The sequence below is a fragment of the Arachis ipaensis genome, chromosome B1 (assembly GCF_059453495.1).
Source record: "Arachis ipaensis isolate K30076 ecotype BB chromosome B1, ASM5945349v1, whole genome shotgun sequence".
Lineage (NCBI taxonomy): Eukaryota > Viridiplantae > Streptophyta > Magnoliopsida > Fabales > Fabaceae > Arachis > Arachis ipaensis.
The window spans coordinates 89,072,166-89,216,344 of record NC_142436.1 but is presented as its reverse complement, the minus strand read 5'-3'; the positions used below and the strand labels follow the sequence as shown (position 1 = coordinate 89,216,344).

Here is a 144,179-nt window from a genome sequence, read left to right as displayed (position 1 = left end):
TCCCAAACTAGGCACGTAAAGCCTTTGAGCAGCTTCAAACAGATTTTTAGGCTCCCAGGGTGTTGGATGTCAGAACAGATTCCAGGATCCCAAACCTTGCTTTTGCACCCGTCTTCATGTTGATCATCATGATTCCATCCGGGTGGCAAGCAATCTGAATTCTCACTAAAGCGGCCAACCAACTTCCTAGACCCATTCAGTTGAGCTTTACACCAACCCTTGCATTTAAACCTTGAGCACACAACCATGTTGAACCTTGCTTGACAACTCCAACCACTAACCATCTTCCTCTTACTCTTAATGTCACAAAGAGCTCTAAGTTGACCATCCGTTTCTAGTAGCCCATATTCAAGTGGAATTAGAAAGCTAAGGGATATGAATTTTACCCACTTGAATGTTGTGAAGGATGATGGCAACTTAGGGGGAGGGGTTTCTAACGAACTTGCAAGCTCCACTCCTTTGTGTTCTTCTTTGACAATTACAACCTCTTTGCAAACTTCTTCAATATCAACCTCTTCCTCTTGGTAGCTTTCTTCCAATTCAATCTCTTCTTCATTGTTTACCAAGGGCATGGGAGGTTGTTCTTCTTCTTTCTTAATCTCCATCTCTTGACAACCTCTTCGAAGTCTTCAACTATGATATGCCTTGGAGGTTGTACACCCTCCTCAGCATCAATTTCAATCGCCTTGGAAGGAGGTTCTATAACCTGACTTTCCCATGGAGGTTCAGCATCTCCTAAGTCTGCAACCACTTTTTCCTTTTTAATAATTACTGCTTTGTCCAATAGTTTTAATATAAAATCGTATTCATCCTTGATGATTTTCTTTCCATGACTACTCCTTTCAACTATTCTTTCATCTTCAAGGGTCTTTCCTATCTCCACATTTTGGGCCTCCTCTTGCTCTAAGACAAAATCAGACTCCTCCTTGATGTCTTCCTTCACTAATTCTTCAACCACTCCTTCAACTTCAAGGGTCTTTACTACCTTCACCTTTAGGGCCTCCTCTAGCTCCTTATGAAGTATGGATTCACGAAGATGATCCCTTCTCTCTTGTTCTATGTCAATAACATCATTGGAATCATGTTACTCTTGGATTGATGGATGTGGGTGCTCTTCCATGGATAGTGGTGATGGGATGGAGAGATCATTTTGTGGTTGAAAAGGAAGTGCACTAGAGCTTGGGGGTTGATTGTTGAAGGTATTTGGTGGTCTGATTTGGGCGACGAGAGCTTGTATAGTAGAGTTTAGATCGGTAAGTGCTTTCTCCATGGAGGTTTGGGGTGGATAGGAGGGTTCATTAGCTGGGAGAAATGGTTCATGGTAGGAAGGTGGTTCATCTTGATAATTATAAGGAGATAGTGTATATTAAGGTGGTGGTTCATGAGAGAAGTTGTGTTGGAATGGTGGATACGGGTTAGGGTCATATGGAGGTGAATGGTGGAAAGGGACTTGTGAGTATAGTGGTCCAAAGCTATTTTGAGGAGGTGATTCATTGTCTTGGCATGCATTGTAGGATGGTCTTTGTCTGTGGTATTGTGGAAGGTGTTGCTGTCGGAAGGGTTGATCAGATCCTCATGGCTCCTTCCATCTCTGATTGTTTTGACCTTGATGTATGCTCCTGTTATAATTTCCATTCCTTGCAACAGCATTGGGACCAAACTCAAAGCAATAGGGGTGAGAACTCATAGTAGTGAATAAAAATTAAAAACGAAAATAAAAACAAATTTAAATTAAAAGGTTATTGAAATTTAAATTTTGAAATTTGAATTTTGAAATTTAAATATTTAATTTTGAAATTTGATTTTTGAAATAAGATAAGATAAGATAAAAATTTTAAAATAAAAATCTGAAAATTTTTTTATAACAAAATAAAAACCAATAATCTCTTAATTTACGAAAAAGCAAAAATAAAAATAAAAATAAAAACAAATCAAAAAGCAAATATTTACAATAACCAATAATAAGGCACACGTTTGCAATTTCCCGGCAACGGCGCCATTTTGAAGAATTGAAGATTGATGGTTTAGAAGTTAAAGTAAACTCTCGTTGCAAGTATAGTTACTAAACCAAGCAATCAACCTTTCTTACAAATGTTTTGGTTGTCACAAGTAACAAACCCCTTTAAAATTGATAACCGAGTATTTAAACCTCGAGTCGTCTTCTCAAGGAATTGCAGGGAAGTATGTTCTTATTATGGGTTATGAGTCTTGTATATTGGGGGTTTTGAAAGTAAGGAAGCAGTATGTTGAATGATAAGAAAAATAAAATAATAATAATAAAATAAACTCTTGGCAAGGTGTAAGAACTGGAAGTCCTATCCTTATCAATTGTGATGAGAATTGGATTTTAATCCCACTTTGTTAACCTCTAACTATGAAGGTAAATCAAGTAGATTAATTAGCTTAATCCTCAGGTCCTAGTCAATTCCTATGGAAAGACTAGAGTTATTGGAGCAACTCCCAATTTCAACCACTGCTTTATTTGACAACTCAAGCGTTACCAATTACTTAACCAAAGCCAAAAGGGAAGAGAATCTACTTGAATGAAAATAATTTGGATAAATCGAAAGCATTCATAGCATAAATAAAACAATCATAAACTGAAATACCTCAAATAACCTTAATTAAGAAAATCATATGTAACATGGAAGAGTTCACAAATTAAATTGGGAAAATAAATAAAAGGATCATTGAACCTGATAAAAAGAAACAATCATCAAAGTAAAGAAATCCTAAATCCTAATCCTAAGAGAGAGGAGAGAACCTCTCTCTCTAAAAACTACATATAAATCCTAAAATTATGTATTGTGAGCTTGTTCGATGAATGGATGCATTCTCCACTTTATAGCCTCTAATCTGTATGTTCTGGGATGAAAACTGGGTCAAAAACAGCCCAAAATCACTCCCAGGATTTCTGGTACGTTCAGGTTGCGGCAAAGCGACGCGGAGGCATCGTCCACATGTTAGCGTGGATTGCAGTTTTACAGATGCAACGCGAGTGCGTCATTCACGCATTCGCGTCACCTAGCATCGAGGCAGCTATGGCAAATTATATATCGTTGCGAAGCCCCGGATGTTAGCTTTCCAACGCAACTGGAACTGCAGCGTTTGGACCTCTGTAGCTAAAGTTATAGCCGTTTAAGTGCGAAGAGGTCCGGCTGGACAGCTTAGCAATTTCTCCAACTTCTTGTATTCATTCCCCTTTTGTATGCTTCCTTTCCATCCTCTGAGCCATTCCTGCCTTGTAATCTCTGAAATCACTTAACACACATATCAAGGCATCTAATGGTAATAAGAGAGAATTAAACATAGGGAACTTAAGGCCAAAGAAGCATGTTTTCAATCAAAGCACATAATTAGGAAGGAAAATGTAAAACCATGCAAATAGTATGAATAAGTGGGTAAAGAGTTGATAAAAACTACTCAATTGAGTACAAGATAAACCATGAAATAGTGGTTTATCAAAGTCACTATACACAACAAGGGAAGCAGGAGGAAGAGCATGTAGCAGCCGATTGATCCACCAGATGAAGGTTAAAATCCGAAGTCACCATACGCCCCCGTTGCTCACCTTTAGTTGCACCGCGGACGGTGCAAATCCTTAAGTGTGGGAAGGTCGTCTCCAATTGGCAATCTTGGCTGACATACTCTAATCCTAACACTTTCATCTTCTTTTTCTGAATTCTTAGTTGCATTTTTCTTCTTGGTTTTTATATATTTTAGAGCTTTAATTACATTCTCTCTTAGTTTGTTGCCTTTCTTTGCATATATATAATAAGCTTAGTTAATATAATGAAATTTTTCCAAGAAAAAAACATTCTTGATAGGGCATTCATATCCTAATTGATTTGAGTTGGAACTTTTGATTGAAACTTGCTTGAAATATATTGTGGAATATATTTTTGAGTTATGAACACACAACCTTGTGAGTTTTTGAGCCTCATTATGTGGTTACATCATATAACCACTATTTTTATCCTTGTGTGTGCTATTCTCTTTTTATGATTGCAATCTTTGACTTGTTTGATTCTTTATGTCCATTGTTTGATGTATATATGCATTTATATGATTGAGGTCATCTTTTCATTAAGCTCACTTGTCCCAAATAGCCTACCCTTTTATCTTCCTTTGTTGACCAACTTTGAGCCTATTTCAATCCCCTTTTTGTTCTTAAAGTTAGCACATTACTAGCCTTAAAGTGCAAAACAAATAAATGTCCTTTATTTGGATCTTTGATTAGCTTAGTCTAGTGAGAGTGTATCATCTAAGTGTGGGAAAGTTTGGGAGCTTTGGTTGAGATAAAAGTGGATTTTTGTACCTTGTTGAAAATCTTAGGAATTAGGTATATATTCATGCATCAAATGCTTAACCTATATGCATTGTCACTTTTGTATATATATTTTAATTTGAGAAAAAAATAGAAAGGAGACAAAATGTCCCAAAGTAGAATAACAATAACAATGTATATGAGTTGTGATTGAAAAGGAAAATGCATGAGTGTGTGAGAAAAGTGAGAAATAGGTAGTTAGGTTTGCTTTGAGTTGTATAGGTTGTTAAGTAGGTTTGATGAGAGCTTAGACTAGTCAAAGATTCAAATTTGAAGCTCACTCAACCACATATAACCCTACCTTTACCCTAGCCCCATTACAACCATGGAAAAGCCCTCATGATATTTGTATGCATACATTGAATAAGTGTTGATTGTTAGATGAAAGAAAAATCTTAGAAAGCATGATTAGAAGAGAAATGAGTGAATTGACCCTATACACTTGAGTGATTAGAGTGGATACACATCCGGTGAGGGTTTGATTGCTCAATGACATGTTTTCACCTATGCTTAATTGCTTATCTTGCAAGTTGTTAATTCTTTTCAATAACTCTAATCAATTATGGATTTGACTTGATTTAGATTGCTTTAGCCTTATGTTCATATATGCTTTCTTGGAAATTGATTTATTTTGACTAAGTAGTTGCATTCATATAGATAGATTGCATATAGGTAGTTTCCTTACTTTGAATAAATATAATACCCCATGTTTCCTTCTTGAGTATAGCTTGAGAACATGCTATGGTTTAAGTGTGGGGATGTGATGAATCCACATTTCATGGTAATTATTTGCTTTATTTGGGTGGATTTCATCAACTTTTCCTACACTTATTCAATGAAATAGCATAGTTTCATGATTTCTTCCTAAATTATGCTTGAAAGTGAAAACATGCTTTTTTAGGCCTTTTAATTACTAAATTTTATCCACTTTAATCCTATATGATGCCTTGATGTGTTTGCTAAGTGATTTCAGGTTTCCAAGGCAAGTATGGGTTAAAGAAGTGAGAAAAAGAGCATGCAAAAGAGAAGAAACCATGAAGAAAATGGAGTTTGGAAGTTCAGCGATCCGTGTGTGCGCACAAATACTGCGTGCGTGCGCACAAGTGCGAGTCAGGCGATGCCTACGCGTGACCCATGCATATGCGTGACACGAGTCACGTGAGCTCATTAATGCAAAATCGTTGGGGGCGAATTCTGGGCCTCCAAAACCCAACCCAACTCATTTCTGAAGCTATTTCAACCCCAATTCAAGTGGAAGCAAGGGGGCAATTAGGTTTATCTTTTACATGCTTCTTCTCTTAGTTTCTAGAGAGAAAAGCTCCCCCCTCCTGTAGAATTAGGTTAGGTTTAGTTTAATTTCCTTTAATTTCAGTCTTTAATTCTTGTTTTGATGTAGTTTCCTATATGTTTTCATGCCTTCTTGTCTTTATCTTCTTTATTTCTCTTGTAATTTCCCTTATTTTGTCTCTTTCATGTTATGAACACTCTTTGTTAATTTTAATTTCTATTAATGCAATTTATGTTTTATGTTCATTTAATGCTTCCTTTAGTTGTTGTTATCATTTTCTTGCTTTTGGTAGTTAGCTTTTATTTTTATGCAATTTAATTTGATTTATTTTTCGTGCACACCAAGTGTTTGATGAAATGTTTGGCTTAGTTTCAACTTAGTTTTTCCTCACTCTTGGCTTGAAATTAATGACTTTGGTGACCCTTGAGTCATTGATGTCCATTCTTGTTTGATATATTAGAGTAGTTAGTTGATTTGATTTCTCTTGACTCTAAGTGACCCCATAGTGTTGACTTATGACTTAGGGATTGGAATTAACTATACCTATTTGACTTATCTTCGATGTAAGGTTGACTAAGTAGGATTAACTCTTCATAACCATCATGTTTTTGTGGTCAATGGCTAGGATAGGTAACCTTAGTTCTCAATTACTTTTCAAGAGGTTTCTTGCATTTTAAGTTTCTTTCCCTTGCATTTTATTGCATTGACTTTTATTTCTTGCATGTTTAGTTTTCACACTCTTTGTTGAGAAATTGGGTTTTTGGGTAGAACTGAGTTGTGGATGTCCATTCCGCATTGTGTGAGGATTGTTAATTAGTTCGGTTTTCCTTAACTCTAAGTGACCCACTAGTGTTGACTTAGGACTTAGAGATTAGAATCAATTATGCCCTTTTGACTAATTCTCAAGTAGGATTGACTAATTAGGATTAATTCCACACAATTGCAATGTTTGTGGTCCATAACTAGGATAGGAATCCTTAATTGCCCAATTCTCACCAAGAGCTCTTTTTAGTACTTAATTTCTATTTTCATTGCCTTTACTTGCTTTCCTTTAATTCCATGCATGCTTATTTAATTTCAGGCTATTTACATCTCTTGCTCTCTTGCTTTCCCAATTCCCATGCTCCCTCATAGCTAATGATATGACATTTCATTGCAACTCCTAGGGAAGACGACCCGAGAGTCTAAATACTCTCGGTTTATATTTGGTTTGAATTGTGATAACATTTGATTGATGATCAATTGTTGGGTTTGGACTATACTTGCATCATCAATCCTATTTTTACTGTAAAAATCCAAACCTATGCTCTTGGCCTTCTATCAAATTTGGCGCCATTGCCGGAGAGTTGCAATGGTGTTGTGTTTTTGGCTATTGTTAATATGTGAATATGTGAATAGTTTGCTTTTGCTTGGTTGCTTGTTTTTGTTAATTTTAGGAGTTTATTTTGCTTGTTCTTACTATCTTTTATTTTTATTTCCTTTTTCTCCTATGAATTCTCACCCATTGAATTGTGAGTTTTGTTGCTATTGTGTATAGGAATTGGGAATTTCACTTGCTTGTTACCTAGATAGAATGCAAGGAACTCACAATAAGAATTGGGTGTACAAGCTTGGAAATCTCAATTGCCTTGGAAAATGCAAGCTTAGGTGAGAGCTTCTCAATAAAGTCCAACTTAAGGACATTAAATCAAAGTGCTAAGTGGGAGACACTCCACCATGGTAACAGGTCGTCGAATTCACGGGTATAGTCAACAACGGACATATTCTTTTGCTTCAGTTGCATTAACTCCAACTCCTTTGCAGTGCGAAGTGCATGTAAGAAATATTTCCCGTAAAGTTCTGTCTTGAATCTATTCCAAGGAATATCTGTCAACTCCATCTGCAAGGTATGATATAACTCCTACCACCATTTCTGAGCATCTCCTCTAATATGTAAGTCACTATTTCCACTGACTGTACTTCATTAACGTGCTGAGTGTATAAAAACCTCTCCACGTCTTGAAACCACCGATCAGCCTCTAACGCATTGGCATTTCCATTAAACTGAGGTGTACCACTCTTGAGGAAATCAGTAAGGGTCATAGACCTGTAGTATTGACCTACATTGCTTGTACCAGCACCCAGGCTTCCATCTCGAGGTCTTTGCATCGATTCAATCCTAAGGTTTTCGCTCTGGGCACCTTGCTCGGATCCGCGAGACGACATTTGGTCCCTATTCACACCAAACAATTGATATTAAGGTGATCAGTCTCAATATCCCAAGTTTAATGCTTTAAAGTCCCAAATGCATGCTCACGAACATGTATGATACACATACCAGTCGGATATCCTAGGTAGCACATAGTCACACACAGAGTATGCACAGAAACATAGTCTGTCCGTCTCTCAGGCTCTACAGGAGCGAACTGCTCTAATACCATAATGTAAAACCCTACCACACAGAGCTTTATACTTATGATGTAAAACAGAGGTAGCGAGGTGCTACGACTTCTAAAATTAAAATACATACATAAATTAGTAGAAAGAATATAATAAACTAGGAGCCTTGGAAAATGGGTAAAACAAAATCGCGAAATGAAAAGCGCAACGCTCCGGAAACGGAATAACTTTCATGTGAAGAGAACTATAACTATTAAACATCAGATAATAAAAGTAGGAACAGAGAGCCAAGGATACAAAATAACAAGCTCCTAACTTAGCCCGCGAAGTCAAGGCTGGCCGGAGAATATTTACACATATATACATACATAACCAAAACCTAGATGTACAAAAACAAAATCTTGTCTCTCCATAAACCTCTAAGAGGATCAAAAGAGCAAGATATGTGGAGAAAAGCTAAGTACATATATATACATTGCTGTACAACAAAATAACCCGGTAACCACTTCGCAGGAGTCCAGATGCCTAACGAGATGCCTCCCTACCTACATCTGAAAAATAACAACATAGTATGGGGTGAAAATCAGAGGTTCTCAGTTTGGTAAAGGTGCCATACACATAATATATAAGGTCCTGGGAATGTCAGAGGCAATTCTAGAACACTGACACTCAGATCATAGAGGCTAAAGTATTAAATAGAAGCCATAAAAGGTGGTTCTCTAAGAGTATCTAAGCTTAACTTAACCTTAAAATCTAAGTTCCATACTGCCATACCTCCACACTTCCACCTTCGTCAGCATTTCACAGATAAATAAACAGATAAAAGCAAGCACAAGAAAGTTACAAGTACTGCAGGTAACAAATATACATTTAGCATGGCAAGTACATTTAGGCACACCCAGTTAATGCACAAACAAGTAATTTAAGTAGTATGCATTAGATGCAAGCCTGTCCTATGGTTGATGAGGCTCATCTGTCGGTTATCCAGCCAACCTGACAAGTTCGAAAACCTTATAATGTCCCTCGACGTGCATCCCCAAGAGTCTATACATAGCTTTTTCTTAAAAAATCAATATTTCTCAATGGGGCTTAACATTCCCGGGAATTTATAAGTGTCCGGTCACCCTTACGTCATAGGGTCAACAGAGTATCGAGCTTTCAACCTGGTACACGTGGTGGCAAGTCACGGTACTTTACCCAGGGAATCTCGTATCTCAGATCATTTAATCATTCAAGCTAAGTATCATACATGATCATTCATTTGATTTATCAGGCGAAGTATCATATGTGATTATCCGTAACATTTCATAATCAATTCATCACATTTCAACTTTACTTCATCTCCAAGTTATCCCCACTTCCTAGCTTCATCTGATTGTCAGGTTTAATACTATTTTTAACGACTAAAGGAATGAAAATAGGGGTTTAGAAGTTCAAAATAAGGTTTAACACACCAAAAACCATGTTTGCTGAAACAGGGGCCACGCGTAAGCGTGGGAGTGTGAAGATACAACTCGCGCGCGCATCCCTTGTCATGCGTACACGTAGGTGAGTACCTCATGTCACGCGTACGCGTGAGCCATACGTACGTGTGGACATGCCTGCTGGCTTATTACGCATATGCATAGGGCTTTTCGCGTACGCATAGTCAAATTGCATGCCACGCGTACGCGTGGGCCATGCGTACGCGTGGACATGCGTTTTTCCATAAAAATTAGATCAACCAGAGAGCTACATAAACATGGAAAACTCACCTGCATAATTACATATTACACCCCAAAACTTCTGACGAGCATAACTTGATCGTTTTAAATTGTTTTTCTTCCGTTCTTCGAACGGCATAAACTTCACGGAACCAATTTTCACTTAAAACAACTTGGAATTAATTTGGGGTTCCGGAAGCCAAGTTATAGCCCGCCGAAATTCAGCCCAAAAACCACTTTTGCAAACTCATTAAACCTCATTTTCAATCAACATTTCCGTTCTATTCTTTATCCAACCTATCATTACCAATCCAAACACCAGCAGCAAAATTCAACAAAGCACTACATCATCTCATCAACCACCATTCAATAACCTTACACAATTTCATATTTCAACAACTCCATCATACTTTCCTTCAATAAAATTTTAACCATATAATCAAATCACTAATTATCCATCAATCATCAAACCAACATGTTCATAACAATTTACTAAACATTATATATATATATATATATATATATATATATATATATATATATATATATATATACCTGCATTCCAACTTATCCTATCGTCATCTAGCCTAAGTTTTCACAGAACATTATATATTAAATGTAAGAAACCTAAGCCATACCTTGGCTGATTTCCACGTAGCGACTAAAGTAATTTAATTAAAACCAAGACAGCCCCTCAAAAGCTCAATAAACTCTAGGCTCAGCTTCCTCGAAGTTCCAATATTCACAATTTCAAGCTCCAATTATTTATTCACAACCTATTACACATATATAACACATATATACCTAATTTGATTTCCAAAACACAAATTCAGAATATTTAGATAGAATTATTATATCCTCACCTTACCAAAGCTTCACATAAGCAAGAGTAAACATTTTCCTCAAGCTAATTGGATCCTAAAACATCAAAGAACAAAGAAATTCAATATCCCCACTTAATTTTCCAAAATTGGGGGAAGAGGTGACTGAGAACAATAAGCGAGTTACCTATGAAATTGTTCTGGTAGAAATGTAGAGCTCGACACGGTGGTCACGTGGCCGCAAACGGTGCGGCGATTAGAGCTCGGACGGAGGAGTTACGGCGTTTTGAATTACCGTAAGTGTTTCGGTATGCTTCTCTTCTCCTTCCTCCTATTGCGTTGCTGCCTCTGCTGTGTTTGAAGAAAGAAATGAGCTTTAAGCTCATTTAATGGGTTGGTCTGGTTTGGGCCCGATTCAACCGGTTTGGTCCGTTCGGTCCAATCTTGGACCGATTTTTTCGAAATTAATGTCAAAATTCTCGTTTCGATGAGTTTGATAAACCCCGATTTCATGATTTATCTTGTGCTTATTTTAGGGGATTTTACCACCTTTTTTCACATTATTCAATGAAATAGCATGGTTTTGTAATTCTCCTTTGAACTTTGCTTAAGTGTAAAAACATGCTATTTAGGCCTTAAATTGGTGATTTTGATTCACTTTAATTTCATTCGATGCCTTGATGTGTTTGTTGAGTGATTTCAGGTCCATAAGGCAAATATTGGATGGAAGAAATAAGGAGAAAAGCATACAAAGGGGAGAATGCATGAAGAAACAAAGATTGGGAATGCACCCATGGGCGCGCACGCGTACAAGGCGCGCACGCGCAGGAGCGGTTTTACATAGAGGCGCGCACGCGCACATGCCACGTCCGCGCGGATGAAGAAATAGCCAAATCGACGCGCACATGCACATGGCGCGTACGCGCCGATACTCTCACATGGCCCACTTAAAGGCAAAACGCTGGGGCGATTTCTAAGCTGCCCAGGCCCTGGCCCACTTTGGGGAGGGTGAACACTTCATGGGTGAGAGAATTTTATTGTAACTTCTTCTGAGCCACTCTTGATTCAGTTCAGCTGCGGGGTAGAGAGATTATGATCACTGAGGCTGCCATTGAGGATGCACTGCTCTGCCACCATCGTCCTGATGACACCTGCGCTTATAAGCAGGCAGAGATAGCCATCCACTTCATGACATTTGATTATGAGGTGCTTAAGTACGTGATTGCCACACCTGACGCTCTTTGGGTGATGGATTCTGGGAACAAGAAGCCCAAGGGGATGCGCTTCGCTTATCTGTCAAAGGAAGCCAAGACCTGGCAGCATATCTTCACCCATTACGTCCTGCCCACCACTCACTTGTCAGAGATTCCTATGGATATGCTGGTTCTGATTGGGTGTGTGATGGAGGAGAAGGAGGTGAACTTCCCCCGGTTGATCAGGCAGAGTATGTGGCGCACGCATATCCGTGGCCTACTGCCCTTTCCTACACTGATCACCAGCATGATCGAGATGGCTGATGTTCCGTGGGAGGATGATGACGTGACACCACCACCCCCAGATGAGGACGAACAAGAGGTTATCATTCCATGGGGTGGGTGGGTGCACGAGAAGCCCCCACCCAAATGCCATTCCTGAGCTAGAGCAGTGAAGGAGGCAGCTCAGCCCTCATCGTCAGCAGCAGCAACAGGACGCCCCTCTACTTCAGTAGCAGCAGCATCCTTACCACTACCAGCAGCACCTGAGCCGACCTATCTGTTGGTGCAGCACCTGCTTCGATTTATGGAGCGCCTCAAGCGTCGTGTCATGCGACGTCTCGATCGCATCGACCAGGTGTTTGTATCACAGGGCATCGAGCTACCGTCACTCCCAGACTCTCCCGCTTTCGACGAGCAGGATCAGGAGGAGGAGCTGGCTGAGGAGCCGACTCATCAGGATGCACCTCCAGAAACACAGGTCACCACTGAGGTTCAGCACCCTCCTGAGGTTTAGCCGATCCCACCTCCACAGCCACAGCCAGAGCCACAGCCGATCTCAGTCCCACAACCAGTACCTGAGCCACAGCCCAGTGCGATTGTTGACCCCCATCCCGAGCTTCAGCAGTAGCATCGAGGACGATGCTTGATTCTAAAGTGTGGGGAGGTCACCGTTCGTGACCAGTGTTTACATTTATGTGGTGAACTTTCGGATATCTATTTCTAGTTTCTGCTACTTTATTTTATTTTACACTTTATCTTGTAGATCATTTTGGGATTACTGTACATATTTGCTATTGTGGATACTCTTGTTTTGGTTGTTGCATACTTTTAGTATATATATATATATTGTGATAAGAAAAATGTTTTGCAATTGTTAAAAATCTAGTTAACCCTTTTTATATAAGAATTGTGTTTTGATTGAAAAAGGGGTAAACTAGGGAATTTTTTTTTTAAAAATTTTCTAAATCACAACATTGCATTAGAATAAGATTAGTCAATATGATGAAAATTTCTAAGAAATTCATTTTTAGGGCACCACCCCAATTGGTTGGAAAATTTTTTTTTAGAACTTGCTTGAATTATACACTTGTGGATCATGTTTTGAACAAAGAACACAAGCATGTGAGATTTGAGCCTAATTATGTGGTTACATCATACATGACCACTTACTTTCATTCTTGTGTGCATTATTCTCTTCCTATGAGTGTAATCTTTGATTTGTTTGATTCTCTATGTCCATTATTTTGTGTATACATGCAATTATATGATTGAGGCCGTTGTTCAAATAGCTCACTTACCCAAATAGCTAACCTTTTATCTTCCATTATTAACCGATCTTGAGCCTATGCTTAACCCAATTGTTCATAATTGTAGCACATCACAAGCTTAAGTGAAAAATAATAAATGTCCCTTGTTTGGATCTTTGATTAGCTTAGCCTAGTGAGAGTGTTCATTACTTGATTATAGAAAAGTTGGGTACATTGGGTAGAGATAAAAGTGTGTTTATGTTTTTGTTGAAAAATTTTCAAGAATTGGGTACACACTCCTGTATTAATCATATGTAAACCATATGCATTGATGTTCTTGTATATATTTTATCTTAAAAAAAATTAAATTCACAATGCAACAAGAAGGGAACAAAATGTCCCAAAGTTTGAAGTTTCATAATTCAGTGCATATGTGTGGTAATCAAAAGGAAATACATGAATGTGTGAAAAAGTGAAGAATGGATAGCTAGGTTTGTTTAGAATTGTTTAGGTTGTCATAGGTTAGGTGGGAAGTTTAAGTTAATCAAAGATTCGAATTTTAAGCTCACTTGACCATATGCATCCTACATTGACTCTATCCCCATTACAACCTATGGGAAGTCTTCATGATATTTGTATGCATTCATAAAGTAATTATTGATTGTTAGATGAAAAATAATTCTTGGAAAGCATGATTAGGAGAGAATTGAGTGAATCAACCCCATACACTTGAGTGTATAGAGTGGATACACATCCGGCGAGGGTTCGATCGCTCAATTACATGTTTCCACCCATGATCATCTTTTCTTGCAAGTTTATGAACCCTTTCAATGATTCAATCCAATTGTGGTTTGCTTTAATTGCTAATACCTTAGCCCTTGTGCTTGTATGTGTATTCTTGAAGATTGATTTATTTTGACTAAGCCATTGCATCATATAGATAGGTTGCATATAGATAGAGTGCATTTAGTTAGTTGCATTGAATAAATGTCAATACCCTTTGCTTCTTTCTTGATTTTAGCATGAGGACATGCTTAGTTTAAGTGTGGGGAGATTTGATAAACCCCGATTTCGTGATTTATCTTGTGCTTATTTAGGGGATTTTACCACCTTTTCCCACATTTATTCAATGAAATAGCATGGTTTTATAATTCTCCCTTAAATTTTGCTTAAGTATAAAAACATGCTTTTAGGCCTTAAATTGGTAATTTTGATTCACTTTAATTCCATTCGATGCCTTGATGTGTTTGTTGAGTGATTTTAGGTCCATAAGGCAAGTATTGGATGGAAGAAATAAGGAGAAAAGCATACAAAGGGGAGAATGCATGAAGAAACAAAGATTGGGAATGCACCAATGGGCACGCACACGTACAAGGCGCCCACGCGCAGGAGCGGTTTTACATAGAGGCGCGCACGCGCACATGCCGTGTCTGCACGGATGAAGAAATAGCCAAATTGATGCGCACGCGCACATGGCGCGTACGCACCGATACTCTCACATGGCCCACTTAAAGGCAAAACGCTGGGGGCGATTTCTGAGCTGCCCAAGCCCAAATCCAACTTGTCTCTGAGTGTATTTCATGCAGAATTGAAGTCCAAGCAAAGGGGAGCAATTAGTTTAGTCAACATGAGCCTTTAGTTAGTTTTCTAGAGAGAGAAGCTCCCTCTTCTCTCTAGAATTAGGTTAGGATTAGGATAAATTGTCTTAGATTCATGTTTAATTCCTTGATCTCATCTTGTTTCTTTTATAATTTCTCAATTCTACATCTTGATTCTCTTATTTGTGATGTTAATTTCTCATTCTACTCTATTTTGTGATGATGAGCTCATGTTGGATTTGATTTACATTTAATGCAAGTTGATGTTGATGTTTCTTTTTTATTGATGAATTGAGTTGTGATTTTATTTTTCTTGCAATTGTTAGTTGGTAGATTTTACTATTCTTGCAATTTATGATGTTTATTTTTATTGCATTCTACATCTTTGATGAAATGTTCTCCTTAGCTTTTGAGTAGTTTTGTCAACTCTTGGTCTAAGCTAAGGGAATTGAGTAAACTTGAGTTATTGGGTATGATGGATTTGGTAATTTGAGAACCTTTGGTGATCAATTTGATACCCATTGATGCTAACCCACTACTAAGCTAATTAGTAGGTAGGTTGGAACTTAGGGGTTGATGTGATCAGACCTATTTGACGTACTTCAAGCTTAGGAGTAGATGTTATGTACTTAAAGCTTTTGTGAAGTAGACTTAATCGGTTGGCCTCTCATGATTATCAATATTTGGTTTGTTGACAAGGATGGTGATCTCAATTATCCAAGTCTTAGCCAAGAGTTCTTTATCTTGTTTTCTTTACTTACTCGCTTAATATACTTTTCTTGCCCTCTTATGAACCAAAAACCCCCTTACCCCTTTATAGCCAATAATTGAGCACTTCATTGTATCCTAGGGAGATGACCCGGAGTCCAAATACTTCGGTAAATTTTTATTGGGGTTCATTATTCGTGACATAAAACCCATATTTTAATTTGATTGAGAGGATTGTTTGTCGGTTTGGACTATACTAACAACGGAATTATTTTGTGAAAATCTGAACCGGTATAAATCCTTGTGTCAAAATTAATGGCGCCGTTGCTGGGGAACACAATGGTGCTATGTTATTGGCTATTGTATATATTGTGAATAGCTTGAATTTTTGTTTGTTTGCTAGTTTTTGCTAGTTTAGGATTTTATTTCCTTCATTTCTTATTAATCTTTTTTTGTTTTCCCTTTCACTATGAATTCTCATCCTTTTGGCTATGAGTGTAGTTCAAACTATGTTGTAGGAAATGGAAGTTCCAATGAGGATATACATCAAGGATTTGGAATTCAAGGATGGGAGGAATCTCAAGCTTATGAATAGCCTTCATGGCAACAACCTCCTCCGGACTCTTATGGGTATAATCCTGATCCTAATGTGTATCAATCCAATGTGTGTGATGATCCTCATTGTGGTTGTCAACCACAATCATCATATGCATATGATCCCACTCCTCAATATATCCATACACCATACTCACAAGCCTCACATCACCATTCAACTCCATATGACCATAACTAATACCCACCTTACCAACCACTATACGAACCACATCTAGAACAACCACCTTCCCAATACCAATACTTCCAAGAACCACAAATTCCACACACACCACCTCAAGAATTCCACCAATATGAACCACCTTCCAACATTAACAATCTTCCCTCAAACATTGAACCCTATCTTCCACCACCACCTCCCGATGAAGCCTTCATAATAGAACTAAGAGACCTTGAATCTCGTATCTTGAGGCGACAAGAAGAGGATGAAACTAAATTTAAGGAGCTAAGAGCAAAAATGGCCGGCATAGTAAAAGTCGTGAGTCACCTAACATCCCACCTAAGCTCATGTACCTTAAGTACCCCCATTGTTGAATGTGGAGAAACAATCAAGGAGCTTAGTGAGGAAATGAACTTGAAGCTCCATGGTGAAGAAGAAGAGTTGAAGCAAGAAGTGCAACAAGAGGAGAATCAAGGCAATCAACTAGAAGATGGGTGCGAGGACAAGATATGGGATCCTGGATTACCCTACGAAAATCAATTTTGGGAGCTCATGTCTTGGAGAGGACTGACGTTAGGATTTTTGCTAGTAAAGAATTTTATAAAAATAGTCGCGTTGTAGATATAGTTTCTAAACCAACAGAAATCCCTTCGTACAAACGTTTTGGTTGACACAAGTAACAAACCCCTTAAAAATTGATAACCGAAGTATTTAAACCTCGGGTCGTCTTCTCAAGGAACTGCAGGGAAGTATGTTCTTATTATTAGTTATGAAGATTGTAAATTGGGGTTTTGAAGATGAGGAACAAGTAATTTAAATGGCAAGTAAAATAAATAAGTAACTGTAAAATAAACTTTTGGCAAGGTATGAGAAATTGGAAGTCCTGTCCTAGTTATCCTTATCAATGATGATGAAAATTGAATCTTAATTCCACTTAGTTAACCTTTACTTAAAGCAAAGGAATGTCAAGTGACTAATTAGTTTGATCTTCAGATCCTAATTACTTCCTAAGAAAAGATTGGAATTATTGAAGTTTAATTCAATTAGCAAAGGTAACAATTATCAATCGTGTTGAGTTTGATAACTCCTAAGTTACTGATTTCTTAACCAAGACCAAAAGTAGATCTATTCGAATAAAAATGTCTTCAGATTGGAAGCAACAGTAACATAAATAAAAGAGAGCAATAATAAACTGAAATACTTCAAATAACATTAATTAAAAAAATCATCTGTAACATAGAAGAATTCATAAATTGAATTGAGAAAATAAGTAATTAAAAAGAAATATTGAACCTGATAAAAAGGGGCAATCATGAAAGCAAGAAAAATCCTAAATCCTAATCCTAAGAGAGAGAGGAGAGAACCTCTCCCTAAAAACTACATCTAAATCATGAATAGTGAATAATTGGAGACTCCCTTCGAATGGATGCATTCTCCCACTTCATAACCTCTGATCTATGCCTTCAGGACTTGGATTTGGGCCAAAAAGGGCTTCAAAAATCACTAGGAGCGTTTTCTGTAATTTCTGGTTTGTGGCCTCTGTCACGCGTCCACGTGGGTCACGCTGTCGCGTTATCTGGAGTTTTCCTTATCACGTGGTCGCTTCAGTCATGCGTCCGCGTCATATGCGTTTCGCTTAAGGCGCGCGATCGCGTTAATCACGCGGTCGCGTCACTGCCATTTCGCGCTGGCATGCGGCCGCGTTGTCCATGCGATCGAGTCACTGCCAGTTTCTCCAAAAACTCCGTTTTGTGCTTTCCTTCTATTTTTGTATGTTTCCTTTCCATCCTTTAAGTCATTCCTGCCTTAGAAGATCTGAAACTACTCAACACACGAATCACGGCATCGAATGGAAATAAAGGGTAATTAAAATAATTATTTTTAAAGCATAGGAAACATGTTTTTTTCACATACATCACATAATAAGGAAGGAAAAGTAAAACCATGCAATTTTCATGAATAAGTGAGTGAAGAATTGAATAAATCACCTAAATTGAGCACAAAATATATCATAAAATATAGGTTTATCAAGGACCTCACTCAAGCTTAGTGAAGAAGGTTGGAACTTCTGACAATCGATTGAAAGACAAGCACTCTTGGAGGTTCAAGGATGGATACAAGCATAAGCCACCTTGACAAGAAGCCTCCCAAATGTCCAACTTAAGGACTTAAACTAAAAGTGCTTGGTGGGAGACACCCCACCATGGTAAACTCTTTCCATTCTCTTGTAGATATAATGAATGAATGAATTGAGTTCCATTGTATATAATCTCTTTACTTTTTAATGTATTTTTCTTTGCTTGCTAAGGTGCTTATACATTTTATGCCTTAATAAGGGATGATTCTTTGAATTTGAGTTTTTGCTTGGATTACAAGTTTCCTCAAATTATTTGAAAAATTTCCAATATTTCAAAAGTGTGTTTAATTTAGCATCTTAGCTAGTTTTAGAGTCTTAGAGAATGATGGGAAGGTTATGAGCTCTTTTTGATGCTCATTTAAAAAAAAAAAAAACCAGCCACGCGCAAGCGCATAGCGCGCGCGCGTCAGCTGCACATTTTAGCTTTCTGGGCCAAGGACCAGAGAGTTGTGCCACTTTTGGGCCAACTCTATGCCTCGACCCACGCAGACGCACGCTGTACACGTTCGCGCCCCTTCGTGTTTCCTTACCCATGCGTTGGTGCACCTGGTACCTCCGTGCCCATTCCTTAAGCTCAAAACCATCCACGCGAACGCCCAAAGTGCGCGCGCGCGTCGATGCGTTTTAGCATCACCCAGGCCAAAGGACCCAAGAGTTGTGCCAACTCTGGGCCTCTTTTATGCCTCTGGCCCAGCACACCCGCACGGACGCGCACCGTACGCGTATGCGCCGATTCCCAATTTCCCATCTATGCGTAGGCGCATATGGCGCTTCCGTGCCAATCCTTAATTTTCTCACCCACGCGGACGCGCACGGTGCGCGCACGCGTGGATTTAAAAATCCCATTTAACCAGGGATGTGAAACCCTAACGCATTCACGCAGAAACCCCCTCCCTCACCCCAACATCTCTCCTCCTTCTCCCTCACTCACCAGAAACGCCCCTCTCCTTTCTCCCTCCACAACCAGCGACCTCCGGTGACACCACCACCGCCATCGCCGCGCGCCCCAACCCCCCTCTTCCTCGCTTTCTCTCTCTTTTTCACTCCTCATCTCTCTCTATCTCAACCGCCCTCCCTGCTCTGCCTCCGTTCCTGCTATCTGCTCTACCGCCACCAAGCAACCGTGACGCCATTGTCACCGGAGTGGGCATCGCCGCTGGTAGCACCACATTGCTGCCTTCTCTGTCCTTTTCTCCCATTTCTGCTTCTGCTCTGCTTACAGGTTTCACAACCTGCACCTCTACTTTGTCTTTCACTTACTGTTTATTGTTAATATTAGTTTAGTTAGATTAGCTTAGTTAGTTTAGTGTAATTAGGTGGTTAGAGAACCTGGGCTGAGTAATGAATTTAGGCTTGTTTGAATTATTGTTGCTGTGTGAATTTGCTCTGTTTCATTGAATTATTCTGTGTTCATTTAATCTATTGATGTTGCTTACTTGTTATTGATTGGTGAAAGGAATGCTAATTGAAGCAACTGCTGCTGTTCTTTGTGCTGTTTAATTTGCTTCGCTGCTGAACTATTGGCTGTTTGTTGAATTCATATGAATTCAAATATATAGTTTTGTGTTTTGATTGTTGATGAACTCATATGGAATCTAATTTGACTGTTTGAATTTGAAAAATAGCCAATCCTAAACCATATTTCATGAAGTAACATTATTTTGATGGGTGTAACAAACTTCTATTTGATGATTTCTGTATCAGAAGACTTTTGTTGCCCAATTGGTTTTGGAAAATTCTCAAGAACAAGTTTTGGTCATGCTTATCACATTCTTTGCTTGTTAGGCATGATGATGTGCATTGAATAGTTTGAATGAACTTTCAGATTGACCATAAACTTAGTTTTCATTTGAAATTAAGCCCAATTTGCTTGCTTTCACAAGGTTGATGATTTCTTCTACTTATGTGGCTAATGTGATTCATTTTCTCTACGCCCAAATTACCTTTAGTCACATAGCACATATAATTTTCAACTCTTATCTCAACCTTGTGACATTCATTGCTCATTGAAATTTGGTGTTCGAATTTCACTTATGTGCATTGTTCACTATAATTCTTATTTCACCAACACCACTAGTGATCTTTACATTGATTGATGGTTTGTTTCATATTAGTTTCTTTCTATCAAAATTATATTTCATCATCAATGACTTGTCACATTCCATGATTATGAGTGTGCTTACATCCTTATTTTGTGCTTCCCTTTTGAATTAAGCCGGTAACCACCATGTCACTGATTTTCAAACTGATTTCTAACTTTAATCTGTTTAACCAACTAACTTTTCTTTTAGTTTTCAACTTAACTCTTCTGATTATTCCTTTGGATATGGTGTTTCTTAGGCTTGATGAACAAGTAATGTGCAAATGTGGTTTGAATTCTTGGTTTGAAGTCTGATTTGAATTCTGAATTCTGTTGCTTGCATTCCAAGATTTATATTTTATTCATTCACTTTATGGATATGCTTTGCTTTGAGTGCTTATTCTTTGTTTGGGTATTTGCTTATGTTGTATCATCTCTTTTTTTCAGGATGTTAGACAAAGGAAAGGCTATAGCCACTACTTCCAAAAAGAGAAAGTGCTCTAAGACCTCTACCCCCTCTCCTTATGCAAACTATGCTAAGAATCCCCTAAATGAAGAGGATAAGGAAAATCAGCAGCTACCACCCACTGACCCAATCAAATTCCCAAACCTCTACTGTGAGCTTCGCTTCTCCGAATTCCGAAAGAAAAATCTAAACATTGAGAAGAAACTGCTCCTTCCCAATGATGTGAGGCGTGCCATTAACACCCGCATTCTAGAGTTAGGATTGGACTTTGTTGACAGAGATTTGGGGAGGGTGAACACTTCATGGGTGAGAGAATTTTATTGTAACTTCTTCTGAGCCACTCTTGATACAGTTCAGCTGCGGGGTAGAGAGATTATGATCACTGAGGCTGCCATTGGGGATGCACTACTCTGCCACCATCATCCTGATGACACCTGCGCTTATAAGCAGGCAGAGATAGCCATCCACTGCATGACATTTGATTATGAGGCGCTTAAGCGCGTGATTGCCACACCTGACGCTCCTTGGGTGATGGATTCTGGGAACAAGAAGCCCAAGGGGATGCACTTCGCTTATCTGTTAAAGGAAGCCAAAACCTGGCAGCATATCTTCACCCACTATGTCCTGCCCACCACTCACTTCTCAGAGATTCCTATGGATATGCTGGTTCTGATTGGGTGTGTGATGGAGGAGAAGGAGGTGAACTTCCCTCAGTTGATCAGGCAGAGTATATGGCACGCGCATATCCGTGGCCTACTGCCCTTTCCTACACTAATCACCAGCATGATCAAGATGGCTGATGTTCCATGAGAGGATGATGACGTGACACCACCACCCCCAGATGAGGACAAAAAGGAGGTTACCATTCCATGGGGTGGGTGGGTGCACGAGAAGCCCCCACCCGAACGCCGTTCCCGAGCTAGAGTAGTGAAGGAGGCAGCTCAGCCCTTATCGTCAGCAGTAGCAACAGGACCCCCCTCTACTTCAGTAGCAGCAGCATCCTTACCACCACCACCAGCACCTGAGCTGACCTATCTGTTGGTGTAGCACCTGCTTCATGGAGTGCCTCGAGCATCGTGTCATGCGACGTCTCGACCGCATCGACCAGGTGTTTGTATCACAGGGCATCGAGCTACCGTCGCTCCCAAACTCTCCCGCTTCCGACGAGCAGGATCAGGAGGAGGAGTTGGCTGAGGAGCCGACTCATCAGGATGCACCTCCAGAGACACAGGTCACCACTGAGGTTCAACACCCTCCTGAGGTTCAGCCGATCCCAGCTCCACAGCCACAGCCAGAGCCACAGCTGATCCTAGTCCCACAGCCAGTACCTGAGCCACAGCCGATCCCGAGCTTCAGCAGTAGCATCGAGGACGATGCTTGGTTCTAAAGTGTGGGGAGGTCACCGTTCGTGACCGGTGTTTACATTTATGTGGTGAACTTTCGGATATCTATTTCTAGTTTCTGCTACTTTATTTTATTTTGTACTTTATCTTTTAGATCATTTTGGGATTATTGTACATATTTGCTATTGTGGATACTCTTGTTTTGGTTGTTTTGCTATTGTATATATATATATATATATATATTGCATCTTAGTTTTTTATTGTGACTAGAAAAATGTTTTGGAATTGTTAAAAATCTAGTTAACCCTTTTTACATAAGAATTGTGTTTTGATTGAAAAAGGGATAAACTAGGGAAATTTTTTAAAAAAAAAATTTTCTAAATCACAACATTGCATTAGAATAAGATTAGTCAATATGATGAAAATTTTCAAGAAATTCATTTTTAGGGCACCACCCCAATTGGTTGGAAAAAATTTTTTTATAACTTGCTTGAATTATACACTTGTGGATCTTGTTTTGAGCAAAGAACACAAGCATGTGAGAGTTGAGCCTAATTGTATGGTTACATCATACATGACCACTTACTTTCATTCTTGTGTGCATTATTCTCTTCCTATGAGTGTAATCTTTGATTTGTTTGATTCTCTATGTCCATTATTTTGTGTATACATGCAATTATATGATTGAGGCCGTTGTTCAAATAGCTCACTTACCCATATAGCTAACCTTTTATCTTCCATTGTTAACCGATCTTGAGCCTATGCTTAATTCAATTGTTCATAATTGTAGCACATTACAAGCTTAAGTGAAAAATAATAAATGTCCCTTGTTTGGATCTTTGATTAGCTTAGGCTAGTGAGAGTGTTCATTACTTGATTATGGGAAAGTTGGGTACATTGGGTAGAGATAAAAGTGTGTTTATGTTTTTGTTGAAAATTTTTCAATAATTGGGTACACATTCATGTATTAATCATATGTAAACCATATGCATTGATATTCTTGTATATATTTTATCTCAAAAAAACAATTTTAAATTCACAATGCAACAAGAAGGGAACAAAATGTCCCAAAGTTTGAAGTTTCATAAATTCAGTGCATATGTGTGGTAATCAAAAGGAAATACATGAATGTGTGAAAAAGTGAAGAATGGATAGCTAGGTTTGTTTAGAATTGTTTAGGTTGTCATAGGTTAGGTGGGAAGTTTAAGTTAATCAAAGATTCGAATTTTAAGCTCACTTGACCATATGCATCCTACCTTGACCCTAGCCCCATTACAACCTATGGGAAGTCTTCATGATATTTGTATGCATGCATAAAGTAATTGTTGATTGTTAGATGAAAAACAATTCTTGGAAAGCATGATTAGGAGAGAATTGAGTGAATCAACCCCATCCACTTGAGTGCATAGAGCGGATACACATCCGGCGAGGGTTCGATCGCTCAATTACATGTTTCCACCCATGATCATATTTTCTTGCAAGTTTGTGAACCCTTTCAATGATTCAATCCAATTGTGGTTTGCTTTGATTGCTAATACCTTAGCCCTTGTGCTTGTATGTGTATTCTTGGAGATTGATTTATTTTGACTAAGCCATTGCATCATGTAGATAGGTTGCATATAGATAGATTGCATTTAGTTAGTTGCATTGAATAAATGTCAATACCCTTTGCTTCTTTCTTGATTTTAGCATGAAGACATGCTTAGTTTAAGTGTGGAGAGATTTGATAAACCCCGATTTTCGTGATTTATCTTGTGCTTATTTTAGGTGATTTTATCACCTTTTCCCACATTTATTCAATGAAATAGCATGGTTTTGTAATTCTCTCTTGAACTTTGCTTAAGTGTAAAAACATGCTTTTTAGGCCTTAAATTGGTGATTTTAATTCACTTTAATTCCATTCGATGTCTTGATGTGTTTGTTGAGTGATTTCAGCTCCATAAGGCAAGTATTGGATGGAAGAAATGAGGAGAAAAGCATACAAAGGGGAGAATGCATGAAAAAACAAAGATTGGAAATGCACCAATGGGCGCACACGCGTACAAGGCGTACACGCGCAGGAGCGGTTTTACATAGAGACGCGCACGTGCACATGCTGTGTCCGCACGGATGAAGAAATAGCCAAATCGACGCACACGCGCACATGGCGTGTACGCGCCGATACTCTCACATGGCCCATTTAAAGGCAAAACGCTGGGGGCGATTCTGAGCTGCCCAGGCCCAAATCCAACTTGTCTCTGAGTGTATTTCATGCAGAATTGAAGTCCAAGCAACGGGGGAGCAATTAGTTTAGTCAACATGAGCCTTTAATTAGTTTTCTAGAGAGAGAAGCTCCCTCTTTTCTCTAGAATTAGGTTAGGATTAGGATAAATTGTCTTAGATTCATGTTTAATTCCTTGATCTCATCTTGTTTCTTTTATAATTTCTCAATTCTACATCTTGATTCTCTTATTTGTGATGTTAATTTCTCATTCTACTCTATTTTATGATGATGAGCTCATGTTGGATTTGATTTACATTTAATGCAAGTTGATGTTGATGTTTCTTTTTTATTGATGAATTGAGTTGTGATTTTATTTTCCTTGCAATTGTTAGTTGGTAGATTTTACTATTCTTGCAATTTATGATGTTTATTTTTATTGCATTCTACATGTTTGATGAAATGTTCTCCTTAGCTTTTGAGTAGTTTTGTCAACTCTTGGTCTAAGCTAAGGGAATTGAGTAAACTTGAGTTATTGGGTATGATGGATTTGGTGATTTGAGAACCCTTGGTGATCAATTTGATATCCATTGATGCTAACCCACTACTAAGCTAATTAGTAGGTAGGTTGGGACTTAGGGATTGATGTGATCAGACCTATTTGACGTACTTCAAGCTTAGGAGTAGATGTTACGTACTTAAAGCTTTTGGGAAGTAGACTTAATGGGTTGGCCTCTCATGATTATCAATATTTGGTTTGTTGACAAGGATGGTGATTGGTGCACGAAATTGTGACCATCAATGGCGCCAACATCATGGTACGCACAATTGTAATCTCAACTCTTTGTCACAACTCCGCACAACTAACCAGCAAGTGCACGGGGTCGTCCAAGTAATAAACCTTACGTGAGTAAGGGTCGATCCCACGGAGACTGTCGGCTTGAAGCAAGCTATGGTCATCTTGTAAATCTTAGTCAGGCAGATTCAAATGGTTATGGAGAATTGATAATTAAAATATGAATAAAATATAAAATAAAGATAGAGATACTTATATAATTCATTGGTAGGAATTTCAGATAAGCGTATGAAGATGCTTTGTTCCTTCTGAACCTCTGCTTTCCTATTGCCTTCTTCCAATCATTCATACTCCTTTCCATGGTAAGCTTTATGTTGGGTATCACCGTTGTCAATGGCTACTTCCCGTCCTCTCAGTGAAAATGTTCCAAATACGCTGTCACCGCACGGCTAATCATCTGTCGGTTCTCGATCATGTTAGAATAGGATCCATTGATCCTTTTGCGTCTGTCACACGCCCAACACTCGCGAGTTTGAAGCTCGTCACAGTCATCCCTTCCCAGATCCTACTCGGAATACCACAGACAAGGTTTAGACTTTCCGAACCTCAGGAATGGCTGCCAATAATTCTAGCCTATACCACGAAGGTTCTAATCTTAGATTAGAAACCTAAGAGATACACATTCAAGCTATTGCAAGTAGAACAGAGGTGGTTGTCAGGCACGTGTTCATAGGTGAGAATGATGATGAGTGTCACAGATCATCACATTCATAAGGTTAAAGAACGAGTGTATATCTTAGAGAAGAAGTAGGCGTGAATTGAATAGAAAAACAATAGTACTTTGCATTAATTCATGAGGAACAACAGAGCTCCACACCTTAATCTATGGTGTGTAGAAACTCTACCGTTGAAAATACATAAGAACAAAAGGTCTAGGCATGGCCGAATGGCCAGCCTCCCAAAGCGTGAACATACAAGTTCCAAGATGAAAAGTCTGATCAAGTGTGTAAAATACAATAGTAAAAGGTCCTATTTGTAAAAAACTAGTAGCCTAGGGTTACAGAAATAAGTAATTAATGCAGAAATCTTCTTCCAGGCTCACTTGGTGTGTGCTTGGGCTGAGCATTGAAGCTTTCACATGTAGAGACTTTTCTTGGAGTTAAACGCCAGCTTTTGTGCCAGTTTGGGCGTTTAACTCCAGCTTTTATGCCAGTTCTGGCGTTTTGACGCCAGAATTTCTATTCTGACTTTGAACGCCAGTTTGGGCCATCAAATCTTGGGCAAAGTATAGACTATTATATATTGCTGGAAAGCCCAGGATGTCTAATTTCCAACTCAATTGAGAGCGCGCCAATTGGGCTTCTGTAGCTCCAGAAAATCTACTTCGAGTGCAGGGAGGTTAGAATCCAACAGCATCTGCAGTCCTTTTTCAGCCTCTGAATCAGATTTTTGCTCAGGTCCCTCAATTTCAGCCAGAAAATACCTGAAATCACAGAAAAATACACAAACTCATAGTGAAGTCCAGAAATGTGATTTTTATTTAAAAACTAATAAAAATATAATAAAAACTAATTAAAATATACTAAAAACATACTAAAAACAATGCCAAAAAGCATATAAATTATCCGCTCATCAGTGATCTCAATTATCCAAGTCTTAGCCAAGAGTTCTTTATCTTGTTTTCTTTACTTACTCGTTTAATCTACTTTTCTTGCCCTCTTATGAACCAAAAACCCCCTTACCCCTTTATAGCCAATAATTGAGCACTTCATTGTATCCTAGGGAGACGACCCGGAGTCAAAATACTTCGGTAAATTTTTATTGGGGTTCATTATTCATGATATAAAACCCATATTTTAATTTAATTGCGAGAATTGTTTGTTGGTTTGGACTATACTAACAACAGAATTATTTTGTAGAAATCCGAACCAGTATAAATCCTTGCGTCAGAGCTCTATCCTAATTTAATATAATATTCGCATTTCCAATCTTCTTTATTAAAAATTAATTTATTGACTAATTATCTACTAATTTAACAGGGTTTACAGTTGCACTTGCCGGTTAGTTTGTGAATTTTAAATTTCGCACCAGATGTTGAACCTAAAGAAGAGATGGAATTTAAGTCCAGAGACATTGGGTTAAGCATTTCAACACCATCAAAGAGAGAGAGTAAGAAAAAATTAAAAATAACAACTTCTCAAGCATCATTTTCTTCTTCTGAGGTGCATATTCAAACAACTACTATCAATGCTTTTTCTGCCATAAATTTCAAGTCTATTTTTGGTGTTGCTGGTGTGTCCATCATCTTTTATTAATCTTATTTCAAGTCCATTGATTTTTAATTGTTTTGTTCCTTTTTCACCCTGTTTTTGATATGCAAAATTTGGAACTTGTAATTTATGACTTGTCAACTTTTTTTGTCAAACCTAATTAACAAATTCTCTTCCTAACTTTTTCTTTGTATATAATTGATTTGAATAAGCCCCTTGTTTTCCAAGTACAGGCACAATGCCTATCCCTCACATCTTTCTTACATGTTCTCCATGCCTTATCTTGCAGAAGGCTTCAATTGTTATATAAGTTTGATTTCTATTTTTAGAACTTATATATGACTTTGGTATTAATTTATTATTTGATTCCTGAAGATTTTGTTTTGTTCTCCCTCTTTTTTTTTTGGGTTTCAAGGGTTTGTGGACTGAAGTGGTTTTATAATAACCATGAGTTAGCATCTGGAGAAAATGATAATAGAGTATGTACTTGCAAGCTTCATCAACTTTCTAGCTCCCCTTTCTGTTTTGTTACTCCTTTGATTTTCATGCACTATTACACTAGTAATTTCCTTTATATGTTTGCAGTTGCTTGTTTGGAATCAACACTCAACTCAGCCCGTCCTGAAGTACTGTGAGCACACGGCAGCTGTTAAAGCAATAGCGTGGTCTCCTCATGTTCATGGACTCCTTGCATCTAGAGGAGGAACTACAGATCGATGTATTCGTTTCTGGAATATAACCACAAACTCACATTTAAGCTATATGGAACTGGAAGTTAGGTAAAAGTACTTGTCTAGAATCATTTTCATAATATCTAATTGACTTTGTTTTAAGTGTTTTTTATCTACTGCATGACTGATTATTGGGTGGAAGCACTATGAAAAATACATGTCTCATGTTGAAGGGTATTTCTGAAAACTCAAACTATAAATAGATCACAAGTTACCAAATTAAACCCAACTCTATGAAAAGTGAATTTAATTAATCATCAATAGAATTGAAGACAGAATGATTAATCATCAATAAAATATTAATAGAAGGGAGGGATCATCAATTGTGTAACATGGTGACATTCATAGCATCAACTTTCATATACCGAGACAAGGATAAAGGCGATTCTTAACCCCTCCCTTTCTTTTATTCTTACCCAAGAGTTAAAAGAGTTAGCGTCAACATTTACAGCAAGAAAAATTAACAGTAACCACCAATTTCAATTTACATCTCAATAAAAAAGACTACACCAAGCTTGTTGGTGATAACAAGTGTCAATTGCGTGAACAATTGATAGCACTTGTTTTTCTATTCACTTATATGTTTCTTGGATTCTAATCTTTTTGTGACTTAATTATGTAATAATTTTATGTTTTTGCTCCTATGTTACTCACTCTTTTAATGACATTTGAAATCTGGAATATAATTTGCTTGTTTATTGTGCTTGGATGGAAAGGGTGAACTTGGCTAAAAAAGAATATTTATGAAGGGTTTTAGTTTGCTCGATTTTTATGTTATTTGTTAGTGTTCAATAAATGAAGTTTTATTAGAATTGAAGAAGAATAAAAAAGATCTTATTATCAAGAATTTGGTATACGATGCATAAAATAAGCTATTCAATTAATGTGGTTATTTGGGAATATTCGTGTTGTCAATTCTTTTGTTTCAATTCAATGCAAAACAAGATAGCTCATTCTATCTGGGATAATGAAAATGTTTTTTGTTACTAATAATGCTTGGTTGCGAATTAACGACCGATTTAGTGACTAAAATGTTGGTTGCTAAATATAAGTCTCCACTTAGCGACCGAATTAGGGACTGAAACATTGGTAGCAAATGAGACCGAAATGCTAGTCACAAACTAACGCTCGATTTAGCGACCGAAAAATTTGTCGCTATTTAGCGACCGATATACTCAGCGACTGATTTAGCAATCGAAAAATTTGGTCATCATTTAGCGACCAATTATGTTAGCAACCGATTTAGCGATCGATGCTCTATGGTGAGGGTTTGGTGTCCTTGTTTAAAAATTGATCGCTAAAATCAGTCGTTAACAGTTAGCGACCGAAGTTGGTCGCTATTTTCTAATTAGCGACTAAGGTTTTAGCGACCACCAAAATCGGTCGCTATTTCGGTAATATCTTGTAGTGTATGTTTTTTCTTTTTCTTTATTTGATTTTTTCTTGTTTTTATTCTTGTTAAAAGAATAAAATAAGAAGAATCATGAGAAGTTAAAACAAGAAGGAAAGATGAACAAGAAAAGAAGAAGATGATAATGATGAAGAAGAAGGAGGAGGAGGAGGAATTTGCTTGTGCGTCATCATTATTAAGTAATTTTGGTGCATTCTGAATTTAAATAAGGTGCATTCTAAGTTTAATTTCGGTGCATTCTGGTCTAAGCTTGTTCTAAACTGAGTTTGTTTGTGTGTCGTCATTAGTAAGGAATTTTGGTGCATTTTAGAATTAAATAAGGTGCACACAATTCAAAACTCTTCTTCCTCCTCTTTCTTATCTTTTACTTCGTTTTCTTCTTTCTTTTTCATCTTTTTTTTTCCTTCAACCTCTCCTACTTATTTTGTTTTCTCATAATTATTCTTGTTTTACTTTATTAAGAGGAATAAAACCAAGAAAAGAGAAGAAAAAAAAGAATAAATTTTGATTCATTTCTGCTAAGAATTTAATCCAATAAGTGTAAACTTACATTCATTTAACTAAATAAGATTGTAATATAGTACAAACTTGTTCATTCAAGTTTAATATGAGAAGCAATGCTACTAAAAAAAGAAGTAAGAGCATCAGAAAAAAGAAAAAAAAAAGGAAAGAAGAAAGAAATGCAACATTAAAGAAGATATTTTTGTGCTTTTCTAGCAAAATTTCAGTGTAAAAACTAAGACATTTATGTGTTATTTTTAAAAAATTTTGGTGTTATCTTTGTGATAAATTCTACATAATTCAAAACTCTTCTTCCTCCTTCTTATCTTCTACTTCGTTTTCTTCTTCATTTTCATCTTTTTTTACTTCATCTTTTTCTTTTTATTTTATTTTCTCATAATTCTTCTTGTTTTACTCTCTTGAGAGAAATAAAACCAAGAAAAATATAGAAAAAAAAGAATAAGTGACTGCAATAATAACATGAAAAAGAAGGAGAAAGAAGAAACAAAATTAAAATATAATGTAACAACAGTACCAATAAAAGAAAGAGGAGCAGACGCACAAAAATAGAACCATTTTTCATATTTTTTGAACGCAGCACGCGAAACGTAAGTGAAATGAGTGTTTTGTTTGTGTTAGTGAAACGCGCGTGTGTATACACTACATATAATAAATATGATTTTTGTTGGATTTAAGCCAACTTAATTAAATTTGATTGACAAAAAAACTTAAATGTGAAACAAGACTGAATTATGAAATATTATGAAAAGCTTACGGTTCACTTGCTCTCTTAAACCTTTCTCATTCCTTTTTTTTTTTTTTTTCCTTCATGCCTTACTCTGTTATTGCTGCTGTGAATCTATTCTTCTTGCCCTCTAGAAACCATTTTATTTAATTATCGAATCTAATTCGAGGAACTAGTTTTTGACAACAATATTGACCGAGAAGTATTTCCTATTTAATTATAGTTAATTATTGAAATAGTTTTACTTTTATATAGCAAAAACGTTTCTTCTATTAATTAATTTACTTTTATTTATATTTTTTTAATAATAAAATAATAATAAATATTAAATTAAATAAGATAATAAATTTAGAAGCCAATATCCAAGTATGACAATACTTTTTATAATTAGAAAAATGACACTATTTTTCTTTTACACTTTTTTATATACTTTTTATTGTAGTATAAAAAGGACAAAATTTTTACTTTCTCTTATTTCTTATCAGTTATTTTTAATATAAAAACAGAAATGTACAAGAAAAATGTACACAAATTAAAAGCAGTGCTTATAACACTTTCCTTATAAATAATAAGGATAAATTATAAAAAATGTATTTAAATGTTTTTTAATTTTGTTATTAATAAAAATATTTTAAAATAATTTAAAAGTATGACAAAAATATTCTGCTATAATATAAAAGATCTTCTTTGATTTATTTTTTTCTTATCACGTTTGGGTATTTTTATTTTGTCACCTTTTAAAATAATTTAAAAATATTTTTATCGATAATAAAATTTAAAAGTATTTTTATCAGAGCTAAAATAATTTAAATATATTTTTTATAGTTTACCTTAATTATAAATATAGATAACATCCACCGTATCAAATCTGATCTTACAAGATGAACTATATACTAATCCCCTAAATCTCTTCTAATAAGGTGTGTTCAAATTATACGATAAACTATACTAAACTCTCATATCTTTATCATAATGAGAAGATACTTGTTAAGGAGCCAGCCAACACTTAAAAAAATAAAATAAAGAATTAATTAATATAAAAATAAAGTATTATTTTTGTCTATAATATTTAAAATAATTTTTAAAATTGTCTTTAATATTTAAATAATTTTATTTAAGTTCCTAATATTTTAAAATTATCTCAATATTGTCTTGTCGCTAGTAATCTGTTAATAGAATTAACAGTAGGACAACATTGAGTTGATTTCGAAATGTTAGAGACTTAAATAGAACAAAAATATTGTAGACAAAAACGATACATTATTCTTAAAAAATTATCAAATCAAGTAAAATAACAGTAAATTTTAATGGAATAAATTACATTATAAATTCAAAATTTTTACTCATGCTTGTAAAATAGCTAATAGATAAATTTTCAAAAAAGAAAAATAGAAACATGATATATATACAATAAAGTATAAAGTATGCCTTTTTATTTCTGATGTATCGAACTTTTTTAATGTTTAATTTAATTAAGTTTTATTTTTATTTTTTAAATAAATTTTATTTTTTCCTTCAATAATTTTAATTTATACGATAGATAATGATTTAATTTATTTTTTAATTTTACTCTAATAAAAAAATAACTTAGAATGAAAGTAATTTGATTAAGAGTAAAATTAAAAAAATTAATTTATTTAGAATGAAAGTAATGTGATTATGAGTAATTTACTTAGATGTAATTAAACAAATAATTGAATAATTATCTACGTAAAAATAATTGAATAATTATCTATGGTAAAAAATTGATTAAAAATAAAGTTTAATTAAATTAAATATTTTATAGACAAAAAAATATAATTTATACTTTATTGTATATGAATCATGCTCTTTTTTTTTCGCAAATTTATGTATTAGCTATTTTACAATATTTTATAATGAGTAAATGATAAGAATTTAATTGGGGTTTAATACATTTAAAATATTAAAATCCTAATGGAAGGGGAAAAGAAAAGAATGGCATTAAGAAGAGGAATTTATTAGCATAACGAGACAACGGAAATATAAAAGACAGATAAAAATTTTTCTACTAGACTTTTAAGATACCTGTTCTTAGCAACCTAGGTCACCGGAAAGGATTTCCTACTAGACCTTCAAAGAATTTGTCCTTGACAACCTAGATCAGATGGACGAAAACTGAAAGAAACTACCACGCAGGTCACCTTAGTGTTGGATCCTTCAATCTTCCTCATGCAATAAGCGAAGCAAATCACTCACCTCACTTCTCACACAATAAAACGTGCTTAAAAGCAACTGAAATTTATTCATCAAAGTTGTGTAAATTATCTCACCAGAAAGTGTTTAAATAAACCCCAAACAAACTAGCTAAAAGATAAGATAAGATAACTAATTTAAATCAGATTTGATCTTATTGGATTAGATTAGATTTGATTTAAATTTTAAAATCCTAAAGATATGATAGCTAATTTAAATCAGTTTTGATCTTATTAGATTAGATCAGATTTGGTTTAAATTTAAAATATCTAAAAATACTACTAAGCAAATCAAAAGTAAATCAAATCTTCCAACAAATTCTAACAACAAAACAAACCAAAATAAATGCCTAAAAATTCGAAAATTAATAATAAATTATGCCTCCCATTGAATTTGAAAAGCATTATTGGGCTTTTGCGGTCCTAACTTAGCCCAATGAGCCTTGCCCATTCTTCCTTGGTTAGAACTTGATGTAACTCCATATGCATAACCGCTGCCAAGTTTCTAAAGCTCTCTTTGAGCTTTTTTGCACGTGCTCTAGTGATGGGCCCTCTGGAAGTTTGAAATTTTCATTTTGTCTTTTTGTCTTAGAATGCCCCAATTGTCTTTTCGAACATGTATCAATAAAATTCTTAAAAAGAGTAAAATTGAGAAAAATAAATTTACTTAAAACAAAAGTAATGTGATTAAAAATAATTTACTTAGATTTAATTTAAAAATAATTGAATAACTATATGTATAGTATAAAAATTGATATTATTAAAGGATAAAATTAAAATTTCTTTCAAAGTAAAAAAGTTTATTTAAATTAAACATCAAAGAAGTTCGGTACATTAGAGACAAAAAGATATATTTTATACTTTATTGTATATGTATTTTTTTCTTTTACAAAAGTTTATCTACTAATTATTTTACAAATATTTTATAATGAATAAAAATTTTGAATTCGTAAAGCAATTCAATCTGTTAAAATTTATTTTAGTTTTGCTTGATTTGGTAATTTTTCTCAGAGTAATGTATTATTTTTTTTCTCTAACATTTTTATCTTATTTAAGTCCCTAACATTTTAAATTCACCCCAATTTTGTTTTACTATCAATTCTGTAAATATATCACTAACAGTAGAGTAATATTGAGACGATTTTAAAATATTAAAGACTTAAATAGAATAATTTAAACGTTAAAAATGACTTTAAAATTTATCCTAAATATTAAGAACAAAAACAATACTTTATTTTTAATATAAATTTAAATACAAGACAAAAATAAAAAATATTAATTACATAACATTTCTCTCGTAGAAAAGTTGTGATCGACTACACCAAGGAGAGATATATAGCTTCTCGATTCAAGAATCAAAATGTCATTTTACAAACAAAAACAGATTTTGTTGCATGAGGATGCCAATGTTTTTGAAACTTACCCTATAGATTATACAATAAAAAAAAGTTTAATTATTCTGCAGATCCTATAGTTTCACCAAATTTTCAATTAGGTCCCTATACTTTTTTTCTTTTTAATTAGGTCCCTATACATCATTTTTTTTCAATTTAGTCCCTGTTAATGTTAAACGTCAAAAAAATGTTAATAAATTGTGAAATTACCTGTATACCTTTAGGGACCTAATTGAAAAGAAAAAAAAATATAAAGACCTAATTGAAAATTCGATAAAACTATAAATAGTCAATAAAAGATATTCCTATAATCCTTATTCAATGATTCTACGACATGAAAGATATTCCTATAATCCCTTTTATTTTGTCACTATCATTCTTTTGCTTATTTATATACAAATTGTACAAAAAATAATTTCTTTTTATTTTTTTGACTTTCAAAATACAACATACAAAAAAAAGTAATGAATAAAATGAAATAGAAATAGTAGTAAAAAGTATATATAAAATTCAATTTCCATCATTCAAGTATTTATTATGATCATGTAACATTTTACATTTGTGTAGATTTATGAAATATAGTTTGTGTCTTTTGTAAGACTCAGTTAATTAATGGCTAATTAACCCATAAATGAGAACTTATTCTAGAAAGCTAAAAATGTTATTTTTATGGCTTAATATGATAGAGGAGATTGAGACAAGAATTTCGATACCAATTTTATAGAAAACGGACCAAGATTGGACCGAACGGGCCAAACCGGTCCAACCAGACCCAAAATGGGCCTTGGCCCAACTAAACTAAACCAAAACCCTAGTTTTCAGCACTCTCTCTCCTCACTTAGCACTCAAACACGTTGAAATTGGTATGGAGGGGGGAAGAACACTCTCTCAAGTTCTCTCCCTTGGTTGATCTTCAAACCACCATAACTTTTGATCTAGAGCTCCGATTGCCGCACCGTTTGCGGCCACGCGTTCACCGCGGAAAGATCTACAAAACCCATACCATCAATCTTAAGGTAATCCACGTTTTACTCTTCGAATTTCCAGCCTTGATTTCGAGTTTCATGAGCAAAAATGTTGAGATTTTAGGCTCTTTGATGTTATAGGATCCAACTCTCTTGAAGGAGAAGGTTAATCTTGTCTCCTTGGACCTTGGGTGTGGTAAGATTCTCAACCCTAGTGTAATTTATTGTTCTATGATGTTTGGGTATTGAGATGTTGTGTATGGGTATGATGATTGTGGCTTAGGTTGTGTATATGTGAATATTGGAGCTTGATTGGTGATTTTGGAAAGCTTAGAAGAGGGTTTTGTGTGATAAAATCTGTTCTTAGAGGTATTGAGACCTTGAGAGCTTGTGGACAAGTGGTTTGGAAGTGTTCCGGTTGAGCTTGGGTAATCGGCTAAGGTATGGTTTCGGTTTCCCGTATCTAATATGTAATGTGGTAGGAAATACTTAGGCTAGAGGCCCTAAGATAGGCATTAAATTGTTGATGTTGTTGAATAGTTGAGATATATGATGTGATCATATATGTGATTATGAATATTGATGCCTTGATTGTGTGATATATGAGAAATGCATGTTGTGATATATGCTTGATGGATGATTGAGGTTTAATTGATGGGTGATACCATGTTGATGGTGAATATGATGTTGATTATGTATAATGATAGTTGATTGGAAATGGTATTACTGGAAATTGGGGTAAGGGAGGATGTATGACATGATATGGTGTTTGTCCTTTAGCCATTTGATTGAGAAGTGTTAAAAGGGTTGGATGGTGATTTTGAAAAATTTGGTAAAATGTCAATGTGTGAGTTGAGGATGGCTTGATGTTGATTTTGGTACATTTTGATTGATTTCAAAGAAAAGGGATGAAATTGGCATGTTTTGATTGATTTTGAAAAGAGTTGAAAGTGGCTTGTTTTGAAAATGGCACTTTATGGTTTTGTATAAAAACACGGTTTTTGGGTATACTTTGACGGGACATAACTTGGACTACGGATCTCTGAATTGTACCAAATTTCTTTAGAAATGAAATTGGATCCGGGATATCCATGCCGTTCGAAGAACGGGTGAAAAACGATTTAAAATGAGAAAGTTATGTCCGTCGGAAGATTGTGGGTTGAATTTGTAAATTCTGCAGCTTTTAACTTAGAAAATTTTTAGCAGAATGACCCTCCGCGCGTAGGCGCACTTGGTGCGTACGCGCCGTTCTTTGAGAAAGCACCATCCACGCGTGCGCGTGGTGTGTGCGGGCGCGTCGATGCGCTGTACCAAATGCCCAGCCATTTTCCAGAGAGTTGTGCCAGAGTTGTGCCAATTTTGTGCCTGGGGTGCAAGAGCACCCACGCGTACGCGTGGCTGACGCATGCGCGTCGTTGGCTAATTTTCAATCTGCGTGTTCGCGCGTATGACGCTTGCGCGTCGATGAGTTTTAAGGCCATTCACGCGTGCGCGTGGAGTGCGCGTACGCGTGGTCCTATTTTCATCCCAAAGTTGATGTTTAAGTTTTAAAAGCCAAATTTCATACTTCTAAGCCTCCGATCTCACCACTTATGTCTTGAATCATTATGATATGCCTAGCATGAGAAAAAGGGCTAGTGAATGTGGTAACTTGCGAGTGAAGCAAGGGAAAAAATGAATGATCATTGAGGATCAAAGATGATTATGTGAGATGCGGAGGATGGCGGTGGAAGTGCTTGTTGTGCCATGGGCCGAAGGGCCGTAATTGTTAATGAATTGGCTGGTTATGGATTTAACCGTGAGCCGGATGGCTGGATTATGCCGTGTGACGGCAGAGCCATGTTTATGGCTAAGTATAAATGCATATATGCTGTTGAATGAATTGTGAATATTTGCACTTCCACTATCGGAGATGAGGGTTTCCCTGGGAGGAAGCAGTGGCTAGCCACCACGTGCTCCAGGTTGAGACTCGAAGCTCTTTTGACCCTATGTCATAAGTGTGGCCGAGCACTGTGAAAGGCCCGGATGAGCTCGCCCCCGTAAATATTCACCAGTGAGGGTGATGGATATGGATCATGATTATAATCAAGTTTATGATGAGTATAACTCAAGTTGGGGATGCGCGACAGAGGGACAGTCCAATGGTTAGCTACCAGGACTTGTCGGGTTGGCTCTATAACCGACAGATGATATCATTAGCCACTAGGGACAGGCATGCATCATGAGCATACTACATGAATTGTTTGAGATTGCCTGTTTGACTGCATATTACTTGCTAATTGTCTAAATGCCTTATCTATTCCTATTTGTAAATCTCTTGTCTGATATGACTGTGTTTGCTTTATTAAACTCCTGCTGGTGGTTGGGAGGTCTGAAGGAATTGGAAAGGGAAGTATTAGTTAGACTGAAGGATCTTTAGTCAGTTGCCACTTATGGTTTAGCTTGTTTATAAGCTTTGATATTATCTGGAGGAAGTTCTAGGATTGCCTTCGGCTTTCCTCTATTATTATGTATTATATATGTGGAAGCTGTTACCGTGCTGGGGACCTCTGGTTCTCACCCATGCGGATTTTGTGGTTTTCAGATGCAGGACGCGAGGCTTCTCGTTGAGGCATGCTGGAGACTTCTGGATTAGCGAAGATCCTTGTTCTCGGGACTCTGTTTTGGTTTATATATCTTGTTTAGATACTTTTATCTCCATTAAATAATACAAACTATGATGACTCCTCTTATAGGAGGTTTTGGAGAATAGATTTCTATATTTGTGTCCCTTTGGGTTTCCTTTGGGGTTTCCTTATTTTACTATATGTATATATTACTATGCTCAGACCGGTTATCTTCGCAACCGGATTTTGAGTCTTGATATTCCTGTTTTTGACACTCCTTTGTATATATATGATCTCGCGTTAGCTTATCCCTGTTCGTTACGTTATCGATCGCAGTGTTGCGCTTTCGAGTTACGGTTTTTGTTTACCCCTTTTTTTTACAAAGGCTCCTAGTTATAATCAATTATTCATACTACTATAGGTACTAAATTTTTGTTTTAGAGGTCGTAATACCTTGCCATCTCTGAATTATGACTTAAGCATAAGACTCTGTATGGTAGGGTGTTACATTATGGTATCAGAGCGATTCGTTCCTGTAGAGCCTGAGGGACGGACTGACTATGCTTCTGTGCATTCTCTCTGTGTGTGTGTTATGTGCTATTAGTATATCTACTTGATATAATTGGCATAAACGTTCATGAGCATACATTTGGGACTTTGAAGCACTAGACTTCCGATATTGAGACTGATCAACTTAATATCGATTGTTTGGTGTGTATAGGAACCAGATGGCGCCTCGTGGACGCGGTAGAGGTCGTGGGAGGAGTCGTAATAATGCTCGTGCGCCGGAGATTAACCATAATGACCCGGTAAACTTTATGACTGCGTTGGAGAACATGGCTGCTGCTATGCAAGCCACTGCTGAGGCTCTTGGTCAACAGATGAACAACCATGGTAATGACGGAGGTGGAGTTCAGGGCCCGATGACACTGGCAAACTTTTTGAAGGTTAATCCACCGAAGTTCAAGGGAACTACTAGTCCGACTGAAGCCGATACATGGTTTCAGGCTATAGAACGAGCACTGCAAGCGCAGGTGGTACCTGAAGGGCAGCGTGTGGAGTTCGCTACCTATTTGCTCACTGGTGAAGCGTCGCATTGGTGGCAGGGTATCCGACGCCTCCTGCAGCAGGGTGATGATTATATCACCTGGGATGTCTTCCAAGAGGAGTTCTATAAGAAGTACTTTCCGACTTCTGCCAGGACGGCCAAGGAACTTGAATTGTTGCAGCTGAAGCAGGGTACTATGTCCGTATCTGATTATACTGACAAGTTTGAGGAGCTGTTCAGATTCTCTCGTATGTGTCAAGGGACTCTGGTGGAATATGAGGAATGAAAGTGTGTTAAGTACGAAGGAGGACTCCGGAGCGATATTTTCGATTCGGTGGGGCAAATGGAGATTAGGACTTTCTCCGAGTTGGTGAACAAGTGTAGGGTTGCTGAAGAGTGTGTGAAGAGGGCAGCCACTGAGAAAGGAAGTCACAAAGGATCATTTTCACAGAACCGAGGGAATAGCTTTGCACCTAGAGGTTTGCCTTTCAAGAGGGGAGGTTCCTTTAGGAGGCCCAACAACAACAACAACTCCCAAGGGAAAAGGTTTGGGAAGCAGCCTCAGAATGATCAAGCTTGTACTAGGTGTGGAAGTCACCATTCGGGAGTACCATGCAAGGCCGGATGGGGTTTGTGCTACAATTGTGGAAAGGCGGGACATAAAGCCGCAAGTTGTCCGGAGCAGCAGAAGCAAGGTGCTGGGAAAACACAACAAACTGGTCGGGTGTTCACCACCTCAGCTGTGGGTGCAGAGGGATCCGAGACACTCATTCGAGGTAACTGTGAAATGGCTGGTCAAACTTTAAATGCTTTATTTGATTCGGGAGCATCGCATTCATTCATTGCATTTGAGAAAGCCCATGAGTTAGGGTTGAAGATTGTAACCTTAGGTTATGACCTAAAAGTGTATAATGCTACCCATGAGGCCATGGTAACTAGGCTAGGATGCCCGAAAGTTTTGTTTAGGTTCAAGCAGCGTGATTTTGTCCATAATTTAATCTGCTTACCGATGATCGGTCTTGACCTTATCTTGGGATTGGACTGGTTATCTGAGAACCATGTCCTGCTTGATTGTTCTACAAAGTCGGTGTACTTCATGCCAGAGGATACAGAAGGGTCGGTCGTGGTGAATAATTATTACTTGAATTCGATGATGGTGAATTGTTCTGGAATCGAATGTCAGGGTATCCTGTTGTTAACCGCTGGTGTTTCGGGTGATGATCAAAGGTTGGATCAGATTCCGGTAGTGTATGAGTTTCTGGAAGTGTTTCCCGATGATATTGAGGAATTTCCACCTAACCGAGAGGTCGTGTTTGCTATTGAATTGGTGCCTGGGGTGGGACCAATCTCAAATGCTCCTTATAGAATGTCACCATTAGAGATGGCCGAGCTAAAGTCTCAGTTAGAGGAATTGTTGGGTAAGAATTTTACCCGATCGAGTGTTTCCCCGTGGGGTGCTCCAGTGTTACTGGTAAAGAAGAAAGATGGAAGTATGCGGCTCTCTGTGGATTACAGACAGCTGAACAAGGTCACCATAAAGAATAAGTACCCGTTGCCGAGAATTGATGATCTCATGGATCAGTTACAAGGAGCTGGGGTTTTCTCTAAGATCGATTTGTGATCTGGTTATCACCAGATAAGGGTGAGGGGTGAGGATATCCCTAAGACCGCTTTCAGGATTCGTTATGGTCATTACGAGTATACTGTAATGTCCTTTGGGTTGACGAACGCTCCTGCAGTATTCATGGATTACATGAATAGAGTGTTCCGTCCGTTTCTGGATAAATTCGTTGTTGTCTTCATTGACGATATACTAATTTACTCCAAGACTGAAGAGAAGCATGCGGAACACTTGCGGACCGTGTTGCAGATTTTAAAGGAGAAGAAACTCTATGCGAAACTGTCTAAGTGTGAGTTCTGGAAGAGCGAGGTGAAGTTTTTGGGTCACGTGGTGAGTAAGAAGGGAATAGTCGTAGATCCAACTAAGGTGGAAGCTGTGATGGATTGGAGGCAACCTACCACAGTAACTGAGATAAGGAGTTTTCTGGGTTTAGCTGGCTATTACCGAAGGTTCATCAAAGGCTTTTCGCAATTAGCATTGCCGTTGACAAAGTTAACCCGCAAAGACACTCCGTTTGTTTGGACTCCTGAGTGCGAGGAGAGCTTTCAGACATTGAAGAAAAAGTTGACCACTGCACCTGTGTTAATGTTACCTGAGCCGAACGAACCATTTGAGGTGTACTGTGATGCCTCACTAAAGGGTCTAGGATGCGTGCTGATGCAGCATCATAATGTGGTGGCGTATGCCTCACGACAGTTGAGACCTAATGAAGTTAGTTACCCTACGCACGATTTGGAACTCGCTGCGGTCGTGTTTGCCTTGAAGGTGTGGAAGCATTATCTCTATGGGGTTAAGTTCCAAGTCTTCTCCGATCACAAGAGCTTGAAATATCTCTTTGATCAGAAAGAGCTTAATATGAGGCAAAGGAGGTGGATGGAATTATTGAAGGACTACGACTTTGAGTTGAATTACCATCCGGGAAAGGCGAATGTAGTGGCGGATGCGTTAAGTCGGAAGTCGTTATATGCGGCTTGGATGATGCTTCAAGAGGAGAAGTTGCTCAAGAGATTCAAGAGTCTAAAAATTGGTGCTCGAGAAGTATCTGGAACCTTGTGTTTGAGCCGATTAGAAATCTCGAGTGATTTTAAATCTGAGCTCCTAAAGGCTCATGAAAATGATAAAGCGTTATGGAAGGTGTTACCGGCTATCGAGCAAGGAAAACAGTGGAGAGTGTCGGAAGAAAAAGATGGGTTATGGAGATTCAATGGTAGGATCATTGTGCCGGATGTTGGCACTTTGAGGCAAGATATCTTAAAGGAGGCACACAAAAGCGGATTCTCCATTCACCTGGGAAGCACTAAGATGTACCATGATTTAAAGGCGATGTTTTGGTGGCCGGGTATGAAGAATGATGTGGCGGAATATGTTTCAAAGTGCTTAACTTGTCAAAAGGTAAAGATTGAACATCAAAGACCTTCTGGGATGTTGCAACCTTTAGAGGTTCCGCAATGAAAGTGGAAAAGTATTGCAATGGACTTTGTGTCGGGATTGCCAAGGACTAGGACTGGTTTTGATGCTATCTGGGTGATTGTGGACCGACTGACGAAGTCAGCTCACTTTTTGCCCATTCGGATGACTTACACCCAAGAGGAGCTAGCACGGTTATACATAAAGGAGATTGTGAGACTCCATAGTGTACCTGCTACTATAATCTCTGATAGAGATCCTCGTTTCACTTCAAACAAAATACATAGAACGCACTGTTAAAAACTTCAATTGTTCGCACGATGATGATGACTCGCCAAGAAACTCTGATCTTAGCTTCATCAATAAGCGACTAAGATATTTTAAGCCTTCTCCATCTCGACCTCCACCCCGAAAGAAATCCTGAGGCAAAGCCTCGACAAGAACAGAACTGGTGGTTAGAAGAAGCATGGTATTCATCACAGCAACAACCATCAACAATAAAGTAAATTCATAATCAGCAAAACCAATTCATATGTCAATTCATCAATTCACAAAACCCTTATATATATATTCATATTGTAAACCCAAACTATTGTATCAAAAGAATTCAGAATTCAATTAAACAAATAGGTGTATTAAATCAATTCATAAATCAGAAAAATTATCATTTGCTTAAACCTGTTTCATTAACTTTGAAAAAAAAAAATTAACATGTTAACTTTGAAAAAACAAAAAAAAAAATTAACATGTTACCTGTTTTGGCAGATCGACTTCAGGCAGCAAGGCGAGGTGCGGCGAGGTGTGGCGACGCGAGTAGCGGCGTAGCGATCCACGGCGAGCGAACGCGACGGAAGTGACACACCACCAGTGGGAAGCAGAGTAGAGCAGACGCACGACCAGCGCAGAGCAGTGCAGCGCAGACCAAGGACGACGGACGATGACGACGATGGACACTCACGCCGCCAAGGACGACGACGACGCCGCCGCCGCAGCAGATGGAGGACGACACCAACGAATGGATCGGAGGAGAAACGCAATGACTTCAGAGAACAAGGGTTGACTAGGGTTCTTTGTTTTTGGATAAAATGGCAAGGGTGATTTTGGTATTTTGAAAAAATAGAAGTGGGTTTAATTAGCTATTATAACTTAATTAGGAGAATATTCGATTTTTGAATAGAATATTCTGTTATTTTACATGGTTTTGTTATGGTAGGGACTAAATGGAAAAAAAAAATTAATATCTAAGGACTCAATTGAAAAGAAAAAAAATATAGGGACCTAATTGAAAATTTGATGAAACTATAGGAACCTGCAGAATAATTAAACCTAAAAAAAATCGAATAATTTTACTAATGAATGCTCACTAATTAAAGTATATCCATTAACTAACAGAACTTAAATACATTTTAAACTTATGGAGCATAAGTCCTATCCTTTAGAACCGCCCATGTTCTTAATATTTGATTTTAACTTAATTTACATTTAATTTGTTTAGAACTTATCACAATGCTTCAACTTTATCATCTATCCACTAACCAAACACAATATAAAAAAAATTAATAAATTTTTAACCTTTTAAATTTTTATTAACATATATATTTCTGATAAAATTTAAATACAAAAAATTTCTAATTTTCATAAAGGGAAACAATTTTATTTTTCTGTCTATTTTTTTCATAAATCAAATAAAACTAGTTGACGTGGTTGTAATAAATAGGTCATTTTTCTTGTTCTCTAAGTAAATTATTCTTTATTCTAGATCAGCTACTCTTTTCTCCAATTATTTTATCTCAAAATATTCTTTAACATCTAAGATCTAATTATTACCCAATATTTTTGTTGGTTACTATACGCCTAATTTTTTCAACGTGATTAGTAACCTACATAGAAAATTTACAATGTAATTGTTTCACCTAAATCAATTCGGACAGAATGAAAATATGTTGATAAAATGTACTTTTAACTTCATCCATATACAAAAAAATTACAAACTTACCTTAAAGAATGGACATCCAAAAAATAGTCTGTTTGGGTTGGTATTTATTTTCGATATGTAAAATATGACATACACTCAGCAGAAATATTTTTGGACAATACCATCTTTCTCATTCCCAACTTACACCGAATATGGAGCCGCATTTTCAATCAAGACTTCTTGTCGTCCACCACCATCTCTGTGTCGTCTCGTGTTTGATAAGCCTCCATTACTGGCTATCAATATAAGTAACACCACCATAAATAACTATGAACAGCTACTACATACGTTACTTCAAAAAATCTAATTTAAATCTCATTAAGACTACCTTTGTAAAATGACGTTTTCATTTTTATTTGGAGACCACTTTATTCTACAAATTTTAGTTTCTTTTCGGTGTGACACCATAATAGATATCTGGACACTATTATAACTACGTCAATTAGTTTCTTTTGATTTATAAGAGATAAATAGACAAAAGAATAAAATTATCCTCCATTTATTTAAGTAAAAAAAATTATTTAAATTTCATCATAAATATATTTGTCAAAAATTTAAAAATTTAAAGAACTTATATATCTCTTTTCATAAAATATATATCATCCTTCTCATTCCGTCATCTGGCTCACTTCCTGCTCCATTTGGCATTTGGACAACCTCGAATCGTTTGATCTCATGGGCCATTATTGGCCCTGATCAGCATTCAGCAATAATACCAACCAACGTGTTATGATTAATAACCATATCTGATTTGCAACTACTAGCTAGCTTTTGGTCTAGGAACTTTTCTTTCTTTCTCTTCCTTTTTACTTTTTTATATTATTTCCCACCTTCTTAATAGTGGCTTTGAAAGTTCTCGAATATATTAAAGGAAGGGACAAGTACAACAATACAAAAACCAATGGCACTGAGGATTTCGTTCGTATCTTTCTCTTGTAATAATATACGTAGATGTAACCTGGCTTTTTTTTTTTTGGGGGGTAAAAAACGTGGTTGTTGAATGATGGAAAGTTCTCTCTTGCTTAAATATATTTTCCAGGTCCACTTAAAACAACGTGTAGTCATCAATAATAATATATTACCATGGTGTTTTTGAAGTTGGTTTGTTAATGAAAAGTTTGTAGGAATATGCTTTGTGAGTTGTATTAATGAATTGTAGAATTAGAGGGCGGTGCCGATTTAGAATTATGAGGACGAAATAGTTTGAAAAGGACCAGCCAGGGGTGGCGTATATATATATATATATATATAGGTGAGATCTTTCATGGCTCAACAATAGGTGGCTAAGTGGTGCGCAGAAGTTGTGATTACACTTTGATTATGTAAAATTCATTGCTCTTTCTTTCTCTGGTAATGGCGCCAAAAACATGATGCCAATACCATGGTTCACAACTTCGCACAACTAACCAGCAAGTGCACTGGGTCGTCCAAGTAATACCTTACGTGAGTAAGGGTCGAATCCCACGGAGATTGTTGGTATGAAGCAAGCTATGGTCACCTTGTAAATCTCAGTCAGGCAGATATAAATTGATAATGGTGTTTTCGAATAATAATTAAATAAACATAGAATAAAGGATAGAAATACTTATGTAAATCATTGGTGATAATTTCAGATAAGTGAATAGAGATGCTTTCGTTCCTCTGAACTTCTGCTTTCTTGCTATCTTCATCCAATCAGTCTTACTCCTTTCCATGGCTGGCTTTATGTGATACATCACCATTGTCAATGGCTACTTTCGGTCTTCTCTCGGAAAAATGATCCAAATGCCCTGTCACGGCACGGCTAATTGTCTGGAGGCATCACCCTTGTCAATGGCTTCATCTTATCCTCTCAGTGAAAATGGTCAACGCACCCTGTCACGGCACGGCTATTCATCTGTCGGTTCTCGATCCTGCTGGAATAGGATTTACTATCCTTTTGCGTCTGTCACTACGCCCAGCAATCGCGAGTTTGGAGCTCGTCACAGTCATTCATTCATTGAATCCTACTCGGAATACCACAGACAAGGTTTAGACCTTCCGGATTCTCTTGAATGCCGCCATCATTCTAGCTTACGCCACGAAGATTCTGGTTAAGAGATCTAAGAGATACTCATTCAGTCGAAGGTAGAACGGAAGTGGTTGTCAGGCACGCGTTCATAGGGAATGATGATGATTGTCACGTTCATCACATTGAGGTTGAAGAGCGAATGAATATCTTAGAAGCGAAATAAGATGAATTGAATAGAAAGCAGTAGTACTTTGCATTAATCTTTGAGGAACAACAGAGCTCCACACCTTAATCTATGGAGTGTAGAAACTCTACCGTTAAAAATACATAAGTGAAAGGTCCAGGCATGGCCGAATGGCCAGCCCCTCTGATCTAAGAACCAGGCGTCCAAAGATGTCTAATACAATAGCAAAAGGTCCTATTTATAATAAACTAGTCACCAGGGTTTACAGAAATAAGTAATTGATGCATAAATCCAATTCCGGGGCCCACTTGGTGTGTACTTGGGCTGAGCTTTAACTTTCCACGTGCAGAGGCCATTTGTGGAGTTGAACGCCAGGTTTGGATCCATTTCTGGCGTTCAACTCTGGTTTTTGATCCATTTCTGGCGCTGAACTCCAGAATTGGGCAGAGAGTTGGCGTTGAACGCCAGTTTGCGTCGTCTAAACTTGGGCAAAGTATGGATTATTATATATTGCCGGAAAGCCCTGGATGTCTACTTTCCAACACAATTGGAAGCGCGCCATTTTGAGTTCTATAGCTCCAGAAAATCCACTTTGAGTGCAGGGAGGTCAGAATCCAACAGCATCAGCAGTCCTTCTTCAACCTCTGAATCTGATTTTTGCTCAGGTCCCTCAATTTCAGCCAGAAAATACGTGAAATCACAGAAAAATACACAAACTCATAGTAAAGTCCAGAAATGTGAATTTAACATAAAATCTATTAAAAACATCCCTAAAAGTAACTAGATTCTACTAAAAATATACTAAAAATAATGCCAAAAAGCGTATAAATTATCCGCTCATCACAACACCAAACTTAAATTGTTGCTTGTCTCCAAGCAACTGAAAATCAAAATGGGATAAAAAGAATAGAATATACTATAAATTCCAAACTATCAATGAAACATAGCTCCAATCAGATGAGCGGGACTTGTAGCTTTTTGCCTCTTGAATAGTTTTGGCATCTTGCTTTATCCATTGAAGTTCAGAATGATTGGCATCTATAGGAACTCAGAGTTCAGATAGTGTTATTGATTCTCCTAGTTCAGTATGATGATTCTTGAACACAGCTATTTTATGAGTCTTGGCCGTGGCCCTAAGCACTTTGTTTTCCAGTATTACCACCGGATACATAAATGCCACAGACACATAATTGGGTGAACCTTTTTAGATTGTGACTCAGCTTTGCTAAAGTCCCCAATTAGAGGTGTCCAGGGTTCTTAAGCACACTCTTTTTTTGCTTTGGACCTTGACTTTAACCGCTCAGTCTCAAGTTTTCACTTGACACCTTCACGCCACAAGCACATGGTTAGGGACAGCTTGGTTTAGCCGCTTAGACCAGGATTTTATTCCTTTAGGCCCTCCTATCCACTGATGCTCAAAGCCTTGGGATCCTTTTTATTTACCCTTGCCTTTTGGTTTTAAGGGTTATTGGCTTTTTGCTCTTGCCTCTTGGTTTTAAGAGCTTTTGGCTTTTTCTGCTTGCTTTTTCTTTCTATATTTTTTTTTCGCCTATTTTTTTCTTTTTTTTTCTGCAAGTTTTGTTCTTTGCTGCTTTTTCTTGCTTCAAGAATCATTTTTATGATTTTTCAGATTATCAAATAACATGTCTCCTTGTCATCATTCTTTCAAGAGCCAACATATTTAACATTCTTAAACAACAACTTCAAAAGATATATGCACTGTTCAAGCATACATTCAGAAAACAAGAAGCATTGTCACCACATCAATATAATTAAGCTAAGTTCAAGGATAAATTCGAAACTCATGTACTTCTTGTTCTTTTGAATTAAAACATTTTTTCATTTAAGAGAGGTGATGGATTCATAGGACATTCATAACTTTAAGACATAGTTACTAACTACTAATGATCATGTAATGAAGACACAAACATAGAAAACGAAAAACAGAAAAAGTAAGAACAAGGAATGAATCCACCTTAGTGATGGTGGTGTTTCCTTCTTGAGGAACCAATGATGTCCTTGAGCTCTTCTATGGCTCTTCCTTGTCTTTGTTGCTCATCCCTCATTGCTTTTTGATTTTCTCTAATTTCATGAAGGATGATGGAGTGCTCTTGATGTTCCACCCTTAGTTGCTTCCAATAATTGTGTGGAAGAAAATGTATCCCCTGAGGTATCTCAGGGATCTCTTGATTTGTAGTCAAATGTTCTACCACTGAGCTATAGACCCTTGATGGAAGCTTTATTTTCTCTTTCCTCTTTCTAGAGGTTTCTCTGGCCTTAGGTGCCATCAATGGTTATGGAAAAAACAAAAAAGCTATGCTTTTTCCACACCAAACTTAGAATGTTGCTCGCCCTCGAGCAAAAGAAGAAAGAATAGAAGAAGAAGAGGAAGATATGGAGGAGATGGATGGATGTGTGTATTCGGCCATGTGGGTGGGATTGAGTGGGAGAGAGAGAGAGAGATGTTGAATTTTAAAGATAGTGGGTGTATGGATGTGAGTAGTAAATGGAAAACAGAAGGGATGATCATGAATGGAGAGAGAGAGGGTGAGGTGGGTGGGGATCCTGTGGGATTCACAGATCCTGAGATGATCCTGTGGTGTCCACAGATCTTGAGGTGTCAAGGATTTGCATCCCTGCACCAATTAGGCATGTAAAATGCCTTTGCACACAACACTGGGCGTTCAGCGCCAGGTTGGTGCCCATTTTGGGCGTTCAACGCCCATTTGTTGGCATTTCTGGCGTTGAACGCCAGAACCATGCTTGTTCTGGGCATTCAGCGCCAGGATGCTGCCCATTTTAGGCGTTCAGCGCCAGAACCATGCTCTGTTCTGGCGTTGAACGCCAAGCAGGTGCTTCCTCCAGGGTGTGATTTTTCTTCTGCTGTTTTTGATTCCGTTTCCAATTTTTATATTTATTTTGTGACTCCACATGATCATGAACCTAAGAAAACATGAAAAACAAAAATATAGTTAGATAAATAAACATTGGGTTGCCTCCCAACAAGCGCTTCTTTAATGTCAATAGCTTGACAGTGGGCTCTCATGGAGCCTCACGGATGTTCAGAGCATGGTTGAGACTCTCCAACACCAAATTTAGAGTTTGGATATGGGAGTTCAACACCAAATTTAGAGTTTGGTTGTGGCCTCCCAACACCAAACTTAGAGTTTGACTGTGGGGGCTTTGTTTGACTCTGCTTTGAGAGAATCTTTTTATGCTTCCTCTCCATGGATGCAGAGAGAGATCCTTGAGTTGTAAACACAAGGTTGTCCTTATTTAATTGAAGGATCAATTCTGCTCTGTCCACATCAATCACAGCTCTTGCTGTGGCTAGGAAAGGTCTTCCTAGGATGATGGATTCATCCTCTTCCTTTCCAGTATCTAGGACTATGAAATCAGCAGGGATGTAAAGGCCTTCAACCTTTACTAACACGTCCTCTACTTGTCCATAAGCCTGTTTTCTTGAATTGTCTGCCATCTCTAATGAGATTTTAGCTGCTTGCACCCAATAGATTCCCAGTTTCTCTATTACAGAGAGGGGCATGAGGTTTATCCCTGAACCAAGGTCACACAGAGCCTTAAAGATCATGGTGCCTATGGTACAAGGTATTATGAACTTTCTGTAAATCATGTTGCTTGTATACGAAGTTTGTATTCGTAGGTTTTGATGAATGACAAACCAACAAACGACATGAAAGACAAACCAACAAACAACTTGAATGAACAAGCATGTTGAAAGATCAACCAACATTCAACATTGAGGAATGAAGAATTGAAAGCAACACAACAACAACAAGAAACTCAAGTCCACAACATTTGAAGACAAGTATAGTGTCTTAGGACTTAGGTAACTTCTTGTTAAGAACCAATTGCTAAAATCTCTCAACACACACTCACAAAATGTTTTGATGCACATCTTGCAATTCGATGCTAGCCAAATGGTTTAAAAACTTGTTTTCAAAGGTATAAAAGCATAGGAATTGACTCCAACAAGTTTGAGATCAATCCTAAGTATTTTGAAGTGATTTTAAGCCATTCTTTAAGATTTGCATCGATGCACACTCATCTTGCATCGATGCAAAGCATGCAACGACTTTTTGCATCGATGCAAAGATGTTTGCATCGATGCAACCTAGCTGAAAATTCAAATTTCAGCTTCAAAGACACATTTGCATCGATGCAAAGTGTTATGCATCGATGCAAATGATTCAAAAACATAAAAAACGGCTAGTTTTAACAAAACGGCTCCATCCCATTAACTCCCCAACGTTTCTAAGGTTTGGGGAGTCTATAAATAGATGGATTGAAGCCTTATTTCACACATGTGAGTATTTGCAAACTATCTTGTTCATATTCTTTCATTCTACACATTTTTAAGGTGTTATAATACACAATTTGAGAGAGCAATATCAATTGGTTCAATAGTGCTAAACTTGTAATCATACACTCTTCTAGAGAGTACTCATTTCATCTCAACAATTCTTTGAGAATTGTTTTCTTGTAACACTTTGTAAATTGGAGTGTGATCTCCAAGGTTGAGTCAAGAGTTATAAACACTATAGTCGGTGAGGATACCAAAGGAGTATACTAAGTACTCAAGGCAAATCTTAGAGAAGGTATCTCTAAGTGGAGTGGGTTAGTATACGAGTGGTGATCATATACCGTGAGGTGTTAGAAACTAAGGACTCGGATTGTAAAAGGTTTTGCGCGAGCACCTTGAAGCTTGGCAATAGTGGAACTTCTCAATAGCGATTGAGAAAGAAAGTGGACGTAGGACAAGGATTGTGCCGAACCACTCTAAATAGCGTTTGCATCTCTCCAAACTCATCTCTTCAATATTATTGTCTTTTACCTTTGAGCAAATAAATTGTGATCGAAAAGTAGCTTCGTAAGTACTTAAGAAATAGCTTAAGTCCGATTGGTGAAAAGCTTGATCAATTTATTTGAGTCGGTGTCTATTGGAAAGTAAAAGCTCCTTATAAATGCTTAGCAATTGAGTTAAGCTCTTGGAAAAATACTAGTACAATAACACTTTTGTATATTGTCTTTAACTTTCGCAAAAAGATTCATTGTTGTTGCAATACTCAATTCACCCCCCCTCTTGAGTAATTGTGCATAGGTTCTACAAGTGGTATCAGAGCTTAACCCTTTGAAAGACTTAACCGTTTAAGGGAAAAGATCATGGCAAGCACAAGCTTTAACAACAACAACACTAGTGAAGGTAACTCAACCGCTAGACCTCCTCTTTTTAGCGGAACAAAATACTCTTATTGGAAAAATAAGATGAGAATTTGGATCCGTTCTCAAGATGTGAGAATTTGGAAAGTGATTGAGAATGGAAATCACATTCCAACAAAGACAACAAGCGCTAAAGAAGGAGAAGTCTCCGTCTTAAAGCAAGTACCGAAAGGAGAAAATGAATATAGTGACGATGATTGGAAGAAAGTGGCAATGAATGATAAAGCCATCAACTTCATTCATTGTGCACTTAACGAGCATGATTATATGAAGATCTCTACATGTGAAACCGCTAAAGAGATTTGGGATAAACTCCAAATCACTTACGAAGGAACCGACTCCGATGACGACGAGGTTGCAAATCTTTGCTTAATGGCAAGCGAAGAAAAGGTTAGTAATGACAACTCCACTTCTTTTAATTTACAAGATGAATATGATGCCTTACTTGAGGTGTACACAAAACTTACCCAAGATTATTCTCTCCTAAAGAAAAAGAATATGGATCTTTTAAAACAAAATGAGATGTTGAAAAACGAGAATATCAATCTTGGAAAAGATAAGTGTAGCACAAGTAGTGATCCATACAAATCTTGTAAAATGCATGAAAATGAAATTACAACTCTTAAGAACACTTTAGCTAAGTTCAATGAATCTTCAAAGAACTTAGATAAAATGTTGAAAAACCAAAAGCATGTTCATAATAAGGAAGGTTTAGGTTTTGAAAAAGGAAAATTTAAAAATACTAAAACTCCTATTAGGCAACCGCAAGCCCAAAAGGCAAGCATGCCTAAAAGGAATGAAGCCTTTAAACATCCTCCTCAACATGCTTCATTTAGAAATTATAATCACAATGCATATAGATCAAAAGATGTTGCATTTAGGAAACAACCTAGGCAACCATTTAGAAACATGCATAGGATGCATAATCCAAATGTCATATGTCATTATTGCAATAAAGTAGGTCATATAGCACCCGTATGCTTTACTAGAATTAAACATATAAACTTTCGTAGTCAAGATACGAGATGGGCACCTTATGGGCATTATGCTCATACTAACCATCAAGGACCCAAATTCACTTGGGTACCTAAATCCCAATTTTAATTGTTTTGTAGGTACGTGTTGGAGCTAAGGATACAAATTGGTATGTTGATAGTGGATGCTCCAAACACATGACCGGCGATGAATCAAAGTTCACCGCAATAGAGCCTACAAACGGAGGAAACGTGATCTATGGAGACAACAACACCGGCAAAGTAATCGGCGTTGGAAAAGTTGGTAAAAATTCTTCTACCTCCATAGATAATGTTATACTTGTCAAAGGTCTCAAACATAATCTCATTAGTGTTAGCCAACTTTGTGACAAAGGAAACTTAGTCACCTTTGACTCAAAATGTTGTTTGATAAAAAGGCAAGACACTAATGAAATTGTGCTAATTGGACACCGTGTTGACAATGTATACATGATTAATCTAGATGAAGTTTCCTCAAATGATGTGAAATGCCTTGTTAGTAAAAATGATGAAACTTGGTTATGGCATCGTAGAGTAGCTCATGCTAACATGGACCATCTTAGCAAGTTGGTCTCTAAAGAGTTAGTAATTGGCTTACCAAAGCTACATTTTGAAAAAGACGTCCTTTGCGACGCATGTCAAAAGGGAAAACAAGTAAAGGCCTCTTTTAAATCTAAAAACATTGTTTCAACAACAAGGCCATTACAACTTTTGCACATGGATTTATTTGGTCCTTCCAGGACTATGAGCTTTGGTGGCAATTACTATGCTCTAGTTATTGTTGATGATTACTCTCGATTTACATGGACCTTGTTCCTAGCAAACAAGAGTGATGCATTTCGAGCATTCAAAAGATTAGCCAAAGTTATTCAAAATGAAAAGAATTTGCATATATCATCTATTAGAAGTGATCATGGTGGAGAATTTGAAAACAATCTTTTTGAAACTTTTTGTGAAGAAAATGGCATTGAGCATAATTTTTCCTCTCCTAGAACACCACAACAAAATGGTGTGGTTGAAAGGAAAAATCGTCATTTAGAAGAAATGGCGAGAACTATGCTCAATGAGGCTAATATTCCTAAGTACTTTTGGGCGGATGCGGTTAGTACCGCGTGTTATGTTATGAATAGGATTATCATTCGACCTATTCTTAAGAAAACACCGTACAAATTGTACAAAGGAAGAAAGCCAAATATTTCCCACCTTCACGTCTTTGGCTATAAATGCTTTATTCTAAATAATGGAAAAGATAACTTAGGCAAATTTGATGCTAAGGCTGATGAAGGAATCTTCTTAGGCTACTCTTTAACTTTTAGAGTATATAATAAACGCATCATGACTATGGAAGAAAGTATTCATGTCGCTTTTGATGAAACTAACCGTTGTTGTGCTAGAAAAGATTTTGATGAAAATGTAGAAAACTTTGATTCACTAAATTTGAATGGTGAAGACAAAGAAAAAGATTTAAATGAAGCCTCTACAAGCTCAACAAAGGATAGTGTTCAAGTTGAAGAAATTGAACCATCACAAGCACAAATAAATGCACTTCCAAAGGATTGGCGTACTTCAAAGGATCATCCTCTAGACAACGTCATTGGTAATGTTTCGAAAGGGGTAACAACTCGATCTACTTTTAGAAATTTATTTGCATATAGTGCTTTTGTTTCTCAAATTGAACCATCTACCATTGAGTCCGCAATTGATGATGAACATTGGGTTATGGCAATGAAAGAGGAGCTTAACCAATTCAAACGAAATGACGTTTGGGAATTGGTGCCTAAACCAAGTAATCAAACAATTGTAGGAACAAAATGGGTTTTTAGAAATAAACTCGATGAAAATGGTACAATTGTTAGAAACAAAGCTAGATTAGTAGCTAAAGGTTATAATCAAGAGGAAGGCATTGATTATGACGAAACTTATGCTTCCGTAGCTAGATTAGAAGCTATTAGGATGTTACTTGCTTTTGCATCCTCTTATAACTTCAAACTTTATCAAATGGATGTTAAGAGTGCCTTTCTTAATGGTTTCATTCAAGAAGAAGTATATGTTGAACAACCTCCCGGTTTTGAGGATTATGAAAATCCTAATCATGTTTTTAAACTCAAGAAAGCTCTTTATGGTCTTAAACAAGCTCCAAGAGCTTGGTATGAACGTTTGAGCAAGTTTTTAATAGAAAAGGGTTTTAGAAGAGGGAAGGTTGATACAACTTTATTTATCATGATTGAAAACAAAAATATCCTTTTGGTACAAGTTTACGTCGATGACATAATATTTGGTTCAACTAACGAATCACTTTGCAAGTTTTTCTCAAACCTCATGCAAAGTGAATTTGAAATGTCCATGATGGGCGAACTCAACTTCTTCCTTGGTCTTCAAATCAAACAAGGAAAAGAAGGAACTTTCGTTGGCCAAACCAAATATTGCAAGGAATTGCTCAAAAGATTTGGAATGGACAATGCTAAGGCAATGGACACACCAATGAGCACTACTTGCTACCTTGACAAAGATGAACAAGGTAAAAACATAGATGTAAAGAAGTATAGAGGCATGATAGGATCATTGCTTTATCTAACGGCAAGTAGGCCAGATATCATGTTTAGTGTATGCATGTGTGCGAGATACCAAACTAATCCTAAGGAATCTCACTTAAGTGCGGTGAAAAGGATTATGAAGTATCTCATAGGAACATTAAATGTTGGATTGTGGTATCCGAAAGGATCCACTTGTGATTTGATTGGTTATTCCGATTCCGATTTTGCCGGTTGCAAATTGGATAGGAAAAGCACTAGCGGCACTTGTCACTTGCTAGGAAACTCTCTTGTTTCATGGCATAGTAAGAAACAAGTAAGTGTAGCCTTGTCTACCGCCGAAGCCGAGTATGTAGCCGCCGGTAGTTGTTGCGCCCAAATTTTATGGATGAAACAACAACTTGTGGACTATGGACTCATGCTTGATCACATTCCTATCAAATGTGATAATACTAGTGCAATAAATTTAACCAAGAATCCGGTTCAACATTCAAGAACCAAGCATATTGAGATTAGACATCACTTCATAAGAGACCATGTTGAAAAGGGTGATGTGGTTATTGAATTTGTCGAAACTAGTAAACAACTAGCGGACATCTTCACTAAACCTTTATGTAAAGAAAGTTTTTTTAACATCTGAAATGAACTTGGTATCTTGGATTCTAATCTAATATGATTTGTTTGAATTCATTGCATTGATATTACTATTTTTGTATCTCTTACTAACTTAAGCATTGGAGATATCCAATTAGCCATTGTTTTGTAGGTTTATGAGTTGATCTTGAGGTAGATTGAAAAATTTGAAGATTATAAACAATGGAGGATCAACAAATTGAAGTTTATAATGGTTTAATTGATATTTCCTTCATAATTTTGTTTAATGATTAATGCTTGTATGCTTATTTGGTGAATAACTCAAAATAGGCTTGGTACCCCTATTTTAAGTTAATGTGCATGCTTTAATATATTTCACTTCTTTAGGGGGAATTATGCATGCTTGTTATATATAAAAAGAGGAAATCAAATTCTTTTTGAAAGGGGGAATATCTCATCCTTGAGATTAATAGAGATATTGAACTTAAAAAAATTCATTGTTTTATGCATGCTTCTATGACACATTTCAAACTCCTTTCTTTTTGATAATGTCAAAAGGGGGAAGAAAAGTTTGAGGATATTTGAAGTTTTTAACTTTTGAAAAAGAAGAAGTTTGAGGATTTGAAAAATAAGTTTGCGAAACAATGATTTCAAAAAGACTTCCGCTAAGCAAAAAAAACTTTTGATATCTAAATCGTTTTCTTTGAAAAACGCCCTTTAAGGGAACAAATGCACATATTTAGGGGGAACTCCTGCAAAAAATTTTTTTGTGAAGTCTTCTCCAAAGCTTTCTATAAAACAAAGTGCATTATTGTTGCTTTCAAAATCATTTATAAATGCATATCCTCAAAATTGGTTTGTCATTATCAAAAAGGGGGAAATTGTAAATCATGTTGCTTGTATGCGAAGTTTGTATTCGTAGGTTTTGATGAATGACAAACCAACAAACGACATGAAAGACAAACCAACAAACAACTTGAATGAACAAGCATGTTGAAAGATCAACCAACATTCAACATTGAGGAATGAAGAATTGAAAGCAACACAACAACAACAAGAAACTCAAGTCCACAACATTTGAAGACAAGTATAGTGTCTTAGGACTTAGGTAACTTCTTGTTAAGAACCAATTGCTAAAATCTCTCAACACACACTCACAACATGTTTTGATGCACATCTTGCAATTCGATGCTAGCCAAATGGTTTAAAAACTTGTTTTCAAAGGTATAAAAGCATAGGAATTGACTCCAACAAGTTTGAGATCAATCCTAAGTATTTTGAAGTGATTTTAAGCCATTCTTTAAGGTTTGCATCGATGCAAAGCATGCAACGACTTTTTGCATCGATGCAAAGATGTTTGCATCGATGCAACCTAGCTGAAAATTCAAATTTCAGCTTCAAAGACACATTTGCATCGATGCAAAGTGTTATGCATCGATGCAAATGATTCAAAAACATAAAAAACGGCTAGTTTTAACAAAACGGCTCCATCCCATTAACTCCCCAACGTTTCTAAGGTTTGGGGAGTCTATAAATAGATGGATTGAAGCCTTATTTCACACATGTGAGTATTTGCAAACTATCTTGTTCATATTCTTTCATTCTACACATTTTTAAGGTGTTATAATACACAATTTGAGAGAGCAATATCAATTGGTTCAATAGTGCTAAACTTGTAATCATACACTCTTCTAGAGAGTACTCATTTCATCTCAACAATTCTTTGAGAATTGTTTTCTTGTAACACTTTGTAAATTGGAGTGTGATCTCCAAGGTTGAGTCAAGAGTTATAAACACTATAGTCGGTGAGGATACCAAAGGAGTATACTAAGTACTCAAGGCAAATCTTAGAGAAGGTATCTCTAAGTGGAGTGGGTTAGTATACGAGTGGTGATCATATACCGTGAGGTGTTAGAAACTAAGGACTCGGATTGTAAAAGGTTTTGCGCGAGCACCTTGAAGCTTGGCAATAGTGGAACTTCTCAATAGCGATTGAGAAAGAAAGTGGACGTAGGACAAGGATTGTGCCGAACCACTCTAAATAGCGTTTTCATCTCTCCAAACTCATCTCTTCAATATTATTGTCTTTTACCTTTGAGCAAATAAATTGTGATCGAAAAGTAGCTTCGTAAGTACTTAAGAAATAGCTTAAGTCCGATTGGTGAAAAGCTTGATCAATTTATTTGAGTCGGTGTCTATTGGAAAGTAAAAGCTCCTTATAAATGCTTAGCAATTGAGTTAAGCTCTTGGAAAAATACTAGTACAATAACACTTTTGTATATTGTCTTTAACTTTCGCAAAAAGATTCATTGTTGTTGCAATACTCAATTCACCCCCCCCCCTCTTGAGTAATTGTGCATAGGTTCTACACTTTCCAGGATCCTGTCTCTTCTGAGGCAATGTCAGTTGATCCAGATCACTTAGTTCATTGATGAACAAGGGAGGTTCAACTTCCCAAGTATCAATGCCAAATAATTTGGCATTCAGCTTCATGATTGCACCAAGAAACTTGGCTGTTTGCTCTTCAGTAACATCCTCATTCTCTTCAGAAGAGGAATACTCATCAGAGCTCATGAAGGGCATAAGGAGGTTTAATGGAATCTCTATGGTCTCTAGATGAGCCTCAGAGTCCTTTGGTTCCTCAAAGGGAAGCTCCTTATTGACCACTGGACGTCCCAGGAGGTCTTCCTCCTTGGGATTCACGTCCTCCTCTCCCTCATTGGATTCGGCCATTTTGGTTATGTCAATGGCCTTGCACTCTCCTTTTGGATTCTCTTCTGTATTGCTTGGGAGAGTACTAGGAGGGATTTCAGTGATTCTTTTACTCAGCTGGCCCACTTGTGCTTCCAAATTTCTAATGGAAGACCTTGTTTCATTCAAGAAACTCACAGTGGCCTTAGATAGATCAGAGACTAAGTTTGCTAAGCTAGATGGATTCTGCTCAGAATTCTCTGTCTGTTGCTGAGTGGATGATGGAAAAGGCTTGCTATTGCTAAACCTGTTTCTTCCACCATTATTAAAGCCTTGTTGAGGCTTCTGATCCTTCCATGAGAAATTTGGATGATTTCTCCATGATGAATTATAGGTGTTTCCATAAGGTTCACCCATGTAATTTACCTCTGCTATTGCAGGGTTTTCAGGATCATAAGCTTCTTCTTTAGAAGATGCCTCTTGAGTACTGTTGGATGCAGCTTGCATTCCATTCAGACTCTGAGAAATCATATTGACTTGCTGAGTCAATATTTTGTTCTGAGCCAATATGGCATTCAGAGTATCAACTTCAAGAACTCCCTTCTTCATAGGCGTCCCATTACTCACAGGATTCCTCTCAGAAGTGTACATGAACTGGTTATTAGCAACCATGTCAATGAGTTCTTGAGCTTCTGCAGTCGTTTTCTTTAGGTGAATGGATCCACCTGCAGAGGTATCCAATGACATCTTTGATAGCTCAGATAAACCATCATAGAATATATCCAGGATAGTCCATTCTGAAAGCATGTCAGTAGGACACTTTTTGGTCAGTCCTTTGTATCTCTCCCAGGCTTCATAGAGGGATTCACCTTCTTTCTGTTTTAAGGTTTGAACATCCACTCTAAGCTTGCTCAGCTTTTGAGGAGGAAAGAACTTGGCTAAGAAAGCCGTGACCAGCTTATCCCAAGAGTTCAGGCTGTCTTTAGGTTGAGAGTCCAACCATATTCTAGCTCTATCTCTTACAGCAAACGGGAAAAGCATGAGCCTGTAGACTTCAGGATCTACTCCATTAGTCTTAACAGTATCACATATCTGCAAAAATTCAGTTAAGAACTGAAAAGGATCTTCAGATGGAAGTCCATGAAACTTGCAGTTCTGCTGCATCAGAGAAACTAATTGAGGTTTCAGCTCAAAGTTGTTAGCTCCAATGGCAGGAATGGAGATGCTTCTTCCATGTAAATTGGAATTAGGTGCAGTAAAGTCACCAAGTATTCTCCTTGCATTGTTGTTGGGTTCGGCTGCCATCTCCTTTACTTGTTCGAAATTTTCAATCAAGTTGTCTCTGGATTGTTGTAATTTAGCTTCTCTTAGTTTCCTCTTCAGAGTCCTTTCAGGTTCTGGATCAGCTTCAACAAGAATGCCTTTTTCTCTGTCCCTGCTCATAAGAAAGAGAAGAGAAAAAGAAAAGAAGAGGAATCCTCTATGTCACAGTAAAGAGGTTCCTTATTGTTAGTAGAAGAAAAGAAGAAGAGAAAAATCTGAACTCAGAAAGAGAGAGGGTTCGGATTTTTGGTGGGTGAGGGAGAGATGCTAGTAGATGAATAAATAAATAGAAGGAGATGAGGGAGAAGGATTTTTGAAAATAATTTTTGAAAAAGAGTTAGTGATTTTCGAAAATAGTTTTGAAAAAGGTTAGTAGTTTTTCGAAAATTCAAATAAAAAAATTAATTAGTTAATTAAAAAGAAATTTTTGAAAAAGGGGGGAGATATTTTCGAAAATTAGAGAGAGAGAGTTAGTTAGGTAGTTTTGAAAAAGATAAGAAACAAACAAAAAGTTAGTTAGTTAGTTGAAACAAATTTTGAAAAGATAAGAAGTTAGGAAGTTAGAAAAGATATTTTGAAATCAAATTTTTGAAAAAGATATGATAAGAAGATATTTTGAAAAGATATGTTTGAAATTAGTTTTTGAAAAAGATTTGATTTTTTTTTAAAATTACAATTAATGACTTGATTCACAAGAAATCACAAGATATGATTCTAGAACTCAAAGTTTGAACCTTTCTTAACAAGCAAGTAACAAACTTGAAATTTTTGAATCAAAACATTAATTGTTATTGTTATTTTCGAAAATATGATGTAAAATTAAGAAAAAGACTTTTGAGAAATATTTTTGAAATTTTCAAAAATAACTAATAAAAATGAAAAAGATTTTGATTTTTGAAAAAGATTTTGAAAAAGATAAGATTTTTAAATTGAAAATTTGATTTGACTCATAAGAAACAACTTGATTTTAAAATTTTTGAAAAAGTCAATCCAAATTTTCGAATTTGATGAGAGAAAAAGGGAAAGGTATTTTTTTTATTTTTGAATTTTTTAATGATGAGAGAGAAAAACAAGAAAAATGATGCAATGCATGAAATTTTTAGATTAAAACAATGAATGCATGCAAGAATGCTATGAATGTCAAGATGAACACCAAGAACACTTTGAATGTCAAGATGAACACCAAGAACATATTTTTGAAAAATTTTTAATGCAAGGAAAACATGCAAGACACCAAACTTAGAATTCTTTAATGCTTAGACACTAAGAATTCAAGAATGCATATGAAAAACAAGAAAAGACACAAAACATGCAAATGCAAAGATCAAACAAGAAGACTTACCAAGAACAACTTGAAGATCATGAAGAACACTATGAATGCATGAATTTTCGAAAAAAAAAATGCAAGATGCACATGCAATTGACACCAAACTTATAACATGACTCAAGACTCAAACAAGAAACACAAAATATTTTTGATTTTTATGATTATATGAATTTTTTTGTATTTTCTTTTAATTTTTTTTTTGAAAATTATTGTGAAAAATAAAAATAAGGATTCCAAAATTTTTAATATGAATTCCAGGAATCTTGCCATGTTAGTCTTAAAGCTCCAATCAAAGGGTCAGGCATGGCTTAATAGCCAGCCAAGCTTTAATAAAAATATGAGTGTAATTCAGACATGACAAGCCTAACATGCCCTATCCAGAAGAATTGGGCATGACTCCATTGAGGTGATTAGTTGAAGACTAATCCCAAAGAAGTTTGGGTATGGCTTTACAGCCAGATAGGCTTCAACATGCTTCATGAAACACTAGAATTCATTCTTAAAAATTCTGAAGAAAAATAATATTTTTGAAAATATTTTTTTTTCGAAAACAAAAGAAAAATTTTTGAAAGATTTTTGAAAAATTTTTGAAAATAAAACAAAAAGAAAATTACCTAATCTGAGCAACAAGATGAACCGTTAGTTGTCCAAACTCAAACAATCCCCGGCAACGGCGCCAAAAATTTGGTGTTGTTGCCGGATCCAAACTTGGCACTGATGTTACCGGACCAAAAGCTTGCCGAAAACTCAAACAATCCCCGGCAACGGCGCCAAAAACTTGGTGCGCAGAAGTTGTGATTACACTTTGATTATGTAAAATTCATTGCTCTTTCTTTCCCTGGTAATGGCGCCAAAAACATGATGCCAATACCATGGTTCACAACTTCGCACAACTAACCAGCAAGTGCACTGGGTCGTCCAAGTAATACCTTACGTGAGTAAGGGTCGAATCCCACGGAGATTGTTGGTATGAAGCAAGCTATGGTCACCTTGTAAATCTCAGTCAGGCAGATATAAATTGATAATGGTGTTTTCGAATAATAATTAAATAAACATAGAATAAAGGATAGAAATACTTATGTAAATCATTGGTGAGAATTTCAGATAAGTGAATAGAGAAGCTTTCGTTCCTCTGAACCTCTGCTTTCTTGCTATCTTCATCCAATCAGTCTTACTCCTTTCCATGGCTGGCTTTATGTGATACATCACCATTGTCAATGGCTATTTTCGGTCTTCTCTCGGGAAAATGATCCAAATGCCCTGTCACGGCACGGCTAATCGTCTGGAGGCATCACCCTTGTCAATGGCTTCATCTTATCCTCTCAGTGAAAATGGTCAACGCACCTTGTCACGGCACGGCTATTCATCTGTCGGTTCTCGATCCTGCTGGAATAGGATTTACTATCCTTTTGCGTCTGTCACTACACCCAGCAATCGTGAGTTTGGAGCTCGTCACAGTCATTCATTCATTGAATCCTACTCGGAATACCACAGACAAGGTTTAGACTTTCCGGATTCTCTTGAATGCCGCCATCATTCTAGCTTACGCCATGAAGATTCTGGTTAAGAGATCTAAGAGATACTCATTCAGTCGAAGGTAGAACGGAAGTGGTTGTCAGGCACGCGTTCATAGGGAATGATGATGATTGTCACGTTCATCACATTCAGGTTGAAGAGCGAATGAATATCTTAGAAGCGAAATAAGATGAATTGAATAGAAAACAGTAGTACTTTGCATTAATCTTTGAGGAACAGCAGAGCTCCACACCTTAATCTATGGAGTGTAGAAACTCTAATGTTAAAAATACATAAGTGAAAGGTCCAGGAATGGCCGAATGGCCAGCCCCTCTGATCTAAGAACCAGGCGTCCAAAGATGTCTAATACAATAGCAAAAGGTCCTATTTATAATAAACTAGTCACTAGGGTTTACAGAAATAAGTAATTGATGCATAAATCCACTTCCGGGGCCCACTTGGTGTGTACTTGGGCTGAGCTTTAACTTTCCACGTGCAGAGGCCATTTGTGGAGTTGAACGCCAGGTTTGGATCCATTTCTGGCGTTCAACTCTGGTTTTTGATCCATTTCTGGCGCTGAACTCCAGAATTGGGCAGAGAGCTGGCGTTGAACGCCAGTTTGCGTCGTCTAAACTTGGGCAAAGTATGGACTATTATATATTGCTGGAAAGCCCTAGATGTCTACTTTCCAACACAATTGGAAGCGCGCCATTTTGAGTTTGGTAGCTCCAGAAAATCCACTTTGAGTGCAGGGAGGTCAGAATCCAACAGCATCAGCAGTCCTTCTTCAACCTCTGAATCTGATTTTTGCTCAGGTCCCTCAATTTCAGCCAGAAAATACCTGAAATCACAGAAAAACACACAAACTCATAGTAAAGTCCAGAAATATGAATTTAACATAAAATCTATTTAAAACATCCCTAAAAGTAACTAGATTCTACTAAAAATATACTAAAAATAATGCCAAAAAGCGTATAAATTATCCGATCATCACTAAGCATGGTTAAAAAGTTGATCGGTTATTCAATAGATAATACATGATAAGAAATCTATTGATCATACATTTAAAAAAAATGTTGAGTGTAGTAAGTGAGATAGATTACTGATGATAAAAGGAAAAATGCAATATAAAGAACTGTTTTTATCTTTTGGTCTTTGTAATGAACTAATAATTAGACAAAAAACATTCCATGTTACTTCTTATTTAAAGAACAATAAAAAATTTAGGTCCCAAAAAAAAAAGAAAAAGAAATGATGATAATATAAAGGAGAGGTGGTACACAAAAAAAAAGATACAAGATAATGGATTTATTTTTTTTAAATATATTATATTTTTAAAATATACTAATTAATTACACATTTTCATTTATTTAAGAGTAGTTTTATCTATCCATGCTACACATACAAGCAAAAAAGCCCTAAAAGCTTTACAAGTTCCCAGCCCAGACTTCATTCACATGCGCAGTCACTCCCTTTGAATGGAGCGTCATTTACACGCGCGCCACTCAAACGGTTGCGCTTCGCAAAAAGCACTCCTTAATAGCGCACTCTTCCACTTCTCTAAGCCCTTCGAAGAAAACACAAACCGTCCATTTTCGAGCAACATTCAAAACTGAAAGATATAGAACTCGTCGCGAAGATTAGAACTCTCCATCAACACAAAATAGAACTCTCCATCAACAATCTCCAGAAAAAACGAAGATATATTACTCAAGGTACGTTATTATTTTACTCTTCTTGTAGATTTTTCACATTTCAAAATCGAAGAACTAGGTGATAAACCACTATTTTATGGTTTATCTTGTGCTCAATTGAGTGGTTTTTATCAACTCTTTACCCACTTATTCATACTATTTGCATGTTTTACAATTCCTTCCCAGAATTTGTGCTATGATTGGAAACATGCTTCCTTGATCTTGTAATTGCTAATATTAATCCTCTCTTATTACTATTAGATGCCTTGATATGTGTGTTAAGTGATTTCAGAGATTATAGGGCAAGAATGGCTCAGAGGATGGAAAGGAAGCATGCAAAAATGGAAGGAATACAAGAAGTTGAAGGAACTGCAAAGCTGTCAGCCTGACCCTCTCGCACTAAAATGGCCATAACTTGAGCTACAGAGGTCCAAATGACGCGGTTCCAGTTGCGTTGGAAAGCTAACGTCCGGGGCTTCGATTTAAAATATAATATGCCATAGTTGCCCTGGCGCTAGGCAACGCGATCGCATGCTCCATGCGGACGCGTCGCAGTGATGGAAATTCAGCATGTTTGAATTCGCAACCAGCAAATTTTGGGTTGTTTCTGACCCAGTTCTCGGCCCAGAAAACACAGATTAGAGGCTATAAAGTGGAGGAATGCATCCACTCATAAAAAAAGCTTTTCATATTCACAATATTAGGATTTAAATGTAGTTTTTAGAGAGAGATGTTCTCTCCTCTCTCTTAGGATTAGGATTTAGGATTTCTCTTAGTTTTAGGAGTGCTTCTCAATCCCAGGTTCAATGTTCCTTTTATTTATTTTTCTAATTTAATTTATGAACTCTTCCTTGTTACATTTGATATCTTTATTAGTGCTAATTGAGGTATTTCAGAATTATAATTGCTTTCTTTTATTTATTATATAAATAATTTGAATTTTTTCCTTTTGGCTTTGGTTGAGTCATTGGAGACACTTGAGTTATCAAACTCATTGTTGACTGAAAATTGGAATTCTTCAAGAATTAATTCGAGTTCCAATAACTCTAGCCTTTCCCAAGGAAAGACTAGGACCTGAGGAATAAAAATTAATTCATCCACTTAACTTACCTTCATAGTTAGAGGTTAACAAAGTGGGAGAAAAATCCAATTCTCATTACAATTGATAAGGATAACCAGGATAGGACTTCCAGTTCTTCATACCTTGCCAAGAGATTTTATTATTATTAATTTATTTTACTTGTCATTTAAATATACCTGTCCCCATTCCCAAACTTCAAAAGCCCAATTTACAAACTCATAACCAAAAAATAAGAACATACCTCCCTGCAATTCCTTGAGAAGACGACCCGAGGTTTAAATACTCGGTTATCAATTTAAAAAGGAGTTTGTTACTTGTGACAACCAAACGTTTGTATGAAAGAACTTTTGAAGGTTTAGAAACTATACTTGCAACGAGGATTTATCCGCAAATTTCCAGACCACGCAAAAGTTCTCTCATCAAAATGGCGCCGTTGCCGGGGAATTGCAAACGTGTACCTTATTATTGGTTATTGTAAATATTTACTTTTTGCTTGTTTATTTGTTTTTATTTTTGTTTTTATTTTTGCTTTTTCGTAAATTAAGAGGTTATTGGTTTTTTTTATTTATTTATTAAAAAAAATTTTTCAAAAAAAAATCATATCTTTTTCAAAATCTTATCTTATCTTATTTCAAAAATCAAATTTCAATATTTAAATTTCGAATTTCAAATTTCAAATTTCAAAAATTTAATTTTCGAATTTCAAAATCTAATTTTCAAATTTAAAAATTTAAATTTCAATAACCTTTTAATTTCAATTTGTTTTTATTTTTCATTTTTTTTAAATTTTTATTTATCATGAGTTCTCACCCCCATCGCTACGAGTCTGGTTACAATTATGTTGCAGGAAGAAGAAATTACAATGAGAACAGGCATCAAGGTTGGAACAATCAAAGATGGGAGGAGCCACAAGGATTTGATCAACCCTCTTGGCGATAACCACCTCCAATGGACTATCAACAACCACCACCATATGCCTATGAACCCTTTCCTCAACATGACTTTGGACCACCATACTCACAAGCCCTTTTTCGCCAATCACCCTCATATGATCCTAACCCGTATCCACCATACCAACCACCTTATGAGCCAAATGAACCATACACAGAACCACCACCTTTCCAACACAACTACTCTTATGAACCACCACCTCAATATTCACCATCTCTATGTCATTATCAAGATGAACTACCTTCCTATTATGAACCCTTTCTCCTAACCAATGAATCCTCATATTCACCCCAACCTCCAATGGATGACAAACTTCGTGTTATTCTTCAAAGGCAAGAAATGATGAATAAGAGTGTGCTAAATTTCGCGGCCGCCTTAGGCGAGTTTATAAATATAATAGCTTCCCAATATCTGAGCACTCAAAGAACTCCCATGGCTACATGTGGAGAATCAAAAGAAGAGCAAAGCATGAAGGAGATACTAGAAACTTTGGTGGACAATGAGGAACATGGCTTTGTATTGAAACAAGTGGAGGAAGCCATAATAGTTGCAGAGGAAGAAATGGTTGAAGACTTAGGAGATGCTAAACCTCCATGGGAAAATCAGGTTATAGAACCTCCTTCCAAGGCGATTGAAATTGATGCTGAGGAGGGTGTACAACCTCCAAGGCGTGTCATGGTTAAGGACTTGGAAGAGGTTGATCAAGAGATGGAGATTCAAGAAGAAGAAGCACAACCTCCTATGCCCTTGGTAAGTAATGAAGAAGAGATTGAATTGGAAGAAAGCTACCAAGAGGAAGAGGTTGAAATTAAAGAAGTTTGCAAAGAGGTGGTAGTTGTCAAAGAAGAACACAAAGGAGTGGAGCTTTCAAGTTCATTAGAAACCCCTCCCCCTAAGTTGCCATCATCCTTCACAACATTCAAGTGGATAAAATTTATATCCCTTAGCTTTCTAATCCCACTTGAATATGGGCTACTGGAGACGGATGGTCAACTTAGAGCTCTTTGTGGCATTAAGAGTAAGAGGAAGATGACCAGTGGTAAGAATTGTCCTGCAAGGTTCATTATGGTTGGAAGCTTTAAGTTTAAACACAAAGGTAGGTGTAGAGCTCAATTGAATGGGTCTAGGAAGTTTTTTGGGTGCTTCAGTGAGAATTCAGAGTGCTTGCTACCCGGATGGAATCATGATCAACACAAAGACGGGTGTAAAAGCAAGGTTTGGGATCCTGGAGTCTGTTCTGACATTCAGCACACTAGAAGCCTGAGAACTTGTTTAAAACTGCTCAAGGGCTTTACGTGCCTTGTTTGGGATCCCGGAGGCCATTGGAATTACAAACATTGGTGGAGATTCCTGAATGAGTTCAAGCACAAGCCACCATAACAGGGAGCTCACCAAATGTCCAACTTAAGGACTTTAACTAAAAGTGCTAGGTGGGAGACAACCCACCACGGTATGATCGTTCCTTTTTCATTTTTATTTAGTTTTATTTGTTTTCAAATTTTATTTTATTTTATATTGAACCTAGAGTTTTGCATCACATTCATATTAACACTGCATTCTGTATTTTTTTCAGATTAAAAAAAAAAAGCACGCACGCAACGCGGCAGCGTGGCTGACGTGTCCGCGTCGTATGTGCGTTTGGAAGAAAATGAGGTTGAACAGAGAGTCACGCGAAAGCGTGGCTGGAAGCGCGCTAATGGCACAAATTGATCTACGCGACCGCGTCGCTGACGCGTCTGCGTCATATGAGAAACATGCCTCCCACGCGTCCGCGTCACCCACATGGCCGCGTAACCTGGATTTCGACGTAACAAGGGTGCACGACCGAAAGTTGTGCTAGAGTGGTGCTGGATTGGTGCTGAGCGCATAATCCTTCCCACGCGGCCGCGTGAGCGACGCGACCGCGTCATATCCTTCTAAAAGCCCACTCACGCAATCGCATGCCCCACGCGATCGCGTCACCCAAAATTTGGCACTAATATGATTTTGAACAGAGAGTTGTGCGAGTGCGAGGCTGCCCTCGCGCCAGTGGCATAAAACGGGTCATGCGACCGCGTGACCGACGCGATCGCGTCAATTAGTTTAAGCGCAAGTCGCGCGACCGCGTGCCCCACGCGTCCGCATCGCTTACGCCGCACAGCTTATCCAGATCAGCCAATTATCTTATCTTTTCTTCCCCAATCCTAATTTCTTCTATCTTTTCTTCTTTCTTCTTTCTTTCTTACTTTATTTCTCTCCCTTCTCATTCTTCTTATCTTTTATTTTATTTTATTTATTTGCATACTTTCATTCATTGCATTTTAATTTTGTATATTTTTATTTTCTTTTTTAAATTTATTATTTTACCATTGGTGTTCAAATGTTCTTATTCAACTGTTATATCTTTTCTGGTATTATCTTAGTGCTTATGACTTGTTTTATTCTGATTGGGTAACATTATTTAAGTCAATGCTAATCTTTTATGATACTTGTACTTCTCTTGCATTGATATGAACTTATACTATCTTGCATTACCCACATTTTCCTCTCCTTTGTTGCAAATTTTGCACCACTAGTATGCCATGTGCGTATATTGTTTTCTCACGTACATGTTGAAGCTTCCATGTAAATGAGACGCTTATCATTTGGCATTAACCCAACCATACTTCATTTATTTTCTTATCTTTATTATTGGGTTACCTTTCTTCCCTTTTTCTTTCAGGATGGCCACTAGGGAGAGAATCGGAAGACGTTTACATGGGGAGACAAACAAGTCCTTCAGCACAATCCTTGGAAAAAAGTATCAGTTGGAGAGATCCGTCCACTTGTACATCTTAGCATGCACCAAGGATGGTGCAATCTTTAATTGTGGGGAGATCGATACCGATCTCCGAGGGTTAGTTATTTTTTCAACACCAATATTCTATTTTCTTTGTTTATTCATTGTTGCATTTGCATATTTAATTGCATGTTTGTTTGATTTTATGCATTTAGTTACTACTTGGTTGAAGTAATATTTTCTTTTTCAAGAAATTTTTATAATATTTCACTAATTTAAATTGAAAAATTTTTATGTTAAAACTTGTTTGGAAGTTGTATTTGGAACATGGTTTTTGAGCTAAAGAACACACAACCTGTGAGATTTGAGCTTATTTATATGGTTACATTATTTAACCATAAATTTTTATTCTTGTGTGTTCTCTTCTCTATGATTGCAATCTTTACTTTGTTTCAGTCTATATGTCCAATATTTAGTGTATTTACATGCATGCATATGATTGAGGCCATTATTTTATTGTAGCTCACTTATCCCAAATAAGCCTACCCTTTAAATCACCCTTGTCAGCCGCTTTGAGCCTTTTAATCCCATTTGTTCTGTATTTTACCACATCACTAGCCTTAAGTATAAAAACAATTAAATATCCTAATTGAATCTTTGGTTAGCTTAAGATAGGGATTGTGTAACAACTAAGTGTGGGAAAATTGTGGGAACATGGGTTAATAAGAGAATGTATCATGTTTCTAATTTATTTGAATATTGGAAATTTGGGAACCTACTCATGAAAAAACCAAAATAGAAAAATAATGGAAAATCCATGTGCATTGATAAGTTATGTTTATTTCTCTACAAAAAAAAGAGAAAAAATCCAAAAATATTCAATAAATAAGTAAATAAATAAGGGGACAAAATTACCCCAATGCTAAGTTAATAAAAGATCAATGCACATGTGATGAAAGTAAAGAAATATCAAAAATTTGGTACATGAGTATGGGAATCATACAAAAGTGGGAATTATGGGTAGTTAGGCATGAATTTAATAGTATATAGAGTGTATGTATGTTAGGTGAGATCTTGGTTAGTCAAAGATTCAATTTATAGCTCACTTAGCCATATATATACCTTTACCCTTACCTTAGCCCCATTACAACCTTGAAAAAGACCTCATGATATTTGCATTGGTACATTAAATATTTGTTGATTGGTTAGATGAAGAACAAAGTTTAGAAAGCATGATTAGAGAAGAGTAGAGTGAATTACCCTATACACTTGAGTGATTAGAGTACATATACACTACCAGTAAGGATTCAATGCTTAATTCTATGTTCCCTGCTTTCATGAACTATCTTCTTACAAGTTTACTTGCTTTTTATTATATGATTTGAATTAGTGAAATCTGATTTATGTTTGTGTTGAAGAGCTTATTTACTTTTAACCAAGTAGGTAGAAACATTTTGCATGTAGTTGCATCCATACAGATAGGTTGCATTTCATACATTCTATCATTCCTCTTCACTTCTTTTATAGCTTTTCTTGAGCTTAGCATGAGGACATGCTAGTGTTTAAGTGTAGGGAGGTTGATAAACCACTATTTTATGGTTTATCTTGTGCTCAATTGAGTGGTTTTTATCAACTCTTTACCCACTTATTCATACTATTTGCATGTTTTACAATTCCTTCCCAGAATTTGTACTATGATTGGAAACATGCTTCTTTGATCTTATAATTGCTAATATTAATCCTCTCTTATTACCATTAGATGCCTTGATATGTGTGTTAAGTAATTTCAGAGATTACAGGGCAAGAATGGCTCAGAGGATGGAAAGGAAGCATGCAAAAATGGAAGGAATACAAGAAGTTGAAGGAACTGCAAAGCTGTCAGCCTGACCCTCTCGCACTAAAACGGCCATAACTTGAGCTAAAGAGGTCCAAACAACGCGGTTCCAGTTGCGTTGGAAAGCTAACGTCTGGGCTTCGATGTGATATATAATATGCCATAGTTGCTTGGTGCGCAGAAGTTGTGATTACACTTTGATTATGTAAAATTCATTGCTCTTTCTTTCCCTGGTAATGGCGCCAAAAACATGATGCCAATACCATGGTTCACAACTTCGCACAACTAACCAGCAAGTGCACTGGGTCGTCCAAGTAATAGCTTACGTGAGTAAGGGTCGAATCCCACGGAGATTGTTGGTATGAAGCAAGCTATGGTCACCTTGTAAATCTCAGTCAGGCAGATATAAATTGATAATGGTGTTTTCGAATAATAATTAAATAAACATAGAATAAAGGATAGAAATACTTATGTAAATCATTGGTGAGAATTTTAGATAAGTGAATAGAGATGCTTTCGTTCCTCTGAACCTCTGCTTTCTTGCTATCTTCATCCAATCAGTCTTACTCCTTTCCATGGCTGGCTTTATGTGATACATCACCATTGTCAATGGCCACTTTCGGTCTTCTCTCGGGAAAATGATCCAAATGCCCTGTCACGGCACGGCTAATCGTCTGGAGGCATCACCCTTGTCAATGGCTTCATCTTATCCTCTCAGTGAAAATGGTCAACGCACCCTGTCACGGCACGACTATTCATCTGTCGGTTCTCGATCCTGCTGGAATAGGATTTACTGTCCTTTTGCGTCTGTCACTACGCCCAGCAATCGCGAGTTTGGAGCTCGTCACAGTCATTCATTCATTGAATCCTACTCGGAATACCACAGACAAGGTTTAGACCTTCTGGATTCTCTTGAATGCCGCCATCATTCTAGCTTACGCCACGAAGATTCTGGTTAAGAGATCTAAGAGATACTCATTCAGTCGAAGGTAGAACGGAAGTGGTTGTCAGGCACGCGTTCATAGGGAATGATGATGATTGTCACGTTCATCACATTGAGGTTGAAGAGCGAATGAATATCTTAGAAGCGAAATAAGATGAATTGAATAAAAAACAGTAGTACTTTGCATTAATCTTTGAGGAACAGCAGAGCTCCACACCTTAATCTATGGAGTGTAGAAACTCTACCGTTAAAAATACATAAGTGAAAGGTCCAGGCATGGCCGAATGGCCAGCCCCTCTCATCTAAGAACCAGGTGTCCAAAGATGTCTAATACAATAGCAAAAGGTCCTATTTATAATAAACTAGTCACTAGGGTTTACAGAAATAAGTAATTGATGCATAAATCCACTTCCGGGGCCCACTTGGTGTGTACTTGGGCTGAGCTTTAACTTTCCACGTGCATAGGCCATTTGTGGAGTTGAACGCCAGGTTTGGATCCATTTCTGGCGTTCAACTCTGGTTTTTGATCCATTTCTGGCGCTGAACTCCAGAATTGGGCAGAGAGCTGGCATTGAACGCCAGTTTGCGTCGTCTAAACTTGGGCAAAGTATGGACTATTATATATTGCTGGAAAGCCCTGGATGTCTACTTTTTAACACAATTGGAAGCGCGCCATTTTGAGTTGGGTAGCTCCAGAAAATCCACTTTGAGTGCAGGGAGGTCAGAATCCAACAGCATCAGCAGTGCTTCTTCAATCTCTGAATCTGATTTTTGCTCAGGTCCCTCAATTTCAGCCAGAAAATACCTGAAATCATAGAAAAACACACAAACTCATAGTAAAGTCCAGAAATGTGAATTTAACATAAAATCTATTGAAAACATCCCTAAAAGTAACTAGATTCTACTAAAAATATACTAAAAACAATGCCAAAAAGCGTATAAATTATCCGCTCATCACAACACCAAACTTAAATTGTTGCTTGTCCCCAAGCAACTGAAAATCAAAATAGGATAAAAAGAATAGAATATACTATAAATTCCAAACTATCAATGAAACATAGCTCCAATCAGATGAGCGGGACTTGTAGCTTTTTGCCTCTTGAATAGTTTTGGCATCTTGCTTTATCCATTGAAGTTCAGAATGATTGGCATCTATAGGAACTCAGAGTTCAGATAGTGTTATTGATTCTCCTAGTTCAGTATGATGATTCTTGAACACAGCTATTTTATGAGTCTTGGCCGTGGCCCTAAGCACTTTGTTTTCCAGTATTACCACCGGATACATAAATGCCACAGACACATAATTGGGTGAACCTTTTTAGATTGTGACTCAGCTTTGCTAAAGTCCCCAATTAGAGGTGTCCAGGGTTCTTAAGCACACTCTTTTTTTGCTTTAGACCTTGACTTTAACCGCTCAGTCTCAAGTTTTCACTTGACACCTTCACGTCACAAGCACATGGTTAGGGACAGCTTGGTTTAGCCGCTTAGACCATGATTTTATTCCTTTAGGCCCTCCTATCCACTGATGCTCAAAGCCTTGGGATCCTTTTTATTTACCCTTGCCTTTTGGTTTTAAGGGTTATTGGCTTTTTGCTCTTGCCTCTTGGTTTTAAGAGCTTTTGGCTTTTTCTGCTTGCTTTTTCTTTCTATATATATTTTTTTCGCCTATTTTTTTCTTTTTTTTTTCTGCAAGCTTTGTTCTTTGCTGCTTTTTCTTTCTTCAAGAATCATTTTTATGATTTTTCAGATTATCAAATAACATATCTCCTTGTCATCATTCTTTCAAGAGCCAACATATTTAACATTCTTAAACAACAACTTCAAAAGATATATGCACTGTTCAAGCATACATTCAGAAAACAAGAAGCATTGTCACCACATCAATATAATTGAGCTAAGTTCAAGGATAAATTCGAAACTCATGTACTTCTTGTTCTTTTGAATTAAAACATTTTTTCATTTAAGAGAGGTGATGGATTCATAGGACATTCATAACTTTAAGACATAGTTACTAACTACTAATGATCATGTAATGAAGACACAAACATAGATAAGCACATAACATAGAAAACGAAAAACAGAGAAAGTAAGAAAGGAATGAATCCACCTTAGTGATGGTGGCGTTTCCTTCTTGAGGAACCAATGATGTCATTGAGCTCTTCTATGTCTCTTCCTTGTCTTTGTTGCTCCTCCCTTATTGCTTTTTGATTTTCTCTAATTTCATGAAGGATGATGGAGTGCTCTTGATGTTCCACCCTTAGTTGCTTCCAATAATTGTGTGGAAGAAAATGTATCCCCTGAGGTATCTCAGGGATCTCTTGATTTGCAGTCAAATGTTCTACCACTGAGCTATAGACCCTTGATGGAAGCTTTTGTTTTCCCTTTCCTCTTTCTAGAGGTTTCTCTGGCCTTAGGTGCCATCAATGGTTATGGAAATAACAAAAAAGCTATGCTTTTTCCACACCAAACTTAGAATGTTGCTCGCCCTCGAGCAAAAGAAGAAAGAATAGAAGAAGAAAAGGAAGATATGGAGGAGATGGAGGGATGTGTGTATGGATGTGAGTGGTGAATGGAGAACAGAAGGGATGATCATGAATGGAGAGAGAGAGGGTGAGGTGGGTGGGGATCCTGTGGGATTCACAGATCCTGAGATGATCCTTTGGTGTCCACAGATCCTGAGGTGTCAAGGATTTGCATCCCTGCACCAATTAGGCCTGTAAAATGCCTTTGCACACAACTCTGGGCGTTCAGCGCCAGGTTGGTGCCCATTTTGGGCGTTCAACGCCCATTTGTTGCCATTTCTGGCGTTGAACGCCAGAACCATGCTTGTTCTGGGCGTTCAACGCCAGGATGCTGCCCATTTTAGGCGTTCAGCGCCAGAACCATGCTCTGTTCTGGCGTTGAACGCCAGGCAGGTGCTTCCTCCAGGGTGTGATTTTTCTTCTGCTGTTTTTGATTCCGTTTCCAATTTTTATATTTATTTTGTGACTCCACATGATCATGAACCTAAGAAAACATGAAAAACAAAAATATAGTTAGATAAATAAACATTGGGTTGCCTCCCAACAAGCGCTTCTTTAATGTCACTAGCTTGACAGTGGGCTCTTATGGAGCCTCACGGATGTTCAGAGCATCGTTGAGACTCTCCAACACCAAACTTAGAGTTTGAAAATGGGAGTTCAACACCAAACTTAGAGTTTGTTGTGGCCTCCCAACACCAAACTTAGAGTTTGACTGTGGGGGCTTTGTTTGACTCTGCTTTGAGAGAAGCTTTTTATGCTTCCTCTCCATGGATGTAGAGAGAGATCCTTGAGTTGTAAACACAAGGTTGTCCTTATTTAATTGAAGGATCAATTCTCCTCTGTCCACATCAATCACAGCTCTTGCTGTGGCTAGAAAAGGTCTTCCTAGGATGATGGATTCATCCTCTTCCTTTCCAGTATCTAGGACTATGAAATCAGCAGGGATGTAAAGGCCTTCAACCTTTACTAACACGTCCTCTACTTGTCCATAAGCATGTTTTCTTGAATTGTCTGCCATCTCTAATGAGATTTTAGCAGCTTGCACCCCATAGATTCCCAGTTTCTCTATTACAAAGAGGGGCATGAGGTTTATCCCTGAACCAAGGTCACACAGAGCCTTAAAGATCATGGTGCCTATGGTACAAGGTATTATGAACTTTCCAGGATCCTGTCTCTTCTGAGGCAATGTCAGTTGATCCAGATCACTTAGTTCATTGATGAACAAGGGAGGTTCAACTTCCCAAGTATCAATGCCAAATAATTTGGCATTCAGCTTCATGATTGCACCAAGAAACTTGGCTGTTTGCTCTTCAGTAACATCCTCATTCTCTTCAGAAGAGGAATGCTCATCAGAGCTCATGAATGGCATAAGGAGGTTTAATGGGATCTCTATGGTCTCTAGATGAGCCTCAGAGTCCTTTGGTTCCTCAGAGGGAAGCTCCTAATTGATCACTGGACGTCCCAGGAGGTCTTCCTCCTTGGGATTCACGTCCTCCTCTCCCTTATTGGGTTCGGCCATTTTGGTTATGTTAATGGCCTTGCACTCTCCTTTTGGATTTTCTTCTGTATTGCTTGGGAGAGTGCTAGGAGGGATTTCAGTGATCCTTTTACTCAGCTGGCCTACTTGTGCTTCCAAATTTATAATGGAAGACCTTGTTTCATTCATGAAGCTCACAGTGGCCTTAGATAGATCAGAGACTAGATTTGCTAAGCTAGATGGATTCTGCTCAGAATTCTCTGTCTGTTGCTGAGTGGATGATGGAGAGGGTTTATTATTGTTAAACCTGTTTCTTCCACCATTATTAAAGCCTTGTTGAGGCTTTTGATCCTTCCATGAGAAATTTGGATGATTTCTCCATGATGAGTTATAGGTGTTTCCATAAGGTTCACCTAAGTAATTCACCTCTGCTATTGCAGGGTTCTCAGGATCATAAGCTTCTTCTTCAGAAGATGCCTCTTGAGTACTGTTGGATGCAGCTTGCATTCCATTCAGACTCTGAGAAATCATATTGACTTGCTAAGTCAATATTTTGTTCTGAGCCAATATGGCATTCAGAGTATCAATTTCAAGAACTCCCTTCTTCATAGGCGTCCCATTACTCACAGGATTCCTCTCAGAAGTGTACATGAACTGGTTATTAGCAACCATGTCAATGAGTTCTTGAGCTTCTGCAGGCGTTTCCTTTAGGTGAATGGATCCTCCTGCAGAAGTATCCAATGACATCTTTGATAACTCAGATAAACCATCATAGAATATATCCAGGATGGTCCATTCTGAAAGCATGTCAGAAGGACACTTTTTGGTCAACTGTTTGTATCTTTCCCAAGCTTCATAGAGGGATTCATCATCTTTTTGTTTGAAGGTTTGAACATCCACTCTAAGCTTGCTCAGCTTTTGAGGAGGAAAGAACTTGGCTAAGAAAGTCGTGACCAGCTTATCCCAAGAGTTCAGGCTATCTTTGGGTTGAGAGTCCAACCATATTCTAGCTCTGTCTCTTACAGCAAAAGGAAAAAGCATGAGCCTGTAGACTTCAGGATCTACTCCATTAGTCTTAACAGTATCACATATCTGCAAAAATTCAGTTAAGAACTGAAAAGGATCTTCAGATGGAAGTTCATGAAACTTGCAGTTCTGCTGCATCAGAGAAACTAATTGAGGTTTCAGCTCAAAGTTGTTTGCTCCAATGGCAGGAATGGAGATGCTTCTTCCATGTAAATTGGAATTTGGTGCAGTAAAGTCACCAAGCATTCTCCTTGCATTGTTGTTGGGTTCGGCTGCCATCTCCTTTACTTGTTCGAAATTTTCAATCAAGTTGTCTCTGGATTGTTGTAATTTAGCTTCTCTTAATTTTCTCTTCATAGTCCTTTCAGGTTCTGGATCAGCTTCAACAAGAATGCCTTTTTCTCTGTCCCTGCTCATAAGAAAGAGAAGAGAAAAAGAAAAGAAGAGGAATTCTCTATGTCACAGTAAAGAGGTTCTTTATTGTTAGTAGAAGAAGAAAAAGAATAGGGGTGAAGAAGAATGAAGAATCCAAACACAAAGGTAAGGATAGGAGCAGTGATGTGAGATGAAGAGAGGTATTAGTAGATGAATAAATAAATAGAAGGGGATGAGGGAGAAGAATTTTCGAAAAACATTTTTTTCTAAAACAAAGAGTTAGTGATTTTCGAAAATAGTTTTTGAAAAAGGTTAGTAGTTTTTCAAAAATTCAAATAAATAAAATAATTAGTTTAATTAAAAAGAAATTTTGAAAAAGAGGGAGATATTTTCGAAAATTAGAGTGAGAAAGAGAGTAGTTAGGTGGTTTTGAAAAAGATAAGAAACAAACAAAAAGTTAGTTAGTTAGTTGAAACAAATTTTGAAAAGATAAGAAGTTAGGAAGTTAGAGAAGATATTTTGAAATCAATTTTTGAAAAAGATAAGGTAAGAAGATATTTTTGAAAAGATATGATTGAAATTAGTTTTGAAAAAGATTTGATTTTTAAAATCACAATTAATGACTTGATTCACAAGGAATCACAAGATATGATTCTAGAACTCAAAGTTTGAATCTTTCTTAACAAGCAAGTAACAAACTTGAAATTTTTGAATCAAAACATTAATTGATGATGTTATTTTCGAAAATTATGTAATAAAAATAAAAAAAAGATTTTTTTGAAAAATTTTTGGAATTTTCTAAAATAACTAGGACAAATGAAAAAGATTTGATTTTTGAAAAAGATTTTGAAAAGATAAGATTTTTAAATTGAAAATTTGATTTGACTCATAAAAACAACTAGATTTTAAAAATTTTTGAAAAGTCAAATCTAATTTACGAATTTATGAGAGAGAAAAAGGGAAATATATTTTTTTGATTTTTGAATTTTTATGATGAGAGAGAAAAACAAGAAAAATGATGCAATGCATGAGAATTTTAGATCAAAACATGTGATGCATGCAAGAATGTTATGAATGTCAAGATGAACACCAAGAACACTATGAAGATCATGATGAACACCAAGAACATATTTTTGAAAAATTTTTAATGCAAAGAAAATATGCAAGACACCAAACTTAGAATTCTTTAATGCTTAGGCACTAAGAATTCAAGAATGCATATGAAAAACAAGAAAAGACACAAAACATGCAAATGTAAAGATCAAGCAAGAAGACTTACCAAGAACAACTTGAAGATCATGAAGAACACTATGAATGCATGAAAATTTTCGAAAAATGCAAGATGCACATGCAATTGACACCAAACTTATAACATGACTCAAGACTCAAACAAGAACACAGAAAATATTTTTGATTTTTATGATTTTCTATTTTTTTTTGTATTTTTTCGAAAATTATTTGAAAAACAAAAATAAGGATTTCAAAATCTTTAATATGAATTCCATGAATCTTATGCTCTAAAGCTCCAATCAAAGGGTCAGGCATGGCTTAATAGCCAGCCAAGCTTTAGTATGTAATCCAGACATGACACGCCTAACATGCCCTACAGTCGTAGTAGACATGGCTTTACAGCCAGCCAGGCTTTAACATGCTTCATGAAACTCTAGAAGATGAACCGTCAGTTGTCCAAACTCGAACAATCCCCGGCAACGGCGCCAAAAACTTGGTGCGCTGAAGTTGTGATTACACTTTGATTATGTAAAATTCATTGCTCTTTCTTTCCCTGGTAATGGCGCCAAAAACATGATGCCAATACCATGGTTCACAACTTCGCACAACTAACCAGCAAGTGCACTGGGTCGTCCAAGTAATACCTTACGTGAGTAAGGGTCGAATCCCACGGAGATTGTTGGTATGAAGCAAGGTATGGTCACCTTGTAAATCTCAGTCAGGCAGATATAAATTGATAATGGTGTTTTCGAATAATAATTAAATAAACATAGAATAAAGGATAGAAATACTTATGTAAATCATTGGTGAGAATTTCAGATAAGTGAATAGAGATGCTTTCGTTCCTCTGAACCTCTGCTTTCTTGCTATCTTCATCCAATCAGTCTTACTCCTTTCCATGGCTGGCTTTATGTGATACATCACCATTGTCAATGGCTACTTTCGGTCTTCTCTCGGGAAAATGATCCAAATGCCCTGTCACGACACGGCTAATCGTCTGGAGGCATCACCCTTGTCAATGGCTTCATCTTATCCTCTCAGTGAAAATAGTCAACGCATCCTGTCACGGCACGGCTATTCATCTGTCGGTTCTTGATCCTGCTGGAATAGGATTTACTATCCTTTTGCGTCTGTCACTACGCCTAGCAATCACGAGTTTGGAGCTCGTCACAGTTATTCATTCATTGAATCCTACTCGGAATACCACAGACAAGGTTTAGACCTTCCGGATTCTCTTGAATGCCGCCATCATTCTAGCTTACGCCACAAAGATTCTGGTTAAGAGATCTAAGAGATACTCATTCAGTCGAAGGTAGAACGGAAGTGGTTGTCAGGCACGCGTTCATAGGGAATGATGATGATTGTCACGTTCATCACATTGAGGTTGAAGAGCGAATGAATATCTTAGAAGCGAAATAAGATGAATTGAATAGAAAACAGTAGTACTTTGCATTAATCTTTGAGGAACAGCAGAGCTCCACACCTTAATCTATGGAGTGTAGAAACTCTACCGTTAAAAATACATAAGTGAAAGGTCCAGGCATGGCCGAATGGCCAGCCCCTCTGATGTAAGAACCAGGCGTCCAAAGATGTCTAATACAATAGCAAAAGGTCCTATTTATAATAAACTAGTCACTAGGGTTTACAGAAATAACTAATTGATGCCTAAATCCACTTTCGGGGCCCACTTGGTGTGTACTTGGGATGAGCTTTAACTTTCCACGTGCAGAGGCCATTTGTGGAGTTGAACGCCAGGTTTGGATCCATTTCTGGCGTTCAACTCTGGTTTTTGATCCATTTCTGGCGCTGAACTCCAGAATTGGGCAGAGAGCTGGCGTTGAACACCAGTTTGCATCATCTAAACTTGAACAAAGTATGGACTATTATATATTGCTGGAAAGCCCTGGATGTCTACTTTCCAACACAATTGGAAGCGCGCCATTTTGAGTTGGGTAGCTCCAGAAAATCCATTTTGAGTGCAGGGAGGTCAGAATCCAACAGCATCAGCAGTCCTTCTTCAACCTCTGAATCTGATTTTTGCTCAGGTCCCTCAATTTCTGCCAGAAAATACCTGAAATCACAGAAAAACACACAAACTCATAGTAAAGTCCAGAAATGTGAATTTAACATAAAATTTATTAAAAACATCCCTAAAAGTAACTAGATTCTACTAAAAATATACTAAAAACAATGCCAAAAAGCGTATAAATTATCCGCTCATCATTGCCCTGACGCTAGGCAACGCGACCGCATGCTCCATGCAGATGCATCGCAGTGACGGAAATTCAGCATGTTTGAATTCACAACCAGCGAATTCTGGGTTGTTTCTGACCCAGTTCTCGACCCAGAAAACACAGATTAGAGGCTATAAAGTGGAGGAATTCATCCATTCATAAAAAAAGCTTTTCATATTCACAATATTAGGATTTAGATGTAGTTTTTAAAGAGAGAGGTTCTCTCCTCTCTCTTAGGATTAGGATTTAGGATTTCTCTTAGTTTTGGAAGTGCTTCTCAATCATAGGTTCAATGTTCCTTTTATTTTTTTTTCTAATTTAATTTATGAACTCTTCCATGTTACATTTGATATCTTTATTAGTGCTAATTGAGGTATTTTAGAATTATAATTGCTTTCTTTTATTTATTATATAAATAATTTAAATTTTTCCCTTTTGGCTTTGGTTGAGTCATTGGAGACACTTGAGTTATCAAACTCATTGTTGACTGAAAATTGAAATTCTTCAAGAATTAATTCGAGTTCCAATAACTCTAGCCTTTCCCAAGGAAAGACTAGGACATGAGGAATAAAAATCAATTCATCCACTTAACTTACCTTCATAGTTAGAGGTTAACAAAGTGGGAGAAAAATCCGTTTCTCATTACAATTGAGAAGGATAACCAAGATAGGACTTCCAGTTCTTCATACCTTGCCAAGAGATTTTATTATTATTAATTTATTTTACTTGTCATTTAAATATACCTGTGCCCATTGCCCAAACTTCAAAACCCCAATTTACAAACACATAACCAATAATAAGAACATACCTCCCTGCAATTCCTTGAGAAGACGACCCGAGGTTTAAATACTCGGTTATCAATTTAAAAAGGGGTTTGTTACTTGTGACAACCAAACGTTTGTATGAAAGAACTTTTGAAGGTTTAGAAACTATACTTGCAACGAGGATTTATCCGCAAATTTTCAGACCACGCAAAAGTTATCTCATCACTAGGTTTTACTGGTCTTCTACATTTTTCTACGTTTTACTGTTCTTCTTGTTCTAGCTCTCATTTTATTGTTTTTAATGTTCTTCTTGTTCTAGGTTTTACTATTCTTCTTGGTTCTAGGTTTTACTATTCTTCTTAGTTGTTCTAGGTTTTACTGTTCTTCTTGTTCTAGTTCTTCTCGTAACTGATGTTTGGGAGTATATTGCGTAATTTGGTGGGTGTATATGGAGTAATTTGTAGGTGTATATGGCATAATTTGTTGGGTGTATATTTTTGAACTAATATACTGTAATATAGTCAACAGTTGCAACTGTTCTAATATTTGCTTGTCCATGGGTGTATATTGCTTGACCTTGTAATGTTTCTTGACCTTGTAAATTTATGCATGTTTGAGTGATATCTGACTGATATCTATGGGTATATCTGACTGATATCTATGGATGTATTTTTCATTTCAGAAAAAATGACAGGCAGAAACTAAGCTGGAAAAAATGTAAGAACAAATATATGTCTTAGATCAAATCAGTTTTATATAATAGAAATATATCTGACTATAATTTTGCTTTGTTTACAGCAAACCAAAGACCTTAAGTGTGCGACATTTGTTGAGTGAGAAATTCAGAAATATGAGCGAGGAGAAGAAAACAATTGTTAGAGATTTGGGATTTGGTGGCCTGATGCACATCCCGCCGCTAAAGGTGCATCACCAAATATTAAGGGAGTTGGCTAACTCCTTTAAATTAGGAGAAAACAGACTAGAAACTGGCTACGGTTCGTTTAAAGTAAGACAAAAAATAATAGGGGCTGCGCTTGGCATCAATGCATTAGGTAACTCGCTACAAACATAGGTGTATATGAGCCATATTCAGGTGTATTTCAATTGATGCTTGGGTGTATTTGAACTGATTTTTATACTATGTTGTTTTCCTTTTTGTAGGAGATCTATTTCCTCAGAAAGTCAATTATAAGGATCTTTCTGAAGACGACAAACAAATTTTTAGAAGATTCCAGGGTAAGACCCTCAAAAATTTGACAGATGAGATGATGACTATTGGCGTTGGTAATGAACAGGATCGCCTCATGTTCAAGAGGATTTTCATCCTCTATATACAGATGGCGTTTCTGTTACCAACAACAATAAACAAAATCTCACATGTGCACCTGGCACCAATTTTCAAGATGGACACAATAACAGAGCAGAATTGGGGAGCACATGTTTTGAATTTTATCATCAAGGGCATAACAAATTACAATCTGAAAAAGAAAAAGGCAATTGACGGCTGCCTGTTTGCCCTGATGATAGTTTACTTTCATCAATCAAAAAATAAAGACAAGAAGAGGGCAGAAAGACCTCCAGAACCCTGGATTGCCAACTGGACTAGAGAGCAGTTGGTCGAAAGAATGAGGGCAGAAATGGAGGAACATATGGTAAGTGAACAAAATATCTTGGGTGTATTTTATTTACCTGAATGTTGCTAACTAAAATTTCTAATGTTTCAGGGGATTGTAAAGATGGCCGAAACAAAGGAAAAAATGAAAGAAATAAAGAAAAAAGATAAAAAAAAAAAAGAAACCAAAAAAACAAAAAAAAGGAAGGCAAGTTCAACATCATCATCTGAGACTGAAATAACTAAAAATGACCATTCTACCTCTGAGTCTGAGACTGAAGAAGACTCAGAGGATTCAACAAGAAAACAACCCTCCCGAAAAGTCAAAAAGTAAGTAACATACTTGGATGTATTTTGTTTATCAAGTTGGGTGTATTTTCTTTATCAAGTTGGGTGTATTTTGTGCATTCATTTGGGTGTATTTTATCCCTTTTAGTATGTTTTTAAATAATGATTGTTTGCCTTCAAGAATGGAGTCCAAAAAAAGAAAGAAGATTCAGGAGGATTCTGATTCAGAATCTGAATCAACTGATGAGTAATGTTCTGAAATTATTACTCCTTTCCTTTGGGTTTATTATCAAGATTTCATGTATTAACAGAGTGTCTCTTATTAACTTATAGATGCAAAGAATCATTGATGCCAGGGCATTTTGGCTAGTTCCACTGACCTTTTCTTTATTATTTTAGGGTAGTTTCATGCATTTTCTTAGTAAATAAGCAAGTTTTGGATGAAAGTACACTTACATCTTGATTCAAGTAAACATTGTGAATTTTGAATGATTTCATGAGAATTATACATGAATTGAATGATAAAATGGATAGTGCATGATCTCATGACTTGAACAGAGCTTTGATGCACTTTATCTGCTTGATTTCAGGACAAACGAAGCAAGGAAGAGCCACGGTAGCAGCCATGTTAGTCTGATTAACGTGACCACTAACGTGGAATGGGAAGAAGCTTGTAGCATTAACGGAAAAAGTGATCGCCAATAACGCCTTCGAAGCCATCATAGCCCACGTTACTTGCCACGTTAACTACATTAACGTGGTAGCTAACGTAGAGGAGAAGCAGAGCTCCAACGTTAGTGGTAAAAGTGAATGTCACTAACGTTCCAAAAAGGCACATTTAGCTACGTTAAGAGTCATGTTAATCCAATTAACGTGAACTCTAACGTGGGAGGAGAAAGCAATCGCCAACGTTAGTGACACTCACCTTTGTCACTAACGTTGGACTAAGCCAATAGTGCCCACGTTAGTGGTCACGTTAAGACCACTAACGTGAAGAGTAACGTGGAGCTAAGCATGATAGGCCAACGTTAATGACACTCACCTTTGTCACTAACGTTGGAGATGGCAATCACCACCACATTAGTGGTCACGTTAATGCAATTAACGTGAGGCACTAACATGGGAAGAAGGGGCGTTTGAAGCATTAGTGTCAAAGGTAAGTGTCACTAACGCTCTCGAAGCTTAGGCATGCCCACGTTAAGGGCCACGTTAGTTACACTAACGTGGATCACTAACGTGGGGAAAAGATGCAAGGAGCAACGTTATTGGAAAAGGTGAATGCCAATAACGTTTGCGAAGGACCAAAAGCCAACGTTAGTCATCACGTTAGTGCCACTAACATTGAAGTTAACGTAAGTCACTAAAGGTTTGGAGCGTTAGTGAAAAAGGTTATCGTCACTAACGTCTTCGAACCCAAATTCACACTTAACGTTAACACCACTAACGTCTTAACTAACTTGCTACCATGCCTGACTCACTTTCTCTCTGCAAGCAAAGCTAAGCCCACTGAATACCGTAACTGCTTCAACTAAAGATCCAAAGACCCATATCCAAGACTTGAAGAGCCAACTAGAAGATCAGAAGAGTAGTATATATAGGAGTAGTTTTGAACTAGTAAGGAGTTTGGCATTTTGGAGAACTACACTCTGTATATTTTACTTTCTCTGCAACTTTTAGATTTAATTTCAGAATGTACTTTTCATTTTCACCTTCCATTTCCAGAGCTATGAACAACTAAACCCCTTTTCATTGGGTTAGGGAGCTCTGTTGTAATTTGTTGGATCAATAATAGTTTTCATTATTCTTCTTCTTTCTTTTCTCTTGATTTTACTAGAAATCTTTCAATCTTCATCCAATTGGATAGTTGTCTTGGAAAAGAAGTTATTCATACTTGGATCTCTTCGAAACCTTGGAAGAGGAATGAAGAGATCATGCTAGAAATGCTTTCTCATGTTGGACCAAATTGGGGTTTGGATGGATATAGTGACATATAATCCTACCAATACTTTGATTTGGGAATGCATATGGTATAATCAGTGACCATACTTCATCTCTTCTCATGAGCAATTAAATCAAGGAATTGGGAAATTATTCAAGTTTAGAGAGATTGGGTTGCCAAGGAATTGGAATCCAATCACTTAAGATTGCCAAGGAGATCAATGAATGCATTGATTGAGGAAGAGATGAGAATGAACTTGATCCGGAGAATACAACATCTCCTGAGGCCAATGAATCCCCCATTTCTGATCTTACCCATTCTCTTTATTATCTGCCATTTACTTTTATGCTCATCTTCCCAAATCCCCATTTAAGATTCTGCAGTTTACCTTTTGCGCTTTACATTCTGCCATTTATTTCCAGCATTTACATTTTCTGCTATTTACTTTTCCGCCATTTAATTTCCTACAATTACTCAACTCAAATTTCTGCTTCGCTCAACTAGAACATTCCTCTAATTAAAGTTGCTTGACCAATCAATCCCTGTGGGATTCGACCTCACTCTATTGTGAGTTTTTACTTGAGGACAATTCGGTATACTTGCCGCAGGAAATTTTGTTGAGAGACAAGTTTCCATGCATCAAGTGTATGGTGCCGTTGCCGGGGATTGATTTTGTATCGACAATGATTAAGTTGGAGGATAACTAGATTGAGCATTTTTTTCTTTTGTTCTGTATTAATTCCATTTGAGTGATTTACTTTCAGTTTCAGTTATTTTCTTTCCTTTATCCGTTACCCATTTGTTGTGTTTTTCGTCATTAATTACAAGTCAGTTAACCAACCCACTAACTGTTTGATATATTGCACCACTCACACTAACAGCATTCCTAACAAGAGTAATTTCTTCATTCAATTTCTTTCTTACTTTTTGCCTTGTTGGTTGTATGACAGGTAGAAGAAGTGGGGCTTCAACTTCCTTTGATTCCGAACCTGAGAGGACCTTCCTTAGATTAAGGAGGGAAGCAAGAGAAAAGGGAGTCGTTGGTGCTGAGGAGGAGGAAGAGTATTTTAAACTGGACATGGAGGAGAATATGGAGAACCACCATGAAGAAGAGGCTCACAACCATGGCAGAGAAGGTCCAGTGAATCATGCTGGGCAAGAGAGAAGAGTTCTAGGCTCTTACATCAATCCAAACCCAGGAAACTGTGGAAGTAGCATCCAAAAGCCAATCATACATGCCAATAACTTTGAACTGAAGCCCCAGCTCATCACCCTAGTCCAAAACAACTGTGCATTCAGAGGAAGTGCCCAAGAAGACCCCAATCAACATCTCACCACTTTTCTAAGGATATGTGATACTGTAAAGTCTAATGGTGTTCATCCTGACACTTATAGACTGCTTTTGTTCCCCTTCTCACTCAAGGATAAAGCAGCTAAATGGCTGAAATCCTTCCCGAAGGAGCGTCTGACAACCTGGAAAGAGGTGGTGAACAAATTCTTGGCAAGATTATACCCTCCTCAAAGAATCAACAGGTTAAGAGCTGAGGTGCAAACCTTCATGCAACAAGATGGTGAAACTCTCTATGAAGCATGGGAAAGGTTTAAGGACTTAACAAGAAGGTGCCCACCAGATATGTTCAATGAATGGGTGCAATTACATATTTTTTATGAGGGTCTTTCTTACGAATCAAAGAAGGCAGTAGACCACTCATCCGGGGATCTCTGAACAAGAAGAAGACCATTGAAGAAGCCATAGATGTCATTGAGATTGTAGTTGAGAATGATTACTTCTATGCTTCTGAAAGGAGCAATACTAGAGGAGTGATGGAGTTGAACAATATGGACGCGCTGCTGGCTCAAAACAAGATGATCACCAAGCAGCTGGCTGACCTTACCAAGAAGATGGAAAGGAACCAGGTAGCAGTAGTCACCACCTCATCAGCAGCTCAAGAAGGAGTGAATGCAGAGGATGAGGGTGACCAGGAACAAGCCAACTACATTGGGAATTCACCTAGGCAGACCCATGATCCATACTCCGAAACTTATAATCCTAGTTGGAGGAACCACCCAAACTTTGGGTGGGAAAATCAACAAGATCAAAGCCAAGATCAGAGATGTCATAACCCTAACAACAATGCAGCTCACCAACATTCCACACAGAGATCATATCAGCACGCACCTAACAATACCTCTCAACATCCATATCAAAACCAAAATGGCCCTTCTCATCCCTCCAATCTCAACTCACCATCATCCGAAGATAGACTCTCAAGGATTAAGACTCTACTTGAAGGCATATGCCAGGAAATCCAAGACAACAAGGTGTTCAAGGAGGAGGTGTGAGCCAATATCAAAATCCAGGGAGACACCATCAAGAGGCTGGAATTTCAAGTGGGATACCTCTCTGAGAAGATTCCCAAACCTACTGACAGCTTCCCAAGTGACACGGAGAAAAACCCGAGAGGTGAAGCAAAGAAAGTGAGATGGGAAGAATGCAAGATGGTCACTATAAGTGATAGGAGACTGAGGAAGAGCTGAACAAACCTTTAGAACACTCTGGAGATACTTCAGCAGAGAAACAAGAAGAGAGTAACCAAGAAACCAAAACTACACAGAAGGAGATTCTGAACCTTAATGCACCTTTTTCCCCAAAGACTCAAGGGTGGTGTAGAAAAGAGAATATACTCAAAGTTTCTCGACATGTTTGCATCTCTCCATGTAAATATACCATTCATCAAGGCTCTCCAATAAATGCCCTCATACATTAAGTGCATGAAGGAGCTGCTGACTAGGAAAAGCTCACTCAAAGGAGGGCAAACAATAGTGATGAATAAGGAGTGCAGTGCTCTCATTCAACCAGAGTTGCCTACAAAAAGAAAGGATCCAGGGAGTTTTCACATCCTCTGTGCCATAGGAGAAACAGTGATTGATAAGGGACTCTGTGATCTGGGAGCAAGCATTAATTTAATGCCTCTATCCCTCATGAAGAAGTTGCAGATCAATGAGCTAATGCCCACAGACATAGTCATCAGGCTGGCTGATAAAACTCAAAAACAAGCAGTAGGAGTGGTTGAAAACGTGTTGGTAAAGGTTGGGAACTACTTCCTTCCCACAGACTTTGTCTATTGGAAATGGAAGAGAGTTACCTCCATCCAATAATATTGGGAAGACCATTCCTAGCTACAGCCAGAGCACTTATAGATGTGGAGCGAGGAGAGCCAATACTGAGGATACACGATGAACAACTTACCTTCAAAGTCTTCAAACCCTCACAAGAAGCAGATCAAGAAAACAAGGAATCAAAGGAGGATCAGAATAAGGCACTGGTGGAAGAAACAAGCACCAAAGCACAAACAATAACCCTGGGAATCCCTTTGGGTGACAAGCAATACAATCAAAAGCCACCACAGCTAAAGGAAACCCAAGAGGAGCTAAAACCACCAGAGTCATATGAGATCAACAACAAAATCTCCCTGGGAAAAGAAGCCACAAGGAGAAGGAGAGCATTAAAAGAAACAATGAAGAAGGCACCAAGGGGATGGAGGAACAAGAAGATCCCTACAGAAGATTTCTCTCTAGAAGATGAAGTGGTATCTGCTTATCTACCACCTATCCCACCTCATCTCCCCATCATCCCATCTCAGCTGCCTCAAGTATACACCATCAGCAAAATTCTGTCCTTGGAACATGTGGAGCTTCTTAACAAAGCCAATGGAGACAGATTCACTGCAAGAGGGGAAGATTTGAAGCACTACCAACCACCCTGACAAAGGCCAAATGTCGAGGTAGCGACGCTAAAAGAGCACTTCGTTGGGAGGCAACCCAACCTAAGGTAGTTTTCTTTTCATGATCATTTCAATAAAAGTTACAAGTAGTTTCCCCTGTATTGTGAGGAGCTAAGTTTGGTGTTTCACACCAAAACAATCCAAGAATGATTGTGTAATTCTAAGTTTGGTGTTTCACCAAAGATTTCAGTTAGAATCACACTACACCTCTTCAATGACAAGTTGCTAGCCCAACCAATCAGGAAAACCACTGAACAATAGTTTAGTTTCTAGTCCATAGTTGTTTTATTAATAAAAGCACATGAGGTTCTCTGCATGTATTCAATCTGTTGCATTAAGCAAGGAACTAAGTTTGGTGTTCACACACCAAATTGAGTTCAGAAATTCACAAGCATACATGCATGCTAACTAGTTTCCAAGTGCTTTGGGAACAAGCAACTTCCAATAACTTTGCAGAAATTCAATCAATCTTCTAGAAAAACGGTGCACCGTGATCCAAGGAGGCGAAGAAGGATGCAAAAGCTATGGATGATGACAACAAAGGGAGAGCCAGAAGTCACCACCAAAAGGTTGTGTTGCTACTTGATTCCATTTGCTTAGGAATGCTCAAATTGGAAGTCTGAATGTGCCCTGTTAATAGTTACTCTTTAGTTTAAGTCACTAGAATCTAGTGTTTGTTTTCTTTACTTTTGTCATATGTGTGTTGGTCCAAGTCACTTGTTTTCACTTTCACCTTGCTTAATTGTATGCTTGTCCTTTAAGGTAAAATAAAAGAAAATGTTATGAAAAACCAGAGTGGGGTTCATCTTATGGAGTAAGTCCTCAAGGTTTGTGGATGGTAATAGATTAGCTAAGTTGGATCACCTATAAGGTATAAGGACACTCATGTGTATTGAATTACATGCTTGAAGCACATTCTATGAGACTATCTAAACAACAAGACCCCAATAAGAAAAAGAGAAAGAATAATAAGAGTTTGAAAAAGAAAGAAAAATAATAAGAAATAAGGCTAGGCACCAAGGGTTTAAATCTTGAGGGATGTGTCTGTGGTGTTCCTGTGCAAAGGATCTGCTTGGATGAATAAGTTCTCTGGAGTGCTTCATCACTTGGTAACTTGGGTTAACTAACCCGGGATTATCAACTGAAAATCCACTATTAAGAGCAACCTTGCTACAGAACATTTAGTGATCCAAAGAGATGCTGGACACCAAGACCTCAAGTAAAAGAAAATAATAAACCATATGCTTGTGGTGTGCATGTATGGAGAAGAGAGACTTGAGGGAGTAAGTCCTTAGGGGTGTTTCAACACCTAACACCTTGAACCAACTGGCTCGGGAGTGTTGGCTGAAAGCTTATTTTAAAGAGTTGCCCCCTCACAGAGTACTTAGCCTAAGAATGTAATAAACCCTGAAAAGAAAGGGATATCAAGGAATAAAGATCTCATAGGATGCAATCAAACAAGTATTCAAGAGCATGATGAGGACCTGGAAACCAGTAAAGGAATGAACCTAAGTTACTATGCATGAAATCCCATAAACCAAGAACTTTACTTCTATAATAAGAACTTGTTTCTCTTGTTCTTTCATTCATCATTCTTATGTTTCAGTACTTGCTTAGGGACAAGCAAACTTTAAGTTTGGTGTTGTGATGCCAGGGCATTTTGGCCAGTTCCACTAACCTTTTCTTTATTATTTTAGGGTAGTTTCATGCATTTTCTTAGTAAATAAGCAAGTTTTGGATGAAAGTACACTTACATCTTGATTCAAGCAAACATTGTGAATTTTGAATGATTTCATGAGAATTATGCATGAATTGAATGATAAAATGGATAGTGCATGATCTCATGACTTGAACAGAGCTTTGATGCACTTTATCTGCTTGATTTCAGGACAAAGGAAGCAAGGAAGAGCCACGGTAGCAGCCACGTTAGTCTGATTAACGTGACCACTAACGTGAAATGGGAAGAAGCTTGTAGCGTTAATGGAAAAAGTGATCGCCAATAACGCCTTCGAAGCCATCATAGCCCACGTTAGTTGCCACGTTAACTACATTAACGTGGTAGCTAACGTAGAGGAGAAGGAGAGCTCCAACGTTAGTGGTAAAAATGAATGCCACTAACGTTCCAAAAAGGCACATTTAGCCACGTTAAGAGTCACGTTAATCCAATTAACGTGAACTCTAACGTGGGAGGAGAAAGCAATCGCCAACGTTAGTGACACTCACCTTTGTCACTAACGTTGGACTAAGCCAATAGTGCCCACGTTAGTGGTCATGTTAAGACCACAAACATGAAGAGTAACGTGGAGCTAAGCATGATAGGCCAACGTTAGTGACACTCACCTTTGTCACTAACATTGGAGATGGCAATACCACGTTAGTGGTCACATTAATGCAATTAACGTGAGGCACTAATGTGGGAAGAAGGGGCATTTGAAGCGTTAGTGACAAAGGTAAGTGTCACTAACGCTCTCAAAGCTTAGGCATGCCCACGTTAAGGGCCACGTTAGTTACACTAACGTGGATCACTAATGTGGGGAAAAGATGCAAGGAGCAACATTATTGGAAAAGGTGAATGCCAATAACGTTTGCGAAGGACCAAAAGCCAACGTTAGTGGTCACGTTAGTGCCACTAACGTTGAAGTTAACGTAAGTCACTAAAGGTTTGGAGCGTTAATGAAAAAGGTTATCGTCACTAACGTCTTCGAACCCAAATTCACACTTAACGTTAACACCACGAATGTCCTAACTAACTTGCTACCATGCCTGACTCACTTTCTCTCTGCAAGAAAAGCTAAGCCCACTGAAGACTGTAACTGCTTCAACTAAAGATCCAAAGGCCCATATCCAAGACTTGAAGAGCCAACTAGAAGATCAGAAGAGTAGTATATATAGGAGTAGTTTTGAACTAGTAAGGAGTTTGGCATTTTGGAGAACTACACTCTGTATATTTTACTTTCTCTGCAACTTTTAGATTTAATTTCAGAATGTACTTTTCATTTTCACCTTCCATTTCCAGAGCTATGAACAACTAAACCCCTTTTCATTGGTTAGGGAGCTCTGTTGTAATTTGATGGATCAATAATAGTTTTCATTATTCTTCTTCTTTCTTTTCTCTTGATTTTACTAGAAAGCTTTCAATCTTCATCCAATTGGATAGTTGTCTTGGAAAAGAAGCTATTCATACTTGGATCTCTTCGGAACCTTGGAAGAGGAATGAAGAGATCATGCTAGAAATGCTTTCTCATGTTGGACCAAATTGGGGTTTGGATGGATATAGTGACATATAATCCTACCAATACTTTGATTTGGGAATGCATGTGGTATAATTAGTGACCATACTTCATCTCTTCTCATGAACAACTAAATCAAGGAATTGGGCAATTGTTCAAGTTTAGAGTGATTGGGTTGCCAAGGAATTGGAATCCAATCACTTAAGATTGCCAAGGAGATGAATGAATGCATTGATTGAGGAAGAGATGAGAATGAACTTGATCTGGAGAATACAACATCTCCTGAGCCCAATGAATTTCCCATTTCTGATCTTACCCATTCTCTTTATTATCTGCCATTTACTTTTATGCTCATCTTCCTAAATCCCCATTTAAGATTCTGCAGTTTACCTTCCGCCCTTTACATTCTGCCATTTATTTCCAGCATTTACATTTTCTGCTATTTACTTTCCCGCCATTTAATTTCCTGCAATTACTCAACTCAAATTTCTGCTTTGCTCAACTAGAACATTCCTCTAATTAAAGTTGCTTGACCAATCAATCCCTGTGGGATTCGACCTCACTCTATTGTGAGTTTTTACTTGACGACAATTCGGTATACTTGCTGAAGGAAATTTTGTTGAGAGACAAGTTTCCATGCATCAATCATCACCAGTGGAGAAGCAAAAAACAAAGAAAAAGACTCAAAGAACACCAAAAAAGTAAGCAATTCTTTGGATAGTATTTTGTGATCAAATTAATTTTGTATTTCTGATTCATACTTATTTTTTCTCCCCAGGACACAATCCAAAAAAGAAAAAAGTCATTGTTGAGGATTCATCTCCTGAGCAAGCTCAATCCTATCATGGGTACAGTACTTTCTAAGCTATATTACCATCTATCATCAAAATTATATTTGTTAACTTGTTCTTTTATTCATGTACTGTCAGATCTGAAATTGGAACTGAAGATTTAGATGAATTCTTAAGGGAAAACAATGAAAAATCTGCTGCACAGGGGTATGTCTTGTTGGGGCGTATATTGTAGATTTTAGGGTGTTTTCTTTGCTAATAATTGTTTCTTGTTTCGCAGGGAGAAGGAAGCTGACCTGCGATCGACGGAAGGTCACTATGTCTCATCTGAAACGTAAGAAACTTTATTTAATAAAATCTTGTTATCCTGATTTAACAGTATGGTATTTTTTGTGAATAACATGTACTCTATTATGTTTAGAATACTGGACGTAAACTTGGGAAGTGATGATCCCTCCTCTCAAGGACACACAGACCAAAGTAGCGTAAACAAACTGGCAGAGAGCATGTAATTTCTCTTTCAAATAACCGTTGCTTCTGTTCTTTTATTACCTTCTACTTTTAATTCTGTATATATTTTTTTTAGAAAAAAAAGCCATTTATTGTTTTATTCGAGAAAAAAAGACAGGAAAAAAAAGTAAAAACTGAAAGTATGTAAGCTCTCAAAAAACAAAGCCTGTCTTTCTTTTGAATGCTTCGGGTGTATTTTTGACTTTCTTAGGGTGTATTTTAGGTTGAGTGGGGTTGAAGAGTCAGCCAGTGAGCCGGCTGAAGAGAATATGATGGTTGTGAGGGAAGAGACACAGTCCGAAGTGCTTGCAATGTGAGTTTTTCAAGAAAATTTCAACCTTATAACCTTTTTATTTTCGGAGGCTTTGTTAACCTTTTATTTTTCTTCTTGTTTAGAGTTCCGATTCAAGTTTGTCTACCATTGTCCCAAACAACCACTATGCTGAAAATTGAAGAAACACCTGAGACAGAAAATGAACCAACCTCTGTGCTACAAATTGAAGGAACTACAAAAGGTAAGAAATAGTCTTGGGTGTGTATTTGGTTACAGTTTGGGTGTATATTGCCCCTGTTGGGGTGTATATTTTCACGATTGATCCCTGACTAGTTTTTTTATAACATGATTAATTTTATGTAACCGTGCAGCACTCCTTAACCCCCCCCCCCAAACAACTTGAAGAAAGCACACCCACGCTTCCCCCAGCTCCATCTAAAATGTAAGTTCATCAGTGTAAAATCAATGTTTGGTTATCATTCGTATATTCTTATTCTTATAATATGTTATACATGATCACGTAGTAATCCAACCCCAGAAGACACTGCTGCGCTGATGATGATGGCACGGACAGCATCATATGTTCCTAAAACAGATCCGATGCCATCATTCAGCCTTGGCTTGACTGATTCAAGCCAAGAAGAAGTAGCAACGCAGGAGGGAGCATCAACGCAAGATGGAGGGAGGGCAAAAACTCCAGAAACCCCAAAACTGCTAGAACAATTAGGGATCTGGTACAAAAAATTGCAAGTGGTGGGGTGACAACAAAAGAAAAAAGTCTGCAGATTCCAAAGGAGAGCGGCGCGGAGAGTTTCGAGAAGCTTGAAACTCCTACGAGGACGAATCAACATACTTCTGACATGAAAGAGAAATGCTACCTCTGGGCCATACGAGTGAAAAAATACGCAGATGGACTAACTAATGAGTTTGACACCGTCTGCACACTCCAAGCCCAAGATAGATACATTTTATCAAAACTCCACCTTGCATCACTCGCACCTGAAACGCATATAGAAGCTGAGGTAATATTACATTAACATTAATGTTTTTATCACCAAAATTAACTGCAATCCTGATTGATGTAAAATTGATTTCGGCATCTTTTTCTAGATTGTCTCTGCCATGTGCTTCATCCTAAACCAGCAAAAGATTAAAAGGTTTCAAGAAAAAGTATACTGTCTTCCCCCTGATATTGTGGTAAGGGTTGCTTCAACGAATTTTGGGTGTATTTTCTGCATTCCTTCGGGTGTATTTTCTGTCTTAAATCGGGTATATTTTATGTGTTCATTTGGGTGTATTTTCTGTGTTAAATTAGGTGTAAGTTATTTATTCATTTGGGTGTATTTTCTGAATTTGTTTGGGTGTATTTTCTGTATTCATTTTGTGGTTCGCAATTTTTGCAGAACATGGCCCTTGGAAATCATCCACAAGGGGTATTCTTACAGCCTAAAAACAATAAGCCATTCAGGGTAGAAGACTACCTAATGTGTATACCCTTCTTGGACCTTAAAAAATTAGCATCACATCGTTATGTAAGTTTTTATTTCTAAAACTTCTTATTACCATTTTTACTTATGTGCCAAATAAACTAAAACAGTGTTCAATCTGAACATATTTCAAATTTTTGCACCTGTTTGCCATTCACAACATTGGTGTTTATGGTTGGATGATACGAGAAAGCGGAAATTTTATATAGTCGACCTATATCACACGAAATCTCCATCCGATGAGAGAACTGCCCTGAATACATTCATTGTAAGTTGGTTCTATGTTCTGTATTTTAATAGTTGGGTGTATTTCTGTTCAATATAAGGTGTAACTTTGTGCTCCTTTGGGTGTATCCCTTTACTGATTTGTTTTGTGTTTTAAGGGATATGTAATTTCACGAATTAAAGTATGTGCTGGGGGGGCACCTCTGAAGACAAGGGACAAGGACAAGGAAATTGAACCACCATACCTTAACATCTCGGGCCAAAAGACAAGGTATAAATCTTTCACTCTGAAAATTAAACTTTCCTATATGTAATTTGTAATTTATTTTCTTTGTTTTCAGCTATGATTGTACTATCTACGTAATGAAGTGTCTTGAGATATTTCAGCCTGAAAACATTAAAAGGCGGAAGTATGAGTGGGACAATTGGACCTAGATAAATGTGTTTAAAACTAAATAACTCTGTATTACATTACTTAATTAACATGGTTGATTAAACAGAATATTCTTTTTAACTGTAGGACGAGGTGGACCACTTTAGAGTAGAATATGCTTCCCGAATTCTATTCCATGAAATGAATCAAGACAAAGCTGAAGCCATTAGGGGAAGTAATGCAATAAGACTGTCCAAGCCATCCTCATTGTTATTGAGTCCATATTGTCATATAGATTCTAAGGATATTGACACTAATTAATGTAAATGTTATATAGTCTTGTAAAAAATTGAACACATGTTGTAAAAATTTGCCAATTATAATCCAGTTTGTTGTAAAATTTCTTTTCAATAATTAAACTCTCTCTGCTGTATTCAAATTGTCTGAATTACAGGTACTATAATATGAAGGAAAACATCAAACCAAATATACACCCATAACCTGCCATTTTTTACACCCAAAGAAAGTTGAATATACACCCAAACATCTATCTCCCTGATGCTTTATCCCTAAAACCCTAAACCCTAAACCCTAAACACTAAAACCTAAACCTAAACACTAAAACCTAAACCGTAAACCCTAAAACCCTTAAACCCTAAACCCTAAACCCTAAAACCTTAAACCCTAAAACCCTAAACCCTTAAACCATAATAAAAAAAACAAACAATATTTTATAACATAAACAACATATTGTGATAATATATATATGTGTAAAATGTGAAACACAAGAAAATTCACAAAAATACACCAAATGAATAGTGCTTTTACACCCATATTCTGTAACTATACATCCAAAGAGTTATCTACTGCTGCTGGTACCCTGAACTGATAATTCATAACACGTCCTTGATATTGGCTGGAATTTGAATGCACCACTGATGCAGCATCAAAGAGATTTAACTGAATATAACAAACTCACATATTAGCTAAACTATTAATGAGAAAATTAAACTCAATCACCACATATTTAAAGAACATCACTTTTACCTCATTTAAAGCTTTCGTTTTCTTCTTCTTTGTGGCATTTGTAATCTGTTTGTCCAACTTTGAACTAGCCTATTTTTTGGACGTCCTCTTGTTCGAATCCTTGGAGGGCTTTGAAGCTCGTTAACGGATTCCAAGTTGGCATCTTTGTGAGATAAAGAAGATGTCCCCTTCCTTTTGGCTTTCAATGATTCCATCTCAACCATGACGTTATCGTACGCACGGTGCAGAATTGTAGTTAGCTCCTCTGATTCTGATGTAAATTTGCAAATATTTTGGGAACGAAAATCCAATTGGTCAAACCTCTTGCTTCTTGGCTCTAACAGTGGCTCGTCGTGGCTGCTCTTGATGTGTGTGTGTCGCCTCTTTACCTTCTTGCTCCATCGTTCTAGTATATATCTAGGTGACACTTGGCTTACTCGTTCAAAGCTTAACACGCTTAGTACGTGACGGCACAATATCCCTCTTGACTCGAATAATAAGCATTGGCATTTTACCTCGGCTGCTACTGAGTCGTAAGTAACCACAAACTTGTTGAATATTGAGCTGGAAACTTGTTCTCCAACATTGTATACTGAATTGCCTAGAGCAGAATTCGTTTATCTAGTGATGCAATTCGCCTTTCCTCTGAATTGTGCTTGGACTTTCCTAAACTTTTGATGAGTGTACACATCTTGAAACTGAGCTTCAATGGAGGATTTGGTTGCACACGGTATGACCGTATGAAAATCTGCAGCATATGATTCTCTCTCTGCTTGCTCCCTGCTTCTGAGGCAGTTATCGTATTGTTTGACAAATTGAATAAGCGAGCTGTTCCGGGTAATAAACTTGTTAAAAAATGAATACATGCTCTCACTCCTTTGTGTGCTTCTCATCCCTGCCCAGAAGTGGTGATCCAGATAGATTGGAACCCATATATGATGGTCTTCATAAAGATCTGCAGAATACACCCAAACACAGACTATAAATACACCCGAAAAAAATTCAATTTACACCTCTGCTGCAGATTTTAAACAAACATTAACTGAAAGCCACTTGTTGTCTACAAGACCAAAATTCAGCAGAAAATCATTCCAATTCCTATCAAATGAGTCTTTACTATGAGAGTTCCAAACAACTTGGCTCATTTCTTATTCAATTTTTGCATGTCCCTTGTACCCGTTTAATTTGCTTGGAATCTTCTTCATGTTGTGCCAAATACACCAACGGTGAATTGTTGTTGGCATACAAGCCTCTAAAGCCCTTTTCATTGATGCGCATTGATCGGTGAGAAACCCTTTCGGAATATTTCCTCCCATGAAACGAAGCCAACATTGAAATAACCATTTGAATGATTCAATTTCTTTATTTTTCATCAAAGAGCATCCAAGAAGTGTTGACTGACCGTGGTGATTCACCCCGACAAAAGAACCACAAACAAAATTATACCTGAAACAAATTACAATAATGCAGAATGAAAAATCATACTGTACACCTAACAATTGCTTTGTATACACCCAAAAACACCCAATATACACCTCTGCGGCAGATTCATAAAAAAATAATTTAGCATCATAAACAGGGACAGTTTATTACCTGTTTGTATTGTAGGTGGTGTCAAATGAAATAACATCTCCGAAATACTCAAAGGCAACTCTACTTCTTGCATCGGCCCAAAAAGCCAGCTTAATTGATTGATCCTCCTCAAGTTCAAGCTCAAAAAAGAAATTCTGATTCTTCTCTTTCATTCTTAACAAATATTTCCCAAATTTCTTTGCATCTTCTTGTTCAGAAATATTCCGCACTTCTCTCGTAATGTAATTCCTCACATCCTTTTCAATAAAATTTAACTCACAATGACCCTCGGCAGCCGCAACAAATGATTGGTAAGTTTTGCTTGGTCTAATACCAGCCTCCTCGTTATTCTCTATTGTACGACGAATGGACATGCTTAGTTCCCTGTGATGTTTGAGCATCTTTGCTTTACTTGGACAGCAAGGTTGTGAATGATCCAGCATAACCTTTGAAATGATCCAAGCACCAACATCCTTCAATGTGTGTATATAAATTCTTGCAGGACAGTTTAAACCGGCTGTCGAATTTATCTTCTCGGTTGGAGATATTTTAGATTTCCATTTTCCCTCTCTGCTACATGTAATCAATTGATTCTTAATCTCGTTTCCCTTCTTATTTGTGCTCCGAACTCTTGTAGAAAAACCTGCAGCCTTGGCGTAGTTCCTGTAAAATTTTCCAGCATCTTCAAGGGCACTAAAGGTCATTCCAACCTTGGGAACAAACTGGTAATCAACAACAGAGAGAGGCTGCAGAATACACCATGTCAAAAACTAAAAATACACCCAATCATGTCTGATCTAATACACCCGAACGACAACAACTCAACTAAAATAACAAAAAGAGCCATAAACTGTAAATACACAGGCTGCAGAATACACCATGTCAAAAACTAAAAATATAGCCAATCATGTCTGATCTAATACACCCGAACAACAACAACTCAACTAAAATAACAAAAAAAGCCATAAACTGTAAATACACCCATAGTTCCCCTTAAAATACACCCAAAAATTCTGATCTACACCCGAGCGTCTGCTATAAATTACAGATAATTAATCAAAACTAATACATTACATTTAATCCACAAATTTATATTCACGCGTTAATTTCACAGTCAATGTTCACGAATTATTCAGCTAGACAATGATATACGAATAACTGTAACAAAATTCAGAGTAATCATAATTAGCTGAATGTAAATCAAACTTCAGGAACTTCGTTAGATTCAAATTCAAAATCTACTTCGCCCTGATTCAGCTGACAATCTGAGGTTGAATCATCCATTATCTTCAAAACGAGTTCAAACTTTGATTTTAGAAACCAGAAAATAAAAAAAAATGAAGCTGGAGTTACAGAGAGAGGAACTGACGTCAATGACGAAGAACAAACTAGTGATAAAGGAGGGGGAGAGAACGATCGAAAAGGAAGGGGAAGACGCGCGAGAAGAAGAACGAAGAAATTTGGCAAGAAGGAGAACGAAGAAGGAAACGAAATCTTTTAAAATTGGTAGTTATATATTCGCAGGATCTGCTATATAGCGCGTGTAAGCTACGTAACACTAGGAGCGCATTTTGGGGGTAAGGGGTTAATTGGACTTGTAAGGCTTACAAGCCTTAATCGCTTGTATGCAAAGAAAGAATTTCTGTAAATTTAAATGTTACTAAGATTTATCTTTTATATTATTATATTATAATTATTTAAAAATAAGAAGATTAGAGTATATTAAAAAATTATATCTTCATTGCTTTTTGTCAACAATTATTTTAGCTTTTTTTATTGTTTTGTTTTATAATTTCATCCACTTTCAATTTTTTTCCCAACGTAGATATGGTTATTGGTCTTGGAAAATTATTAAAGATATTAATATCTTAAATGTGTAATATATACCCAATTTGTTCCTTTACTTAGTTTAATTTTTTTCGAAGTATTACCTAAAACTAAAAAAGAAAATATTCATATGCAATTGTTTTCATGTGAAATTGATAGTTGAAAGCCATTAGATAATTTATTCAAAATTTTAAACATGTCAAATTATCTAAGGATTCTTAACTAATAATTTTATATGATAATAACTACATATAAGTTTTCACCAACCAAAAATAATAAAAATAGGTTAGGATGTAGCAATAATTTAGACGTCTCTAGAAATGCTCCTTCACCGTCAAATGATGTATCAATATTTAATTTGTATATAGTGTAAACTCATAATCAAATTAAAAAAAAATTTCTACTCATCTATTGCACGAATAATCTAAATATGTAAAATATTTTGAAATTAAAAATAATAAATATTTATTTATTTAAATAAATATTGATAAATTTAATATTTGATAAATATTATGTATTTTATTCAGTGTAACACATATTAGATGATTAATATTTTTCGTTGTATTTATGTCCTCTTTCTCTGTTTTTAATAATTTCGCCCTTCTTGAGTAGTCCTCCGCTCCCTCTCCTCCCCTAAAAGAAAATAAGACTAAAGTGATTAATTAAAAAAGAACAAATTAAGTATATATTATACATTTGAGATAGAAAAAATTTAGGGAACCAATTTCATTATAAGTCAACTAAGTCAATCTTTTTTATTTTTAATTTTAAAATTTAAAAAATTAAAATAGTGGAGGTTTTGTTTTTTTTATATCTGATTTATTTTTCAACTAGTTAGTTTTAAATTGGCTTTTTCTTAGTTAGTTTTCTAACAAAACTGTTTGAGATATAATTTCATGTCTTTGTCTTAAAATACTTATCCAAAACCAATACTTGTACCTATGTTGAACAAATATTGAAAGGAGACAAAATTATAAAACAAAACAAAAAGAAAAATGTTAAAATAATTGATAACAAAAACAATGAAAGTATATCTCTTTTAGTATAATCTAATCTATTTATTTTTAAAAAATTATTCAAATAATATAATAATATAAAAATAAATCCTAATAACATTTAAATTTATTATGAATAGATAAAGTTATTCTTAAATAAATAAAAATCATAATTAATTAGTATTTAATTATATTAATTAATTTTTTAATATAAAATCACACTTTTTTGTATTTTTTGTGTCTCTTTTATTATTATTATTTTTTATTATTTTTTAGACATTTTTTTTGTTTTCTACGGTACTCCCTAGTTCGACAGGCCAATGACTAATCTGCCACGGTACTAATTACACTACAAAAAAAAGGGTTTAAAATGGCATTGATATTACGGCAGTTTTAAAGAACCGCCGTAATATCCGGACATTATGGCATTTGGTTGCTACCATAATTACCTGTTTTTGGTGGCGGTTCTGGTGATTATGGCGGTTTTGAACCGCCATTTCACACGTATATAAAACAAAAAAACTGCAACCCTAGCTCATTAAACGAAACACATCTCATACAACGCTCTCGATCTCCCTTCTCTCTCTCCTTCATCTCCTCTGTGTAATTTACTGTTCAACCAGACGATCTCAGATCTTGGATCTTGGATCTTCCTTCCTTACATCTGCCGTCGACACTGCTTCCAAAGCCGACAAGATTATTTTCGTAACCTTACCCCCCCTCTTCTCTCTCTCTCTCTCTCTCTCTCTCTCTCTCTCTCCCTGATCTCAAATCTAGTGCCAATGTCTTTAGTAGCTTCTGCTTTATGTGATTTGTAGTTGAGGTAGTGCCAATTTTGATTCGGAAGAAACTTTTGAAAGTGATGAGGAGCAATTTGATTGAGAAAGCTGTTGTTCAGGTGAGTGGTTACTGCCTAACTCCAATATGCATGTGCTATTGAGAAAACTGGGATGAAGTTTATTCACTGTTTTGCTACATTGATTAGGTCTTTGAAGGTACCTCTGGGATTGACAATAAGTTACAACTGTGCAATTTACTGGAGAGGTATAACTTGTTTTTATTATTGTCTACTTTAGCTTGATGTCCATGTGAAATTGAGTTTGCAAATTCATTGAATTTACTGTCTTTGATTTTTGCTCTCTGCAGTTTACTTCTTAGATGACCCTTTCTTCTGATTGCTCATTTTTGTAAAGAGAATCTGTTGTCCTTTGTATTCCTCTTCTGCTGTCTAATTTTCTCTTTAATCCCAAAACAAAAAAAAAATCATTGAGAAGCCTTGTTGGTTTTTTTGTATCCAAGTAACTACTTTTACTTTCACACTTGAATCCAATGAGCAAAGTAAGAAAAGGTATGCAACAACAATCTAAACACACAAAAAGACTTCATTTCTGAAATGCAGTCTAATTTTCTTCTTTCATAAGGATAGGTGAATTGAATAGCTATACTTTTGATAAAAATAAATGAATTCAGCTTTCTATTGCAAAATGGCTCGCGAACTTTTCTTTGATAAATTGGTAACTATCACTTGCTGTGTATGAAATCTATTTTGCATGTTTTAGGAAATCTAACTGCATCGGACTTATTTCATAGTTTAATATTGTAATATTTATGTTTGGATTAGCTTTAGTTCTTTCTAAACTATTTATTAAAAATGCATAATAAAGTGTAATTAAGATATGAAAAAGGAGTTTTTATTAGTGGTTTTAATTTTCCCCTGCTCAATTTAACGAGTGATTGAGTTCACTAAGAAATTAGTTGCTGTATTTAAGTCTTTGGCAAACTTTCTGTGTATTATATGTATTGACTGCATCGACCAAATGGAAAGAAAAATTAAGAATAAGAGTTTAAGCTTAACTTGGAGTTGTTTTTCATAAAAATCAACAATAAATGACATAAAAACTTGCTTATGCTAGGCCTCAGTTTCTTCCACTCCACTGTTTACTTAATAGTAAAAGAAAATGTTAGTGTAGTACCTAGAGACACAAAAAATATAAGTTGCTGCATTGACAGCTTTCTTTCATTTTGAAGTCTTTGGCAAACTTGCTGGCTTTTATATCTATTACATGCATACATCAACCAAATCAAAATAAAAATTAAGAGCACAGGCTTAGCTGAGGTTGTTCTTACTTCATAAAGTACAACAACAGATAAGGTCAAAAAAGTATAGTGTTGTGAAGAGCATAAATCTTACAAAAGTAAAATCACCTATGGATTCTTGACTTCAGGCAGGTGGTGAGGTTAGATTCTAAATACCAATTACCTTTATTTTTTCCCCTTCTCTGGAAATATGGTTTTGCTGTGGTGCATGATATTTGAATAAGGTATTCTGTATGGAATCTACTTTATTTTTCATTTTTCTTGTTTAGATAATAGCTAGACTTAAAAACCAAAATCTTTCCTCTTTCACAATTTCTGTTTTATTTTCATTTCATATATTATGGCATAGATATTCATGGTGAGAAAATCTGTTTGCATCTGCATTCTCTGATTTTGAGATTTTAGATAAAAAGAAAATTAAACAAGTTTGGTTCTAAAATAGAGATATTTTGCATTGTTAAATTATTTGATTCTTTATATAATTTTATTTCTCCTAATATATATGTACTGTGTAAATTATATATATGTTTTTTGTCATGAGACAATTAACAAGGAGGACCTCTTATTTATTGTGGTGGCTTAATAACTTTCACAGATTAAAATAAATAGTTAAGTAAGTTCTGAAAATACACTAAATTATGCTGTAAAAGAATATAAGAAATTTGTGTTTAGTACTGTGCTATACCACGTTGTTAACTGATCTTATTTTAACTGCTAATGCACTCCAGCTCAAGATGAAAAATGGAGATAAGATCTTAGCTGTTGAACATGTGGATGGAGGTGGTGTTGCAGCACTTAGCTTTTAGCACTTAGCTTTGCAAGTCAATTGTTGAATGCTTAAGTTAATTACTCAATGTGCTTATATTGTTCTGGCATTCATGAGTTATGATTCTGAAATTGTGTATGCTTATTATTATTTGCTATTTTATTCTTCATACCTCAAAATCTCTCTTCGTTTTCCATTTCTTTCTTCTCCACTCATTTAACAGTATTTTATTTTATTTTTTACAAAAGTACCAATATTTTCACTTATTGGATAATTTAAAATCTTTGTATGTTTAATTAATTACTGTAATAATTCTCACCCACACTACTAATCTATTTTTATGTGAAACAGGTTTTAGATTTTCTTCAATTCTTGCTGCTAGCTACTTTACTTTGAAAGCTTCAAGTTTTAATATTTGCTGGAAAAGAAAAAAGAAGGAAAATTATCATTTGAAAGAGGTAATTATAATTTTTCTTATATTTTCTTTTAGAATACTATTTAACTAAGTTTTTAATATCGTTTTTAACCATGCTATATATGCTTTATTGAATAAACTTCCAAAATTGTGCTGAGACATTTTATTACTTGGTTTTCTATGCAAGTAAATAAAGATTTTGTTACTTGGTTTCCTACGCAGGTAAATAGAAAAGTGATCATTTTTTGCTAATATTGAGCAGTATTTGTGGATATAATAACTAATATGTTGTTCTATCATAATAGCTTATGAACCCAGACATTATGAATACTGTGCATGAGGATTTGAGATACTTAGCAAGGGGTCCATCACGATATGCCAAGAGGTTTTCTACATTTAGTATCAATGGGTTCTCCTTTCGAACTACCAATCGAGACAATGGGTTAAAGACCCCGAATAGTGGAGTTTTCTTAATGTCTTCAACTCCTTGTGTTGCTAGCGCTAGTGATTCTAATGTTAGGAATGCTGATTTGTCATATTATGACAAATTAGAAGATATTATAGAACTAAAGTACAATGGCCAATTTCGGGTTACTTTATTCAAATGTAAATGGGCTGACACCACTAGAGAACGGGGATGTAGAAAGGATAGTTGGGATTTTACTTTTGTTATTTTTTCACGAGTAATACACAGTGGTGACCGAGAGGAGGATGATCCATATATTGAAGCCTCACAAGCTCGAATGGTGTATTTTGTCAATGATGAAGTGAATAAAGATTGGAGTGTTGTCGTGCATTTGAAGCCAAGAGACTCATATGATATGGGGGGAAATGAAGATGATGAAGCATGTGAGGATGAGCCATGGTTAGAGCAAAACTTGGATTCTTTATTTGAAAATGGTGATAATCTATCATTGTTAAGAGATGAGGTAGATGATGAAGTACTAGATGATGACATTGGAGAAGACGAGCACATATCGGAATAGTTAGTAGGTTAAATTAATTTATGGTATGAAATTTATATTTAAGTTTTTATTTAGTTATAATTCACATTTTATCTATACTTATTAATTATTTTATTTCCAACTACTAAGATTTGATCCACATTTTATTCTATATTTATTAATTATTTATTTCATCTATTATGCAGTTATGCCAAAGCAAAAGAGGTACAAGAATCTACTTAAAGCAGCAGCAGCAGCTGCAAATTCTTCACAAGACAAGTCTAAAGCTTATTTTTTTCCTAGTAAGAAGATTACTAAAACTCTAAAGCTTATTTCTTTGCCATTATTTAGTTATATTTGATGGTTATAATATATATTCTTTGTTATAATATTGAAGGCTCGATTTTGCTTCAAAGTGAGTGATAACTTGGCCAAACTATTTTTGCTCCAATCGCTTGGCAAAGAATGGAGGGAACATAGGATAAAGTTTTGGAATGATTTTTATGATCCGAGGTTGAGTAAAACCGAGATCATAAATAATGCACCAAAAGATATTGCTCCTGATCAATGGGCTTTATTCGTAGAATATTGTTTGAAGCCTGAAACTCAGGTAAGTACTTACTCTCCTAGTTAAATGTTGTCCTTTTTTACAGCCTTTGGAATATATATAATTATTAGGCATATCCACTAAAAAGCCTTATATGAAGCAGATATTATTGCTGCCTGCTCTTGTATTTTATTTTATATAGAGTTGGTAATGAACCAATGATAGCTTCTCATGCATTAGTGCTGCACTCTTTTGCTCTCTTAAAACCATTATTATTGTTATTATTATTATTTTCTTGGATCTCTTTTTATAAGCTTTGTTATATGTTGAATGCATATTTGCCTCTATTTAATTGTGTCCAAATTTAACTTGCAGAAACTTTGTAAGAGGAATCAAGAAATTCGGCAAAAACAAATAATTCCTCATACTTCAGGTGCTAAATCAATTGCAAGAAGAAGGGCTGAATTGGTAATCAATTAATTCATGCATATCTAATCTATCTCAAATATAATGCATGCATCATCTCTTAATTTTCTGCATATCTAATCTATCTCAAATCATAATTAGACGAATGATATATACATGATTGAAGTTAGCAGCCTGCTATTTTTTGATCGAGTCTTTCTACTTTTCTTAAATTTTAGACGGAAGAGACGGGAAAAGAAGTTAGTAGTGTTCAAATGTGGGACATTACTCACATGAAAATAGATGGAAGTTATGTTAATGAAAAAGGCTAAAGAAATAGCGGTAAGACTAAAGTGCAATAAGTAACTTGTTTGTATTTCTTTTTCTTTCTTTTTTATAAGATAATACTATTTTGATTCTTTCTCTTTCTTTTTATATATGTAGGAGAAGATTGAAGCACATAGTAGCCAACAACCGATGAAAATCAACTGTTAATTCTCCTCTTGATCCTCTTGGAGTTGTTTTTGGGTAAGAGCACCCTGGTCGTGTTCGAGGTTTAGGTATAGGAGCTGTTCCAACAATTGCTTTCAAGAACAATACTACAAGGATTAGTCAAATGAATTTAGGTTCTTCAAATGATGCTGGCACATCATCTACTTGTGGTCCAAATGTGCAAGAAGAGTTAGATACCGTTAAAGAGCAATTGCAAGCGCTAGTCTCCTATATTGCTTCTAAAGAAGGAGGTCAAATTCCAATACAATTGGCTGGAATGTTTCCTACTCAACAAGTTTCACAGATATAAATACGGTTATCCTCTTTTTTTTTTCCTTTGCTTATCTTCTTCAGTTTTTTTCTTAGGTTCGTAGTAAGGAAATCCTATAGCTATTTATGGATTAATTGTTGAAATTCTTTTATAATTGCTGAAATTCTTTTATAATCGTTCCTCAGTTCATAGTTATATAGGAGTTATCTCACCTGAATTTGGTTCATAAAATCTTTGTAGCAATGATATTACTATTGACTTTTCACTCCCACTTTCTCCAACTAGTGCCACTGTCTGAATTTTCATCAACACAATCAAATCCTTAGATTCTTTCTTAACAAATGTAAATTACATTGAACTAGTGTATTAATTGGTTCTAAGATACCTATCCTGAATGAATGGTTAAGGAAAGATATGTGAAAATATATGAACATTAGGCCTAGTTGGATACTTGAAAGTGACATGGTTGAATTTAATCTCTCCCTTCACATCTTGCAATGTGATTCCAGACTTATCACAGAAAGAAGCAACTGTTCTGATATTCCCTACTGCATCATTTGCTACTTGACTTGCTTCCTCATATTATTTCTATTGAATATAAGAAACATTAACATTGGTTAAATTGATAACTTAGTTGATTCATAAGCACAAAATAATTTAACATATATAATTAATTAAGGAAATAATAGTTGTAACATTTTTTGTGTGTGTTTTCTTTTCTTTTCTTATAAATTAAATCAGACCTAAAATATATATCAATATATGCCTTTTTCTTGCATTTCTTGTACTCATAATAATTATATTTTTGTTGTAGGGATTGGATCAGGAGAGTGAGATTCCATCACCAAAAGAGTTAGGAAGTAGGTCTTCTAGAGCAAGCAACAAGGAAGCATGACCTTGCATGATATATTAAGACGTATATTAAGGATTATATGTTAAGACGTATTATTGAAAAATGTTACTTTGATACTTTATTTTTGGAATATGACATTTCAATTATGACTTGAATTATGACTTTTGGATCATGTATGAATTAAAAATCATCTTATGATGTTTGATTTATAGTTATGCCTTTTGGTTATTACGAGATTTTTAAGTGAGTTTCGAAAATATCACTTTAAATTGGTGGTTTCAATATTATTTTAAAAAGCATAAAATTGTCATCATAATTAGGTACAAACGGCGGTTAGAAACCCCATTTTAAATGAAAACGATGCCATTATACGTTGGTAAAAATGGCGGTTAAAAACTGCTATTTTAAACGAAAATGATGCCATTATAATCTGGTAAAAATGGCGGTTATAATGGTAAAAACGGCGGTTATAGCCGCCATTTTAAACAATTCAAAAACTGCCATTTTATATGGAAATAATGGAGGTTACAAACCGCCATTTTAACCCTCAAAAAACCGCCGTAATAACCAGAATGGCACCCAGAATAACGGCATTTTTTGGAGGCGCCATTTTTAGTAATAATAGTGGTTCTAACCGCCGTAATTATCAAAAATAATCGCCATTTTAACCCTATTTTTTTGTACTGAAAATTTTATTTAAGAGTTCACTGTAACACCCTAACTATCAAAGCTCACGCTTCCGGCTGCGCAACTCTGATAGCTCGGACATTGCGACGACTCTTATACTATTTAATACTAAAATATGAGCCTGTTTAAAACTTTAAACCGCAATACCGCTCCAAAATACTTTCGTTCGGTGACGTACATCCGTACATACCATACAACTTACAAAACTCGCAAAGCGTACATACACACACACACACACACACACACACACACACACACACACACACACACACACACACATACACACACATACACACACACACACACATACACACATACACACACACACACACACACATATATATATATATATATATATATATATATATATATATATATATATATATATTACAAGCATTAACCAATACAATTCCTATCCCTCTGACAGAATGTATAAAGATAAAGGTGAGAAAACAATAAATAATAAACCCTTCGTGACTTCAGCGTCCATATCCTGAAAAGGGAAATTTGTAGGGGGATGAGAACATCATCCTCGAAAGGTTTCTCAGTAGAGGGTTTTTGAGAATTACTATAATAGGATACGCGAGATAAAAATCATTTTAGTGATTGATGAGCGGATAATTTATACGCTTTTTGGCATTATTTTTAGTATGTTTTTAGTATATTTTAATTAGTTTTTATTATATTTTTATTAGTTTTTATTTAAAAATCACATTTCTGGACTTTACTATGAGTTTGTGTATTTTTCTGTGATTTCAGGTATTTTCTAGCTGAAATTGAGGGACCTGAGCAAAAATCTGATTCAGAGGCTCAAAAAGGACTGCAAATGCTGTTGGATTCTGACCTCCTTGCACTCAAAGTGGATTTTCTGGAGCTACAAAAGCCCAATTGGCGCGCTCTCAATTGCGTTGGAAAGTAGACATCTTGGGCTTTCCAGCAATATATAATAGTCCATACTTTAATCGAGATTTGATGGCCCAAATAGGCATTCCACGTCAGCTCAAGAATTCTCGTGTTTAACTCCAAAACTGGCACAAAAGCTGGAGTTAAACGCCCAAACTGGCACAAAAGCTGGCGTTTAACTCCAAGAAAAGTCTCTACACATGGAAGCTTCAATGCTCAGCCCAAGCACACACCAAGTGGGCCCGGAAGAAGATTTCTGCATTAATTACTTATTTTTGTAAACCCTAGGCTACAAGTTTTCTATAAATAGGACCTTTTGCTATTGTATTTGTATCGATCTTTGATAAGTCTTATGCTATCTTAGACACGTTTGGAGGCTGGCCATTCGGCCATGCCTAGACCTTGTTCTTATGTATTTTCAACGGTGGAGTTTTAAGATGTGGAGCTCTGCTGTTCTTCAAGAATTAATACAAAGTACTATTGTTTTTTTATTCAACTCAAGTTTATTTCTTCTCCAAGATATTCATTCGTTCTTCAACTTGATGGATGTGATGATCCGTGACACTCATCATCATTCTCACCTATGAGCATGTGCCTGACAACCACCTCTGTTCTACTAGCAATGGCTTGAATGCGTATCTCTTGGGTTTCTAATCTAAGATTGGAACCTTCGTGGTATAGGCTAGAATTATTGGCGGTCATTCTTGAGATCCGGAAAGTCTAAACCTTGCTTGTGGTATTCCGAGTAGGATCTGGGAAGGGATGACTGTGACGAGCTTCAAACTCACGATTGTGGGGCGTGTGACAGACGCAAAAGGATTAATGGATCCTATTCCGACATGATCGAGAACCGACAGATGATTAGCCGTGCGGTGACAGCGCATTTGGAACGTTTTCACTAAGAGAACGGGAAGTAGCCATTGACAACGGTGATGCCCAACATAAAGCTTGCCATGGAAAGGAGTATGAATGATTGGAAGAAGGCAATAGGAAAGCAGAGGTTCAGGAGGAACAAAGCATCTTCATACGCTTATCTGAAATTCCAACCAAAGAATTACCTAAGTATCTCTATCTTTATTTTATGTTTTATTCATCTTTTAATTATCAATTCTTCATCACCATCTGAATTCGCCTGACTGAGATTTACAAGGTGACCATAGCTTGCTTCAAGCCGACAGTCTCCGTGGGATCGACCCTTACTCACGTAAGGTATTACTTGGACGACCCAGTGCACTTGCTGGTTAGTTGTGCGGAATTGTGACAAAGTGTAATTCACATTTGAGAGCTCGAAGTCCTTTGGCACCATTGTTGATGATCACAATTTCGTGCACCACGTTTTTGGCGCCGTTGCCGGGGATTGTTCGAGTTTGGACAACTGACGGTTCATCTTGTTGCTTAGATTAGGTACTTTTCAGAATTTTTAAGAATGAATTCTAGAGTTTCAAGGTGATGCTCTTATTATCATAAAAGCTGATTGATTCTCATCAATTTAGCTGCTGAATGTAATGTCCTGCTGAAGCTTGGCCAAACATGTCTAATCTTTTTAGACTGAAGCTTTAGACTAACATTGCATGATTCCTGGAATTCTTATTGAAAGTTTTGATTCTCTTTATTTTCTTTTTCCATATAAGTTTCGAAAATCACAAAAAAATTTATATAATCATAAAAATCAAAAATATTTTATGTTTCTTGTTTGAGTCTAGTATCAATTTTTAAGTTTGGTGTCAATTGCATTCTTCTTGCATTTTTCGAAAACATGCAATATGTTCTTCATTAATCTTCAAATTGTTCTTGATGACTTCATTGCTCTGATCTTTAAATTCTCTTGTTTTGTGTGTTTTATTGTTTTTCATATGCATTCTCAATTTCTTAGTGTCTCTTATATAAAAATTTTTAAATTTGGTGTCCTGCATGCATTGTTTGTTTGATTTGAGTTTCCTAAGATTAATTATATTTTGATTATTTCTCATCATTGAAAAATTCAAAAAAAAAAAATTTCTCAAAACTATGTCTTTTCTAGTCAATAATACAGAGAATTGAAGATTCAGAACATTCAGCAGAGGAATCAAACAGAAAAAGCTAGGCGTTCAAAACGCCCAGTGAAGAAGGAAAACTGGCGTTTAAACGCCAGCCAGGGTACCTGGCTGGGCGTTTAACGCCCAAAAAGGTAGCATTTTGGGCGTTAAACGTCAGAATGGATGTCATTCTGGGCGTTTAATGCCAGGATGACACTAGAGGGAAGATTTTATTTTTAATTCAAATCTTTTTCAAATTTTCATAATTTTTCAAAATCAAATCTTTTTCAAATCATATCTTTTCAATCATATCTCTTCAAAATCAATTTCTTTCCATTTTTTATTATTATTTTCGAAAATCCTTGTTATAATTAATGATTTACTTCAAATTTTCTAGTTGTTACTTACCTATTAAGAAAGGATCAAAAGTTTTAATTCTAGAATCATATCTTTTAATTTCTTTTTAGTCAAGTAATCAACTTTAATTTTAAAAACTTTCTCTTTTTAGTTTGATTTTCAATCATATCTTCTCAATCATATCTTTTCAATCACATCTTTTTCAAAATTTACTCTCAATCATATCTTTTTGATTTCTAATTTCAAATTTTTTTTTTCAAAAATCACTTAATTTCTTTCCCAATCTTAATTTTCGAAAATCTCAATCAAATTTTCAAAATTTCTTTTAATTATTTCAAAATCTTCTTAATTTATTTTCGAAAATTCTTCCCCTCTTCTCACATCCTTCTATTTAAGGGACTATCACTCCTCCTCAAGGTGCAATTCGAACTCTATCCTTCTTTATATGTTCGAATTCTCTTCCATCTACCTCCTCCTTCTATTCTTCTTTTCCTCTGACACCTCAAGGAATCTCTATACTGTGACATAGAGGATTCCCTACTTTCTTGTTCTCTTCTCTTTCATATGAGCAGGAATAAAGATAAAGGCATACTTGTTCAAGCTGATCCTGAACCTGAAAGGACCTTGAAGAGAAAGCTAAGAGAAGCAAAAGCATAATTCTCTTTAGAGGGCCTAACAGAGCTCTTCAAAGAAGAAGAAACCATGGCAGCCGAAAACAACAATGCCAACAATGCAAGGAAGGTGCCTGGTGACTTTACTGCACCTACTCCCGATTTCTATGGGAGAAGCATCTCAATCCCTGCCATTGGAGCAAACAACTTTGAGCTTAAGCCTCAATTAGTTTCTCTAATGTAACAGAACTGCAAGTTTCATAGACTTCCATTGGAAGATCTTCATCAGTTCTTAGCTGAATTCTTGCAAATCTGTGACACTGTCAAGACCAATGGGGTTGACCCTGAAGTCTACAGACTTATGCTTTTTCCTTTTGCTGTAAGAGACAGAGCTAGGACATGGTTGGACTCACAACCTAAAGAAAGCCTGAACTCTTGGGAAAAGCTAGTCAATGCCTTCTTGGCAAAGTTCTTTCCACCTCAAAAATTGAGCAAGCTTAGAGTGGAAGTCCAAACCTTCATACAGAAGGAAGTTGAATCCCTCTATGAAGCTTGGGAAAGATACAAGCAATTAATCAGAAGATGTCCTTCTGACATGCTTTCTGAATGGAGCATCATATGAATTTTCTATGATGGTCTGTCTGAACTATCCAAGATGTCATTGGATAGCTCTGCTGGAGGATCTCTTCATCTGAAGAAGACGCCTGCAGAAGCTCAGGAACTCATTAAAATGGTTGCAAATAACCAATTCATGTACACTTCTAAAAGAAATCCTGTGAATAATGGGACAAATCAGAAGAAAGGAGTTCTTGAGATTGATACTCTGAATGCCATATTGGCTCAGAATAAAATATTGACCCAACAAGTCAATATGATTTCTCAGAGTCTGTCTGAAATGCAAGCAGCAACAGGCAGTACTAAGGAAGCTTCCTCTGAAGAAGAAGCTTATGATCCTGAGAACCCAGCAATGGAAGAGGTGAATTACATGGGAGAACCCTATGGAAACACCTATAATCCTTCATGGAGAAATCATCCAATTCTCTCATGGAAGGATCAACAGAGACCTCAACAAGGTTTCAACAACAATAATGGTGGAAGAAATAGGTTTAGCAATAGCAAGCCTTTTCCATCATCTTCTCAGCAACAGATAGAGAACTCTAAGCAAAGCCACTCTGACTTAGCAACCGTTGTCTCTGATCTAATTAAAACCACTCAAAGTTTCATGACTGAAACAAGGTCCTCCATTAGAAATTTGGAGGCACAAGTGGGTCAGCTAAGTAAGAAAATTACTGAACTCCCTCCTAGTACTATCCCAAGCAATACAGAAGAGAATCCAAAGAGAGAGTGCAAGGCCATAAACACGTCTCACATGGCCGAACCTGGAGAGGAGGAAGAGGCAGTAATCTCCACTGAGGAAGACCTCAATAGACGTCCACTGACCTCCAAGGAGTTCCCTAATGAGGAACCATGGGAATCTGAGGCTCAGACTGAGACTATAGAGATTCCATTGAATTTACTTCTGCCATTCATGAGCTCTGATGAGTATTCTTCCTCTGAAGAGGATGAAGATGTTACTGAAGAGTAAGTTGCTAAGTACCTTGGAGCAATCATGAAGCTAAATGCCAAGTTGTTTGGTAATGAGACTTGGGAGGATGAACCTCCATTGCTCACCAAAGAACTGGATGACTTGACTAGGCAGAAATTACCTCTGAAGAGACAAGATCCTGGAAAATTCTCAATACCTTGTACCATAGGCACCATGACCTTTGAGAAGGCTCTGTATAACCTAGGGTCAAGCATAAACCTCATGCCTCTCTCTGTAATGGAGAAGCTAGGGATCATTGAGGTTCAAGCTGCAAGAATCTCACTGGAGATGGCAGACAATTCAAAGAAACAGGCTTATGGACTTGTAGAGGATGTCTTGGTAAAGGTTGAAGACCATTACATCTCTGCTAATTTCATAATCCTAGAGACTGGGAAGTGTATGGATGAATCTGTCATCCTTGGCAGACCCTTCCCAGCCACAGCAAAAGCTGTGATTGATGTTGACAGAGGGGAATTAATCATTCAACTGAATGAAGACTCCCTTGTGTTTAAAGCTCAAGGATATCCCTCTGTCACCATGGAGAGGAAGCATGAAGAGCTTCTCTCAATACAGAGTCAAACAGAGCCTCCACAGTCAAACTCTAAGTTTGGTATTAGGAGGTCACAACCAAACTTTAAGTTTAGTGTTGAACCCCCACATTTAAACTCTATGTTTGGTGTTGGGAGGTTCCAACATTGCTCTGAACATCTGTGAGGCTCCATGAGAGCCACTGTCAAGCTATTGACATTAAAGAAGCGCTTGTTGGAAGGCAACCCAATTTTTACTTATCTATGTTAAATTTCTATTTTCTTTTGTTATTTTATGTTTTCTATAGGTTGATGATCATGTGAAAGTCACAAAAACAATTAAAAAAGAAAAAACAGAAGGAAAAAAAGTATGAAAAATAGAACACCCTGGAGGAGAAACTTACTGGCGTTTAAACGCCAGTAAGGGTAGCAGAATGGGCGTTAAATGCCAGAAATGGGCAGCAGCTTGGCGTTTAACGCCAGGATTGACAGCAAGGGGCGTTTTGCACACCACATGATGCAGGGATGAGAAATCCTTGACACCTCAGGATCTGTGGACCCCACAGGATCCCCACCTACCCCACCTCTCTCTTCTTCACCCTTTCACCAATCACCTCAATACCTCTTCCCCAAAAACACCGCTCACCTATCAAATCCCACCATTCTCTTCACCATTCACATCCATCCTTCATAAAACCCCACCTACCTCACCATTCAAATTCAAACCACTTTCCCACCCAAACCCACCCATAATGGCCGAACCATACCCCCCTCTCCACTCCTATATAAACCCATATTCACTCCTTCATTTTCACCCAACATACACACTACCTATCCCCCTTGGCCGAAATACTAAGCCCCCTCCATCTCCTCTATTTCTTCTTCTTCTACTCTCTTCTTTCTTCTTTTGCTCGAGGACGAGCAACCTTCTAAGTTTGGTGTGGTAAAAGCTAAAGCTTTTTTGTTTTTTCATAACCATTTATGGCACCAAAGGCCGGAGAAACCTCTAGAAGGAGGAAAGGAAAGGCACAAGCTTCCACTTCCGAGTTATGGGAGATGGAGAGATTCCTCTCAAAGGTGCATCAAGACCACTTCTATGAAGTTGTGGCCAAGAAGAAGGTGATCCCCGAAGTCCCTTTTAAGCTCAAAAATGGCGAATATCTAGAGATCCGACATGAGATCCGAAGAAGAGGTTGAGAAGTTCTCACCAACCCCATTCAACAAGTCGGAATCTTAATGGTTCAAGAGTTCTATGCCAATGCATGGATCACAAAGAACCATGATCAAATTGTGAACCCGGACCCCAAGAATTGGCTTACAATAGTCCGAGGGAAATACTTAGACTTTAGTCCGGAAAATGTAAGGTTGGCATTCAACTTGCCCATGATGTAAGGAGATGTACACCCAAACACTAGAAGGGTCAACTTTGATCAAAGGTTGGACCAAGTCCTCATGGACATCTGTGAAGAGGGCGCTCAATGGAAGAGAGATTCAAGAGGGAAGCTGGTTCAACTAAGAAGGCATGACCTTAAGCCCGTGGCTAGGGGATGGTTGGAGTTCATCCAACGCTCAATCATTCTCACTAGCAACCGGTCTGAAGTTACTATAGAACGGGCTATAATGATTCATAGCATCATGATTAGAGAGGAAGTAGAAGTTCATGAAGTTATATCCCAAGAACTCTACAAGGTGGCGGACAAGTCCTCTACTATGGCAAGGTTAGCCTTCCCTCATCTCATCTGTCACCTCTGCAATTCAGCTGGAATTGACATAGAGGAAGACATCCTCATTGATGAGGATAAGCCCATCACCAAGAAAAGGATGGAGCAAGTGAGAGAACCTCACCAAGAGCATGAGGAAACTCCTCATCATGAAATCCCTGAGATGCCTCAAGGGATGCATTTTCCTCCACAAAACTATTGGGAGCAAATCAATACCTCCCTAGGAGAATTAAGTTCCAACATAGGACAACTAAGGGTGGAGTACCAAGAGCATTCCATCCTCCTCCATGAAATTAGAGAAGACCAAAGAACCATGAGAGAGGAGCAACAAAGGCAAGGAAGAGACATTGAGGATCTCAAGCACTCCATAAGATCTTCAAGAGGAAGAACAAGCCGCCATCACTAAGGTGGACCCGTTCTTTAATTTCCTTGTTCTTTATCTTCTGTTTTTCAATTTTTTATGCTTTATGTTTATCTATATTTGTGTCTTTATTACATGATTCTTAGTGTCTAAGTGTCTATGCCTTAAAGCTATGAAAATGAATCCATCACCTTTCTTAAATGAAAAATGTTTTTAATTGAAAAAGAAAAAGAAAAAGAAGTGCATGAATTTCAAATTTTAAAACAGTTTAGTTATTTTGATGTGGTGGCAATACTATTATTTTTCTGAATGAATGCTTGAACAGTGCATATTTTCGAATTTGATTATTTATGAATGTTAAAATTGTTGGCTCTTGAAAGAATGATGGGAAAAGGAGAAATGTTATCTGATGATCTGAAAAATCATAAAATTGATTCTTGAAGCAAGAAAAAGCAGTGAAAAGCTTGCAGAAAAAAAGAGGCAAAAAAAAAGAGAAAAGAAAAAAAAAGAAAAGCAAGCAGAAAAAGCCAATACCCCTTTAAACCAAAAGGCAAGGGTGATAAAAAGGATCCAAGGCTTTGAGCATCAGTGGATAGGAGGGCCCACAGGAATAAAATCCTGGCCTAAGCGGCTAAACCAAGCTGTCCCTAACCATGTGCTTGTGGCGTGAAGGTGTCAAGTGAAAACTTGAGACTGAGCGGTTAAAGTCGTGGTCCAAAAGCAAAAAGAGTGTGCTTAAGAGCTCTGGACACCTCTAATTGGGGACTCTAGCAAAGCTGAGTCACAATCTGAAAAGGTTCACCCAGTTATGTTTCTGTGGCATTTATGTATCCGGTGGTAATACTGGAAAACAAAGTGCTTAGGGTCACAACCAAGACTTATAAAGTAGCTATGTTCAAGAATCAACATACTTAACTAGGAGAATCAATAACACTATCTAGATTCTGAGTTCCTATAGATGCCAATCATTCTGAACTTCAAAGGATAAAGTGAAATGCCAAAACTGTTCAGAAGCAAAAAGCTAAAAGCCCCGCTCATCTAATTAAATACTGATCTTCATAGATGTTTTTGGAATTCATTGTATATTCTCTTCTTTTTATCCTATTTGATTTTCGGTTGCTTCGGGACAAGCAACAATTTAAGTTTGGTGTTGTGATGAGCGGATAATTTATACGCTTTTTGGCATTGTTTTTAGTATGTTTTTAGTATATTTTAATTAGTTTTATTATATTTTTATTAGTTTTTATTTAAAAATCACATTTCTGGACTTTACTATGAGTTTGTATGTTTTTCTGTGATTTCAGGTATTTTCTGGCTGAAATTAAGGGACCTAAGCAAAAATCTGATTCAGAGGCTGAAAAAGGACTGCAGATGCTGTTGGATTCTGACCTCCCTGCACTCAAAGTGGATTTTCTAGAGATACAGAAACCCAATTGGTGCGCTCTCAATTGAGTTGGTAAGTACACATCTTGGGCTTTCTAGAAATATATAATAGTCCATACTTTGCCCGAGATTTGATGGCCCAAACAGGCGTTCCAAGTCAGCTCAAGAATTCTGGCGTTTAACTCCAAAACTGGCACAAAAGCTGGAGTTAAACTCCCAAACTGGCACAAAAGCTGGCGTTTAACTCCAAGAAAAGTCTCTACACATGGAAGCTTCAATGCTCAGCCCAAGCACACACCAAGTGGGCCCGGAAGAAGATTTATGCATTAATTACTTATTTCTGTAAACCCTAGGCTACCAGTTTTCTATAAATAGGACCTTTTGCTATTGTATTTGTATCGATCTTTGATAAGTCTTATGCTATTGTAGACACGTTTGGAGGCTGGCCATTCGGCCATGCCTAGACCTTGTTCTTATGTATTTTCAACAGTGGAGTTTTAAGATGTGGAGCTCTGCTGTTCTTCAAGAATTAATACAAAGTACTATTGTTTTTTTATTCAACTCAAGTTTATTTCTTCTCCAAGATATTCATTTGTTCTTCAACTTGATGGATGTGATGATCCGTGACACTCATCATCATTCTCACCTATGAACATGTGCCTGACAACCACCTCTGTTCTACTAGCAATGGCTTGAATGCGTATCTCTTGGGTTTCTAATCTAAGATTGGAACCTTCGTGGTATAGGCTAGAATTATTGGCAGTCATTCTTGAGATCCAGAAAGTCTAAACCTTGTCTGTGGTATTCCGAGTAGGATCTGGAAAGGGATGACTGTGACGATCTTCAAACTCGCGATTGTGGGGCGTGTGAAAGACGCAAAAGGATCAATGGATCCTATTCCGACATGATCGAGAACCGACAGATGATTAGCCGTGCGGTGACAGTGCATTTGGAATATTTTCACTGAGAGGACGGGAAGTTGCCATTGACAACGGTGATGCCCAACATAAAGCTTGCCATGGAAAGGAGTATGAATGATTGGAGGAAGGCAATAGGAAAGCAGAGGTTCAGGAGGAACAAAGCATCTTCATACGCTTATCTGAAATTCCAACCAAAGAATTACATAAGTATCTCTATCTTTATTTTATGTTTTATTCATCTTTTAATTATCAATTCTTCATCACCATCTGAATTCGCCTGACTAAGATTTACAAGGTGACCATAGCTTGCTTCAAGCCGACAGTCTCCGTGGGATCGACCCTTACTCACGTAAGGTATTACTTGGACGACCCAGTGCACTTGCTAGTTAGTTTTGCAGAATTGTGACAAAGTGTGATTCATATTTGAGAGGTCCAAGTCCTTTGGCGCCATTGTTGATGATCACAATTTTGTGCACCAGTGATCAATAACTGCCTTTTGCATCTTTTCAAAAGCAAGGGCTTACCATCAAGAAAATCTGAAACCTTTTCTGAAAGAGGAAACTGTTCATTTTAAATAAAATTCAAAAGCTTTTCAAAAGTTTATCTATGCTGAACCAAATTAGCCTTTCATACTTTGCCAAACCAGAAATATCAACCAGACATGGCCTTCGGCCCACCTCATGATCAACCACGGCTCTAGGCCCAAACAACCCAAATAACAACAATCACCACAGTCCAACAGAGTCTCAGTCGCAAACACAAATAGGAAAGTTCAAGCACAAACAAACAGTTACTGCAAGTAGAACAATTAGCAGTTAATCACAAGTAATCACAAAGGCAAACCAAGTACAATATGCACACCCAAACAATGTCACATAGATGCATATGATGCATGCCTGTCCTAGTGGCTGATGATATCATCTGTCGATTATAAAGCCTACCCAACAAGTCCTGGTAGCTAACCATTGGACTATCCCTCTGTCGTGCATCTCCAACTCGAGTTATACTCAATATAAATCATAATCTCATATATATCCAACACCCTCACTGGTGTATATTTACGGGGCCGAGCTCATCCAGGACTTTCACAGTACCCGGCCACACTTACGACATAGGGTCAGCAGAGTATCAAGTCTCAACCTGGAGCACGTGGTGGCTAGCCACTGCTTTTACCCAGGGAAACTCGTATCTCAGATAATTGGAAGTGCAACCATCACTTTATCAGCTCAAAATCATTCATACTCATATACAGCCATTCCAGCTCATAACATATTTCACAATCAGCCATAATTCATTATCATATACAGCCATTCCGGCTCATAACATAAAGCACTTCCACCATCCAACATCATCAAACTCATAGAATCATCATTCAAGCCATAAATCACTTTTTCTCAATTCAATTTACTTTGAAATAAAAAAAATCAATTCTTTCCAGCCTTAGCTTTAAAATCCCTATTTCACAAATCTTTTCAGGCTTATAGCCACTTTTCCTTAAATGTAACTTTCTCTTTTCTAAAACAAAGTCAGCCTCAGCATCATATTTTTAAAATTCCAAAACCAAGCCAAATTAAAATCTCCTTTGAAGGATTCAAAATCACTCATACTATTATAGGATTCGATAATAAAATTTCTCAGCCGAGTCTCAAGACTTTAGGGAAGGACAATCTATCTCAATTTCTTAAAAAGTCTTTAAAATTCTTAAAATCATAGATCCTCGGTTTATGAAAATAAAAACAGAGTTTATTATAAAACTGGATCATATAAAGTCACAAGCCCCAACCCAATCCAAAGTCAATTCACTTCAAACAGAACTGATTCATTTAAATTAAAACCACTTTCAGGTTCCTCCTTAAACCAATTCTCTGACTTCTTCCAAAGTGTCACAAACGTGATCATTCAGTCAAAGTTCAATTTCCTTTAAAATCACTAAAAGCTCCTTTGAACGAAATCTTTAAGTCTAACTAAAAGCAAAAGTCCTTTTTGTATTAAAACAAATATTAGAACATAATACTTTCCTTTGGTGATTCAAATGATAATATAATTCATTTGTAAATAAATCGAACTCAAGGCAAGTAGTTTACTTAAATAAATTAAGCTCGAAAACATAAATATTTTCTTAATAAATCAGATAATACGATTTCCTAAATCCAAACCTTTCTAAATAACTTTTCAAACAAAGTCTAGGAGTTTATAGAAATTTCGGCAGCACCTCCCCTAAAACTTGGACTTTGCCACCCGGTTTGGGTCCCAACTAAACCGTTCCACAATCTTTTTCAATAGCCCAAAATCCAAAATTAGTTCAAAAGCAAGCTAAATCCAGCAGTCATCTCATTTTCTTATCTCAAGGATACCATTTCAAAAATCAAATCGTTATCAACCGAGTAAACTCGTTTCCAAAACCTTAAAGAAACAGTTCAGCAACAATTCATTTATCAAAACCAAATCAATTAAAGCAAACCAGGCTGAGCCCAAAAGAGTATTCTATTTTTCACATTATCAAGAAATCAACTCAACTCAAATCGATTCCCAACGGATTAAACTCGATCTCAAATCTTTAAAAGAATCAACTTCAAAAACATTCCGTTTCACAAAGCCGCACAACAATCCAGTCAAACAAACGTTCGTAATTGACGAACGGATTTTTGACGGTCTAGAATTTCACAAATGAAACCTCGTTGCAAGTATAGTTTTTAAACCAACAAAGAATTCTTTCGTACAAATAAATTTGGTTGTCACAAGTAACAAACCCCTAAAAATAATAACCGAAGTATTCAAACCTCGGGTCGTCTCTCTAGGAATTGCAGGGAGGTGTATCTATTATTGGTTGTGGAAAAGTATCTTTTTGGTTTTTTTAAAATAAGGAACAAGGAATGTAAATGACAAGAAAATAAACTAATAATTAATAAAGCTCTTGGCAAGGAATGAGAATTAGAAGTCCTATCCTAGTTATCCTTATCAATTGTGATGTCAATTGTCCATTGCTTCCACTTAGTTAACCTCTAACTATGAAGGTAAGTCAAATGGATGAATCAATATGAATTCTCAAGTCCTAGTCAACTCCCAAGGAAAGACTAGAGTTAGTGGGATTCAAGTCAATTAACAACTTTCAATTATCAATCAACAAAGGAGTTTGATAACTCAAGAGTCTCCAATCACTCAATTCAAGCTAAGAATATAAAAATCTAACTTAAAACCCTCCCAAGCATTCTATCAAACACTTGGAAGGCACAACATAAAAACATAGAAAAGTAATAAGAGATAATAAAATCCAAACAACCAATTGAAAGCATCAATAACATAAATTGAAGAAAGCAATCATAAATATGAAATACCTCAAATTGCATTAAATAGAAAATCAAATCTAACATAGAGTTCATAAACTAAATTGGCAACATAAAGTAATCAATAAGGAAAATAAATAAACTAGAATGCTAGAACAAATAAAAGTAGAAGAGAAACTAAATTAAAGGAGCATTGAACCTGGAATCGAGAAGAAATAAACCTAAAACTAAGAGAAATCCTAAAACCTAGAGAGAGGAGAGAGCCTCTCTCTCTAGAAACTACATCTAAAACCTAAATTGTGAATAATGAGAAGTGTCTGAATGAATGAATGCATTCCCCCACTCTGTAGCCGCTAATATGTGTTTTCTGGGCCGAAAACTGGGTCAAAAATAGCCCAGAAATCGCCCCCAGTGATTTCTGATACATCCAGCACGTGGCTTTGTCACGCGTACACGTTGTCCACACGTACGCGTGGATTGAATTTTTGCCAGGTCACGCGTACACGTGATCCACGCGTGTGTGTAGCCTAACAGCGTGGCAACTATGGCAAATTATATATCATTTCGAAGCCCCGGATGTTAGCTTTCCAACCGCAACCAGTACCGCCTCATTTGGACCTCTGTAGCTCAAGTTATAGTCGATTTACTATGAAGAGGGCAGGCTTGACAGCTTAGCAATTCCTTCAATTTCTTGTATTCCTTCCACTTTTGCATGCTTCCTTTCCATCCTCTAAGCCATTCTTGCCCTATAAACCGTGAAATCACTTAACACACATATCAAGGCATCGAATGGTAATAAGAGAGGATTAAAGTTAGCAAATTTAGGGCCAAAGAAGCATGTTTTCAATCATAGCACAAAATCAGGAAGGAAAATATAAAACATGCAAATTCTATAAATAAGTGTGAGAATAGTGGATAAAATCCACTCAATTAAGCACAAAATGTACCACGAAATAGTGGTGCATCAGTAATCATTCAAGACAACTAGACAATACATAAGACTGATAAAATCACCAAATAGACATTGTCTCACATCAGTATCCATATGTAATAACTCCAATATATAAAACATAGTTTTCGGGAAAACAGGCCCTACCTCGGCTCGCTATCACATAATTTAACGCAACAATCCCTGCTGAGTCTAAACCGGCAGCAGCAGCGGCAACAATTCTAACATGACCGAGGCGGTTGCAGCAGCACCAACTCCGGTTACGCTCGCAGCAGCAACAATTTTGACAATCCCAGCATAAACACCACATTACTAAAACAGAGATATTGTATATCATAATTAAAATAAGAATATACAGAGAAACATAGTACCAAACGGAACAAGAACAGAGCGTTACAAGATTATCAATAGAGGTTTAATGTCAAAACGAATGGGATGGTGCAGTCACTCCTCTCCGCTGGTAACGAGTTCCAACTGTAACGATTCCAGAAAACCCAACAGAGCCAATAACATCAGAGGCACTTAAAAGATGTTACAGAACAATAAGAGCTCAGAAATGGTAGCTAGGCACAATTAACTCACCATAAATGATAGCAGTAGCCAGAAATTCTGGCAACGGCGGCGGCAGAGGAACGGTTCCTCCTCTGAACTTGATGGTGGCAGAACAGCGACTCTGATGGCGGCAGAGGCTCCGGTAGCTACGAGAACCAGGAGCAGAGACAAAATTGCGCAAGCCATTCCTCCAAACCTCCAAAAACAGCACCAGCTCCAACAAAGCTCGATGGTGATAGAAGCTTACTTTAGTGCTGGTAATGCTGGACAGAACGACCAAGGGAACGGAGGGCACTTACGGCGGCACTGGAGCGACGGCGGCGGAACCCTCGCGGTGGTGGCTGTGGATCGGTGGCGATGGGTGATGTGTATTTTCGGAAAACGAATTCCAAACACACAAATCTAACCGGCAAGTGTACCGGGTCGCATCAAGTAATAAAACTCACGGGAGTGAGGTCGATCCCACAGGGATTGAAGGATTGAGCAATTTTAGTTTAGTGGTTGATTTAGTCAAGCGTGGTTTGTATTCGACAGAAGCTAAATTGCATGAAATTAAAAGGGAGAGGGACAATTGCAGTAAATTAAAGAGCAGAGAAGGTAAATGTGCTGAATCTTAAAGTGCAAATAATATAAATTGCAGAAACTTAAATTGCAAGAAATGTAAATTGCAGAATTTTAAAGTGCAAGAAATGTAAATGGCTTGAATGGTAAAGGGAATTGGGAAGTGGATTTGCTGGAATTAAACAAGGAAAAGTAGAATGCAATAAACAGAAAAGTAGAAAGTGACTTGAATTGAACCGGATCTCAAACGGAAATGTAAATGAACTTGAAAAGCTTTAAACAGAGAATTTAAAATGCAAACTCCAGATCTCAGGACCCAAGAGACTAGATAACCGACTCTAGATCTCAATGCCTTCCTAGATCCAAATGTAAAATTCAATTGCAAGAAATTAAAGATCAAAACAGAAGAAAGCTTGAATGTAGATCTCAATTCTCCAATGGTGCAGTAAAAGAAACAGAAAGAGATCTCAAGGTGAGATTGAGACAGAATTTCCCCAATTCTCAACACTCAAGACTCAAGACAAGTGTAATTGAAATTGGAAACAAGAAAACTAAGAGGAAGAGAATTCAATTCTCCTTCCCCAAACTCAGAAACTCAGAACAATTCAAAACCAAAAGCTCTCCAAAAACTACTCAGCAAAAACTAAAAGGAAAGCTCTCCGAAAAACTTAAATCCTAAGCTATTTATACACTTTCTTCAAATGGTCTTCAAGCCTTGAATTGGGCCTTTGCTCTTGATGGAATTGGGTTGATAAAGGCCTTGGTTGATTGCTCTTGGAGTTGGAGAAAGATCCATTGTGAACCGGGTTGAAATCATGAAAGTTTGAGTAAAAGTTTGAGTAAAAGTTTGAGGCAAACTTTTACTCAAAATTTTTATACCAGATGGCTTCACTTGCTGCTACCAACGTTTGGGCTAAAGTTTGAGGTCAAACTTTTGCTCAAACGTTGGCCCCCTTTTGTATATCTGTGGCGCCAACGTTTGCCAAAAAGCTTGAGGCAAACGTTGGCGCAAACTTTTCTCCTCCAGGGTGTGCAAGTGTGGCGCCAACGTTTTCCAAAAAGTTTGAGGCAAACGTTGGCGCAAGCTTTTCTCCTCCAGGGTGTTGTTTTTGTGATGCCAACGTTTGCCAAAAAGTTTGAGGCAAACGTTGGCTCAAGCTTTTCTCCCAAAAGTTTGAGCTAAAGTTTAAGGCAAACTTTTGCTTAAGCTTTTTTCCTCTGGAGTGTTTTCAACTCTTCCAAAAGTTTGAGCTAAAGTTTGAGGCAAACTTTGGCTCAAGCTTTTTTTCCTCTATTGCTCCTAGCCATTCCTTCTTCCTTCAACCTTCTTCAAAACTCTTTCCACCTATCATCAATCAATCAAAACAGTCAAAGCTATGCCTCAAATCATGAGATTGTGTTTCTTTCATAATATATGACAATTATAGCATAAAATCTCATGAAAGTGCATGAATTCATACATGGTTGATTGAATCAGATGAATCATGGAAATCTACCCAATTGGCTTGCTTATGGCTTAAGAAAGTGCATAAAATCAATTGAAAACAAAAGAAAAAGGCTAGTGAAACTAGGCTAAGATGACTTGTCATCACAACACCAAACTTAAAGCTTGCTTGTCCCCAAGCAAGAAAGGAATTATGCTCAAAGGTTCTTTTAATTAAGACGGATTGAAGAATAACTTGTAAGGTCCTGTGAGTGAAGTGATTAAGAAACAGTGGGGTGAACTCTAAATTATATGCTCATGCAAGGGCTTCAGTGCTTACTAGTCCTCACATATTGGGGGTCTTAGGTCCTAGGACTTTCATCCAAATGATATCATGGAGATCTCTCTATAGGTAATCACCTTGAAGCAGCTTATAGTTTCTGTGCTTTGGTCTTGACTCTAAGTGTCATGTCTCAAAGCGGCTCTTTAGATAAACTTTCAATCAATACTCCTAAACCAGTTGGTTTTAAGGTATTAGGTGTTAAAGCACCCCTAAGGATTTACTTGCTCAAGCCTCTTTCTTTGACACAATTCAACCACAAGCATTTACTAGGATAACAACTCTTTGAGTTTTTGTTTCTTTTTTTCTTTTCTGCCTAGTAATTGATACTCAGAGCCTTGGGCCATGTTCTTTTTATTTTTGTATTTTCTTTATTTTTTTTTTGTTTTGTTTGCTGCTTTTTGGATCAATAATTGTTTGAGAATCTCCACAACACTTCTTTGAACTCTATGTCCCGCCTATGAGCTCCCATGCAAGTTTTCATAAGCATGCAACCTCAATACATAATCACACAACCAGAACCACCACTTCTCCTAATCTTTTGCTTGCCTCAAAATTGTTTAATTCCTCAACCCTTCTTTTCAAAGAACTTTCATGTGATGCATTTTTTTTTGAATTATTGAGTGCAAACAAGTTTTGGAGATAGTGTTGTAAATGATCAAGCATCTTGCTTATTGAATTGCAGAAAAACTATATTAGACAGAAGGACAGATAGGGGTATAATATAACTTTCAATCACAGCAATATCTGATAATGAATAATACAACCTTTTGGAGTCTACATGCTGTCCTCTTCCTCATCATCATTGTTGGCCTTCACATTCCTCTTTCATCTCTTTGATTGATGATGCTAAATCTTCCCAAAAGTTTGTATGGTATTCTGTAGTGATATTGAAAGTTGCTTGTTCCCCAAGCACTTAGAAACAATGGTTAGCATGCATGATTTATTTGTGGGCCTTTGAACTTACTTTGGTGTGGGAACACCAAACTTAGTACCTTGCCAATGGTTCTCATGCATCAGATTAACCATGTGTGGAACTCTTTTTCTTTTTTCAAAAGCAATAGAACTAAAGACTAGGAAACAACAGAATAGTTAACTAGTTCGTCTAGATGCTTGAAGCTAGCATTATGCAGAAAGTGAGAATGTGTTTTATGATGGGATTTTGGTGGAACACCAAACTTAGAATCCTTCATTCTCCTTTATATTGTTTTGGTGTGTAACACCAAACTTAGCTTCTTGCAATATAGATGAAGTTAATTAACCTTTTTATTAAAATAACTATGGAAAGAAAACTACCTCAGGTTGGGTTGCCTCCCAACAAGCGCTCTTTTATTGTCATTAGCTTGACATCCTTCATTCTTTGATCATGGAGGCTGAAAATCATAGTGCCTCAGCTTTTCTCTTCTTACTGTGAACTTCCTTCCAGTCTTCTCTTTGATGATCTCTAGGTGTTCATGTGGAAGGATCCGGTTCACAGTATAGTACTCAGATAATTGTGGAGGCACCTTCATTGGTTGGGTGTTTAATATCACTTTATCCCCTGGTGAGAAACTCTCAGTGGGGATTTTCTGAATCCCAGCATTTCTCCCCTCTATCTCTTGCCTCTTTCCTCAACCTCCAAAATGTTTCAGGATCAAAAGGTGTGGATTCATCGCTCTTTCCTCCTATCACAAAATCAGAAACACAAATAGAACCAGAAACTAAAACTGAGCACTCTGTAACTTGAGTGCAGTTAGAGTTAGTAGAGACAAAGTCTCGAACAGTTAGTGGGTTAGTCAAAATTAAAGAAAAAGTGCTTGATCTAAACTACCACCTCACTTAATCATTGCCAATCTATTTCAATCCCCGGCAACGGCGCCAAAAACTTGATGTGTATTTTCGGAAAACGAATTCCAAACACACAAATCTAACCAGCAAGTGTATCGGGTCGCATCAAGTAATAAAACTCACGGGAGTGAGGTCGATCCCACAGGGATTGAAGGATTGAGCAATTTTAGTTTAGTGGTTGATTTAGTCAAGCGAATCAAGAGTTGATTTGAGTGGTTTGTATTTGACAGAAGCTAAATTGCATGAAATTAAATGGGAGAGGGACAATTGCAGTAAATTAAAGAGCAGAGAAGGTAAATGTGCTGAATCTTAAAGTCCAAGTAATATAAATTGCAGAAACTTAAATTGCAAGAAATGTAAATTGCAGAATTTTAAAGTGCAAGAAATGTAAATGGCCTGAATGGTAAAGGGAATTGGGAAGTGGATTTGCAGGAATTAAACAAGGAAAAGTAGAATGCAATAAACAGAAAAGTAGAAAGTGACTTGAATTGAACCGAATCTCAAACGGAAATGTAAATGAACTTGAAAAGCTTTAAACAGAGAATTTAAAATGCAAACTCCAGATCTCAGGACCCAAGAGACTAGATAACCGAGTCTAGATCTCAATGCCTTCCTAGATCCAAATGTAAAATTCAATTGCAAGAAATTAAAGATCAAAACAGAAGAAAGCTTGAATGTAGATCTCAATTCTCCAATGGTGCAGTAAAAGAAACAGAAAGAGATCTCAAGGTGAGATTGAGACAGAATTTCCCCAATTCTCAACACTCAAGACTCAAGACAAGTGTAATTGAAATTGGAAACAAGAAAACTAAGAGGAAGAGAATTCAATTCTCCTTCCCCAAACTCAGAAACTCAGAACAATTCAAAACCAAAAGCTCTCCAAAAACTACTCAGCAAAACTAAAAGGAAAGCTCTCCGAAAAACTTAAATCCTAAGCTATTTATACACTTTCTTCAAATGGTCTTCAAGCCTTGAATTGGGCCTTTGCTCTTGATGGAATTGGGTTGATAAAGGCCTTGGTTGATTGCTCTTGGAGTTGGAGAAAGATCCATTGTGAACCAGGTTGAAATCATGAAAGTTTGAGGCAAACTTTTACTCAAACTTTTTATACCAGATGGCTTCACTTGCTGCTACCAATGTTTGGGCTAAAGTTTGAGGTCAAACTTTTGCTCAAACGTTGGCCCCCTTGTATATATGTGTGGCGCCAACGTTTGCCAAAAAGCTTGAGGCAAACGTTGGCGCAAACTTTTCTCCTCCAGGGTGTGCAAGTGTGGCGCCAACGTTTGCCAAAAAGTTTGAGGCAAACGTTGGCGCAAGCTTTTCTCTTCCAGGGTGTTGGTTTTGTGATGCCAACGTTTGCCAAAAAGTTTGAGGCAAACGTTGGCTCAAGCTTTTCTCCCAAAAGTTTGAGCTAAAGTTTAAGGCAAACTTTTGCTCAAGCTTTTTTCCTCTGGAGTGTTTTCAACTCTTCCAAAAGTTTGAGCTAAAGTTTGAGGCAAACTTTGGCTCAAGCTTTTTTCCTTTATTGCTTCTAGCCATTCCTTCTTCCTTCAACCTTCTTCAAAACTCTTTCCACCTATCATCAATCAATCAAAACAATCAAAGCTATGCCTCAAATCATGAGATTGTGTTTCTTTCATAATATATGACAATTATAGCATAAAATCTCATGAAAGTGCATGAATTCATACATGGTTGATTGAATCAGATGAATCATGGAAATCTACCCAATTGGCTTGCTTATGGCTTAAGAAAGTGCATAAAATCAATTGAAAACAAAAGAAAAAGGCTAGTGAAACTAGGCTAAGATGACTTGTCATCAATGGGTCATTGGTTCAATCGGTGAGTCTTTGGTAGAACCGGCTAACCCAGTATAATTAAATAATTATATAAAATTTAATTATTTTTTTATTTTAAGAACTTTTATTTTATTTTTATAAAAATAATTATCATTTTTAAATTTTAATACTTTATTAATTAGTTTATATTTATTGTATTATTATAGGTAAAAACTCACATACAATTGTTTTCTTTTGAAGTTGATATTTAAGAACAGTTAGATGATTTGACAAGTTTGACTAAATATCATCTAAAATTTTTCAACTACTAATTTCATATGAAGACAACTGCATGTGAGTCTTTACCTATTATTATATACTACAAGTATTTATTGAAAACATAATATTAATAGATATCATATAATCATAAAAAAAATTATGATTAATAAAATTGTTTTTGTTTATCTTTTTAATTTGTATATATTTAATAAAATTTATAGTTAAATAAAATACAATTAATTTTAAAATGAGTGACTTTAAAATTAAAATAAATTGAATATAAGTAAAATAAAATTTGTTATACACACACACACACACACACACATATATATATATATATATATAATAGTAAGAAGTATATTAGCCTAGTGGTATGATCATCTTCTTTGTATCTTTGGGGAGCAAGGGTTTGAATCCCTTTTATATATATATATATATATATATATATATATATATATATATATATATATATATATATATATATATATATATATATATAAATAATAGTAAGAAGTATATTAGCCTAGTGGTATGATCATCTTCTTTGTATCTTTGGGGAGCAAGGGTTTGAATCCCTTTTAAAGTATTTTGGAAAATTTTTCAAATATCACATGCTTGACACTTGGCAGCGATAGAGCATATGGAGCACGGTAGAAAATTTTTCAAATATCACAAGCTTAACACTTGCCAGCGCTGGAGCATATGAAGCACGGTAAACTTGCAGAGAGCTAGAGCGTCGTAGATTCTCGAAGCGGTTCGGTCCAGTCCAATTCTCACGGTCAAAGCAGAACCCATTGTATTACCACCTGTCCTCTTCTTATAGGCTTGTCAACTCTTAGCCATTCTTAACCACCACTTCCCATGCCACCATAGAACTTTATATATATATATATATATATATATATATATATATATATATATATTAAAATTAATGATCAAATCAATTATTTTATATTTCTCCTGACTGAGAAAAAGAAGTTCTATATATTTTTAATAAAATAATAAACTATCAAAATAATTAGACAATAATAATTTGACCAAGATATATATATATGTTTGGCTCTTTGTTTAAGGAAAAATAAGCCTTTTGTTTTTGTTGCTCATGTTAACTAAGGTTTGTTGTTGGTGTTGAGGAGAAAAGATTCAACTCGAATTTAAAATTATGAAGTAACTCCTAAGACCAAAAGAAAAAAATGCGACTCCTTAAAAGAAAAGGGACACTTTAGTTGTCAATATTATTATTTTGATAACCATATGAGCTATCCGTCAAAAAATTTGTTAAATAGTAATAAAACTTAGTTTTATGAAGAATTTTAAAACCTTGTTTAATGTTTTTTCAGCAATAAAATTAATTATCATTATCTTTTTTATCTTCTACTATTTTTGTTATAAAACTATATCTTATCATTTTTTACTATTATCAATACTAATATTAATATTATCAATATCATCATTCTCTTTTCTCATTTATATGATGTTATTTTCTGTTTTGATTAAATAGTCATTTTTTACCATAAAAAATTCGGACACTTATAAAATTGACTATGAAAAATTAAAACTAAAGTTATACTCATATAAGATAAGGTTCGTTCAACAAAAATGATCAATTATTGAATTTTTTTCATAATTTCGCAAATACGTCTCTCTTTTCTTTTTCTTTCTATAACAACCACCACCTCCGTTGCAAAATTTACCATCCCACCAAATCTACTCCTCTACTCCTGCCTTTCCTAGATATATGTATCTTGCCACAAGCACCACAAATTCAAATCACAACAACAATTCCACCACAAGTTCAGCATATCTCAGTGCTTTTTTACTCAGCTATTTCGGTGAATACTATAACTTGAGTGCTCTAACTAGCCCTTCCATGCTTGATGAGTTTTACTCTGATTTTGATTTGAATTTGTGGTGGTTGTGACAAGATGCAAATATATGGGAGAGGTGGGAGTAGAGGAGTAGATCTGGTGGGATGGTGGATTTTGTAGTGGAAGTGATGGTGGTTATTGAAGGAAGATGAGAAAGAAAGAAGAAAAGAGAGGGGTATTTACATAATTATGAACAAAAATTTAACAATTGGTCATTTTTGTCAAACAAAACTTATCTTGTATGGGTATAACTTTAGTTTTAATTTTTCATGGTCAGTTTTGTCAGCATCCAAATCTTTCATGGTAAAAAATGGCTATTTTTTTCTTTTTAAAAGGTTTTCTTACTATCATTAATTTTTCTTCTTGTGACATTATTTTTGGCAATAGTCTTTCTCCATTAACTACTACCACCAAATGAATTATTCAAAAATAAACTTATTAATAGCTTGTTGAAGTTTAAAATTCTACAAATTATAAATAAAATCCCTCACAAAATCAATTTTCGTTGCTATGTGATGAAGTTTCCAACGAAAAATTTGTATTATCACAGAATAATAAGGGGTTGAAGTTGTAAATCCCAAGTAATTAATGAATAATTAGCTAATAAATAAATTATTATTCAAAAAAATTAGAAAATTAAATTTTATAGGTTAGGAAAGTAGAAATAATTAAAATATGAATTTTAACACTAATTTTAAATATTTTGCCCAAAAACGGGATAATGGATCAACCGGTTGGACCAGACACAAACCAGACCCAAGGCCCAACATATAAAACATTACAACTCAGCCATTCCTCCCCTAGAACACAAAGAATATGCTGAACTTGAGATTTGGAGGAAAGGAACCCTAGCCAACTTCACTTCCCAAATTCAATTCCACATAAATTTCAATCCAGGGTTTCGATTGACGAGCCACCAGTGGATACGCGTTCGTCTCGGAGTTCTCTTCAAATCCATCATAACAAAGTGGTAAGAAATTTGATATTTCTCACCTAGCCTTCCTCACTTCAGTTTCGAAATTTTGGGTTATAGGTATTGAAGATTTTGGTATTTTGATGTTTTAGGATTGATCTAGCTTGAGAAAATTATTGGGTTTTGACCAATTTATCCGTGGGTAAGGTAAGAAATTGTTAAACCCTTTTAAATCATTGAAATTTTGTAACCCTATGTTGATTATGGTGAAATTGTGTGGTATTAGATTAAATTGTATGAATTGAAATCAAATTGGTAGATGTGAGATACTTGATTTGAGCTTTGGAAGCTGAAATTTCAATTAGTGAGGTGTTGGAGGCTTGGGGCTTGTGGAAGGAGGGCATTTTTAAGGTGTTCTGAGCTCAGGGAGGAATCGGCCAAGGTATGATTTTTGTTTCTCGTAGTTAATGTTTAATATCACGTGAAAACTTAGCCTAGTTGATCGTAGGATAAGTTGAATTATGTGAATTGTTGATGATTAGTGATCTTTGATGGATATTTTTGAATAGATTGCATGAATTGTATGTTGACATGCTGTGATATATGAATTGTGTATGAGGATTGAGTGAGTTGTATATGTTGTAACATGTAATGATGATAAATGTTGATGATGAGGAGAATTGGTGATAATTATAAATGGTGGATTGTGAATTAAATTGAGTAATTAGGTGTGAAATGATTGAGAAAGGATGGACAGCTAATTTGTATTGATTTTTGTTATAATTGAATTGATTTTTGGATTGAAATTTTTGAAAAGTTATAGATTTTGTAAATTTTGGTAAAAGCTAATTTTTGACCAATTTTAACGGGCTATAACTTGGCTTCCCGAATCCCAAATTTTGTAAAATTTATTTTGAATGAAAATTAAGTCCATGAAACTTACAACATTTGAAGAACGGACTAAAAATTTTTTATGAAAAAGTTATGCGCATTCGAAGTTGGAAGTGTAAAACTGGTTTTTTGGAACTTAGTAGCTTTTTGCAAAATTTTGATAGCCATGCGTACGCGGACATGCATGCAACACGGACCTTAAGCTATGTCCAGACTTCTCGTGTACGCGGACATTTGCATGGATACATGGAATGGGCCAAATGACAGGCTCGCGTACGTGAGCAATGCTACGCGACGTGGGAATGTTTCCCTGCCCAAGGGCTAGCGTCGTGGAAAAGGGGCACATACACGAGATTGTCCAATTTCACACTTTTGCGTATGCGAGCATGGCATGCGTACGCAGAACTTCAGTTTTCTGAAAAATATTATTTTCAAGTTTCAAATCATACCTCAAGCTTTCCAAATCTCTTTAACACATGTTTAAAGTCCGTTAGCGAGTCCTTAAGTCTTAAAACAAGTGTGAGCATGTTGAGTAAGTTAGATAGAGAATTGAGGAAAAGATTAAAAAAAGTGAATGATTGGGTTGATGAGAATGATTGGAAGTGATTATGAGGACAATGATTATGATTGTAAAGTGTGAATGTATATTCTGTTCCATTTTTGTTGCATTATTTTCTCTCTGTTTGTAAAGTGTGAAGGGCACTAAATCCCAAGAGTGTAATGGACACTATATTCTAAGAGTGTGGGAACACTTTATCCCGAAAAATGCAACGGACACTATATCCCATGAGTGTAGCAGGTATTATATCCCAAAAGTGTGACAGGCACAATATTCCAAGAGTGTGGATGCATGTTAGAGAGACGATATTTGGGTTAGCTACCAGATGTGTCAGGTTCTGGCAATATAACCGACATGTGAACTCATGTCTAGTAGGACAGGCATGCATCATGTGCATTTGTATGAATTGTTTGAGTATGTATTTGTATTGGTTTGCCTAATTGCATATTCGTGATTAACTGCTATCTGATCTATTTGCTATAATTGCTATCTATATCAGTACTTTTCTTATCTGTTTTGTATGTGCTTGTATTTGAGAGACCCTCATATGGTGGAGGCGTGATGAGGGTTGTTCCACCTGATGATTCGGAGGTTTGAAGGAGACAAGAGGTGAAAAGTTAGTTTAGAAATAGGAATCCTTTGGGTAGATTACCGGACTTTGTGGTTTATTATTGATTTTAAGTTTGATTCTGAGTATCAAAGTTCTGGGAATGTCTCTGGCTTTTTCAGAACCTTATATATTAACTATGCAGGCACTTTTACCATATTGAGAACCCCTGGTTCTCATTCCATACATATGTTGTTATTTTTCAGATGCAGGTCAAAAGGCACCTCGATAAGTTTCTGGAAACCTTCTGTGCAAGTGAAGATTTCATTTTTGGGGTTGATATATGTTGTTTTAGGCTATGTATATATGTAGATATGTATATATTCTCCACTGTATATATTGTATTTTATATATATGCTTTTAGCGTCTTTTCAACTTTGTTTATCCGGTTTACGCTTGTCTGTATGAGTGTGATGCAATTTTCTGTTTTGACTTTGTTTAGCTTATTCTTTTTCAAAGATCCTAGTTATAAATTCCTTCAACTATATTTGCCTATGTCTTTTCTTTTAAAGGTTGTAGCGCTCCGCCACCTCTGATTTACGTCCTAGGCATAAAGTTTTATGTGGTAGGGTGTTACAGAGGTGTGATTTTTCTTGTAAAGTATCACATTGTCATTTGTAAAGTTGACAAAGACCAGATTAGATCTTTATGGTATTGATTTTGTTTTTGATTTTTTTTTTAGTTTTGACAAGAGGAGGGTAATGATTTTGTTAAAGTTAATGCATAAAATTAAAATATTTTTCAAATCTTAAGAATAAACTTGAGATAAATTAAATAAAATGTTTGAAACAATTTTAAAATTTCAAATAAATGTTAGAAGTAAAGAAACATCGTTCATCTATGCAAGAAAAAATAACTATAAAAAAACTTTTGATTAAGATTTCATAATCCATTCTCTTCAAAAAGAACGATTCTCTTGAGTAAGTTTTTCTTTACTTAACTGAATCTAGATTCCCGTAGGTTGGTTCTTTTGTTTTGTTAAAACATGTTAGTAAGAAATTAGAGCTACACATATTGAATGATGAGATGAACAAGATCACAAATGATAGAAGAGGAGGTATCATATTCCGTTTAGTCCCATTACAAGAAAGAATTAAAGACTGATGAAGAATGAGTATAAGGAAAGGGAAGAGAAGAGGTGAAATAGAGAATAAGAGAGAAGAATGTCAGGTTGTTACAATTGGTAGATGGAGTTAGATAAAGTTAGTTTCTGTGGTTTTAGATAAAGTTAGTTTCTGTGGTACTAACTCAACCGCTTATATCAGTTAGTTAGGTGTCCTGCTTCTATTTCTATTATAACAATTTCTTAGTTACTTTCCCATTCTTGTAAGAATATTTATATCTTCCAATAACACGCTCACTCATTTCCATAAGAGAAAATAATAGACGACCAAGCAAAGACCCTTCATGTTGTGATTCAAAGCACCTTATTACTAGTTGTGTAGCTATATTGATTGGGTTGTTTGTTTGGTATCTTTTTACTGATCAGATTAATACGAAGGGATAATGTATAAGAAAATTAGATATTATTGACAGTTATGATGTCTATATTTTATGTAGAAAATATATTGAAATTATTAAGCACTTATTTATTGTTTGTGAGATTAACTGACATGTATGGTCATGTTTGAATCTTTCCATCAGATTTTATCAAAGAATACTTTGAGAATTAGGTAGCAATTTGAAGGTGGGTTTTTACCTGTAAAACGACTTAACTCCTATTAACTAATATTTATTATATAAGCATGATTTGTTGTTAACGCGTTGCCATTTTATGGGTAAACTTTTCTTTGAAAATGTTGAATGATTTATCATCGTGAGCACATAGAAGTAAATAATGTCACAAACATAAATATGAACAGAAATATTCACATATCTTAATACATTAGTATATCCTTCAAAGACCATGTCGGTATACACCTCATAACATATATATATATATATATGAACATATGACATCCCTAGGTCCTGGCCCACACAAAAAACCACCTAACTGGTATCTAGGTTAGCCTAGCACTTTTAGACTTTCCTAGTTTTCCTGTATACCTACAAAAAGAGAGACTAAACTGAAAAGTACTAAATAGGGATACCGCAAAAAGAATACCAACGTACATTCCCCAAACTAAACTCAAATATCACCATTCGGTAGGCTTCCCTGCGATCCGCCCACAGATACATCACTCCCAGATGGTGGTAACTCCTCCTTTAAATCCTACTTTAGATCTTCTTCCTTTGACCCCTCTGGAATAGACACTCTACCTGTAACACCCTAATATTCAAATCCTTATCCTGTAACACCTTAATGGACATTTATTGTTTTGAACTTAGGGGTAGTGATGTGTTAAAATTAAGAACAAAAGGGATTCAATAGACTCAAAATTGGCTAACAATGGTTGATGTAAGGTAGGCTATTTAGGTAAGTGAGCTAAATCAAATGATGGCCTCAATGATATAAATGCATTAATACACAAAATAATGGATATAAAGAATCAAACAAATCAAAGATTGCAATCATAGAAAGAGAATAATACACACAAGAATGGAAATAAGTGGTTATATGATGTAACCACACAACTGGGCTCAAAACTCACATACTTATGTGTTCTTAGCTCAAAAACAATGTTCCAAAATAAATTCTTTCAAGCAAGTTCACACAAAATTTTTTTCAAATTGGTAGGGTGCCCTAAAATAGTTTTCTTGGAAGAGAAATCATCACTTCAACCAAGCAGCCCTAACATAAAAAGAAGTGGTAAAATATATACAAATTATACCTAACATGCAATCTATCATGCAATGTAACGACTAACTAACAAAGAAGATTAAGAATTGGTGTTTAAAAAGGATATTTTTACCCATGGAGGTCGGTCCTCGACCTCCCCACACTTGAAGATTGCACCGTCTTCAGTGCATGCAAAGAACAGCAAGGTAGACGGGTTGCTACAACTGATGAGCTCCTTCAAAAGATTATGTGGATGAATTTGTTTATCACCCCATTTCGAAGCTTTTCCTTTCCTTTCTTGGTGGCCAGCCTAAAAGGAGAGAAAAAGAAAGAAAATTAAGCCCACATCAAAGATATTAAAGCAAATAGAACATAGGCGGGGGCTAATGCCAAATAAGATTAGGGTTCTCAACTACATGGTAGCTACAACATGTTAGCGAGAAAGCAATATGAGAAAAGGGCATATTAACTAATACTTGATGCAAGAGTAAAGTCAAAGCATAAGTAAATGACATGAAGAGCATGTTGAGCATCAAGTTCAAACAAGAAAGAGTGGGTCATGAAAGACATGCAAGTTCATATCAATGCACAAAGGATGCAAGAATAATCAAAGATTAAGCATTGATTTAAAAGTTTCATCACCTAACAATATCAAACAACTCAAGAAGCACAAAAATAATCCAAGAAATTCTCAACAATTGAGTAGGAGAATTCAACACCAATATTAAAATAACAAATTTAGAAAAGAAAATAAGAATAAGTTAAAAAAAACAAAATTGAAATGCAATGAATAAAAATAAGCAAATACAACATACAAAAGAAAATGAAAGATGAGAAAAATAAAAAGCAAAAACTTAAAAAGAGGGAGAAAAAGAAATAAAAAGAAGTAAGAAAGAAAAGATGAGAAAGGTGAGAAGAGAAGTGAAGAGAAGAAAGGGAAGAAGGGAAGAGAGAAGAAGAAGAAAGAAAGAAGGAGAGAAGAGAGAAGGAACAAGGAAAAACAGGATGTGAAGGCGACGCGCGCGCATGGGCGACGCATGCGTGCGAAAAGTAGAAGGGGGATGCGACCCGTAGGCGTCGTTCACGCGTACGCATGAAACGTAGAAAATAGAGGGGACGCGTACGTGTCACCCACGCATACGCGTGGAGCTAAATTGTGCTATTCGCACAAAAGCAGCACCACTCCAGCTCAACTCTCTGGTTTTTGTACCAGGAGCCCCTCGCATACGACGCGTGCACGTCGACCACGCTTACGTGTGGCGCTTTTTTTTTAGAGAAGCATAAAATAGAAACATGGCACTCTCCTAACGTATATACATTCTAAATCAACCAAAATTTAAATTTAACAAAAATTCTTTAGTTTTTGAAAAAAATTTTCAAAGACAAAACAAACAAAACTTGCACTTCATGCAAAATGCAATTCAAAACACTATCCTAATCAAAACATGAATTTAACAAGAAACCTATCAATTAAAGCAAGATATGCAAAAGCATGAAAAGAAGAAAACTACCTAATAATGGCAACTCAATTCATTTATTGACTATATATACAAGAGAATGGAAAGAGTTTACCATGGTGGGGTGTCTCCCACCTAGCACTTTTATTTTAAGTTCTTAAGTTGGACAATTAGGAAACTCCTTGTCAAGGTGGTTTATGCTTGTACTCATCCTTGAACTTCCAAGGATGCTTGCTCCTCAAACGGTTGTCAGAATTTCCAACTGACTTCACCAAGTTTGGGTGAAGTTCTTCCCAAGATATGAGCTCCCAAAATTGGTCTTCATGTTGTGATCTGGGATCCCATATCTTATTTTCACATCCATCTTCTAATTGATCATCATTGTTCCATCTGGGTGGCACGTGATCCGAATTCTCAAGTAAACACCAAAGCATCTTCCTAGACCCATTTAATTGAGAACTATACCAACCATTGCACTTAGACTTTGAGTTTCCAACCATAAGGAACCTTGATGAGAAATTCCACCCACTAACCAATTCTCTCTTGCTCTTAATCCATGATATGGAGAGAACTTATCGTTGGTCTAGATTTTCACAAAATACAATTCCGTCGTTGAAAGCATAGTCTAAACCAACAATGAATTCTCACAATCAAATAATAAATTCAAATCAAAACAAATAATCGAGAGTAATGAAACCTCAGGTCGTTCTCCCTAGGAATGCAAATAAAATGTTACTTCTTTCGGTTGTTAAGGGGGCAAAATGGGTTTTGTAGTTAAAGAACAACAGATTAAAGAATGAAGCAATGAGCAAAATTGTGATTAATGCAAGTAAAGGGAAGGCAAGATCAAAACTAGTGAAAACGCAATAAGAGAGCCTTGACTTGGGAGTGAGGATCCAAGGAATCCTATCATCGCCATAACCACAACTATGGTAATTATCATGAGTCCATCTCGCCTAGTCAACCCCAACCATCGAGGAGTAAGTCAAGCAAGCATAATTGACCTTAATCCATAAGTCCTAACCAACTTACCAAACTAGTTGATAAAAGGCTAGCGTCAATGAAAACAAGAGTCAACTAACTACCCAAGAATTACCACTAAATATCAAACATTATGACTCTAGTATCCTAGGAACTCAAACCACAAGCCAATGTAGGAAAATCTAATCAAAATCTAGAGTTGGCATTTTCACAAACACCTTGTGTGCATAAAAGTAAAGCAAGGAAAATTGCAAAGTAAAATGTAAAACTATAACCAACTATCAACAAAACCAAACATAAACAAGCAATCAAACTTAAAGGAAGCATAAAATGTAAAATTCATCAATCAAAACTTCAAGAAACACAAAATTGCAATATGAACAAAGTAACTTGAACTAACAGGAAATGAAAGTAAAAGTGCTTGAATTAAAGAGGAAATTGAGAGTACTTATAATTGAAGAAGTAAAATCAAAGATCAAAGCTTGCTATAAAATGCTACAATGGAAATTGATAAACCCTAAGAAAGCTTTCTACTCTACACTACTCCTACTCCTAATTACTATTAAAACTCTCTAAAAATGCTTCTAATGCTTTTTCCCCCCCTTTGATAAGTCTTCAATTCTCCTTCATATAGCACTTCCAAACAGCAATCTAGCCTTCCAAAATGGGCCAAGAGGCCTCCAAATTCGCGCAGCACATGCCTCATTAATGAAATCACGTGCAGGGACCTGTGCGGACGCACAGACGCATGCGTCCGCACACGCGGCTGAAAATTGACCTGTGCGTACGCACACATGGGAATTCTCGCTTGTGCACGCGCACGCAGGGCTGTGCGCATGCACAGTTCGCTGTGTGTGCTTTCCTTGTTTTCTTCATGTTTTCTCCCTTGTACATCCTTTCTTCCACTTTTGGCTATCCATTCTTGCCTCCAAGGCCTGAAATCACTCACAAACCATATCACGGCATTGAATGACATAAAAGTGATTAAATTGCTCTATTAAAGCATAAAATTGCATGTTTTCATATTTAAGATCAAATTAGGGATCAAACACAAAAGTATGCTATTTTGGTGCTTAAGTGTGAGTTCATATGCTAGAATCCATCCCAATTGAGTCAAAATATACTATCAAATATGGACTCATCAACTCCCCCACACTTAAACAATAGCATGTTCTCATGCTAAACTATAAAGGAGAATGATCAAAGGGGTAATCAACTTATTAAATGCAACTACCTATATTCATGCAAGTATGTAAATACTATATATCTATCTATCTATCTATCTATCTATCTATCTATCTATAGTATCTATATGAAATTAGTAAAAACAAACAATCAAATTCCCAAGCAAGTATGGACAAATAGGGCTAAGCAAGAAAATGATCCAATGCATCCGAAATCTAGAGAATTGATTTAACTCATCAAAGTGAAGCAACTTGCAAGAATACATAAAATGAAGTATGGAAGTATAGAGTTGAGTAATTGAACCCTCACTAGGTGTGTATACACTCTAATCACTCGGTGTCTAAGGGTCAATTCACTTAAGTCTCTTCTAATCATGCTTTCAAGGAATTGCTCTTCATCTAACAATCAACAACAAGTGATGCATGAATGCAATTATCATGAGGACTTCATATGGTTGTAATGGGGTTAGGGCAAAGGTGGGATAGATATGGCTTAGTGGACTAAAATGGTTTGAATCCTTGATTAGTTTAAGTATCCACATCAACCTATATCAATCAAATCAAAACCAAATGCAATTCTAACCTTCCATCATTTCTTTCTCACAAACACTCATGTATGGCTTGTCTCATAAACAACACATATGCAATTCTTTATTCATTTGTTTACCCTTTTAGGTGACTTTTCGCCCTTTTTATGATGAAGGTTTTTTTTTTATTTTTATTTTTATTTTTAGAATTGCATATGGTTATATAGTTCATACATGAATGTTTCCATTTTTCAAGATTTTCAATGAAATACCCAAATTAAACAATTCCATTTACTACCAATGTTTTCCAAAATTCCTCCACACTTAAATGAGATACACTCCTCAACCTAAGCTAATCAAGGATACAATCCAAGGTAAATTATGGTTTTCTTCTTAAGGTTGTGATGTGCTGGTATCAAGAACAATGGGAGTAAATAAAGCTCAAAATGGATTAACAATGGTAGATGCAAAGGGTAAGGCTATATAGGTAAAGTGAGCTTTTACAAAAAGATGGCCTCAATCATGCTCAATGCAATTCAAGACATCAATCAATGGAAATAAATAATTAAGCAAAACTAAGATTGCAATTATAGAAGAGGTATATCACACAATGAACAAAATTAGTGGTTAGAATGTGTAACCACTCAATATATCTCAAAAACTCACAAGGTAATTGTTCTTCACTCTTCTATGTTCCAAAAAGAAATCATTCAAGCAAGTTTGAAAATAGTTTTCTCAATCAATTCAATAGAATGCCCTTGACAAAATTCATGGAAATTCTTGTTGTTTTTCACCAAAATTATTTCTTATATGTATGTATGATGTGATAGATGCAAAATTTTTCAAAATTTCCTAGTTCTTTTCCTAATTTTCAACAAGCAAAAATTAACATGAACAATTAGGATCAAGATAAATTAGGCATAAGCTATTCACATCATCCAATCACAATCCATATCTATACTATATACCAAGCAATATGAAATGCAATATGTATATATATACTAAAATAGAAGTGCAATATTATATACCAAAGTATTAAACAGCAGTGCATAAGTCAAAGTACTATAAATATCCACAAAAAGCATAATAAAACTCAAAATAAACTAAATAGTAGTGTTCAGGAGAGAATATTTACACCCAAAAATAGAAGATCATGCCCCATACTTAAGTCATGCACTGTCCTCAGTGCTCAAAGGAATCAATCGGGGGGGAAATCAACCATGTGAAGCTCCACCGCCTGGCAGTGGTGGGTGGTGATGACTGATAAACCCCGATTTTATGATTTATCTTGTGCTTATTTTAGGGGATTTTACCACCTTTTCCCACATTTATTCAATGAAATAGCATGGTTTTGTAATTCTCCCTTGAATTGTCCTTAAGTGTAAAAACATGCTTTTTAGGCCCTTAAATTGGTGATTTTGATTCACTTTAATTCTATTCGATGCCTTGATGTGTTTGTTGAGTGATTTAAGGTTCATAAGGCAAGTATTGGATGAAAAAAATGAGGAGAAAAGCATGCAAAAGGGGAGAATGCATGAAGAAACAAAGATTGGGAATGCATCAATGGGCGCGGACGAGTACAAGGTGCGCACACGCAGAAGTGGTTTCGCATAGAGACGCGCACGCGTACATGACTCGTCCGCGCAGATGAAGAATTTTCCAATCGATGCGCACGCGCACATGGCGCGTACGCGCCGATACTCTCACGTGACCCACTTAAAGGCAAAATGCTCGGGGCGATTTTTGAGCTGCCCGGGCCCAAATCCAACTTGTTTCTGAGTGTATTTTATGCAGAATTGAAGTCCGAGCAAAGGGGGAGCAATTAGTTTAGCCAACATGAGCCTTTAGTTAGTTTACTAGAGAGAGAAGCTCCCTCTTCTCTCTAGAATTAGGTTAGGATTAGGTTAAATTGTCATAGATCCATGTTTAATTCCTTGATCTCATCTTGTTTCCTTTATAATTTCTCATTTCTACATCTTAATTCTCTTAGTTGTAAAGTTAATTTCTCATTTTGCTCTCTTTTGTGATGATGAACTCATGTTGGATTTGATTTATATTTAATGCAATTTGATGTTGATGTTTCTTTTATTGATGAATTGAATTGTGATCTTACTTTCCTTGCAATTAGTAGTTGGTAGATTTTATTATTCTTGCAATTTATGAT

General features: G+C 36.5%; 2 protein-coding genes, 4 non-coding genes and 1 pseudogene across 8 annotated transcripts; 5 read left to right on the top strand and 2 right to left on the bottom strand.

Annotated features, from left to right (window-relative positions):
* The first annotated feature begins 27,499 nt into the window (after positions 1-27,499).
* On the top strand, positions 27,500-43,473 carry LOC110271391 (uncharacterized). 3 transcript variants are annotated; one of them, XM_088501551.1, is made up of 4 exons: positions 27,500-27,562; positions 28,026-28,089; positions 28,196-28,389; positions 38,155-40,055. In XM_088501551.1, exon 4 carries the CDS (start codon positions 38,905-38,907, stop codon positions 39,508-39,510), a length of 606 nt encoding a protein of 201 aa, XP_088357677.1. In that variant the 5' UTR covers positions 27,500-27,562; positions 28,026-28,089; positions 28,196-28,389; positions 38,155-38,904; the 3' UTR covers positions 39,511-40,055. The 3 variants fall into 3 exon arrangements, 2 of the variants coding, with proteins under 2 accessions (XP_088357677.1, XP_088357676.1); XM_088501550.1 differs by lacking the exon at positions 27,500-27,562 and adding an exon at positions 27,739-27,920; XR_002362097.2 differs by lacking the exons at positions 27,500-27,562; positions 38,155-40,055 and adding an exon at positions 43,018-43,473 and having other exon boundaries at positions 27,753-28,089.
* A 7,862-nt stretch (positions 43,474-51,335) lies between these two features.
* On the top strand, positions 51,336-94,203 carry LOC110266092 (uncharacterized). Its single transcript, XM_088502873.1, has 9 exons — positions 51,336-52,029; positions 52,755-53,969; positions 82,217-82,239; positions 82,321-82,574; positions 82,684-83,032; positions 93,306-93,374; positions 93,589-93,675; positions 93,889-93,990; positions 94,074-94,203. The coding sequence occupies exons 1-9, from the start codon at positions 51,583-51,585 to the stop codon at positions 94,201-94,203; spliced, it is 2,676 nt and encodes an 891-aa protein (XP_088358999.1). The 5' UTR covers positions 51,336-51,582.
* LOC148577405 (small nucleolar RNA R71) lies at positions 59,270-59,377 on the top strand. The gene has a single exon (XR_015904676.1). It is a non-coding gene; the product is annotated as a small nucleolar RNA R71 (small nucleolar RNA).
* LOC148577404 (small nucleolar RNA R71) lies at positions 76,695-76,802 on the top strand. Its single transcript, XR_015903180.1, has one exon. It is a non-coding gene; the product is annotated as a small nucleolar RNA R71 (small nucleolar RNA).
* LOC148577403 (small nucleolar RNA R71) lies at positions 86,893-86,999 on the bottom strand. Its single transcript, XR_015903415.1, has one exon. It is a non-coding gene; the product is annotated as a small nucleolar RNA R71 (small nucleolar RNA).
* A 1,154-nt stretch (positions 94,204-95,357) lies between the features above and the next one.
* On the top strand, positions 95,358-96,357 carry LOC148577402 (uncharacterized; annotated as a pseudogene).
* Positions 96,358-113,312: 16,955 nt separating this feature from the next.
* On the bottom strand, positions 113,313-113,420 carry LOC148577401 (small nucleolar RNA R71). Its single transcript, XR_015903073.1, has one exon. It is a non-coding gene; the product is annotated as a small nucleolar RNA R71 (small nucleolar RNA).
* Between the last annotated feature and the right edge of the window lie 30,759 nt (positions 113,421-144,179).

Bases quoted from the DNA above. Each gene is read 5' to 3' on its own strand.
- LOC110271391 (XM_088501551.1), top strand. From the start codon at position 38,905: ATGGCGCCTCGTGGACGCGGTAGAGGTCGTGGGAGGAGTCGTAATAAT.
- LOC110266092 (XM_088502873.1), top strand. From the start codon at position 51,583: ATGGCAAGCACAAGCTTTAACAACAACAACACTAGTGAAGGTAACTCA. The intron at 52,030-52,754 runs GTTAGTAATGAC...ATTGTTTTGTAG, and splicing joins TAATGGCAAGCGAAGAAAAG to GTACGTGTTGGAGCTAAGGA. The intron at 93,991-94,073 runs GTGAGTTTTTCA...CTTCTTGTTTAG, and splicing joins CAGTCCGAAGTGCTTGCAAT to AGTTCCGATTCAAGTTTGTC.